At 46.2% G+C, this 144179-nt stretch overlaps 1 long non-coding RNA gene across 1 annotated transcript; it reads right to left on the reverse strand.

The window, feature by feature from the left end:
- Positions 1-17271: 17271 nt before the first annotated feature.
- Positions 17272-110520, reverse strand: LOC107323855. Its single transcript, XR_001559358.2, has 4 exons — positions 110339-110520; positions 102770-102876; positions 60933-61125; positions 17272-18633 (listed from the first exon to the last, which is right to left on the reverse strand). It is a non-coding gene; the product is annotated as an uncharacterized LOC107323855 (long non-coding RNA).
- Between the last annotated feature and the right edge of the window lie 33659 nt (positions 110521-144179).

The following is a 144179-nucleotide window of genomic DNA, read 5'->3' on the forward strand; positions in this document are numbered from 1 at the left end:
TGTGAGGTGAGAAGTAACACCATATGTCCTTAATTTGGGATTACATTGGGCATCTGGGGTGAATGTGTGTCAGGGATCAGCGTGTTGGGTTCACACAGGGAGTGTGCTGTGTGTAAGGTTACATGCGCAGCCAGGGATGAATGCCTGAAGGATGAACTGGTTTTCCTGGGAGCCCCATTTGATCCCACTGTTTGGCCCTGACAGTCTTTCATTGGTCCTGCTAAATCCAGCTGTCTGCAAAGAGGTTGTTTCTAGAAAAACACATTAACTTCTTCCCAAAATGGAAGATTGTGTGTGCATAAAGCAGACCCATCCAGATAGGTGAGCCTGAGCATTTCATGCCACTTCCTTGCAGGTCTGGAAACTCTCACAGTGATTACGGTGGGGATGGTGACTAAATTTTGCCTCCATGTAGATTCAAGGATAAAACGACAGATGTCTTTCATTAAACATCTCCGGAACGAGCTGTTCAGGAGGTAATATGTATTCAGACGCTATCAATATTTCATAAAGCTGTAATAGATGTTATCATAGATCCTCCATCCAATATTTATTGCACCATAAGCACTGATACATTGCACAGAGCTCCATCCGTCCCTCTCCTGCCTGTCCCCCACAGGGCACGCACCCAGGTACAGAGCATCTAAATGAAGTGCAAACCTGGTGCCAGGATAAATTTGAAGGAGTTTGAAGTTGTTTGTTACTTCAGGCACTTTCGAGCCCAACGATAATGAAACAAATCTGTTTGCAGAAGGCATTTTTATGGAAGTGTTTCAAAGTGAGTTGGCTTAGTGTAAATCTCTGGGTTGAGGCCATTAGAAAACATGTAAGCTGCAGCGAGGCAGCAGGCTGTGTCTCCAAGTCTGTGGGTGCTGGAAAGCAAAGCCTTAAAATTAGCAGCATGGAAACTATGAATGCATTTGGGAGTTTGCTGCACCAATAGGAAAGATCTGAATATGGCCAGAGCCAGGCTGACCCCACCAGCATCCTATTGAGCACCCTGAGCAACCTTACTTCTTTCCAGGGTAACTGTGGATGGAAAGGATTGGACCAGAAAGATTTATCATTGGGATTTTCAAAGGAGCCTAATGGATGACGTTTTATAGCCTGTGTCACTCAGGAGGTTGGATTCCTGGTTGCAATAATCCCTCCTGCCCTCAGAGCCCATCTGTCTCCTGGAAACCAGCTGTCACTGGTCTTACACTTATTCCTAAACTGGTCAAACTTCTAAAGAGTGCTTGGCTTTGCATCACAGGCTGTTGTAATGGATAAAAAGGGGCCACCCGGAATCAACATGGTGCACGTTAAATGGCTGGGGTTTTTAATTAGCTTTTAAAACGGAATCCTAAAAGAACTGATATCAAACAGCTTTCTCAAGGAGACCCTAAATGGCTGGTCCTGACCCTGTCCCATGTAACGTCTCCAGCAATGATTTGGGGAAGAAAAGGAGAAGAATCCATTAAATCCTCATTGAAGAATTTTCAAAGTGACATAAAGAAAGTGGAAGAAAAGCGACTCCTGCAGAGCCCCAGTTAATGATGTGGAGCCTCACGATTGCTTGGCAGCCCTGGGTCAAGTAAACATGGCATTTTCATATGGTCAAATGTCAGCCCGTTTATCACATTTAACACAGGCCATCCGAAAGTTGGGTGAGGGATCCCCATCTAGACCTTAGAAGGATGGAGAATGGGTAACTGATGACTCAGGAAAGCTCTGTGGAGATGAAGGTCATCAAGCAATGGCTGTGGACAGTTTTGTGCTGGAAGGCTGTGATGCCTCTGTGCTTCAAAGAGGACATGGAAATACTGGAGGTGGGGGGGAAAGGTTCAAAGAAGAGCCAGAAAAAGGACTAATGAATGGGAAATCAAGCATTTCAGAGAGCAAATCAAGGAGTATGAGCTCTTTAATTTGGCCAGGTGCAGTAATAGCTGGATGATGGCATCCTTAGACCTGCAGAGGGAGAAGACTCGATCCTACCAAGAGCTTCACAGCAGGAGCAGTGTGAGCAGCAGAGTCCGGATCCTGGGCCAGGACAGCCCAGCCCAGAGCAGGGTGTTGTATTTAAACAGCAAAGGAAATGAGTTGCTGGTAGCACTGTGTTTCTCATCACTTGGATGTTTTGGAAGCAATTAACTCCAAAACATCCTTTTTCAGAGTTATGCGAAGCATCCTACCGAGTTCCTCACAGGGGTTTCAGCAGGGTCATGAACTGTAAGAAAATGCCTCAAACACCTACTTTACAGAAATGTTATAATCTCTTCAGGCCTGTGGGGCCCTGAGGGGAAGCAGACCATAAGGAATGAGCGCACGTGTGTGCCGGGGGAGGGATGATGTTTTAGGACGTGTGAAAAATATGAGCCTAAGGCTCATGGCGGCCTTGAAATTTGAAGCATGGGTGAGATAAGAGCCTCTTTCCCTTCAAAATAAGGTGCTGAATAGGTCGGGGGACCTGCAGAGGATGGGGGTGGTGGAGAAGAGGTCAGGGCTGCTGTTGGGGACTGCGCTGGAGCTCGTCTCCAGGTTTTGATCCATCACTTTGCTTTGAAACAACACCTCGAATCCAAACATCACATCTGCAAACGAGTGGGGCTTTAGCTTTGATTCTCCATAAATCACTGGAGAGCAGTGGGAGGGCTGGAGTTTAACGAGCTGGTTGATGGGGCAGGAGGGGAATGTTTCCCTTCCATACTTTCGGGTACTGCAGCCCCCAGGTTTGACTTTGACTTTCTGTGGAACAGAAAAGTATTTGCTGATGTAAGGGAGCCTGAAATAACTGAGCTTGGGGGCTGCTGGCACTTGAATAAATCCAAATGTCCCGGTGTTTGGTTAAACTCAAATCTGAATGTTTGTGTATGTTTTTTTACAACATTTACTTGCCTCGGGGAGCAATTTGTGGAGCTGAAATAATCCAAGAGCTTTTCTTTTCTTCTTTTTTTTTTTTCTTTTTTTTTTTTTTTCTTTCCCTGCCTGGTATTTCCACCCTTTGGGAAGTTTAAAGCCTTGAGAAGATTGGATCATGCATTATTTTTACCCTTGCAAATGGTTCCCAGACGCATCGAGCTCAAGCTGTGAAAAATACAGAGCACAAGCACTGGCTCCTGAGATACTGACCATAGGGCTCAGGTTGGATACAGTCACACAAGATAAAACCTCTGTGGGGTCCCAGCTGAGACTGCATCACCTTGTGGGACCTTGGCAGCAACACAAGGCTGCTTTGCCTGAAGCTCTGGTAGGAAGAGACACACACACCTTGGTTCCCCCGAGATGAATTTCAGATTCCTGAGCAAACCTGGCTTCCTGACAACTTGACTTCATCTGCTTATTCCATGTAACACATAACCTCCTTAATATTACACATGGCATGTTTAACTGCTTAATTTACTTTGGGAAATGTTGCCAAGTGCAGCTATTCTGTTGACATATCATTTGCATGATAAACTTGTGTACTTTAAGCCATGGATAGGACGCATCTGTGAGCTATCCATCCACAACTTTACAAGCTCCCAGCAGCACAGGATCTTCACACCTACAGTTGGAGCCCCACCTTATGCCTGGGGAGGGAAGGATCCCTTCTCTGGGAAAGTAGAATCATGCCTTGTCTACATCCATGAATCAGATGGGGTAGTTCTGAAATAACTTTCTGCACAGACGTTCTCTTTGGACTGGAAATGGCTTATATTTTTAATCACTCCTAACAGCTATTTTTGTTTGGATACGACTGGAAATGACATTTCTTCCTTAGACAAAGAGCTATTCTGGCTTATCCCCTGCTGTCTGCTCACTGCAAGGAGCCTGCGGATCAGCCTAGGGCAGAACTTCACATGCACAAGTGTATCGATGGGTGGGAGCAGCCCAAACCCACCCACCCTGGACCCCACATCCACCCCTTGGATCCTCTCCAGGCTCCTTTTCTTAGCATGTCTATGTGCACCTTTTTGACGTAGGAGACGTTGTTCTGGTGCCTATCAGCACTAACAAGCACTGCTCCCTCCATGCCCTGCTCTATGGGGCAGTGTCACCTCCTTGCTCTCCATCGTATTAGGCTTGCAGTCATGCAGTGCCCTGTAAAGCTTCAAGGCCTTTGAAAACCGAAGGCTGGCATCTTGAAGTCTAATTTGACACATTTCCAACAGGGGAAGCATTTATTATATTAGGCAAGTTGATGCAGCTCTCGGGTTGGGAATTGCACTTATTTGCCATAATAATGGTGTAAAGTCCTCTTCCTTTTATTGTGTTATCTCTTTTTAATCATGCAGAGACGCTCCCCAGTAATTTTAATCAAAGGCTCAAGCATCACTTATTTGAAAACTAATGACTCAACTCAACGAGAGGAGAAACTTTGAAGAGCTCTCGATTGAGCTGGGAGGAGTGAAAAAGGGGAGTTTATTCGAAACTCTGTTCTTGTATTAAGGTGTGTCATTATTGCACCTGATTTTAGCTGGGCAGCCTTTGTGTGTGCTGGGAGTGGGACAGAGCTGCAGTTTGCTGCTTATCCTGAGTGTGCCAGATTTAGCAACAGGGCTGACGAAAGGAGATGTTTTTCCATTGGAAAAAAAAAAAAAAGATGGTTTGGTCAAAACTGTTCTTTTCTTGAGAGAAAAATGCCAGATTTTCTGATTCTTTTTCCCTCTTTGATGAGAACGTTTGTAACGAAGATATTCGTCTTGGAATTAACACTTTCATCTTGAAATACCATTTCTAACAAGGAAAGGAAGGATCGTTTGTTTTTCTTTGACTCAAAACAGAAATTCCTGTGGAAACCTCAAAAATTTGTCATCAGAAACCCAAAAGGATTTGGTTTGTTAACATAAACCTTCTATTCACCACTCATTTCACAGAGGAATCTCATTGTCTGTGTTGGAATTTCATCGTTCTGCTTTATATTTCCCTGTGGGCAGATCCTATGGAGCTCCTGATGCAGAGACTGTGTATTTCAGACTTGCTGTAGTAAGCAACCTGAGAAAGACTTGATGAAATCCTGCTGGTGACAGGGCAGTAGAGAACAAAAGTCTGTAGCCATAATGTTGCTGCTGCAGCTTCGGCTTCATCCGCCATTTTTGTCCAGTGGGACAAGAATGATTTTCCTTTGATGGGAGACCATGGACTAAGAGATCCCTCTTTTGACTTCAACATCTTCCTTTGGTCCTGGTGACAAAGGGGAATGCCCAACAAGATCCCATGTCTGAGCAGTTTAACTGCTTGCAGTAGGCACTTGGCATACTTGGATATGGACCCATAGGGAACCATGGTGCTGCCAGTTCTCTTCATCCTTCTCCTCCCTGCCCTCTTTGCAGGGACCATGGTAAAAAGATGTGTGCTGCACAGTGGAGGTGACATCTCTGTCTCACAGTGTGTTTTCAAGGCGTTAAATACAACCTTGGTGATAGCATCCAGTGGGGGTAGCGTTGCCTTTGCAAGGACCTCATTAGCACACAGACCCAGGGAAAGAGCGATTCCTCTCCAAACAAAAACCATAAAAGTGCTGCTGTTAGAAGAGACTGAAACTAACATGATAGCTGCTCTGAAGGAGCTGTACTTTTGCAATGATGTCTCTCTTTCAGTGTGGTTTGGCAGACTCCCCTCCATGGGCCTCTTTGCATGCTGCAGTGAAGAGCTGTCTTGCTTTCTATTTTGGTGCTCCCAGCTTATTGCCTGTGGGTTCCCATCCTCCTCTCCAGGAGCTGTTTTGAGGTGATTTATGGCTGCTGGCAAGCCAGAACCAGTGGGAGCTCCTGGGATGGAGATGGCTGCCTGCTTTGCCATGCTGATCAGTGTCAGCCATGCACAGCCAGCATTGCCAGATGGCATTGCCATTATCCATCACAGTGCATCTCCGAGCAGACGGATGCTACATCCACGCTTTGCAACTGTGGTGGCATTATTGTTGCAATTACCACCGCTGCTGTTTATGAGCATCATATTAACATAAACACGGTGCTGTGATAATGAACACAAGCCGTATTTAGCATGATTGCTGATGTAATAATTAATGACCTCTATCAGTAACATTATCTGCTCTTACAAGTAATGATGCAACAGCAGCTTGTCTTGATAACTAAAGGAAATAGGGTTTGGGAAAAGGCCAGTGTGTGTTAGAGCCCAAGGAAAGCAGTGGGACTTGGAGATCATGCCAAGCATCAGAGAAAATTGTCATGGCAGAGTGAAAACAGGACACCAAAGAAATGGATCCTGGGAGAAGCAGGCAGCAGTTTGGGCTTGTAGCTCCTCACGGGTGCTATGGCTCTGTACCAGCTCTTTCTGAGACAGGGTTTGCAGCTTTCTGGGCTTGGATTTCAAGGTGGCCAGAATAGCTGAACGAGCAATTAAAGGTGTATGGTTGGTATCTTAATGCCAAAGCAAAAACATTAATTTGAGGATCTTAGGCCTGCTACTCGCCCGCGCTCTCGTTTCAGTTCTGCTTCTGACCTGCTGTGTGACTTTCCATAAATCTGTGCCTCCATCTGTCTTGTCTTTTTTTAAGGCAGCCTTTTTTGGGCCAGGACGTGGCTGTGTGTCTATATGCAGCTCCTGGCACAGCGGGACACGGAGCCTGATAGGACCTCTAGATCCCATAGCGATGCTGGTACTGGGAGATGACTGGAGATGCTGGCTGCAGCTCTAAGCCTGACAGCAGCCCAGGAGCAGGACTGGTCTGGCTACCCTAAAATACTGAGATGCTGCAGTCTGAGCTGGTTACCATGCTCCAGAGCTCACTCGAGGGCTGACTGCAGCATGAGGTAATTGGTGTTGGGTATTTATTCCCCTTATAAATATTATGAGTAGTATCACGTATACATGGTAAGTACAATAAGTAGTATTATTAAGAAAGTGGAAGGTGTCTAATTTAAGTGCATAGCTTTCTTGTGCCCCAAGTCAGAGCGAATGAAACTCATTCCAGCTTTCAGAGAAGGACCTATTTCCCATTTGAGGTGTAAAGCTCATGCCTTATGTTTAGAAGTGACTAATTTTGCTGACAGGCAGAGAAAGCAGCAAGCAGCTCTCAAGCATCCCTCTGCCCAGCCTGTCATTCAGCAGCACATCCTGTGGTGTGTTGAGCCCCAGGGAACGGAGAGGGTCAAGCATAAGCTCTTAATTGAGGAATGGGCATCTTCTGAGTGCCACTGTATGGGATGAAGCCCCAAACGCTGCATGGCACCAAGGACTCTTCAATGCAAAGTTGTGCAGCCCTGGGCCAGCCTGAGAGAGGAGATGTTCAGGGGTTGGCTGGATGAGGACTTGAGCTGATGCAGAATCTGCCTGAAGTTTCTCTGAGTGGAAATCAGACCTCTTGAGGTCCCTGAAACCCCAAATGATGCTGTGACATTTGTAAAAATCCTTTTTGATATGCACTCAAGGCATTTAGATACCTTGGAAACATCAGGGCTAGCTGGAACCTTTCTGCTCAAATAAGCTGCTTTGGGAAACCCAGAGTAAGATATAAATGGCTCTGGAAAATATTTCCCTTCTATATATATCAAATGTAATAAGGGAGCTGGAGGTTCCTGCCCTATAAAACAACACGAGAAAGATTCATGGCATGGCTTTTATCCTCCCTCCCTCAAGAACGTCTTGGTTTCCCACTGTTTTGTTAATGTGCATTGATTATGTTGTGAGGAGTTTACAGCACCCTTAGAAAGTCATTTAGAGTTTTATTGGGCTGGCTTTAAATACTGAAAGTAAGTCATTACCCTGGCCCACTGGGGCTGTGCCTGAGCTTAATATTCAGGAGGGGGAGATGGCAGTCCAGTGGTGGGGGCTGGTGGTGAATACCCTCCCAGGAAGCTTTATCTTGAAGAAAATAAATGGGTTACGCAGGACTCATTAAAGCACATTGCTGTGAGTATGCAGGACTAGTTTCCTCTTCACCATGCTTAATCAGAGATAATAATAGGACAGCAATAGGAATTCAGACCCAATGAGGATGCGTGCCTTCAAACAGAACCAGCTGTGTAGGCAAAGCCCCTCTCTTCGTGCTGTGACAGGGGATGAAGGATTTTTCACTGAGGGATTTTCATTGAAGATCAATGGGACTTGGCTGTCTGCCTCGTCATAAAATGGAACGTCTCCCCTTCGATTCAGATAAGTACTGATGAGACGTGTTGGCAGCTCCCCGTCAAACAGAAGGGGAAATACCTTTTCTTAGAGGGTAGAATTTGGCTGCACCCAAATCTTGGGATGGGCCATTAGACAGGAAAGCAGGAAACCCTTTCTAGAAGGTCCACTCATGCTTGGGTTTCTGGTTCTTGCATTCACAATGATGATAATAATGATAACTGTCATATTGCTGGGAAGACACGGAGCTCCACGGATGCACTTCAGCACCTCCGAGAACATATTCCAAGCACTGAAGTTGATTTCCCCATCCAATGGCTTCCAGAGGTTCAAAGATCCGAGCTCTGTGTCTTGTTCTATTGGGTCCATACAGAAATATCTCCCCTCACCTTCTAAATACCAATTTAGTTGCCAAGCGTTCATTTCTTTTCTTCAGGTAGACGTGAATGAAATGCTTCTCTTTGGGCTGACATTAAACTGTTGGGCTTTTTCTGAGCAGAGCTTTCTGGGTAGAAGTTGTCACCTGGAACACTTGTGACAGAAGAATCAGAATGGGGTTTAGTCAAAGTATTTTGCAAATTCATGCTGAATTGTGACAGCGAACAAAGAAACCTCTGCACAACACCTGGCGTTCTGCCTTTCAATGTTCCCTAAATGAAATAAGCCTTAATTCTGAAGGACTCTCTCTCTCTCTCTTTTTTTTTGACACTTAATTCCTTTTCACTAAGCCACACGTATATAAAACGTATAAACATGAATGAATCTTTTCAGCTTGAAGAACAGACTTTATTCATATCGAAATGGTTTTCTCCTCAGTGTTTCTACTGCAGCCAAATGACACCTAGCTATTCCCATCCACTCAGATGCTCGTGATCTCCTTTTTGGCCGCAGGACCCCTGTGTTCTGTGATGGGTTTGTGATTGGACTCAATGATCCTAATGGTCTACTCCAACCTTAAGGGTTCGGTAGTGAGGAACATGGTTTGGCGCGCACGGTGGGGATGGGTTGATGGTTGGACTTTGATGATCTTTGGGCTCTTTTCCAACGTTAATGATGCTGTGATTTGCCCTCCATGGCTCAGGGGTGCCAGCCCAGCCTTGGTGTCCATTCTCTAAGAGCCTTTTTCCACATCAGCCTTGCATTCACCTGTCTTTACTACATTTTTGAAGGCAGGAACTCTGCAGGTTCATTGAGTCATGCTGAATCCATCCCTGGCAGGGTGGATGTGAAAGCCCCCATCTCCCCACCGAGAGCAGTCAACTCATTTCATCCAAAGAACCTTTACCTTTGTCCCCTTCGAGAAGAACTGAAAAGCCCCACAGAACCCCCAAATTCATTTATTTTCAGGCTGGTTGGAGGTGACTGTGGGCAGTGAATGAACTGACCTGGATTTCCACTCTCCCCTGACTGACGAGCTGCGCTTGGCTGCTGCCTAATTACATCCAGGCATGTGTTCTGCGCAGAGCTGGGCTCCAATCTCAGCTTCTAAATAAAGCTGTTTGCAGGGTGTGGAGCAAGAGGTACGAACGGCCACAGAACCATTAATGCTGGTGTGGGAGTTAATGGGTCTTAAAGAAATCCTGTTTTCTCTGGACCTGTATGTAGCAGAGGTCTATTGAACTGCGGCCTCTCCCTCCTCTGTTTAAAGACACTTAATATTTTATGAACATCTGTAAGACAAGGCTCTAGTTTCCATCTCCTCACCAGGTCTTGCCATTTTTATCATGCATTAAATGCTTTATGGCAGTGACTGTGAAACCTTTAGAAGTGTTTCTTCCTCGCTGCCCTCTTGTAAAGGTGATGGTCAGCATCCGGTCCTCAGTGTTTCTTATGTTGCAAGTGGCATTTGACATGTCTCTGATGATGGCCCCACTCAGAACAGGTTGTCTAGGGAAATGGCGAGTCTACATACCTGGAGGTACTGAAGACATTCATGGATGTGGCACCAAGGAACATAGAATAGAGATGGGACTTGGTAAGTCAAACTGATGGTTGAACTTAGCGATCATCTCCAACCCAGGTGATTCTGTAATTCTGTGATTAAGCAAAACAAGTCCCTGCTTGAAGAACTTTCCTAGGTTTGACCCAGCCCTGCCTGCAGGGATGTAGTGATAGCTGGTGTTGCTGGGGAGGATGCGGCGTTGCATGACGTGAGCTGTGTTTGCTCAGCAAAGGTTTGGGGCAGCATTAATGGGGATGATGGATGCACACAGATGTACATTCTGACAGATCTGAAACTGCAATAGCCAAGGGAGCACCATGCTGGGGTACCCATGGTGTCTCTTTCCTCCTAAATGAATCCTAAATTGGCAGTGATGTAAGAGGGAGGGAGGCAGGGATTTCTGGTTATGATTCCCATGTCAGTGAGCTTATTTTGACTTTCTGTGAAGAGTTTTGTTACCAATTTATTTCTGGGGTGTTTATGACCCACAAGGTTCAGCTCTGAAATTAAAGATATAGGAGTAGAACTGTGATGGTAGAATGGACTTGAGCAAGTGGCACAGCTGCCCAAGGGATGGTGGAATCATCTTCCCTGAAGACGTTCAAGAACCATGGAGATAAGGCACTGAGCAACATGGATAAATGGGCATTGTGGGGATGGGCTGGGGTTGGGCTTGGTGATCTGAGAGCTCATTTCCAACCTTAATGATTCTATGAAATATCATCCTAAGAGTTCCTGTGCTTCTGTTTAATCACTGGTGTTTGGGGAGCAGCATCTCCCCAGTCTCATTGCCTCCACACTCTGCCCACAGGACCTTGCTTGGACGTGGGGGTCATGAAAGGACCTGAGCTGCCAGGGTAGGTCCCAGCACCAGACTTCTGGGTCTTACCTTCTTCTGGGTGCTGTACCCTAAATTTGGCACGGAGAATTAGACACCGAAGGGTTTGTGAGCAGGGCTGAGATCCTATGAAAAGCCAATTTGCTGTGAGGGACCCCGGCTGCTTATTCTATCTGGCAAAACCTCTCACAGCACCTCAGGGGAGACACAAGCTTGAAATCTTAATTAAAAAGCAGAATCCAGGGTTTCATGCTAGGCTGATATTGTGACTCTCTTCTCTTTATGGACAATTCTCATGCAAGCTCCTACTGTGCCTGTGGAATTGCTAATTTAAAGGAAGCTACAGATTTGTGCAGAGCAGGGCCTGTGTCAGCAGTGTTTAACATCAGGAGAACAGAGGTGTGTGCTGAGTGCTTGGGCTGATAGGAACTTTCTTCTTGTTTTTCTCCCAGTCTGACATCTACTTCAGAAAGCCCCTGAAGGAACCTTGTCATGATCTAGGGCATGTGGAGAGGGCACTGATAAACCACACCATCACCATTCAGCGCTCTGTTAATGCCCAAATAGTGATGAGTTCTGTTTAAGAAACCTGTGATTTACTTTTTGCTTTGATGCAAGCCTTGAATTTTGGGAAGCCAGACTGATGCTGGTCAGATTTGGGTCAGTCTAGTCGGGCTGTGGTGTCAGAGTTGTCCCTGTTCCAGCTGAAAATGGACCGAGTGGAGTGGTCTCTACAAAGGGCTGGCTTTCTTTTAATCTCTAATTAGGGATGTGCAAGCTTCACTTTTGATGCATGACTTTGACTGGACTTCATTGCTTTAGTTTCTCTGTCCCTGGAAGAACATAAATTCTTCTGACCCATTGGATCAGAGGGCAGAAAGAGACTGAGAAGGAACTTGGTAGTGGTGGGAAAGCTTGTCAAGCCTGCAAGTGCAGGGATGGCCCAGAAGGAACCCAGTTAGACAGAACTAGGGAGTCTTCAGTGACCCATGGGGACAGTGACCCATGGGGACCCAATTGCTCCTCCATGTATCCCATCTCACCCCACCTCTGCCAAGCATGGGTCTTTGGCCAGGAATGACTTGAACTTCCCTGCAGAGATTGAAGGAAGATATAAGTTCAGACTGATGCCAAAAGCGGATGAAATTCAAGATAAAGCTCTGTTCTCAATCGTGGACGAAGAGCTTTCAGACAATGCCTAATTCAATTGTGCAGCTCACTCTGGGGTGTGTTGTGGAGAACAAAAGCTGAAAAGGGTTCAAAAAGTCATTAGACAAATATGTACAGAAAAGAGCCATCAAGGGCTGTTAAATACGATTGCTGTCCAGGTGCATCTGGCTCAGGAAGGCCCCCGAGCTGTAGGCTGTCAGGATCAGGAAGGGTTTATGGCCATGTGTGTGCCCTGTTGCTGTGCAGGAGGCACTTCTGATCTGATCCAGGAAGCTCTTCTCATCCCTTATCACAAATGGTCTTCGCTATGAGATTAGAGATCGATCAAAATGGGAGATGGAAGGAAATTCAGCCTGGATCTGACTTTGTTGCTGGATCCTCACAGGAAGACAAACCCCAGATCCAGGTTTGGGCACAACTGGTTTTTATTTTCCTTGTTCCACCAACACTCAAAGTCCATCCCCTAAATATTCAAGTTTGCAGAACAGAGCAGCACATGGATGAGAACCCCTCTCCTTTTAGCACAGCGATGGGGCAAGTGGGTACGGAGCTGTGCAGCTTCTCTCTGGGGCCCAGGAGTGTTCGAGCATCTTCAGGCTGCACAGTGAGCAGACAGGCACAGGCTGCTGTGAGGTGTTTGTGCTCAGTAATGTCGTTTCCAGACAGAACAGGCCAGCAGTGAAGTAGGTTGATGGATTAGTCTATCATCTCAGTGAAGCGAGGTTTGCGTCTGCCTAAGGGCATGGCTGCAAATGAGCCCCTAATGGATTCTTCTCCTAAAACTTCTCTGTAATACAGAAATAGCTGCATCCCTTAGAAGTGGAAAAGGGAGAGAGAGGCTTTGAGTCGCTCCAATGGAGAAGGATGGCAGAGCCCCAAAGTGGGGAGGACAGGGAGGAAACCCCTCCTGCTGCTTCCTGGGTGATGCTGAGGCAGAGTGGATACTGCTAACAGGGAGAGGCTCCCTATGAAGCAGCCCTTGTTGTCCCCTTGGGTTAGCAGGAGATGCAGTAATGCTGTTTCCATGCACACTCCACATGGCCGAGGACTTGGAGATGCTTATAGTGCATCTTGGTGTCTGCAAACAACCAAATCATCATCATCTGCTCCAAGATGGCTTTGGCTCCTAACACTTTTTGTTGGCTTTTTCCTCACAGTCCTCTTGGACCTACCCATCTTTTTGCACACCATGAACATGCTGTATTCTCCAACCTTGGTGGGATGTAAGTATCGACCCTCAGGTCCCCCATTCCCTGCCCAAAAAGCAGCACTGTGCTTCCTGCATGGAGCTGAGCAGACGTGGGCTGCAGGAATTACTTTTCTATTGCTCAGCTGGAGATCAGTCCCAGAGCTCACTACAGCCACACCACCCTCCCTTGAGTCAATAATGTGATTCAACAAGGGAAGAACACTTCTAATTGTTTGTAGGTCACAGCGGCAATCAAGTCTTATATAAGTCTGGCAGGGTCTTACTTTGCAAGGAATCTTTCTCATCTGCCAGATGATTTCCTCCCTGCTTTCCTCCATCATGTTTATGGACTTGCAGCCGTGTGCAGGTATCGTTGTGTCTCAGTGGGAGGTGGGAAACCCAGCTCGCTCTCTGCAGTAAGCGCCTGATTCATCACCTTTAATTCCTTTTGCCATTTGCCATAATAACAATAATCAAAATGAATTAATTTGGTGTTAGCAGAGAAAGAACATTGGAATTGCACGGGGATGGTGTTGCAATCAAATAAGATACGTGTCTGCTTAAAGTGAGATCTCTCTCTTCCCCTTTTTAATACCTATCTATCAGCAGCTACACTTTATTCCCAAGGACAGACGATCGTATTAATACAACTTATAGTTATTCTAAGATGTTTTCCATCTTTCACTGCTTGTTCTAAATATTTTAGTAAACATAAAGTGGATTTCTTCCAGTCATTCTCCCTTGGAATGAAGCAGATGATAAAAACTGTAGTTTCCCCACAACAAACATACCTTTTTATGGCTTATTGGGAATCAAGCAAAATACATCAATTAGATGATCATGTGGAGCCGCTTCTTGTTTATGGGGTAATAACTCCAGGCAGACAGAAACAAACTCTCTGGGTATACGGCTGGAGTGTTTATTAGCTAAAGATGTGTTTATATGAGGCTTAACAGGAAGCATCATCAATTTATTATTAACGCTAGATAAAGGTCAGCTCTAATAAATGATGTATGCATCTAAAATGGGTGCAAGGTTCAGGGACCTGCCTAAATAAATTCTAAGATGCTCAACCAACAGTTTCACATTGCTGTTAGAACTCAATGACCTGGCCATGCAGGTGCTTTGGGTCCATTCAAGCTCCGGCGGCTTCTTTATGCCTTTCAGGGGGATTTTTGTATTTCAGTCTAAGCCAGCTGCTGGCAGCACCCATATCTCCTCTGCAGAACACTCCAATCCTCCTCCTCCTATGTCTCCCCTTCCATGAAGGCTCCATGGCCAGGACAGTGAAGCAAGAGGCAGAAAATTGGCCGTTGGCGCAGTGCATTGCCCCGAGCATCCCTGGCTCTCGTCTCTATTTTCTTCCCATCATTCAGAGACGACGAACTTCATGGGGGAAATATGAAAGAAACAAATTAGAATTGCCTCGCTGGTGTGACAGCAAGGAGAGCTCGGAGCTGGAGGAGCTGAATGGAATGATAAATCCCATCACTTAAACCGCGTAATGAATTTTCGTGGAGATTTGTCTCAGTTTAAAGAGAAGGGGGTTGGGGGGGGAGGAAGTATGAAATTCTCCTCCGATTTTGCAATAGAGTTTCAGGCTGCTCTGACTGAAATGCGTAAACCTGAGGAGTTTGTGCTTGCAGTGCATCTGGATAGGTTCCCCATCACTAACAGTCCAGTTTTCAATGGGATGCCAAACCTCCTTTGCCTCTTCTAGCGTTGGGTTTAATAACATTATTTTGTTCAAGGAGCCCGTGAGATGTTTCAGGAGTAATTCTGCAGCTAAATATAGAAAAGGGGATATATATATATATATATATATATATATTTGCGTTATGATAAAACAATTTTGTGCTGTGAGGATTTCAGTGGAGGGGCTGGACAATCCTTTGCCATTGATTTGTTGGGTGACCTCGGATAAACCTCTGTCCTTATACCTCCTCCTTCTCTCTGATCTGATGTATTCAGGCTTCAAGGCCTTCAGGGCAGGAGCCAGCTTTTTGTTGTGTCCTCTGTAACATGCAACACCTCATGTGCCAGGCTTACCTGGGTCCATTACAGACCAACAGGTAGATTCAGATATACCTTATTTTTATGACATGTAATGTGATGTCCAACTTCAATGGAGGTACTTTGAACTGGACCCCAACTGCTGCTGTAGTGTTGGATTTTCCATAAGCATCCAACCCCTGGCAGAAGGACAGAGCTAGAAAAGCACTATCTGAGCTTCCAGCAGCTCACACCTTCATTTCCACATCAGAATAATAAGCCACACCATTATTATTATCATTATTATTGTGAGAATCTCAGAGAAAGAGCCCTACAAGTTTCCTCTTGTTGGAATGGAACTCAGTGCATGAGCAGGCCTACAAATATGTGCCAGGAAAAATCTGTAATAACTGATATTCCCTCAGGTAACAGACGGATACATCTCTATGTTCAGACATTGTTTTTCTTGCTTTACTGCTGTTTTTTTACCCAGAAGTGGGAGTTGGCTGTTCTGGCTGTAGCAAGCCAGCAGATTTTAAGGATTGATTTTGAGGATTATCTTCAAAAAACAACATTTTCTTGGGGAAGGGAAGAAAAGAAAAAGGACAGATTTGTTCAAATTTCTGCACAGCCCCTCAGGCTGCTGACAGGACAGCAAATGGCCAAGTCTCACCAAGGGGAGTGATACTCAGGAGAGCATTGCTTCCAGCTACTGGATGCAGAGGAACTCGCAGTGGGTCAGCCCTAAGGACATGCTCCCATTCCCCCTTCCAGCTCTCAAGAACACTCTGTGTATTCCCCCAAGGCAGCTCCCAGCAGTAGCCATCTTCTCTCTATCTCCATTCATAGCAAAGATTCAAACATTCCAAGCCCATCTATCCACTCCAACGGCGGACAATTAGGGATTTGTGGCACGAGGTACATTAGTTACATTGATTTGGCTTTGCAGCTCCAGCCGAGCTACCTTTAGCTTCACGTAGTACATTAATGGGAGCAATGGGCATGACAACTCCTACACACAAAGGCACCAGGCCACTTACAGCTGGTAAATGAACCTTGGAACTTACATAAAGCAGAAGGTAATGAAGAGTAATAGAAGTTTTAAGCAATTCATTTTTCTCTCTTGTTCTCCTTCCCACCTTCTTCTTTTCCCATTTTCCTTCACCCCTTCCTTTCAAGGGCTAAGGCAAGCAGCTGGGTCTCGCTCAGTGCATATCCCAAGGCTACAACGTCCTGGTTGTCATTGCTGCTGCACCAATTCTCCCAGCCTCAAAGTGCAATGTAAATGGGAATTCATCTCATCACTTCCTGCTAACTGGAGATCGTGGCTTGAGAACAGCAGGAACTGCTCATGGGACAGCCCAGGGATGTATGTAAGTACATGTCTATCCATCTGTACTCCATTTCTGTTGCTTGGTTTGGACTGGTGAACATGGGCATGAGGTTTCCAGGACTAAGCTCAGCAGATCAGTGCAAAACTTGTCTAAGAAGCTGTGATTGTGTGGACTGAACATCCCTGGGGAGACAGGTTGGTTTGGGGAGGATGGTTTCCTACACGCGGTGTATCCAGGCAATGGGATGGAGCAGAAGGATTTGCTGCAAGGTTCAAGGTGGGTGAGGTCTCTGAAGGGTGAATTAATTCAGTGACTCAGCTGCCAGTAATGGCTTACAACTGTGTGATGTTAGGGCAGCTATTTTGCTCCTCAGACTCAACGAGGTCTCATGCAGTGAATACAACAATTTCTGCCTTGGCTTTGCTCGATGCATTGATGAGCTCAGAGTGGGGGTGTAGTTGCTTCCCATCCAGATACCAAAAAACCTTCCCCTAATGAAAAGGAAGAAGTATCTGCAGTGCAACGTTTCAGCTGAGTGGAAATGAGAAGACTAAAAGCCAAGAAAAACCTGGAAACCTCCTTTTGTGGTGGAAAGCCAGAAACAAGAAAGCATTCAGTGGCACGTATGGATTGGAAGTCTGGAATTTTCAGTCTTGATTTAGAAGCAATATAGAAAGCAAACCCCTCCAGCGGCCCCATCCTTGCTTAGGAGTGTATTCTCACCCAACTGCTGTGGCACTGCTTAGGGTTGGCAGCGGCAGCAGCTGGCAGCTCCTCTGGGCCACGCTTTGATGGGATCCCAAGCACAACATCATCCCATTTCCTCCTGCAAAATGGAAACCGCTGTTCTGTGTGGATTGAGCTGTGAAGCGCGAGGGTGGCTTGTTGTGAATACGGCTGAAATTTGCTCTCCTACCCAGGAAACAGGAGGGCATGGCACAAAGCAGTGCACTGCAAATTACACTTTCCTTTATTTGAGCTTTAGATTATGGAACTGAAATTAAATTTAAACTCTTTGCAGAAAGGTAATTTTTCCTAATCACTCACACTGCTGCACAGATCTCTACAACTTGATTACATTCTAATTAGATTAATTGGATGGAGAATAATTTCTTTCTCCATGAAGATCAACTACAATAGACAAGCAGTTCTATAGATTCTGCAGGGTGAAAAAAAAGGACAAAAAAAAACCCCAGCCCTCATTCAAAGCTTTAAAACCAAAGCATAAAATACACAGTGATTGTTAAAGAGTTTATGAGTGTTATATGGATGAGCTCGGGTGCTTTTCCCCCTTTTCCCCTCTTTCATCATCATTTTCCCTCATGCTCTCCCTCTTTTTCTCCTGACTCCAATTCCTTCATTGATTTTTGAGATAAAAATTTAAGAAACTCACGTAACAAAAGGTTGCACTCCTGCATTCTGCATACAAAATGGCCTGCCTTTGTTACAGGGGCAGAAAATATTGAACTGTATGATGCTGTGAGGTCCCTGGCCTGAATACTAATAGTTGTTACTTACCAGAAACGAACACAAGCCAAGGAGGTTCAGCATCTTAGCTTGGCTTTAGCATCTCAATTAAAACAGCGAGTGATGAGCTTGGGGCTCCAAAAGGGGTCTGGGGCTCCATTTCCCTGCCTGTCATGGTATCTCTGGATGCATGTGGTTGGGTTAGCACAAATAATGAGGAAATGCTGTACTGTGGGGCCCTGGCACTGCTGCTCAGGGAAGCATGGGTGCCCCATCCCTGGAGGGGCTTTGGAAGGCAGGCCTATGGGAGACAACCATGCAAACAGCAAGTGAACTAAGCGGTATTTAGAGTCCTCTTTCAACCCAAACCATCCTATGCTATGACCTATGAAGCTATGAAATCAGCCTTGCATGGAAAGCACGGTCATTGAGCAACACAGCTCTTGCCAGCAATACCTTTAGCATGGTTGGGAAATCCTGGGCTGAAAACTGAATGTCGGCAGCTGGGGACCCACAGGGCTGCATGCAAACTCACCATTGAAGCTCGTGGTGCCTCTCAGCACTGGGGTGAGCAGCGTCAGGGCCGGTTAACTTCTGGCAAGGATGTGGCATCACCTCATTTGCTCTCCGCTGACTCTTCAAAACCCATCTGTGATTAGAACAGAAAAGAAATGTTGCCACTTGACCTTCAGGATGCCCAAGCAGGTTAATTATAAGGGAGCAAAAGGGACCTAGATATGTTCTGGTGACTCTTGGGTCAATGCTACTCTTTCCCAGCTGGCCTATAAAACTGCTGAGGAAACGCACCTTCCCACTGCTCAAGGAAGGAGCAAATTGTATCTGTCTGAAGCTGCATTTAAGATCATCACTGCTAAATGATACAGCGTGGATCCTTCTTCCTTTTAACTTGCAGCCATTTGTTTTGCTGTGAGACAGGCAACAGATTTATGCTTCACTAGTTCAGTGGCTCCGCAAGGTGTTGGGCTGCTTTGTGCTGAATGCTAAGTGAGCTCTGGAGTTTGAAATATGAAAAGTATTTGGATAAGGCAGATAGGCCACCTTGAAGACATAATCCACAGGAATAATGACAGGGCCACACAAAGCCAAAGCAAGTACTTAAATTAATAGCAAGAGATCTATTAAAGGGATTAGCCACATGTTGTAACACTTACAATGCTTTATCTCATGGTGGTTATGGCAGGAACTATATATTACCCCAAAACAAATGGCTAGGGGATGATTTATAGGTTAGAGAGGGTGGAAAGAAGCTTCCCAGCCTTGAATTTCCAAACCTTGAGCTTTGGCTGGGGGTGAGGACAGTGGCTTGGCCCCCAGGGGACACCTCCATTTGGGATTGAGATGTGCTGGAGGTTGCTATACCAGAGCCATCCTGAGCCTCAGTGTGGCACAGGGCTGGGGCTGCTCCAAAGCACCCCCAGACCCATGCAATATTGTCAATACTATACAATAACCACAGACTCAAGTGCAGCGTTTATTTTCTAAGGGGAACTGTAGTTTTGAGGGCCTTCCTTTTGCAGGGAGCAACCTCTGGGGGAAGCTCATTGCCCTCCATGCCCACAGCATTCCTGTGCTGGGCAGAGCTGTATCTCAATGGCTCATCTGTGTGGACTGTTGAAACACTGTGAGTCAGTCCTGGAAAGGTAAAGCCATGACATTTTGTCTGCACTAAGTGGACAGCTGGAGTGTATATAAGAGCAGATATCTCTATATCTATGATCATTAAAATGGCAGATTTGAGCTGTCACTGGTCTGAGTACTGGGCTTTACAGCCTTACCTTTTTTTCACAGAGCTCTGTGCGTGCCATTTGTAAGATCAAGAAAAATAATGCAGATGTAAAACCTATTGCCAGAACCACAGGGAAGGGATGAAGCTTGCTCCTGCACCCCCAGGCTTGCAATATTTAACTGGATTCCTCTCCAAACCTGGTTCAGGGTGATAACAGCAAAGCTCCCCTGGACTGCTATGAGTGGAAAAGCCACCTTCTAATCCTCAGTGTCTCACTGGCACATAGCAAATCCTGGGATGCTCACACACCCCTGAGCCTCTTGATTCATGATGCAGCTCAAGCAGGTCTTTTACGTTTCCTGACTCTTGTTAACTAGTTTTAAGAGAGTGTAAAGAAAGGGAGAATGAGAATTAGTCATTCCTTTTACAATATACCCCTAAAAGGGGCCTCATAAAATATGAATTCCACCGAAATGTGCTTGTTTCTAAATTCAGAACATGTGTCCAAATGAATTTGTAGCTCAGGAAATGAAGGACAAGCTGCCTGCGATAAGAGCCCTACAGCAAAGCATCCCTCTCTCTTTATTCTGCTGTGCCCCCAACATGGGCTGCCAGCAGCTTCCAACATCCAATAGATATAACCAGAAGATGTGCACATGGGAAGGCATTGATGCTCCAGTCCTCATGTTTCCATAGGGTCCAGCTCCCAGCCTTGCCATGGCCCCACTCCAGCTACAAGAAATGAGCTTCCAACAGAGGACAAACCATTTTCCTGCCCTATTCTGAGCTCCTTCTCCAGTCATGCTGGGGTGGGAAGAGGGGCTCCCGGACCCCACTGCAATAGGAGAACTGGAGGGGAAATTGCTTTTGATCTCTGCAAATAATTTGCCTGGCAATCCTGGGGAGGTTTCGTTTCCCTTTCTGCCGTGTTAACTTTAGGTTTGTAATAATTAATTTCACGACAATCAGCTCAACGTTGTGAAATGTGGAATCGTTTTAAACCAGAAATGTCTCCTGTTTTGCAGATATCAAGGCTGGAACACAAAGATGAAAAGCATCCCGGGGCCAGGCAGAAAAGTGGGGCTGGAATTCAGCCTCCTCACTGCAAGATTTCACTTTTACCAATTAGATATTAAGTAAAATATCTCTTCCTCCTCGTGCTGAGGACCTTATTGGCTCCCAGGTCAATATTTTTGCATTTTCCCCTCCTCCTCCTTTAGTTTTGTTGGTTATAAGGTGTGATTTAGTATTGCTGGAGCCCTTTCCAGGACAGTTTCTCTTTGGGAAGGAATGGGTGTAGCAGGGATGGGAGAACTGCAGAACAATAAGGAATGCTTAAAGCAATGCATTGTGTGCCACCTGAAATGAGGTGGTACAGGGATAGAGATGGGAGCAGGGTGTTCAATCAGAGCCACACCAAGGTGCTGCAGAAGCAAACCTTCAATCTCTCCTGGAAAAAAATGGCCCAGTGGAGGGCTGTGTGTAACCAGCAATGTGTACACCACTGCCATCCAATTGGATGTGACCCCACAGTGCTGGAGAAGATATGGGGTTTTTACCCTAATCTTTTGGGCTGAGGTCCCTTGTGTATCTTAGCTGCAAGCACACTGCTCTCAGCTCGCCGGTGATGATTAACCTGGTGTTTAATTGGGGAGAGTCCCTGAATGTTTGCTAGCTTTCAGGCTCTGCTCCTCTCTACAGGAAAAACAAGGAGCAACACAAGTAATTTTATGGGTAATGAAAAGGGTCAAACACATTTGCACTCTGATGAGAGAAGCTGTAGTAAATCCTTAACTGGGAGCTGTGTGGATCAGAGCTTCTGAGCACAGACAGGCAGAGAAAAAATTAGGAGAGGAGATGGGCTGCTCGGTCAGACTGGGAGGATAGATAGATGGATAGATTAAATAAAGATCTACTTAGCCATCCATCTATCTATCCTCAGTCTTCATCTAGGAGGAGAGCTCGCTCCCAATGATGGGAAATGTATCAGGGCTTAAGGAGAGAGACGGATAGGTGGAAGAACAGATGGATGGCAGGAGAGCTTCCCTGCGATCCATCTCCATCCACCATTACACCTAAATCTTTATCTAATCTAGTCCGTAAAAGCAGATAAATAGCTGGAATCCTAAGTGCAGAGTCAGAGAAAGGATTTAAGATAGTGCGGAGAGAGAGAAAGATGTTATATTTACCCCAAAAAGGAGCAGGTGGAGGATGATAAGGGGAGAGGACATGGTGGTTCTGCAAAGTTCTAACTTCCCCTTTCCTCCCCTTTTCTAAGGCCTGAGCACAGAATCATTCAACAGAAAGACACAGAAAAAGACAGCGTTGGCTTTTTCTCTCTGCAAATAACACCGTGTTTCAGAGCGGCTGAAATTGCAACATGAATCAAAGCAGACAGCTGATGTCTATGCATACAGCCTGCAGCCTTCATACACTGCCCTACCCCAAGGATGTCTATGGACACTCCAAGGTGAGAGCCCTGAGAGCAGAGCCTGGTGAGGAGCAGTGTCTCCAGGTGACACCCCAAAGGCATGTGCTTATCCCATGGGTATCTATGAGAAGATCAGTTGTCGGACCAGCTTCTTGAAGGTGGTAAATCTCCTCTTGGGAGCAGTAATTGACAATAACTCTCCATCTGGAGTACATGGTGAGTCCCAGAGACATGCTCACAGCACCCTGAGCCTTCCATACAGGAGTGGTGTTGCTCCCTGCCCACCAGCACTGAAGCTGCAGCAGATTTGCTGTTTTAACAAAGCATTGCATCCCTGTTCCATGTGCCAAAATCAATAAAGGGATCGTGAATGATATTTCAATAATAACGATCATGAGAACAAATATAGCCATGTGCTGGGTGCAAGAGCACAGTCCCTCTGTTGTATTTAAAGATCCTGACCCTGGCTGGTTAGATACCAGGAAATCTGCTTATTGATTTAATGACTTTTGGCTGAAGTCGTGAGCAGGGAGGAGGCAGAGGCAGATGGAATAGAATCACAGAACCATTAGATCACTGAGGTTGGAAAAGACCTCTAAGATCACCAAGTCCAACCCCAACCCATCCCACCATGCCCACCAGCCATGTCCCTCAGTGCCACATGGTTCCAGGACGGTGACTCTACCACTTCCCTGCTTCCATTCATTACTTAGAGGTCTTTTCCAACCTCAACCATTCTATGACTATGACCACTTCTTCTGAGAAGAAACCCTTCCCAGTATCCAAACTGGAGAACAGGGATGCAGCTTGCTTGGCTGGATTTGTTTCATTCCACCTTTTTTAGCCTCTTTGTATTCCAGAGCCAAGCTTGTCCATCCCTATGGATAAAGTCTCCATATACCCCCACAGGTTCCTCCCATGGGTGAGTACATCAGCACAGACACACAGTGTGGTGTTCCCACCTGGCAGCCACCCTGCAGGAGGGTCTTTGGGTGTCCTCCTTCACTCACAGCTCCTTTCAACTGTGGGGCTGTCTGTGGATATCTCACCCCCAGGTCTGTGGGGCAGACCTGGCCAAAGCCATGCCTTACCAAAAGCACTCCCTGGTGAGATGCAGCCCCGTGGTGAGCCAGCTGCTTGGCATGGCTGAGAATCGACAGGGAGCCAAGAGGGTGGAGGATTTTAATACCTATCCCTCTCTAACTGCAATGGAAAGGGAAGTTCATTGGTTGTCGATATTATCCTGCTGTGATAAAAGCTTAAGAAGCTGCTTTGCAAATGCCCACTGTGAGGAACATGCTATAAATGTTTCCAGCATGAAGTGATACATCACAGCTCATGGATGCTCCCACTGAGAAAGACCCCAGCTCCAGCTTCTTCCAGGGATGCACTTAGGAAATGCAATCTACCACTGCCAGCATAATCAAACACATATTGTTCCCGGGGACCAAAGTGGACACTGGTGAATTGGGAGCACTTTGCTCTTATACGGCTCTTCATCTGTCACTCTCAACATCTATGGGTTTTCTTCTGCTTTTTCTTCTTTTACAAGGGGTTACCATCACCATCTCCACTCTGCCAGGAGGGAAACTGAGGCTGGGAATGTCACCCATGACTGCTATGCCTTGGAATCACATCAGTACATTACAGGCACGGCTTTCCTTTGACCATCAGCGTCCATCTGCTCAGATGTTCCAGAGCTGTATCATGAAAGCTTGGGAAATTTATTTATTTCAACCCATTTAAAGTGATTTCACTGATGTATTCCACAGAGTGGGTTTAGCGTGTGAGCTCTTTACTAAAATCATTACTGTATTAATGAGACCTAACCTAAAGCCACTGAACATGACTTTAAAGGAATATCTCAAAGCGGCGGCAGAGATGGATGGGAGCAGACAGAACGTGCTTGTAAAGTTATATTTAGTCAAACCAAACTGGAACTCATTGAATGCAGCAAAATAATTCACTGAATAATTCGCTCCAGTTGAATGCGAAGGATTTGGAGAACCTTGGGTTGTTTGATTGAAAAACGGGTTATTGATGCTCCTGTGCATGTGACAGAGCAGAAATAAGAGTGGGAGGTGGAGAGCTGTCACCTCGGTGTGAAGGGCCTTCCATGGAGAAAGGTCCATCTGAACCAGAGGCTGGCAAAGCGTGGCTGGAATTAAGGCTTATGCTTTCATTTGGGATGGAAATGAACTGCAACCCCTGACTGGGGAGTATGGGGATGTGAAGAGCACATTGGGAGCAGTGCAGGGTCAGAGGAGGAATGGCTCCAGCACTGCCTTTGCTTATACCCAAGCAGGGCATGCATCTACTCATAGACTAACTAAAGCCTTTTGTGCAAACTTCAGGCCACACCTCAGACCTGGTCCCAACTATTCAGCCATCCCTACAGCATTGGGAGAGGATCAGCTTTGCTTCATGTATGAGAAAACCCCAATACAGACACCATGGCAGCTCAGCCATGCATCCCCACTGCACCCCTTCCTCCTTTAACCCCATTCATGCCAGCACGCTCAGCTCAGGAATCTCCCAGCAAAAGGAAAAGCTTTAAACAAAATACAATTTTACAGTTCATTTCAGTTAATCACAGAGTCTATGTTCTGAAATGATCTTCTCGGAATTGCCTATGGAGAGAAGCAATGGCTGATTGGCATTCCATTACTAAACAGCTAAGCCATTCATAATGCAAAAAAACAGACTTGATGGAAAGATTTGATTCAGTTTTCAAGCTAGACTAATTCAAAACCCAGTGCTCTATAAATCAGAGCAAATGTTCTTTATAAAAAAAATATAGCCAAGCCTGTGTGCAGTATCAGATCTATGATTTATGCCTGTATCCCATTAAACTGAAGGACAAGCGAGGGGAGCACAGGGCTGCCACTGCATGCCAGCTCCCTGCCTGCCCGGCAATAAACACATCCTGTGACTGCAGAAACTGTGTGACGTTTGGGGGCTGGGTTCTGTTTTCCATGGGCATAGCAAAGCCCTTTGGGGGTCTATAGAGCCTGCAGGAGGGCAGGGATGGTGCCTTAGAGCAGCAGGGCTGTGTTGAAGCTCTGTTTTGCCTTTTTTGCTGCACCACCTCATGTCCTGCAGTCCTTTCTGCAGAGATACCCCTGTGTCTCAGCCTGCTGGTACCACGGGTGGGATGTTTCCTATGAGCATCACAACAACAGTTCTCTGACACCACTTTCAGGCTGCAGCAGAAGGAAGCAGCCCAGGAAACATCCCACACGTGCTTCCTTCCTGGTAAACCTTTCCACCCAATGGCAGTTTCAGTGCTGTGCGTTGCTTTGGTGCATGGAGCAGTGCTGTGTTCCACACCAAGCCCTGGTTGTGGGTGTTCTTCCACCTCTCTGTGCATCTCCTGCTCTTGTTTGCTTCGTCTACAGCTCACATGGCAGTAAGTGGAGCTGGGGGCCATTAACATCTGTTGGCACTCCAGAGCTCATGGGGAAAAAGATGCCATCTTTCAGGGACTGCTGTTGACATTTTAAAAGCCGTGTCTGAAATCCCTGAACAATGAAGAGCAAGGTTTTCACATTCCTCCCTATCCACGGCATTACGCAGGCAAGGCACCAGCTGAGAAGGACGTGGTGATGGGAAAAGCTAAGATTAATGAATAATGGAGCTCTGGCAATATGTAACTTCCAGGCGGAGCCATCACAATTCAATCCAAGCGGCAATTTCAGGGCCTTTCCTTGGAGGAGTCTAAGCAGTGGTTAAATATTAAATAAAAGAAAAAGATGGCATTTTATTTTCCTCTGGCAATTCTGCATCTGATTTGATCCAGCATGGATAGGAAGCGCTGCTCTGAGAGGGGAGGAGTTCAGATGCAAATCCAACTGCCCCCAGCCTGGGCTATAAAACTGCTCAGTGGGGGAAGGAGAAAACCAGATTTGTGATGTTTGGGTGGAAAGAAGAGGCGTGCGGTGCTTTCTGCAGTGATTTTTTTCCACCTGGATTTATGCCCTTTGTCTTTCTATCATCATTCAAATTGCTGGGGTTGCTCAGGGGAAAAGCTTCACATTTCTCTGGCTGTGTGAGTGTGGAGGTGCATTCTTTCAGACATCCCTGTAAGTCACAGTCTGCTCAGGCATCTCAAGCTGAAGCAGATGGGATATCTGAGTGCAGCAGGTCCCCTCATGCCCTTGTGCTTCTATTCCCTACACTCAGCTCTGTGCAGTGCCATCTCCCTCACCTTGTACCAGGTCTGGGTCTGCTCCATCCCCATGTCTTTGCCCTTTGAGCACAAACCTCACAGCAGCCTCTGTGCATCTCCACCTCATTGACTCCTCATTTCTCTGCAGATCTCCTGCCATTCCTTCCTCTTCCTCTCCTCTTGCAGTTAGGGCTGAATGCTTTCATTAATTCCCCCAAGTTCTCTCCACATCACTGCTTTTCCTAATGACTCCATCCAGAATCTACTGACATCTGGTATTTAGCCTTCCTAATTCCTTCCAGGCACATTTTGCATGTGAGCATCCCTGGCCCAACCACACCAGTGCTGCCTGGGTCAGCTCTCAAGGTGAAACCTCACCTCATCTGCTGCTCTCCTTGCATTAATATTAATTAAATACATTGTAGTGACTCCTCCATCACTGACCATTCCTTGCCTCTATGGTAAGTGCTGTACAAAAACATACAGAAACGATGGACTCTGCAAGGAGCTATGTGAAAAGGGAGCAAATGGGGAGGGTGAATCAGAGTAACCGAGGTTGGAAAAGAGTTTTGTGATGAACAAGTCCAACCCCAACCCACCCCACTGAGCCCATTGACCACATCCCTCAGAGCCACATGTCCATGGTCATTGAACACCTCCAAGGGCAGTGACTCCACCACTGCCTGGGCAGCTGTGTCAATGCGTCACCACTCCTTATATCCAACCTGACATCCTTATATCCCTCCTCTGCTGCAATGTCAGGCCATCACCTCTCATCCTAAAGAAGGCTTAGGGTGAAGCGGTTGGACCTGCTGTGGGCGCAGGGTACTTATATTCAGCCCCTCTTTATAAGCCTTACCCTGCAAAATATGGCAGATGCAAAGGGATAGGATTAATTCTTGTCTACATTCTTTGTTTTTCATCTGGAAGAGCAAATCTTCCATGTTTGGCCCTAATGGAACCATAAGGGGCTTCCTAAGAGAAGTGCACGAGCAGCTGAGAGCATTCCCAGCATAGGAAACGAAGACACAGAGGGTCGCATTTCAGTGCCGAAGTCCCTTGTAATAATGGAACTGATCCATCAGATAAGGGAGATGAACCGGGAAAAGGGAAGAGATCCGTATCTTAAATCCTGCTTGGCCGTGGTGTTTTATTCACGAGACAACACTGCCTCCGCGAGCGGCCTCAGCACAGTCAGAGATGCTGGATGAAAAGTTACAAACCGGGAGGCATTGCAGTGGAAGGACTCAGAGAAACAACAGCACAGCTAAGCAAATAGCTCCGTGCATTTTGCAAAAGGCCTCATCAACCCCCACGGCAAGCGGGCGAGACAATGCTGCACACAAAACAAACACAGTTTAATCTGCAGCTCAGGCTATTTGTCAGACTTTCCAGCAGACTTCCCCTTTGAGCTGCTTTTGTTTCCTTGCACAGTTCTTTGCCAGCACCAATGGAAGGCTTGTTAGCTTACCCCCCCTCCTCCACGAAAGAACCATATTTTATCCATCAGTTTTCCTGGGCAATAACTTTTGCTTTCAAAATCAGTGTGGTTTTTTTTTTTTCCTTTTCCGCTAATAATTTAAAGTCTGAGGGGTAGGAAGTAGGGAGCAGAGGTGGAAAAACAGATTGTGAAGCCTTTAATGCTGTCCAGATAGGAGAACTGCTCTAAATCATATCCAAAAAGAGAGCAAAGGTTAAGATAAGGCGCTGCGCTGCTCAAAAATATCTCAGTAATTCCATTAAAGAGAGAGCTGCTAAAAAGCAAGCGGACAAAGATAAAGCAAAATAGATTTTTTTTCTGAGTGTTTAACATAATTTTGGTCTCGATGGAATTACAACGAGCTCTCTTAACAAGGAGCATCCTCCTCCTTTAGGCCTATGCCAACTCCATGGGGCTGCTGCTTGGGAAGGGGCTGCAGCCGTGAGCTCTCCCTGCTGCATTGGGGTTTGTTAAGCATTTGACAATTATATATATATATATATGTATTTTTTTTTCCATGAGATCTGCCTTTTTCCTGCAGGAAACTTCAATATTTCATTGGGAAAACAAAATCCTTGGCTTTCGGTTGACATTTGATTTGTTTTCAAGCAGGATGCTGTGCCAAAATGTTGACATTTTTCCAATGAAAACGAAAGCTTGCTTAATCTGTCTGCGAATCATTCCCCTCACCCCCCTTTTTATTTTCCCTACCAGTTCAGGCAAGCTCCATCCTGAACCTGATTTCCTGAGACCAACAAAGGAAATAACCACTGTGCCCAAGGCTATTTAAAACTCCCTCTGTGATGCACAAGTCACACGCACTCACAAAATCACTGTAGACATCACACGCGATGTCATCGCGGTGCTGGCAGAAGGATGTGGGAGCATTAGCTCCTCTCCTTGGACTAAATTTCCATCCATGTGTCTCACTGGGCTGTTACCCTCCAGCAGTGGTAGGGCAGCTGAGGAGCACAAGTCCTATTGACATCAATAGCTCCTGTGAATGCACACCAACAAAGCAATTCTCTCCTCTCCCTCTTTTCTCTTCTCCCCTCTCCCCTTCTCTGCCAATGGAGCATCACTGACTTATTTCCTTGAGCAATGGCCAAAGTGATACCCAACCTGTATCCATCTAAAGTACAATCTGCCCAATTCCTTGTTCCAGAGGCAGCAGGGTTTCATCCACCAGCACTTTGGGAACACTATGATCACATCTCAGACAGGATTGGGCACTGAAACTAGGAGCCTGCCCTGTGCTTTTGGGTGGCTGTATGAGAATGGAGCCCCTAATTTATCTAAGACAGATAGTTTAAGGTATCTCAGCACAGTGAAGCTACAGAGAGGCTCCATGTTATGACAGTGCTTACATGGTACTGAGAATCTCATTCCCAACCACGCTTTCTTAGGCTCTGGCTGTAAGAATCATAACACATTAAATTGAGTTTTTAAAAGGTGTTTAAAGCAAGCATCTGAAAGCACTTTGCAAACAAACACGAAGGTGTTAAGCTGCACAGCAGCTAGGTGAAGCAGAGGTATATTTGTCTTCTAATTAGGGATTCAGAGAAGTGGGAGCATAGGAAATAGGACTGCTTCAGCATGACATTAAGTGAATGTTTAAACCCCAACCTAATTTTTTGAGTCAGTTGGCTTTGGTGAGGAATAAGAGCATGCTTAAATATGCTGAGTTATGGACTTAGGGATTTTCAGAGCTGACTATGGGAATTAGGTGCCCACTGACATACAGGGATTTAGAGAAATAATCCCTGCAGATTAAGCTGAGGTCCATCTCAGTCCAACAGAATGGGATGTGCAGAGTGGTCTGGGGATGGTACTTAAGGCCCAACACACCCCAAGAACTTCTTAGTAATGGCTGTCTGATTCCTGGTGGGATGACCATGAGGGGGGTCCCATGGTCTAACCCCAAGCAGGGTCTGCTCTGCAAGCTCAGATGCTCCCACACTGCTCCAGGCCTGGAGCCCCTCCATTCCCTACATATATTTGGTCACATGCATTGTGATGATGTTCACGTGTGACACGATGCTCTGGGCTTCACTGGTTGTTTATGATGGTGATGGAAAAACAGATCAATCTGTCCTGGTACAGAGAGACACATGTCCTTGTGTTCCCTTCCACTTCTTCCCTTTCATGATCTGTCCTCAGGCACTTGGCTGACCTTATGAGCTACTGTTGTGTCCCTACAGCCTTGGAGAGGGATGGGTCTGAGCACACCTCTCCATGCCAGGGGCAGAACTGCTCTCTCTATGCAGGTGCTGAGCAACACTCAGTGTTCATAGGTGCCCTGCCTGCCTAGCTAACAGCTGGCATCACCGATAAGAGTTAACCAGCTATAAATAAATAAATAACGCCGATAAAACCCAGCCAATATCTATTAACAAGGCTATTTGCACTTCCTACTTTTTTTTTCCCCCTAGTGTTCCACTTATCTTACAAAGAAGAAGGGGGAAAACAGCAAGGAAGATAAAAATGCTGGGCAAATCTAGCATGGCTGAGTTACGCTATTGGACCTGAGCATTTCAGTGCTATGGAGCAGACATCTGCTTCATGCTCCGGGCTGATAGCAAGCCCAGGCAGCTTTATCACTAGTCTGGTTTCCAGGTAAATATTTTTCAAGTGTAGGAAAGGTCCTTGAAAGCCTTGCATGTGCACATGCACACACACTATGCACAAATAATCTGCTTCTGCAAGATTGACGTTAGGCTGGACAGAAATAGGGGGGTACCTAAGAACTGCAGGATAAGCAATAGCGTTGATAAAGACAGTGAGTTTCTGTAGTCTGGAGTTTACAACTTTGTCATAAATAGAGATAATTGATCACCCATTAGCTAACATCTTAAAGGCGCTGTAGGCTCTCAGCAGGCATTTGTTTTGGTTGGCTTGTCCTATTTAAGTTGGAGCTGCACCAACTGCCTTGGTGACCCTCTGTGGTCAGGGGCTGCTCATGATGAGGCTCATGGAGGGATCTCCTGTCCATCTCCAGCTCTGGCTATTTTCCTAAGCAAAGGCATGATTCTAAAGGTTGAATGCAGCTTACTGTGCTTTCACATAAATATCAATGGGATCTTGTCTGTTAAATCCCATCTATTTGAGCATATAATTTTCCCGGAGTCAGAATCTATTAGTAAAATCTCAGCCCGTGTGACAAGATAACAGAATCCTCAAATTAAATAGGGTTTCCACAATTACAGCTTCCCCCTTTCTTTCCCAGTATTAACACCATAAACGCTTCTGTCAGATGAGATAAGATCTGAATACTATCCTGACAAGGCAAATGTTATCAGAGATCAGTTAATTACACACTGGATTTCAACAGTGGCAAATAAACCCCCTGTGGGTTCGTGTGAGAAATGCCTTCCCACCAGCTTCTCCCTGGGCCACCAGGCACGCTTTGCTCATCAGCCCCTCCTTCCCCACCATGCCAGGACATGGGATTCATGCTTTCTGCCTGCTTATAGACCTTTCCTGGGTCAAAAGTGCTGCCCCACAGCAGGTCATGGTCCCTGAAGGTGCAGCAGTTGATTCAAGAGTGGCCTGGAGGAAAGATCATGGAATCACAGAATGGTTGGGTTGGAAGGGACCTTAAAGATCACCCAGTTCCAGCCCCTGCTGTGGGCAAAATAAAGAACGTGTTGCTTTGGTTGGACAGGAGGCTTTGTGGCTCTGCAAAGAGGGATGAGAGCACAAAAAGCAAAATGAACCCAGTGATGGTCTGACCCCAAGGAAGAACTTAGTGCACTGTCTGAGCCGGGCTCCGTGACACTGAGACCCAAAACAAACACTCATTTTTTGCTTCCTAAATTGCACGTGCCTTGCCTAAGATTGCCATCCTGTGGCATGATGATCAGAGAAAGAGGCTCCTCTAGGGGCTGATTCACCCCATCCCACACTGATGACAACTTGCTCTTGATGGTGCCTTTCCCTGTGGTGCTGGTGGAAAGGATCCAAGGATCCTGCTCTTTGTGGGTGGAAATCCATCTGACCTGACCACAGCACTAAGTGAGAAGCTGCCAGGGTGAGGACACCTCCAGCCCAGCTCTGCTGTGTAGCCTGGGTTTGCCAAGGGTTTAAGCATTGCTTAACAAATGCAGTGTCTTCTCAGCATGCTGAATTTCACTCTGAGCTTATCTTGGTGTACTCCAGTAACTTTATACACTTTTTATATCCTTTAGAAACTTTATAGATGGCATAAACTTCAGGCACACTCGCTGCCTTCTCCTAAACTCTACAGGATCTGCACCACTTCTTCTGCATTGAATTTCTCTCTCTGCATTTTCCTCCAGCTCAGGACGTGCCTCTCAGTCTGCCTTCAGGGAGGAAGACCAATTATTCCTGCTTTTTAAAACCATTTCCTAACGAACTCACATGTTCTTCCACTCTGCAGCTGGCTCTCAGATTGCATGAGGTTGTTTTCTCCCCCTTCTTAGTATTTGCAAATAAGGTATTCAGAGTTGAATTCAGGCGACAACCTGTGTTGTGTGGGGGTGTTTGAGGATGCTGTGTGTTAGCATGGCCCTTGTGCTGCTGCAGTGCTGCAGGAAGATGGGACACTACCACTGCAGCCCCAGAAACCAAGGGGGTCACTGCAAAGCTGTCAACCACAGCTTGTTACCTGAGCGACGAGCAGGAACAAGGGCTGAAACCAGAGAGCTACACAGAAAATCTCACTGCATTAAGAACCGTGGTCTGTCCTGCATGCTAACTGCTGTCAATTACTTATTTTTCGCATCCTGGGCATTGACATCAGCTGATGGTATGGCTCAGAATCTTGTCGTGCTTTGTTGTTTTCCTCCTTGTTGTTCAAGTCACGGCTGCCTCTATCAGCCCTGTCCTTTTTCCTCTTCTGTTCCTTTCTGTCCTGCAAACGTATGCAGGGTGTTCCTGCGAATGGCAGGGTTTACTCAACCGCTGATAACTCCAATCTAGTCTAACAAAGAAGTAAATGCACAATGACATCTCTTGTGCAAAGAGCTGTCATAAAGTGCGGCTGGCAATCCAAGTGGTATAAATGCTCTTTCGATTAAGTGCCTCATTGAGGTGAGCTGATGATGCTCCATTAGGCTGAGGTGATAGACTTCCAGCTCTCAACACAACTGGTAGGGAGAGGGATCCAGCCTTGTGAAGGCAGGGTGGCTCTTGCTGTTCTGTTTGCTCCAGGTTGATCCCATCTATCACAGCTTTGCTCCTGAGCTGCAGTCCCCTTTCCTTGCAGTGTGTTTCCCCTTGGATTAGGCTTGCTGAAGGGCAGTGGTCCTGGAGCAGCTTTTGGAGTGCTGGGGATTTACATCAAGTCTGTTGACGTGTATTTTTTGCATGACAATAAATGAAGTTCCAACCCCCCACCTAGACTAATAAATAATACCAACTTTTTGAGCTTGTCGCTGCAACACTTACATAATTCAAGGGGGAAAGAAGGGACACAGCTAATCTATGGATGCAGGAATAGCTTAGGAGAAGCCTCCAGCTTCCCCTTAAGGATTTGGGTGCCCCTGTGGTTAAACTTTGGCCTAAGGAGATCCTCCAGCTCCACACCAGGATTATCTTACGCACAACCAAGCCTGGTCCAAGCCAAGCAAGAAATTAAAATTCTTTCTTTTTACAGGGGAGCCAACTGCATGAGAGTGAGTGAAGGATGGCTGTGCCCTCACTGTTAATTGCTTCAGTTTTACTTGCAGTTGGTGACAGTTATTGTCACGCCTGCTGGGACACGGGAGGAGCTCCATCCATCACCGACCTGATCGCAGTGCGCTGGGAAAGGCACTGCTGCTGATAGCTCTCTTCCACTCCCTGCACAGAACACTTTCTCTCCCTTATTAAACAGAGGGAAATGGAAGAACAAAATTGGAATATGTAAAATGCTTGTTACTTGCATTTTCCAGCTGGCTGACGTTTCCTGATAGGCTGCTTATGGGGCATCCGTTATTGTTATTCACCGCAGCACTTCAAACAGCTATTATTATTTTTGTTACTTCCCTGTTGAACACAAAAGCATCAACTTTCCCTCTCACCTTGATAAAATAGGATGCAATTGCTTTCATGGTTAACAAGTACCAAGCAAGTACCACGGGCTCACCCCGCGTGACAGTTTCTTGGCTGGTGGCTCCAAGGGATACGTGCAAAACCATCACTTCTGCTTCTGAATGATGAAATTTACGCTGAGGCATTAGAGGGAGCCATAAAAAAAAGCAGCACTTAATTGCAAAGCAAAACACAGGGATGAGAACATAAAACAGATTTAGGTTTTATTTGCTTGCGGAAAGCAGAAGAGGTGGGTGACCACCATTATTTGGCTGTGGAATAACTCAGAGATCCATTCCCTAAGAACCCTGCCCAGAATTTGCACCAAGCCCTCTAAGTAGGCGCTCAAACAGGACTTCCATCATGTCAAACTTGTCAAAAGCGGGTAATGCAGATGAAACACTTAAAAAGAATCTCATTTTCAGGACAAGCTGATCACTCTTTCCTTGAAAATAAAGCCCTTGTAAAAGATCTTAATTTAAGCAGCCAAAGATTAAGCTGCCCAGAATGATTGCCTGCATTTGCTGGTGAATTTGCTGGCATTTAGCACGCAGCACAAGGCTGCTAATGCGGTGTCACTGTGCTCCTACGATCCACTGGGCTGAAAAATAGTGGAATGGGGTGACAAAAACGAGACCAGAGGGAAGACTGATACATGGTGAGGGCTGAACCCCAAGTTTGGACCCAATGCCAATGGTGCAATCATGGGGTAAGCATCACCCTTTCTGAAAGAAACCAGTTTGAACATCACCATACAACTGGAGGAAATAAAGCAGGGTGGAACTAATCCTAGAATCACAGGATCATTAAGATTGGAAAAGATCTCTGAGATCATCAAGTCCAACCACCAACCCATCCCAAACATGATCTTATGGATTGCTCTTTGCCCATAGAGGAGAAATCCAGGCTGGATGGGGCTTTGAGCAACACAGTCTAGACAGAGGTATCCCTGCCTGTAGCAGGGGAGTTGGAATGAGATAATCATAAAGGTCCTCCCAAACCAAGCCATTCTATGATTCCACAACCTTGGTCTGCTCTCAGAGGAACCAGGATCCCTGTGTGACCAAGCTTAGGGGGCAAACTGAGGTTCAGCTGTTTTGGAGAAACGTGAGCAATAGCAGAAGTGGAGCTGACACAGCTGGAAGGGGGCATTGGTTAGAAGGTTACAATACCACTGCAGCTGAGAGCTGGGGGACAAGCTTGTATAAAAGCAGCAAACAAAGAGATAAAAGGAGTAATCAGAGGAAGAAATCAAGCAAACGGAGCCTATTTCTTTGAGATATTTGAGTTCCAGGTCAACTCCAGTATCAACATGCAGCAAGAAGCCTTATTTTCCCAGATTTTTATGCCATTTTCTTTTCTTTCCCCTGTAGTTATTTAATTATTTCTGTATCTTAACAAATAGCATTTGCTTCTGAAGTCAGAGCCTTGAGGCACAACCTCAGCACTGAATCCTTTGTCAGAGTGTAGCAGGGCTGGCCCCAGGCTGCAGCCTCCCCTCTTCGATCCACCCAGTGCATCCCAAGCTCCGCAATGTGTCCTCACCAGTGAGGGATGCTTTGTGCCACTGATGTGTAAGAGGTAGCACTGAGCATGTTGCCAGCTGTCCCCGGAGGATAACTTTTCATTATTGATGTGGAAAGTGGAAAATAAAATAGACTATTACACATTTTATCTTCAGGGAAATTCCCCCCCCCCCCCCCCCCTTCTATTTCTCTCCTCCCCTTCAGATATGAAGGCATTTCAATTCACAGAATCATTCTGAGTACAATGAAGAGAAGTCAATTCCGAGAGCAGCAGGCACAGGTGACTTGTAACATGTCTCTGCCATGCGTGCCTTGATTATTCCCTGCCAATCCTTGAGACAGGACGTCTTGTACCTGGAGTGCCACAGCTGTGCTGCTCTTTACACTCATTAAGCTTGACTTTGAAGTTGTAAGAAATATCCGATTCCTCCAGTTCAAACAGGCCTGGAGAAATGGCACGTAAAGGGAATGAAACAGCATTCCTTGGGTTGAACCACCAGCCGAATAAAGATCAAAGGACAGAGAGGAAGAAAGTGTAAAACGCCTGTTTGTCGGTGTTCCAGCTGCTGTGTCAGGCCAGGAGTACAGGAGTACATCCTGCATCCTCCAATGCTTGCAGATGGCACAGCCTGTGGGCAGCTGGGCACAGCTGGTTGGCAGCAGCGCGTGTGTTTGCCAGCTCACTGGCCAAGTGGAAAATAGGCATTTGTAGGTACAAGCCCTTCGATTTTCCACTGGGAAAAGAACACAGGCAGTCAGGGATGGGAGAGTAAATCAGAGCTCACTGATATGGATAAAAGAAAGCTTCCAGATCAATATTTAAGAGTAAGCTAGCAAAGGAAAACTGTGCTCTGTCTCCATCCATCAGCACCGCACGTGGCTGCTTATCTCATGCATCTGCTATCTCCTCCCAGGCTTCTCACTTCCCAAATCTACAGCACCATCTATAGCCCTCTCACTACGTCTGTGTTCAAGTCCTGCTTCTACAAGGAAGGGATTTGGGCATCCAGCAGCGAAACCACTTCTCATTGCACATATGCAATTAGGATAACTGTATTACCCTAATGATAACAAAATCATCTCCGTAGCTGGTGGAGCTTAGTACAATCTAATGGGAAAAGCTGGGTCCTGGGTTATGACTGAAAGAGGTACCCTCAGCTTTACCTGGATGCTGGTAAATCTGAGGCAGGCAGCTGGGATTTCCTCCATGCACAGGGCATGCACACATAGCAGGCAGCTCTTGTTTTGCACAGTTTGTTCACTGGGCCAGGGATCTGAAGCTGAAATACCATCAGTTCTTGCAAGGCTCTTATCTTTCTGGTGTGCTGAGATAGCACCTGATTGCACAGCACTGGAGCATCTCATGCACAGCATTCACCCCCATAGACTGTGGACAGGCAGAGACTCCAGCTTCCTTATATACAGTGGGGTGGGGGGATCAGCTCAGCAGCTGTGAGCATCCAAAGCAAACCAGAGGACACCAGGTGTGGTGGGTTCACATGTGCCCCCTACCTTAAAAATACCTGAAGATGAACACCTTTGATGCTCACTGAAATAAGGATTAGTGCTGCAGGCTCCTTGCAGAGAGTAGGTTGCTCTCTACTCAGGTGGAATGAGCTGCTCTTTGCAAGTATGTCCTCATACTATTGTCTGCTAGGTCATGGCTTAATTTAGAGGCTTGACTTTGAGGTGGGAAGTCTTAGATAAGAAATTCAACCTATGCGTACTTTTATGTTGCTAGAGGTCACTTCTCATGCTGTCATGATCTCAGTGGCTCTTTTCTACAAGAACTTTGGTCCCTATTCTGAAGCAAGAGCAAAGCAAAGCTATGTGATGGTGGTGGTAGGGGGTTCATTTGTGCAGAAGTGTTTGTTGTGCATCGGTATGGAACTGGGATGTCACTCAGGCAAGCTTTCCCAAGCAGCAAACTTCCACATTTATGTGCAAATGAGGAGACAGTCACACTGAACGAGAGGGAAAGGATGTTAATGAATCTTCTTCTAGGCTTTAAGGAAAACATATTGCCCAATGCTGTGGAAAATTAAAATTTGTTTCTAATATGTATGGTAAATTTAATGCTAAAGACCAAAGATAAATGGGAAGAGAGCTTAATCCGAGCTGACCCCATTTTTGCTGGAATGTCATTTGCTATGGTTTTTGCTCCCTCTTAGAAAGCAAGAGACACACTAATTAGTTCTTGCACTCTGCATATAAATTATTGCTCCCAAACATCTAAAGTAGAATGTAGAGGAAACTGAGAAAGGCACAGAGGGAACCGTCCTGTATCCACTGTGGGTCTGCATGTAATCATAAACTAAAGGGCTGGTGCTGGATGGAAGCCTGAGGGCTTGAGAAAGTCGCTACTGACAGATGCAGCAGCAATAGAATAAATAGAATCAAATTCACTTTGGGATTGAAAAGATCTACTTAACTGAAAAGGATCTGAACTGTGCAGTGCTTGCCTGGTCTTCAGGTTCCTGGAGTTGGACTCAACTCTCAGCTTCCTAAAGTTTTCAGAAACAAAACTCCATTATATAATCACCCAAACTCAAGCAGGTAACTGAAAAGATGGCTTGCAAAAACTCTCTTACAGAGGAAAGGAAAAGATTCAGGAATGACACGGTGTGACATGATGGAAAGCACAGCAATGACAGCAAAGCAGCAAAGTCCTAGGCTACAGCAAGTGAGGATATGCTCAAACACGGGATGGTTCCTCAAAGCACAGAACTTGCAGAGCTCATGAAAACAGATTGCAGCCACAGCCAGACTCTAAATGGCATCCTCAGTCCCGACACGTTCTGATAAGGGGAGCTCACCACAACCTCAACAGCAGCAGCTGATCAAAGTTCAGATGGAAGATGATCAGAGTTCAGATGGAAGGTCTGACAGCTCGGTGCAGGACCCTTGGTGCCCTGCTGTTAGAATTTCATGAGCTTGTACTGTGGCAGCTTATAATCAACCCGTCCAATTTGAAACTTGTCAGGAGCGAAGCTGTAGGTTTTTAATTAATTTATTTAATTTCTTTTTTCAATCATTTACTTTATTTGAGTAGCGAAGGTGCCCTGCTAAAAACAGCCTCCAGGCAACCAGGGAAGTTCCTCTGTAAGTGAAGCATCTTGGTTAGAAGAAGTTTTAGGACTAATTCGAACTGCTTTCTCTCCTCCATAGAACTTCTTGGTGGTGACCATATCTTGGGAAGACTTTTCAGGCTGTGCACGTGTTTGTTCCTCCATAGTCATATTATTCAGTAGCTCTGTGTTCTTGCATGACACTTCCTCCCTGAAAAGAAACTCAGGTTCAATTCAGCAGTGCTTTGGTGCAACCTGTCCTCATGGGGATGGAGACCCTTCACATGCTGGGGTGAGAGCAGAGCAGAGCAGAGCAGAGGGGTCGGGTGATGATAGAAGCAGCCAAGCCCACATCTGCATCACTCAGAGCTCCTCGGTGGCACAGGGAGCAGTGCCAGCTCCCCAGGATGCGGATGTGCAAGCGATGCTCTGGAACTGTCCCTCATCATTAGAGTACTTTGCATTCCAAACCCAACCTGACAGAAACGTTTTGTTCCGGGGGTTGAGGAGATGATGGGAGAGGACATCTCAGGGCTCGGCGTGTCCGTCCTCATCCCTGGCACGGATTGAGCTCTGTGCAAATGGAAGTGAATAATTCAACATCTCCTCCTTTATGGAAGATATTTGCTGGCTGCAGGAGGTGGAGGCACACGGGATGTGTTGGGACATCGCTTCAAACTGCATAGAGAGTGCAGGAAACCAACACGACCCCACGGTTTTATACCAGTATAATTACCTCTTCTGGGCACACAGGGTATTTTTAGCCCGCTTGCCTGAGGAAATTAAGCTCATATGATCATGTAATGAATGTGTGTGTGTTTCTGCATGTTTATTCTGACCTTAATAATCTGTGAACCCATTGGCGCTTTCAAGCAGGTTTGATGGGGGAGGAAAGCAGTCTTGGATACAACTAAGTTTTTATACGTGGCCAGGTGGAGGAGAAAAAGACTGTAAATGTTCCCCATCAGCATTTATTGGCTGAACTACAGGCTGCAGCCTGGGCTTCTGCCTTATCAGCCATCAAAGACTCCACATTGGGGCAGAGGATTTAGAAAAACCCATTTGAGCTGCAGGAAAAAAATGTGATTGGAGCTCGCAACCAAGCATGAAATGCAGATCTTAAAGAAAGCAGGCTTTGTTATTTCGTGTTCTGATGGGACTGCATATTAACTGCTTATTAGTTGTACCAGCACAAAGGCAAGTGTGGATTACATTAGCAGGTATAAAGTCATCGCTGGTAACGCAGTGTGCTCCTCTTCCCCATATAAGTGCATTTCTGTAATTTCTGCACTCAGGGAGTTAATGCTGCTTCCACTCTGGGGCATAAATAGGGCTTAAAAGCCCTGAGTATCTCACACAGAGACTTCAGCTGGGGTGAACCACAACAGCTGTCAGATTTGGTTCTCTGCAGTACTCACAGTGACACAGATTAGGACTGGGGAAGAGTTCTCATGGCAGAACTCTGTAAATCTCTGCACTGCTAAACGGGGGGACTGTGGGATCCAGGCTGCTGCCTGCAGATGGGAAGGGGCTCATCCTGCTCAGCCCAGGGCCAGGCTCACCAGCCCTGCTTCCCATGCTGTGATACAGAACATGTTCTTCAAAGGTACACGGAGCACTCACGCAATGTCATCTCCATTCTGTCCAACATAATTCACATCAGGGTTTAAGGCCGTTTTGTACATCCTTTGGAAATTCCAGCCTTTGGTTAATTTAGATTCATTTTCCAGAGAATCCCTGAGTGGACAAGCCTGCAGAAAAGCCTGGCAGCAGCCACAGTTTGGCAAGTGGGACTCACAGGGACAAATTACTTCATTGGCCAAGGGAGATTTTGTCCATCCTCCTTTGTGTCATGGAGCGTGCTGCCAGCTCTGTGCTGGGCAAGGGCCCATGCAGCTGCTTGCCATCCCTTCCAGCCACCCCCCCCCCACATCCAGCCCCAATTAAAGCATCAGCCCCAGCTTGAGATATGGAGTGTATGACTGCCCACCTCCCAGAGCAGCTGAGCTACAGGAAATGATGTTGCCCTCTCAACAAGGCAAAGCCAATCTGCTCAGCAAAGCCACCAGCATCCCGAAGGGAAAAAGCTGCCATCAAACATGCTGCCTATGTCCTGCCAGAGGGATGTCACAGAGAGATGCTGCAGACTGCAGCCCAGAAACAACAGCAGATCCAAAGAAACGAGCCCCTCTACAGGGTTCCTTTCCCCCCAGCCTCACCTCTCCCAGGTCTGCAAGACGATTGGTGATAGCTTCCCAGCTCTGCTGTTAATTAATAGCCCTGCAAGGCTCTGTAAGTCTGTGTTAGGACAGCACTGCACACCCTGGCAAAAAAAGCCTCAGAGCCCATAAATGCGTTTCTTCCCATTAGCTTTCCAGCTTAGAGCAGCTGGAATTAAACTGATGCCAACACAACAACTCTGAGATCATTAAAGCTTTCCTGGACAAAAGGACCATATCTCAAGGGTCTTCTTGCCACAAATGAGCTGGGTGAAAACAGCAGGAAATAGTGAGGTATGATATCCTTGTGATGAAAGCCCTGCTCTGCTGAAATGTGCTGTGGGGAATGGGGCAGATGGCTGAGCTCATCCTCTCTGGGGCTATGAGCTGGCTTTGAGCTGCCATGTACAGAGATGGGTTCCATGCCGACAGCTTCCATTGGCTTCTAGAGAAAAAAAACCACCTTCTGTAGGTGCAAAGGACTCTGGAAACACTACAGCATCCTGAGTTAGCTGGGGCTTGTGCTGAGATGGTCCCACAGCAAGAGAGAAGTCAGCAGGAGAATGGAGAAGAAGCCAAGGATGGTGGCTGGCTCCTACCAGAGCTCCCGGGTGCTCAGTTGGACATCAACACCATTGCTGTCCAAGGTGAAATCCACAATATATTCCAGCCTGTTGGGTTGCTGGGCAGTGAGGTCAGGCCCAGGGTTCTTAAGGTTTTGGTTGCATTGAATGGAAGTAGAAGAGATACATCAAAAAGAATGGAGAGGAAGTCCCAGATTTGGACGTCACAGCCAACGTGTGCAGTTTATTTTCCCCTCCAGGTGAAACGTTCTTCTCCCACTGGGGTCATTAATCCTTTCTGAAATGTTGTTTGTTTTCTCCAAGAAGGTCAAAATTCTAAATGACAAATGCCGTTGTGAAATATAATGTGAAAAATCCATTTTGAAAATCCAGAACAAATGTGAGTTTTGGACCTTGTCCAGTATTTTCATCTGCCAGCACAGTCGGATCCATCTTGATGTGAATGCAATGAAGAGTTCCCATCCCTAATGCCAGCTTTTGGGAGAGGATTTCTCTAAGCAAATTACAGATTGCTGTCTGCTGCATCTACCAAACCCTGCTTGAGAACTCCATGCAAAATCACCTGAAATCAGGAAAAATCTCATTCAAAACCCAACAAATGATGGTCTCAGTCAGCTACGGTGATGTCTGTAGGTTGGATGCACAACTCCCACTGGCAATATAAATTCTCCTATGTTGCCCTTTCCAACTCCTCAGCTTAAAAACCTCTTTTAAGATGGAAGATTCCCCTCTCAGGAGGTGCTGATCCCTGTTGTATCAGAGCATCCTAGTAGCTGTCTATATGGCAGACTGCCCTGAGCCACCCGGATGTATGGCAGCTCCATATAAGTGCCATCATAGCGTGCCACCATGCCCAAGCTGCAGAGCACCAGGGCAGTTCCTAATGGCTCAGCCCTGGTGCCCAGTGCATGGAGAACCCGCCTGCTTCTTCCATGGCTCCAAAGAGTAAATTAAACAATACGATAAAACATATTACGTTTGCATCTGGCTCAAAGGGAACATAACAGCATTAGGCAGCTCTGGTGCTCATTAAACGCCTCTGACTGGAAGGATGTAATGAACCAGTTTTATTACAATAGTAATTTCTTCCTATCACATTTGGTGGTTATATATTCATGGGGGATGTAGGGAGGGGAGGAGGATCAGTACAGACCAGTGCATTAAGATATATTACTGTGGAGAAGCTGACACCAGAACGTGTGGCTGACAGACAGCAGAGAGATGAGGCAGAGAGCAGAATATCCCCAAGTCCATTATAACACCATCCAACTGACCTTTACAGAAAATATGTAAGAACAATAAAAAAGGGCCTTTGTGGCTCTGGGTACAGCTCAGAGGTGGTTTCACAGCCCATCTCCCAGCAGCTGCTCTGTGCTATGGTGTGGGATGCTGTGGGTGAGGTGGAGGAGCTCACAGCTCTCTGAGTCCTTCATAACCACAGCAAGTTTTCTAAATATGTGCAAAGAGATAATCTGTGATTCATAACCATTTAAATAAATGGCTAATCAATTTCTATGGGTTGCTATAGAGCCCAATAAATCAAACCCAGGCTGATTATAGCCATGGCTTATAGCCATCTCATAATACCTTCCACTGATGTGCTTATAATAATCTGTAACATCCGCTACTGCTGTCGGTAACTCATTTAAAACACCAGTTACTACTTTTTCAACTTACTAAAAGCACGGAGAGAGTAAATATTCCTCAGTATCTGTAAACCACGTGACCTTTCCTGGTTGCAGACTTAGGGCTAAATCGATGCCCATCAGAGGCAAGGAAGTATTCCTTACCTACGATGGTAAGCAAGGCAATGATGAGGAAGGCGATGGTGAGGAAGGTGAAGGTGAGGAAGATGATGTTTTGCAGCTGGGCTGAGTGAGGACAGCCCTTTTCCAAGGGAGACATAGCAGCTAAGCATCAGATCCATCCCTTAGAAGACCCACACCTGAATTTCTGCTTTCAAAGCCTACACAACAGCAAAGGAATTAAAAACCCATGAGCCTGGATGCTTTCAGATCCCACAGCCACCACGTTTTGCTTTTAGCTCTGCCAACACATACATATTCTTTTCTTTCTGCTTTGACTCACACAACTCTTTGGAAGAAGCCCCATTGACTTAAATATAGCCCAGCACCTGTAGCTGTCTGGGAAGAGAGGTGTAGTGATTTCTGAACAACTCAAACCCATAAAAGCTGACACGCAGCCCCTCATACTCAACTAAAATCCATCTCCTGGTGGATTTATTAGTCTTAAGCAACAGCAGTTGGTCCGAAAAGAAAATGTATTTAACCTTTCTTTTTAATTGTCTCACTGTTAACCTGTCAGTTCTACACGGGGCTGTTAATAATTCCACTTTAAACGTCTCAAAAGGAACTTTCATGTTTAAATATTAAGCACTAAAACTTGGGCACGGTTAGAAAAGAATTGGTGCAGCGCTTTTGGCAGTAATGTGGCTCAGCCCAAAGACTGTTGGTGCGCCTGGGAATCGTTAACTGTGTTAAACAGGGCTAAAGCAGGGGCAGCCTCAAAGCCAGGGTCAAATCCACAGGGTGAGTAATAGGGACTGAGCTTTGGAAAGGAGCAGGTCAGACCATTGGAGCCGGCCTTCATCTGCAAACCAAGGGGGAGAATTAATCTGGCTTGGCTAACTACACTTGAACAAACTGCAGTGAAAGGGAAGTGAAAACACAAAGAACTTGGTTCTGGAGCAGGTTTTAGCTTGGAATCAGCTCCGAAGGCTTCTTTGCAGACACATGTCCTTCATTAAAAGCCATATTGCTTTTGTTTTTACTGCACTTTAATCTAAGCCTGATATGGCCTTTTTTTTTCCCCCTTCCCTTTCCTTTTTTCCCCTAAATGCTTTGAGATCTAACCTGAACCATCCCAATGCATTCCTGTGCCATCTGCCCAGAGAGCCTGGCCAGGACAAGCAGGAGAGAGCTGATAACCCCATCCTGTCCACATCTTGGGCTTTCAGGGATAAATTCCACAGTGCTGCTTAAGGTGCCATAATTTAGAGCCTCTCAGCTTTGCTAAGGCTCCCTGAGCACCACGTGCACCCTGTCTGCTGATGCATAAAGGAACCTGAATAAGTGTAATTTATGCACCAGTGAAAAGGTGCAAGTTAGTTAAAATACCTTCCAGCCTAAAATAACCTCTAAGTGAGAAGAGGGAGAATAAGGAGCATCTTAGCTTTATACCCCATAGAGCACCAGCTCTGAATTTGGCCCTGGGCCTCAAAGCTTTTAAAAACAGAGTAATTTTAATTTGGAGGAGGTCACACATGCACATCTCCCCTGCTTTATTTGAGTCCTGGCCTATGTAAGGAGAGCAAGAGCAAGCTGAGGGCTGGCAGAGCTGCATGCTGGTGCTTGGCAAGTTGTTTTTCCACCTCTTGTTGCTACCCTGCTTGTGTGCATCTCTGCAAAGCAGAGATAGAACAGGGCCATTCCCCTTGGTAGCAACAAAGCAGCAGCCCCTCCGCATGTCAGCAGCTCAGCACGTTCAACACGACCGTCTTTTATCACATTGATGCTCCCTTTAAGCACAGGGCAAGTTGTTTTCCATCCTTGCAGCTGTCTCAGGGCCAGATGGATTTACTGCTATCAATGCTCTGCGCTGACCCGAATATTTCCAATATTTGTGTCACCCTGCCCGGCACACACATAGTGCTTAATTGTAGCTGCAGGCACTGCTAATATTCATACCCTGTGACCTGTCTGCAACCCAGGCCAGTCAGTGCTGCTGTGACGTGTGCTGGCACGGTGAGCGTCACTGCCAATGCCTGGCTGTGACATTATGTGCCTGTGACATGTGCAGCAACCTCGGGGTAAGTGAGCTGATGTAGAATGTAATGAATAAATATCCTCAGGTTTGAGGAGGGGATGCTGTCAAATGCTTTCTAAAAATAGTTGGTAACTGGCTCTATATGAGGCTTATTCTTGCCTGGGATGGGGCTATCAAATGTGCCCATTCCTCCCTGGGTGCCTCCAGGACCACGCTCCCCAAAGGGGCTGTGTGTGCCCAGCAGAGCATCACTGTTCCATGGTGTCTGGGTACAGCTGGCGGGGTCCAGAACAGGAACATAAACCCAAGGTGGGTGCTATGCCATGGTTGGCTATGTCACCAGCACAAATCCATCTCAGACCCTCTGGGTGCCCCATGTAACCCCCATCCCCTCCTCTCCCAACCTCAGGCTCCAGGTGAGGGGTTCCCCTCTGCAGCCTCCTGTGTGAGAGCTCACATGGATCTGTGAGCTCACGCAAAGGAAAGCCTTGAGAGCTACAACTCACCTAAATCGTCACGATTCCATTTATTTTTACATTAAATGTTTTTTGCTTTATGAAAGGAATAAAAGAACTGTAACAACCACAATGAAATAAGAAAGCGAATGCCCAGAGGTAACTACAGTATAAAATCATATTCATCATATCATAATATTTTACATTTGCTTGTTGTTTTACGTGGATTACAACCCCCTCAACACATGATCCAACAGCAGCAGGAGAGGAAGGGCAGGAAGAACAAGTCCCTGGCTCACAGGGCAAGAGCTGAGGGCACTGTGCCCTTCAGGGTCTGCCAGTGCCATCCAGCCACAGCTGATGGGTGGACTTTGAGCAACCTGGTCCCAATGGAGGTGTCCCTGTCTATAGCAGGAGGGTTCGAACTGGATGATCTTAAGGGTCCCTTCTAACCCAAACCTTTCTATGATACTATTGGCTCCAAGCCACATGGGATGGGGGCATTAGTCACCTCCTGAAAGGCTTCAGACCAAGATTAAACGCCCTTCTGCAGCTGCCTTATAATAATATGTGCTTGATGAGGTACAGAAGAGAGTTTGGATTGCACCCACCAACCTCTCACACTGGAACTCAGCAGTTGCTGACTTCCAAGCAGCTCTAATGACATCTTCCAAAGGAGCTGCTAACACCCTAACTTGGGTGAGGAGTTGGGATTTGTTTGTGTTAAACAGGACTTTTGTGGGGTTTTTTTCCCCCTCCCATTTGTTTGTTTGCTTCTAGCAAAGAAACCTTGGTTCTCAGTCCTGAGCTGTGACAGCACCCGTGGAGGCAGTTTGATGTTTGCAGGACAGTGCATTCACTTCAAGTTCAAGACAGCAGCTTCTGCTGATGGCAGGCTGTGTGTCTTTTCCTGCGTAAAATCCAACATGACATTTACTACCCTTCTTACAATGCTTCTAAATATCTTTCCAGATGCTTCCAAAGAACAACTTTAAATTATCCATATGCCATTTGGCACACATGATGTACAGGCAGCGCACTATTTCTGTGTTCTGTAGGGTAGGCCAGAGCAAAGCTTCGTGGGTTCTGTTGGTTTATAATCAGTCTGCATGGCATGCGATGCCACCAAGCCATTTCTATAGCAAGAGCTCTTGCCATGGCAGTTTGCAAACGTGGTGCAAGCATTAATTAATTATTAGAGCCTTCCTGCTGTGCAAGCATGTGCGTAAAACTGCAACATGATCTGCAGCCCAGAATGGGATATGTGATCTTCCACTTCCATCCAATGAGGTCTCAACAGAATTAAACCTGGATATATGGACCTGCAGGATGCTGTGGGTTGCTCCTCCTCCCCACCCCACAAACACACACTTGTCAGATAGAATGACAATGCTTCCTCCCCCTTCTCCTTTCTCTTCTTTCCCTTTCCCATTGCCTTTTGCTTCCTTCCATTTTCCATCTCTCTACCTGTTTGCTTTGTGTAGCTTTGCAACAATCTACCACGTGAGCCCACTACTTGCCCAACCCCTCACACTCCCAATCAAACTATTGCATACCCAGACCTCCTCTCCTGGTCCTGTTGAGTGCTCACTGCTCAGGATGGTGACTTTTCACACAGCTCTGTTTCTTTTTTTCCTTTATAACCAAACTACAAAGTCAAGGCTTCATTACCTGCGTGTTCACAGAGCAGTGAAACATTTACCTACAAGGAGCAGGGTGCTCAGAGGGAATGGTGCTGACATGGAACACAAACGAGCTCTGCTTGATTTGCTGCCTCCTTTAACTCACCAATACCTGGCAGCAGAGCTGGCATCCCTGTACTTTCCTAGGAGAACTAATCCAGCAATTAGGCCATTCTTAAGGACAGAAAGGAAATGACATGTCATGGAAGAGAAGAGGCGAGTTTGGATTTGATACCCGGCTTTGTGCTCAGGGCTGATGGAGGCATCTCCATGATTCCCTCTGTGGACACACTGATGAACTGTGGTCCACCATGAGTTTTGGCTCCTTCCCTGCCTTGTAAACTTGCAGTGGGGCTTTGCAGAGCTATTTTAAATGCACTAATTGCTTCTGGTACTCTCCACTCTGTGAAAAGAAATGCACTTCAGCTGCCAAACCTCCTGGGTCACATCCCTGCCTGCAGACTGTCAAGGGAACACAGCTTTTCACCTGTGGTGCCCCAGGCATCGCCCCAGCTGCTGGCTGCCCTTGTCCCCTGCCCAATGGGGTCACAAAGTTCAGCACCTCTGCTCAGCATCAGGGTGACTTAGCAGAAGGACTCTGTGCCTTTGTTCAGGGGACATTGGATTTGTGTCCCTGTTTGCCCTGTGCATGATGATAATAGCAGGGCTGAGCTTTGTAGGCATTACTCAGTTTGCAGGACCCCAAGCAATGATTTATCCAGAGCCAGCCTTGTCCTGGGAACATCGTTTTGGTAGATTTTGTACCTTGTGCATTATGAAGGGGCACTGATAGGACTGCCAAGAGAGGAAAGCCTATACTGAGCAATCCCAATTCCCCTATTTGTGGTGAGGTCAGGGAGAAAAATTGCATTCCCTGACTTCAAGCTGCTTTTTTTTCCATCCAAATTGAACTCGGCACCCACGCCCTTCCCAAAGCAAGCTGACCAAGATGGATGGACACAAAAAACCTTTACCTCCAGCAGCAGCCAGCCCACTGCTGGCCGATTGCTTTGTGGCCAGACTGTTACTCTGCAAAGCCCACAGCCACTGGAATGCATTGCAGCCCTTCATCTTTCGAGGTGCAGCCCATATTTCATCGTCCCTCTCCTGCCATCCAGCCATAGGAGCACAATGTGGGGTGGGTGCTGGCTGCCCACCAGTGTTTTAATTGCGTGTCAGAGTGGGCACAGGCATAGGAGGGAAGCAAATAAAGCAGACAAAATGAGATGTGGTAATTAAGTTATTCTTCATCTTGGAGATTGCTGTGGAGGACAAGATTGGTACAATGAGCCCGAGGCGCTTCTCCTTTCACTACTCTCCATCTCAATGCCTGTGACACGGAAGATGAATATGCAGCATTTTCTATTTGTGCTACTAAAACGCCCATTAAATGCCAGCAGGGAAAAAAAAAACGATACATAAACACCAGAATTCTGCTACACTGTGTGCCCGAGAGAGACAGAGGGAGCATCCCTCATTTGTCTGGAGAGAGGGAGATGCTTTGGGCTGGAGGAGGGGCTGGTGATGGGCACAAGGTCCTGGGCCTGGCACCCGCTGCTCTGCCAAAGGAGGTGCTAATGTGACTTCTTTTCCTTTGTAAAATAATATAGCTGAATGCCATTCTCCAATTGATGCTGGTAGAGGATTTAGCTTTATTTTTAATGCCCTGTTTCATGACCAGAAGCAAGGGCTACAGGTCTACCATGAGCAAAGCTCAGGCAGTATTTAGCAAGAGAGCAAACTGTGCCTGTTGGTCCACAGCTCTGTTGCCAACCCTGCAGAAGGCTCCCTGTGATGGAGTGGGATCCTGGCAGGTCAGCCCATGGATGGAAGCAGCATTCCCCCAGCATCTCTGCCCCCCACGTACAGCTCCCTTCCATCCCTTTCATTCATCCCATTTGCATTTTGCAGCAGGAAGGAGCACTGGGGCAGTATCTGCAGCCTCACACCTTGCAGGCTACATGGGCTGCCAGCACACACTCATTTCCATCCGCAGCAATCTTGGCAATATCTAAATAAAGAGAGCTGCTGGTGAGAGCTCCTCGGGGAGCAGATAAGCAGGGACTCTGTTGCTGATGTGTGACGCCAGGTCTCAAGCAACGGGGGGAGATTAGGATCATTGTGTTATCGACTGTTATCTAATTCGAGCAAATAACCATGTGCATGGCACATATTATCAAGCACACAGAACTCCTCCGAAAATGATATTAAGCCGGGAACTTCACTGTTCCAGCTGCCACTTCATCTTTAATTCACCTCCCTGCCCCCAGGTGCTCCTGGGCTGCTGCAGTCTCTGAGCAGTGGGTGGCCAGGCTGCCATATGCACTCCACACAGCCAGGTGAGTACAAGGGGATGAGAGCTTTGCATTCTGCAGTGCTGAGCTTCCTCTGCATAAGCAGTAAGCAATGTTATTTTAAGAACATTTTATTTTTTTTTTTCCCCAATGGTTGTTATTATGCTGCCCACAGACAGAGAGCAGAGGGAGGCCAGGAGATGCTGTGTGGTGCGATGCACTGGTGTTACTGGTGTCACACTGGGGCTGATGTCAAAGAGGGAGACAGGCTCTGCTGTGGCACATTTATCATTTAAATAAATAAAGGCAGAAAGATCGGCCCTGAAAAGTGAGGCAGGATGTCTGTGCAGCAGGTGGGGAGTGCAGTAGGGAGTTGGCAGCACCCTGCTCTGCACCCCAGCACTTCCCTGGGTGACGCATCGCAAGCACTGATGTTAATCTCCTGCTTGTGAGCTGGCAGGAAAGGCTTTCTCTTATGGCAGGGGAATGGATGTGGCGTTCCAGCACCATTTCCAGCTGCTGTCCTGCCTGACGTGGTGAAGATTTAACACTGCAGCTCAACCACCTCGGTGGGAACCTATAAAAACGCCTGCACAGCAGAGCTGCTCATCAGAAAGAAAAAGAAAAAGGTGAAGTTTTTAATGGGGGAGATGTTTCTATTCATCGTCACCAGAGACTGAAGCTTTAGTCTTGGAAGCTGCTATTTAACTAGAAATGTAAATTTAAGGTTTATATCCAGCATGCTGGGGATGAGATGCCTCCTTCTGGGAACTGACTGCTAAAGGCATGGCATCGCACCACTGAACAATGGAGTTTGCTATTATGTTTATTCAAGGCTCATTTTGCCTAGATCAAGGTGCTGGAAAAGCATTACTTTGAAATTACCAATAACAATGCTGACGCTGCTTGGGAGCATCCTATCTCCAACCAAACCCTGGTCATTATAATGGTCGTTTTAATGGGCAGGGATGGGCTGCAATCGGAATCAGCATCACTGAAACACATATTGTCCCTTTCCTACAGCACTTGTAACCTGAACAACACAACCCTCTTTCCTGGATGTGGGAAAGATGTTTCCTTTGTGGTGAAGCCTGGATCCTGGTTGAATGGGTGTGACAGTGTGTCCTAGCCCAGCAGGCTGGAAATGGGGCAACAGCAGCTCTTATCCATTCATGATAATTGATGATTCGTGGGGGTTTGTGCTGCTGCAAGGACATCAGATTTGGGCTCAGGTTCCTGCACCATGCCCTGATTTGCTGTGTGGGCTCCAGGCTGTGGCACTCATCATCTATGCAGCTCATGGCTCACATCAAAGAGCGGATGTTGATCTGCAGGTGCTCGTGTCAGCTGCACTCCTGCAGGGTCAAGCAGTGCAGAGCCAAGGGAAACAGAGCAGGGGACAGGGAGCAATCTGCTGAGTGGACCTCTAAACCTTCACAATGCACGGAGTGAGCCCAATGGCTGCCTGGAAGGAGGAAAACTGTGCAGCATTTCTCTTGGAGAACCTGAGACTGATGCCCAATTTCAACCAATGCATCCAATGCCTTCAAACCCCACAAACATTCACAGCTGCAGACTTGTGGGAGGGAACAAATCCCCAATTGCTGCAGGGAGTCCCCTACAGAAGGGGATGCTGGCTCCATTGCTGTTAACAGAGCTCTGCCAGCTGGATCAGCTCTCCTGGATCAGCAGAGGAGAAGCCCCACCAGCAGAGAAAGCAAGAGATTAAACCATAAGCATCCCCCCCTGCTTCCCAGCCGGGTCAGTGCAGAGTATATCCCTGCCTTAAAGAGGTTCTTTTGATGTCAGCCTTTCTGTTTTCTTTCTCTTTTTTTAGCTAAACATCTAAATGGAAATTAATGTTGACCCTCTGAGAGAATATTTTCACTTCAAAACGATCCAAAAGGGTTCTTTCAAACATTTTGCATTTTCTCCTATTTATTTTCAGAAGGGAAGATAAGTGGAGATCAACTCTTTGCTGTGAACAGTTCTGATGTTGGAAGCCTGGCACCTTCTGCAGGGAGGGAAGCCAACACCATTCCCTTAGCAGCCCCACTGGGTGCCCCTAGAGCCTCCCATGCTCTGCTTCAGCCTGGGGCAAGGCAGCATGCCCAGAACCAGACAGCAGAGGAGGAGTGGGGCTGTTGTACAGCACAGAGGGTGAGTAATGAGATGCATGTTTCATGTGCAGAAGATGGAGAAGCTAAAGAGGAGGATGGATCTGGCACACCTGGGACATGGAGAAGCAATGAAACCAGGGAGCATAATTAAAGCTAAATTACCCAAGGCTTTATTTATTATTTGTGGACTGCACGGACACAAATAATAAAAAATGCAGCCTTTCAGCCAAAGTGCTTTCTGGCCAGAATAATGGCTTTTATTCTTGGACTGTTTACAAGCAACGAATAAAACCCAGGAAACCCAGCTTGCAATGTGATAAAGAACAGCTCAGGAGAGAGGAACCACTGAGAGCCACAGCAATAAGGAAATAAATAACAGTCCACATTGCTTCCCCACTTGTGCCTCCTTGCTCCCTCACCAAACACATAGAAGTCCCAAATGTGTACTGTGGGTCTGCTGGTGTTGATCCAGATCCATAACCACTCCGTGGCACCGTTAAATGTTCAGACTTTGTTTCTGATGCCCAGGTCAGGAGCATTCAAATCTCCTTCCAACTACCTGCTTTGCTTTTCAAATACGGACGGAGCAAGTGATGTGAAAATAAGCATTAATGCTCGAAACCTACTGGGACGTGCAATAATTGAGAACAGAACAGCTTTTCTCTTTTTCTTTTTTAATAAGAAAAATAAAAAGGGGAAGTTGGAGCTATTGAAAACTAGGTTTTACCTATTAACGCTTGAAAATTGTCCAAGTTATGACAAAAAGGAGACAGAACAGAGTGGGTGTTCATTCCTGCTAAATAATCATTGCTACATTATGCTAGTTTTTATGATTAACTGCAAGATGGTATTTCGGTATATGAATTTCTCCCAGTCTTTGTTTGAAGATAGATTTTTGGGTGTAGGGAGAGGAAATAAGCTTCCCTTCCCTTCCCTTCCCTTCCCTTCCCTGGTGAAGCCACAGTTATGGTTTTGCTACCTGGAAGTGGAAACCTGGAATAAAATGGGGCTGGGAGAGCCTGGGTTGTGAATGGTGCGCCAGGCAGATGCTGCTGACTGCTGGATTAATCAACTGTGCTGCTTTGTCTTTTGATGCTGATTTGGACATAGCCCTGTGTCATCCTGTCCCAACTGGGATGAGCCCAAAGCTCGAAAGCTCTTCTTCTTCACCTACGACACCAGCAGCCCAATGCTATGACACCAAAGCCCTGGGTCCAGCTTGCCCAGCCCTTTGCCAGCTGCTGTGGAGGAATATGGGGTCCACTGCTGCTGAAGCGCATCACCCAGAGAAGGAAAGAGGCCTGGAGGTGAAGGTAGACCCAAAGGGTCCCATCCTGCAGAGCCATTTTTCCATGAGAGTTTCTATAATTCAAGGCTAATTCTACGGTTGTGACAACCTCAGCACTCTTTTCTTTCCTTGCTGGTTTCGAGCTTTCTTTATTGGAGACAAAAGATAGAAAAAAAACCAAACAAACAAGCTATCTATTTGCTGTTGGGTTTCCAAGGCATATACACCCCCACCTCAATGCATAATCTTACATTCAGACTCTTGATTTGGGCTGAAACACCGCAGGCTGTTGGGTTTGCTATGTTTTAGGTTATTAACAAGCTGTCTTGCACTTTAACACTTTGAACTGCACCTTTCCTTGGGGGAGAAAGCCAAGCTGTTGCTCCCATGGTAAAGTCAGCAACAAGATGGGGGTCTGAGTTGTCTGAGTTGGGATTAGAAGGTGAGAAGAGGGAATGAAAGAAACAAAAGGCAACACGTAAGGGAAAGAAGCAAAACTGCATCCAGAATGGATATGACCTTGTTAACCCTTATCAATAATTGATGCCTCTGAACATGGATTTTCCATTATCATGATGAGACCAGAAGTGTTGCAAACGTGTTGTTTGGCACCTCAAATTAATTGAGATTAAAAATGTATTATCTCCTTTTTGGAGACAATTCTTACATATCTTCCCCTTCCACTCGCACTGTCGAAGCATCTTAAAGCGAGCTTAATTGTCCCAGCTGAACATGGGAGACAACATTCTTTCCACCTCCTGTAGACCATAAAATGTCCCCATTTGGAAGGGACCCAGGAGGACAACCAAGTCCAGCTCCAGGCTCCACACAGGACCACCCCAAATCCAAACCCTACCTCTGAGAGCACTTCCCAAAACTCCTCCATCTCTCCCACACCTGATTCCTTCAGATGGAAAAGGAAATGTACAAAACCAAAGAGATGAATCCTGCCAAGAAAGGGAACTCAAAGGACTCCTAACCCACAGCGCCCATCTCCCAGGCAAACGAAAGCCTGAAGATAGGCAGATGCTGCATTGCACTGCATTCTGATGAGGTTGTTTAATGTACATTTGCATAAATAGTTTGGCAAAGCATTTTCTTCCTGGGAAACTAGAAGATTCCTTTGCTGGAAGGAGAAGGAAATGATAGAAACCTCATAGGAGAAAGTATTAGTGTGTCCTGATCCTCTTGCATGACTCCTTCCTTCCAGCTGGGAATGGCCAACCCCAAAGGATCCAAGGCCATAGAACAACATGGCTCTTCCTTGTTGTCCAGACGCCCATCTGGACAACCTGGGGGAGCTCATCCATCCATAGGGAACTCTCTTTGTAATCCCAACCACGCACTTTCCACATGAAAATAACTCATGGCTGAGGTCTCATCGCCTGTTTCAAAGGTCTGCACTTGGTTTGGTTTCCTGTCAAGAGTGTAACCACTTGAATTTATGCAGATTATGCACTCCTGCCAGGTGTTTATTTTATATGCTTTTCTTCCCCCCTGCTACACTAAGAAAGAAAAATGGGGTAATATTTGCTAATGAGGCAAGTGGGAGATTCCGGGGCCCCTTTAACTTCCTAGGAATAAAACATATCTTATAAAAATTGCTGACCCTTTAAACCTCAAAAGTTATTTTATCTCAGGGACATGTTTCTTAGTCAGCAAAGGGTCTTTTCTAGAGGAGTTATTTGTAATTCATTAGTAACAGGATAATAACCACGCTCCTAAATAATTCCAGTGCTTATAAAATACCATCTGGTACCAAGTGCCAAGGGCCGTATGCTGTGCTGGTGTAAAACCACAGAGCCCCATTGGCTTGAATGCATTCTAGTGGTGTTACACCCCCTGCCAGGCTGGCCTGCGAGCTCCTCTCTGAGGGTTCATGTGCTCAGCTCTGCAGGAGCCATAGCACTGCTCTGCATCCCTAAGTGCTGCCGGGTAGGAATGGCTGCTACCCAGCTCCTGCAGCTGGATGGATGGTATCTGTGGCAGAGCTGGAGTCATCCTCTGCACCAATGAATAAAACCTGCCAAGAAAATGAGTGCGAGAGGAGAAAAAGGTCTGATTTTGAAACCTCTTTAATCTGAGCTTAAGTTTTGTTCCAAACAAGATGGCAGAGATGGGTTTGCACGTGTTGAAAGAGATGTGCTGGGGTTATGTTCCACTTCTTTTTCTCCCATTTAAAAGAATAAAGCAAAAAAGCAAGAGGTGAGGCAGGGATTTGCTGGACACATCTAATGAGAAAACACAGCTTGGGCTAATCTAGCCAAATTAAAAGCACTTCCCACTCACAAATCCTGCTTGCAGGATCTTAAACTGCTTTAGAGCCTCAGGAATTTTTTAAAGGACGTGCAGCAGCCACCAATTGATGTGAACCTGAGCCTGGTCACCCTTAGCAATACCCAATGGGTCCCCAAGGCTTCTTGGGTGCCAAACACCCCAAAGCTCACTGTGCTGTATTGCCAGCTGCTTTCAGGAAGGGAAAAACCATCCTTCTGCCTCAGGGCTTTTCTCCATTTCCATTGGATTACCTCTCCTTTTAGACAAGGATTGCATTTGAACAAACTAGAGCAAGATGTCATCAGGGCTTTTGTCTGTAACATAAGCCATAATGGCAGGAAGAGTGCTCTGGGAGCTCTGCAAAGTACAGAGGAGGCACTCAGCATTTTGCAGAATTGAGTCCTTTTCACTTTCCTGCTTTTCCCTGTAGGTATCAGATACCAAACCCTGATCTCCCACACCTGCATTCAGCCCACTGCCACTAACACAGCAACACAAATGCTTCAACCTGCAGGCTGCAGCAGAGGAGCCCGTGTGACACCTCTGCCAACACAGCACCGTACATCAAACGAAGGCAAAACAAAACCTTTAAACCAAATCATTTCATTTAGGATTGTTAGCCCGGATCCAGCCCTGGAAAAGTTACAGCTTATGGGGCTTACATTCAACCCCCAGAAGTATAAACCAGCTGAGAGCTCTGCAAAGCAGTGCAGCTTCACAGGCTTCAGCAGCAGTGAGATATCAGCTCCAGGGGTTCCATTGCAATCAGGGCTCTACAAGGTAAACGGTGATATGGGGACAGAAGAGAGGAGGAAACACACAGAAGGAATTACCTAAACGTTGTGAACTTTGACGCACTATCAAGTTTCCTTATTTTATTATATATATTATATATATGTATGTATATATATATAATATTCCTTATATATATATATATATAAATATTCCTTATATTTAATGGTAACAATGAATGAGAGAGAATGGGAACAGGCCGGAAGGAAGGGGAGGGCATTGCCTGGTTGCACTTTCAAATAGGGGGAGAAAAATAAAGGCTGTCCACGTGCTGTTGTCATCTACACAAAGCCATGCAAACAATGTGATTTATCTGGGGCTCGCTCCTCTCCTGCCTCCAAAGCCTTTCAAGGTGCTGATATTTGCAGAAGGTGCAGTGTAGCCCCGGATAAGGCAGAAGAATGAATCCATCACAACTTTCCCCCCTCACCCCCCCCTTTTTCCTTGACAGCTTCAAGTCATAAAACTTGGGGAAGGCACAGCTTTCCCTTTGAGACAGGCAGCCTGCAGATGCGGTCAATATAGTTTTGTATCCCACCACCATTAAGACAAGCTTATCAGCAGGGAGCCAGGAGTGCAGAGCACGCCGGCTGACAGGAAAATCAAAGTTCCATTCTCTTTGCAATTCATATCTGGGCAACCCTTGTCTCCTGGCTGGAGCAGGCTCCCATCCTGATCTGACACAACGAGGTACATACTCTGCCTAGCTGGACACCTCTGATTTGTCATGGTTATCTTCTAGACACTAGGAGTTGCACTACCTGACCTTTACTGATCCCTTCCAACTCAAGGGCTTCAATGATAGCCCTGCCCCACACAACCCCACACAGAGATCACTGCATACAGAAGCAAAAGGACAAAAGCAAAACCTCCCTGCAAACACACATGCAGCTGTGTGCTGTTCCACCAAAAGGCACGACTTCCCCTCCAGTAATTAAGAGGCTTTTACAGTAATATTGTGAATGCAAATAGGCATGAGCAAAAACACTGTTTTTATGCCCTGTCTGGGTTCATTTTTGGCACTGCTGTTTGTTTGACCATTCTCTTTGTTACCCTATGAGACCTCACACCGGGCCATAAGGACACACTGTGCTCCCTCACCCAGATCCATGCAACTCAGATGTCCTCATGGAACCAGTGGAGCTACAAAGGAATAAAAAGGGCCCCAATAGGAGGTGTGTATATTTGCAAGGGTTGGTTTTCTTTTTCCCCCATAGCTCTGTTTCTTGCTTTTCTCTATCATAGCATCCTAGACTAGTTTCATTTCTTAAGAGTAAAAAGACAGGAGATGCGCTCATCACTTGGAAGGAAACAAGACATCAAAGCAGAAATAAACATTTTGTTTCCTAAACTTTGTATTGCGTACATATATATGCAAACAGTTTTGCACATCAGAGCATTGCCCTCAGTCTTTTAAGGAAGTTCCTTTCTGTTCAGCAACCTGCTGAATCAACAGGACTGTTCCCCTTTCATATTTCTGTAATTAGCCTGCTTTAAATCCTTCAGCAGCTCTTCAGAAATATGTTGATTATTTACAGTACATGCAATTCAGATGTCACTGGATTATTAACCTTGGCTGTGTAGTCTTATAATGTCTGGATTAGCGGATATGTGTTTGTTTCCTCCTCTGGGCAGAAACCAGCATGATAACAGGTTAGGACAGCCTGCTCCCTGCCACCACCTGAAGGCACACAAGGAAGGGCTGCAGCAGGAGCTTTTCCATTACAAAGTGCCTGGAACCTGGAGCTGCAGATCCAAAGGTACATAGGGAAAGGTGCTCAGGAAGATCAGCACAAAATGGCACAAGACTGCACTCAATAGGGAATGGGCTTACAGGGATGAAAGCAGAGGGCAACCACTGTGGGGGCCTTCCAAATCACAAGGCATTGCATGCAGATGTTTCTCCCGTGCCCACCCACAGCACTATAAGCCTTCCTTTGTTACACTATAGGACTTTGGGAATCCTATTTTTAATCCCTTTTCAAGCAGGAGATGGGAACTTGTTTAGACACATAGACGTGATGCTGTAGAGATGACAAATGCCTGCTGCTCTGCAGACAGCTCAGCTCCAAAACACAGCACGAGGGGGGCTGGGATGCAGAACAGAACATCCCACAGCTGATCCCTCTGCACTGAGCCCTGCAGCATATCCTCCATCCTCCAAACAGCATGCAAGCAGCTGAAGGCTCTCCCTTCCAGCACAAGTGCATGGAGCAGAGCTTGGCTGGCCCTCCATAGGATTTATCATCCCTTCTGCAGCCTCTGGGGCCATTTAGTCTTCCTGAAGAGCAGCACAATGTTCCCAAACCTTATGGGAGAGAGGAGCTGAGGAAGCACCACTGCTTCCATCTCATCTGCTGAGGAACCACAGAGTTGTGGGCTGGGGTGTACAGAGGGGAATGGAGGGACAGCAGCAAGCAAGTGTTTGTAAGCATTAATATCAGCATCAGACTGACTTGAAAGCAAAGCAGTTCCCAATGCACTGGAAATGTCAAAAAAAAAGCTCTGTGCTGCCTCAAAAACATTTCATTTTGATCCTTTTTAGACAGCTGGTTTTGCAATAAAATTGAAGGGAATGTCGAAGTGGAAAGCTCTTTTGCATGAAACCTCCCCAAGGTTTTCAGCTCTGCAAGGGCATTTCTGTTTATTTTGGGGGATGTTTTGCAGAAATAATTTTGCCAAATAAACCAAAATAAGCAAACATGGTTTGAGCAATGCTACTGCAGGCTGGTTTGGGGTTGGGTCTTTTTTTTGGCTAACATTAATCCAGCTTATCCCAGTGAGGAACAGCAGGAAGAGCTGCTGGCATTAGCAGACAACACTTGTGGGAGTCTGAGGAATTTCCCCTCAGTTCCAAACACGGAGGAAAGAAACACCATTGGTGATTTTCCCCTTGTAATTAGGCTTGCAAAGGTTGACTTGCACAGAGTTAAAACGTGGAAACATTTAAAATATCAGTGAGTTCTGGCAACCTAACTAGCGTGACATTTACATGATAATTTGGCAATTAAATATGCGAGCATGGATGCTTTTCCTTCTCAAACATGCAGGTATGGTGCTTTCACAAAACAGCTCTCAGCATTTTACAGGTTCACCTTCTGACTCGAGTGGATAAATATTATCTGCAATATGTGGATGGGGGATGCTTACATCTGCCCCGGTTCGTACCTATTCAGCAGCAGCTCAGTGCACACCACTGTTCTGCCAAGCAAATGCCACTCAGGGGAGCACCAGTTGGAAAGCCCATTTCTTGCTCTTTCAGTACCAGGTTGCACTTTGTTAACAATCACGGAGAAGGGTGTGGGTGCAAAACAGCTCAGGCACATCCATAGAATACGCTTCCAATAGGGGATGCTTCCAATAGGACCCCTAGGTAAACAAGGCAAAGCCCCAACCTAGGCATTGAGAGCTTGGATGTGGGTTGTGTGTGCCTACAGCCCCACACCCCAACCTGGCATAGATCCCAACACTATTAAAAACCAAAAACAAGAAAAACAAAAACACAGCATTGCTCTTCAATAGAGTCAGGTTTAGTTATCACCCAGGCTCCTCCTAACAGCAGATGTGCCAGCTCAAAGCCAAGATGACTTCAGAAACGAGGGCTGCACCTCAAAGAAGGACCACTAAAATGAAGCTCTCCCTTCAGCAGAGCTCTGAGCACATCACCCCCCAACACCAAATGCGTCCCTTCCATGCATCTCAGCATCTCACTTCCTCTGCTGATGAATAATTTGGAGTCCCTCGGCCATTATTAAATAACAGATCTTTTCCTTGCAGAAATAATTGAATATTGGAGCTGAGAAATTGAGGTCACTCTCAGCAATGCCCCCTCTGACAATGCTGCTCCCACCACGGCAGCAATGCTGGTGGTGCAGGGGAAGTGGGTGCTTAGGGCTGCAGGATGTGCAGACACTCATCTGCTCACCTTGGTCTGCTGAGGGGAGCAAGGAGGCTTCAATATTGGCATTAAGGCTGTGAAATCACTTGAGAGATCATGAGTGTTACTGAAGTTTAGGACTGATTTGGCTGCAATACCCAAGAAGGAGCCTGCTGCTGCCTGGGGCCAGCACTGCAGGTCTATCAGTTCTTTCTTGCTGCAGGGGAAATACAAACTGTTTTGGGCACTGTGGCACAGACGTGCTGCTACTGGGGACAGAACCACTAAAATCATTATCTGATATGGAAGCTCTTCCTCGTTACTGGAAACCTTTCTCATTTCCAAGTGCACAGCTCCCTCCTGCCTGCTATAACATCTCCTGTTATCCCCCCAGCTCGATTCTGTAAACCACTGGGATCACATCTGGGCAAACCTGAATCCATCACTACCGGATGGATCTGGCTTCCATCCCTTCTGCTCTCCCCCAGCCTCACAGCTTTTCTCAAAGCCAGGATGGAAACAATGAGAGTATCACCGTTTTCTTTGTCTTCACATTCCTGTGCATGCACTGATAAATGAGGTTCTCATTTACTATTACATAAAAAGCAGCTTATCCTGGGAGCAGGCAGCTCTCTCTTACAGAATCCAGCCACAATGGAACTGATGTAGTTTTAGAGCAGTTACACCAATAGCCCATTCCATTCAATTCCAAATGAGAACCTTTCCAAGGGATTCCCCAAAGGTGGATAAGGACTGGAGAGGGGATGTTAAATAACTGCATGGTGCACCAGCACATGGAACACAGAGCTGGTAGAGCAAACATGTACTGGGGGGAAAGGATGAACTCACTGGATCATGAAAATATACAAGGGCCTTCACCCACAAGCAAAAGAGCTTAAAGCGGAGTCACAGCCTCCCCAGATCTCATAGTCAAATGCACACACAACAATGAAGACATTTGGATAGACTTCCAAACTTTGTGCCGGGGGACCCTCTGTACTAATTAGGTACAATTACAACTGCTTGAAGAGCAGTAATGCATTTGCCATGCACTGAGAATTGCCAGCTGCTTATAAATACATCATGTTGGGCCCGGTGTTGATGGAAGCACGATAACTAACCTCTGAAGTGAGAGCATCCCAGCAGACGTGAGCATGGTGCAGGATGCAGAGCTCTGTGATGAGCTGTTCTCCCATCCTTTCCCAACTGCTAAAGCTGATGAATGGGATCTCTGCAGTGTCGTCTCTCTTCCCAAGAGCATCACTGAGCTTGATCAATTGGATGCCTATTGGTCTATGCACACCACGATACAGTCTGAAAAACATAAAGGTGAACCGTCCGGTGTATTTCTATGCCATGAAAAAAAAAAAATAAAGCAAATTTTGCAGTCTGCTACCTTTGCAAAGAGTAGGCACAGAAGCCTGGGATGTCTCTGGGCAAAAGAGTCCTTTCATCAGATACGTACTTGGGTTCTTAACACTGTGCATTAAACTGGTGCATTGGGGGCAGCAGAAGGGAGCAGGCTCAGCACAAAGAGCTCTCAGAGCCTTCCCTGCCAAATTCCCCCAAAGCAGAGCTCATATATTTATTACTTCTAAATAAAACAACCCTGAATTAGAAGCAAAGCCAACAGTGAGAAGGCCTGATACAGTTTTGAACTCGCCCGATGCTGCACCTCCATAGGAAAGCAGCCCTGTTTACATGAAGTTTCATTCTTTGTTCCAGCTGATGCAAGCCAGTGGATAAAGGAGACAAAACAGCACAAACAAAAAGCACAGCAACAAAAAAAGAGGATACGTGGACATGCATGGGGAAATTCTCCTCCTTTACCAGGAATAAAAAAGCACAACGGAGCTGCAGTTGTTCTGGGGCTTGTTTGAACTCCTGCAAATTGATTTCAGCACTGAGGAGCCTCAGCTCGTCTTGTTCATCATCTCTGCTGCCAACGTGCAGCGTTTTTGTCTCCGTTGATAAGGGGATTTTTAATTATTGTAATTATCATTTGAAAATTGGGTTTCTGCCACAGACAATTGGAATTAGATTCTGTTACTTTTTATCTTCATTAATGTCTTTTAATCTGGGGGTTTCATTTCCTATCAGCAATAAAATGTGTGTGCACGTATATGTGTGCACGGTTTAAGCACACACAAAAAGAGCCACGAACTCCTAAAACATGTGAGTGGATTACACACACCAGACAGATTTTACAGCCAGAGAGGGCAGCTGCAATCAGCTATAGCTCACCCTGCAATGAAACAAGGGTGGTGCATCACACTGGAACAGGTTGCCCAAGGAGGCTGTGGATGCCCCATTCCTGCAGGCATTCAAGGCCAGGCTGGATGTGGCTCTGGGCAGCCTGGTCTGCTGGTTGGAGACCCTGAACATAGCAGGGGGTTGGAACTGGATGATCATTGTGGTCCTTTTCAACCCAGGCCATTTTATGGTTCTTTACCAAGTCCCCTTTCCCAGTGCAGACACCCAGCCCCAGCAGAAGGGATATGTACAATGCAGCATAATCTCCCTTGCAGGATTCTCACAGGGAATCCCTAATTCAGCATTTCAAGTCTGCATTATGCAACTTGGAGAGTGCACACAGCTACAGGTGAAGGAGTGGCAGAGGTCTGTGATGGTCAGTCCATGCTCTGGTCTTCCTCTACCAGCACTGCTCACAAAGCTTTGTTTTCCTCCACCACCGACCATGTCCCTCAATCTTTCAGCCTGCTCAGCCTCTCAGAGCCCAACAGACTTTCATCCACCATCATCTCTTTCCCCTCCAGCCAAGCTAAATCCTCTGGGTTTCAGCCATGCTTCAGATGGAGCAGCTTTGAGAACAGCATCAACTCAGCCCAGGTGATAAAGTCATCTTCTCTTCCCTTCTCCTTGGTAGATTTATCAGTCTCTCCCCCCCAATCTCTTCTTCCTCAGAGCTCCATAAAGGTCAGCTCATTGAAATATGTGGAACACGCAGAGCCTAAGGCCAGGAGTGGTGCAGAACTGGAATCTCAGGGGCACACCACAACCTCACTGAGGCTACAGAGACCTGGTTGTAAGGTTCCCTGATCACCTTTAGCATAGTTCATTTTTTAAAATAAAAGGCAATAGGGAGATTTTGCAACTATTTCACCACTCCTTTACCCACCCACTGCTGCTCTTCTGTTTCAGGTAGAATGAGGTCCTGGTACAGAAAAAGCCTTCTAAGAGAAGAGTAAGTAGGTATGAAAGCTGTTAGCCAAGAAATGAGCTTTGCAGTATCAATACTCCATGGGTGCACATGTGCCCTGCTGCTTAAATCCAAGGAATAAGGCAGCCAAAAGGAAAAAATAAAAGAAAAAGAAAGTTATTTTTGAATATAGCAGAAAAAGCTGAAGAGTTTTATTTATTATGTGCCATATTACGAACTTCATTCAAAGCAACTCCGTTCTCTTAGAAGTGGTGAAAAACTTTCCTGGTTTAATCTGCCTGCTTTGGAAAGGAAATAATCAGATCCTGCCTTTTGCATAGGCAGAGTTTTAATTACCTCTGAAACTCGACGGGTCCCATATGAGCAGCTCCTCAAAAGCAATCTATTAACAAACAATAACCCCGCTGCCTGCCTCCTGCTACAAAGCAGATGCTATCGACGCCTCTGCGCACAACGCCTCCCTCCCCACCAAATCCATGGCTAATGAGGATGTGGGGACATGGGGATGGGGCCACCCGGGTGGTTGGGGACAGTGCTGGGAGCGGGACGGGGCTGTCACATCGCATGCTTGTCAGGGCTAAGGGTGCAGCTCTCAGCTTCGGATCCAGGATAAGTGTCAGCGGGAGAAGAAACCGAAGTGACAGGGGAGGAGGATGGCACAAGCAGCCCTGTGAGCTGCTTGGCTTCGTGCTGGGATGATGGAGCCAGGACCTGCTGTCCCCTGTTGCTGAGGGTGATGATTGAGCCAGGGGTCCAAGACCCTCTGCCTGCCTGCAAAAGAGCCAGGATTTTTTCCTCATCTCTAGAAGCAAAACAACAACCTGACATAGCTGCTCTTGAACTACAGCTAAGGGGAGGTCACAAGTGGCCAAACGTGGGGCAGCTCTGCTGAAGGCCCATCCTTAGGCTAGCGAGTGGTACAGCACCTTCAGACCCTCTCTGCAACATCTTCCCTGATCTCTTGCTCTGGAAACAATCTCTTCTTATTGCAGAAGAATTTCAGCCATCAGCCTTTCACACCGAATGCGTTCCTGCCTCAAACCCACTGCTGTCACATCAATCATTTAAATCTGAGAGGCTAAAGAACCTAAAATGAAGTTCCCCTCAATGCACCATTAACCTTCTTATGTATCTATTGCTTTCAACCAAGCTGCAGCAAACCCTTCTCCAGACCACTCTTCCTAACCACCAAACACCCAGATCCCTCCAAGCAAACAAGGTCAAACAGCCAAGAACATTTATTCTCTGAAGCAAAACCACATAACTCTCCTAAAACAACATTCCCAATGCCCCATCCTTCTTAGCAAGGAACATAAACCCCAGGAGCAGCCCAATATCTGTCCTGCAGAGCCCAGACTTTCTTCCAGCCCTGTCAGACAATTTCTTTGCTCTTTTTAATGGAAAAAGATAAAGAATTGCCCCATGAGAGCAACTTTTAGCACCTACTGCCTCCAGAATCCAACACTTCTACACAAAAACAAGCCTACAGCTGATACAGACCTGCCCCTCAGCACTGTACTGATGGCCATGTGTGTAATTAAGCACAGAAGGTCAGGGACCCTGTTCCATTCCAAACTCCTTATTCAGTATTAGAGAACTGACAGGTCACAAGAGAGAACAAAAGGCAAAGAGCAGCTGGATGCTGCTGGGTATTGCTGGGATGCTGGTGACAACTGGAGCACAGGGAGAGCTGTGATGGCTGTCCCAGCAGACTGGTGGTTTTGGTGCAGTCTCAAGCTGGGATTTCCATCCGAGTTCCTCTTGATTTTCAGAAGCTCTTCCCTGTATCAAACCACCCTAATTAAGCACAAGAAGAGTCAGCAGCATTTGGAGGTGCCTGGAAAAGCATCATCCCCCCCAGATCAGCTTTGGGGTTGTGTCCATTGCTCCTGTACCCAAAGGTTCCATCTTTTAACTGGTGCAGCCCAGCCTCACTGTATGGCACCACTAAGAGCCCATGCTGCATTCCCAGCAGCTCAGGGATGACTCCCTGCTCTTCTCAGGCAACACTGTGTGGTCCTGGAAGACCAGAGCCAGAACTGAGAAGCAGAGAAGGAGAGCGGTGGCCTGGAGAGGCGTTAATGAGAAAGCAATTTGCCACTCCAGGATGCCCTTGTGATGCCCAGGAAAGTCACAGAGCAGAATTTCTGAATATTTAATACAGCTTCTTAATTAAAAAAATAAAAGGGTAAAAACCTGAGAGACGCCATCTCCTACTGCAAGTTCAAGGCCAAAGCTTTAAACACACTTAATCACTCATCTGAAGGAAGCAAGGCACAGCTGATGGGAGGGGTGGCCTCACAGTTACACCCACTTGGATGTGATTCCAGGCTCTGCAGCACTCTAAAAGTACCCAAGATTTTAGACATGGGGTTTTTTTTGCTTGTTTTCCCCACGTTCTCTTCTGAATAAAGCTGAAAATCTAAAACTAGGCTCCAAAAAATAAAATAAAACACAGGACTAACAAAGTAATTAAAAAAGAAGCCCTTTCTGGTTTCACAGAACCGTTTCAGTTTGGTAATTTCCAAAGGTTTAATTTCCATTTCAATCTTTCCTTTCGTCCTGGAGCTGAACTTAAATGTTTCAAAGTGAAAAGCAAATTGGAAGCAAAATGTAATAGTTCCATTTCTAGGAGTCACGGTGACCTACTGATAATTTGAAAAACATTTCTCCATTTTTCTTTCCACCCCCCAATAGTAAAAACCTTGAGAAATTGGTCCTTTGCTCTGAAATACTCCAGCTTTGATGAATCAACATGTTGTGATGGAAATCCTTTTTGGCCAGTGACTTCCAAGCACACTCACTGCTCCTGTTAACATCCTGTCCTGAAGCAGGAGGCTGGGCAGGCAATAGACCTGCTCACATGTAAGGCAACGTGGTGGCTGTTCCTGCTTCTGCTGTGTGTTTCTTGCAACCCCTTTGATAGCTTCGGGTCTGTTACCCTGGACAGAATTGACTGAGAATGGGAACGATGAGTTCTCAGCTGCCTTTAAAGCAGATATTGGGTCTCTTCAATTAACATCTGAAATGGCACTGCCATCCATAGGGGAGCACACTTGATTCTGTGCAGTTCAGCTGGGGCTATGAGGGCTACCAGGTTCAACAGAGGCACATAGAAATAACCTCTGCCCACCTGAATGTTCTGCATTGTCAGTAGTGCTGGGAATAAGATGTAAAATCAAGTTTTAGGGAAGTCAACTCTTTGAAAGGGTAGAAAATAGCAGGACAAGGGGAAATGGTTTGAAGTCGAAGGAGGGAAGATTTAGGTTGAATCAGGGGGAAGTTCTTTACTCTGAGAGTGGTGAGGTGCTGGAGCAGCTGCCTAGAGAGGCTGTGGATGCCCTGGATGCCCCATTCCTGGAGGTGCTCAAGGCCAGGTTGGATGGGGCCCTGGGCAGCCTGGGCAGGTATTAATTGTGGAGGTTGGTGGCCCTGCCTGCACTGGGGGGGTTGGAGCTTCATGATCCTTGAGGTCCCTTCCAACCCAAGCCATTCTATGATCCTGTGATGTTGATCAAGTTGTACCATTCAGGCAACACTAAACACTAAACCCATCCCTGTGGTTGCCTTCTCCCAGCATCCAGCACACCGTGGGGATTCAGAACAACCTTGAACTTGGACTAACAGGAGGAAGAAGGGGAAAAAAAAATACAACACCACAATCTGTAGCTGCAAGAACATTGTCAGGTGATTAAAAAAAATTGGAGGGAGCCTCGACGAACCTTTTTCTTATAAGCAGCAGTGCCTGGTCGACCTTGTCTGATTCAAGCAAGGCAGGAGAGCAAAGACTGAAAGATATGCAGCCTCGCGCGCCAGCCCTCCCCGCCTGGAATTCAAATGACAGCATTAGCATTCAGGATCTTTGCATGTGTTTAAATGTGGATTAAAAATGCATTAATTGGTCTCGTTTTAACAAGCTCTTCTCTTTGTATATCAAATATTTGAAAGATTCAGTATTATCACCTCTTGTCTGTGCTGGAATTGAAGAGGAGAAAAGAAATGTAATTGAGGACTTAAGGAGTGTCTCCTCCTGTTTGCTCAGCACAGGGCTATCTGATTGAAAGCTCGGGGGAGAATGACTTTGATAAGTATATGAACAACATCTAAAGGCAACACTACTTGGCAAATGAGCGCTGACATCCAAGCAGAGGCAATTTTGGCAAGAAAAGTGGCTTTCCAGTAAATGCAGCATCAGATGAACTGCTGGAGCAGTTTGTGCCACAGAACCTGTCCCAAGGGCCAGCAAGAGGAAAGATGCTCTGTTTGTTAAGGTTCATTTAGAACTTGAGAAACACAGCTTGGCTGTTTCCTTTGCTGCAGCTCCAGTCTGACCTTGGGCAGCTCACCTTGACCAGGACTGAGCTCTCCTTGGGCTGAGCTCTTCCAGCCCTCAATGCTTTTTTTTTGCTCCCACAGGAGCCTTGGAGATGCTCAGACCTCCTGAGGAGCAACGTGGTGCTCAGCAGCCATTGCTTGGCTGCAATACCCTTGTGAGCTCCAGCAAGCCTTGGAGAACCAGGGGGTCCCCAACTGGCTGAACATGTCACTGGCTGCAGTCTCCAGCTGAAGATATGAGCTCACACAGGTGCCCCCATTAAATGAGGAGGACTAAATGCCCTGGGCCCTTGTCACAGCTGCAATGGGCAGGGCTGGCACAATCTGATCACCAGGGCTGTGTCCACTATGGCCATTCTCGCTGCTCAGATGTGTTCTCATTGCTTTTTCTTCCACTAAATCACATCTGTATTTTCATTTGAGAAAAGTGGAGAGTTAATCCCAAGGAGGCCTGAACAGCATTTAAGAACTGACCAGAGCCTTCATTAAACGTTCAAGTGCCTCTTGGGTGCTGAGCACTGCGGGGTTTGAAAACCTTCAGTGATCTCTGCTCATGGGCTGCTATCTCCCCATTCTGCATTTTCATCTATAAGGGAAAGTCTAACAGCCGTCACACTCAGCTGTGTGCTGCACCCGGGCACTGGAGGATGGGGCTGAGCTCTGCTAAGGTCCCCAACTGCAGCCCTGTGACAGTCTGAGGTCAGTGCAAAAAAAATCAAGCCAAGAAAACCACAGTTTTCACAGTATTCCATTAGGAAATCTCACACTGAGATGACTGTGGCAACGTGGGGCTCTTACAGAAGCTCTGCTCTCATCGATGTTTTAATTGCTCGTGCAAGTCTGAGTTAAAAGGCTGAATTCAGAAACAAGCTGAAGCTCTAAACCCGAGTTTCATCCACTGATAACAGAGCACCTCTCAGCACTGCTCCAAACGCTGCGCTGAAGCTCGCTCATTAAGGAATTCCTAAGCATCAAGCTATAACGCTGCTCGAAAAACAGGTCTAGCAATCAGCATAAAAACTTACTGAAGTGGAATTTGCATGTTTATAGCCTTCACTTCGCCACCCGAACACACTTTGTAGATAATTCCTGCTTTCTGATAGGCAGAAAAAACACCTCGAAACGTGCAGGCTGAGCAATGCTCCCACGACACCTGTACAGCTGCAGGGATGCTGCAGGAGGAGTGGATGTGTGCGGTGGATTTTGAGCTGTCAGAGCACTGCAGAAGCTCGGTACCGCTTGGCTGGGGCTTGTACAGCTTTCGAGCTTGATAGCCCTTGCTATCACTTACAGCACCCGAATGGCTGATCCTTATTAAAATTAATGTGGGTTCTGCTGTCCAGCTCCCCTCGGCAGCTTTGAACACCCATGGTTTGACTCACTGGTGTTGGTACCTTTGCAGAGAGTTTCATTTTCTCCTGCAGACTGGAATCTTTCCAGACAAACTTGATGTAAAATTCACACCCCCCTGGGTATCCAGGCTCATAGAAAACACGACCAACTTTGACTTGTTCCTAAGCTGCAGGCATTCTTTTCTTTCAAAACCCAAAAACAGCTGGGGCTTGCATTTTCTCCCCGTGTTATCTACTTACATACCCCATTTGATGCCGACATCCAAACCCCACCAAAAGCCCTGGTGAGCTTCAGGGCTCCGCGATACCCATCTTACATACAGCAACCGCAGCACAAACTCATCTATTTAAGCTCATAAACAAAGAACAGACATTTGAGGTTTGGATTCTCGCCTCAAAACTGCCTTCTGTTACCAGGATTTTCTCTTTCACAGCACAGAACAAAACAGGTTCTGCACAGCCCGGATCACTCCTTGCTGCAGCCTGGAGACCCGTGAGGACGTCACCCATCTCCAAGCCCACTTTGCGTGCAACAACTGAAGAGCAAAGGGAACTTTATTGCTCTTCTTTTTGCTGTGTGACAGATTAACAGTGAAAGTACACCACCTTTTAGGGTTTGGGTATTAATCCTCAGTGTGCCGTGAGATGGAGAAGACACAAGGAAAACAAAGATGTATCTGTGAGGGGTATAAACACGGCAGCTCTCCGGAGCAATGCGCACTCCGAGCACAGAAGATGAAATCATAATAGCACACACTTATTTACTCGTAAAAACCCATCAATAACATGAGATGTAGAGCTGAACTCTGGGCTCTTCTCCCATGCACTTAAAAACGAAATGAATCTTAAGAAGGAACAGAAACACGTATCAATGTATATAGAAGCAGCGTGAGTAAGCTACAGTACAAAACAAACCAAACTATTTACGTTTTCTTTTTAAACTACCTTCAGGAATGTTTGCCATTAGGAGTCATTTGTATCCAGAGAGCTCAAGTTGATCACAGAAACAGGTTTGTGTCACAGCTTGGAGGACTAAGGGATGCTGACTCAAGATGGTAAGTGTGTTGGGTTGCTGCATCCCTTTGGGCATCTCCCTGCTCCAAGCACTGTGCCCATGGTGAGGGATGATGGACATTGGGATGGACAGTGGGATGGACAATGGGACGGCTACACCTCTACTCTGCTCTAATCTGTGCCACCCTCTGCATCCCAGCAGACCTCACTGGGGCTGTTATTTCCCACAGGGTTTTCTATTGCAAAAAGGTGTGCGAATGCGAATTCAAATCAGCCCATCAGCTTCCCACTGAGTTCAGAACACCTCTTTCACCATTTTAAATGATTTTTAAATGAATGCAATGCACTCGATCTTCCAGCTGAAATAACTTCTGTATTATCCTCCAAGCCTGAATTCCTTCCCCCCCCCCCTTCCCTTGCTCTCTGTTCACTTCAGATAATTCAATGGGAATTTAGTTGAAAAGAGGTGGTGGGTCACAAATGAACCAAACCGCTGACAGCAGGAGCTCCCACCTGGTCGCTGTGCACGTGAGAGGCAGGGAGCCACACACAGGGTGCTGCAGGGTTGTTATCATTGTGCTCATTGCAAATATCCTGCCTCAACTGAGCTTTTTTTGCTTTTCTTTCCTTTTTTTTTTTTCTTCTTTTCCCGTAAGAATCGATTTTTCTTTTGATTAAATGGAACTTTTAAAGAATGTGCCTTTTCCATCATCTTATGGAAAAAAAAGGCAGATATCTGAAGAGAACAACGCTGACTGCCCCAGCCAGGGGCTGCCTGTGGGCACTGGGATGAAGCCTTCTGGGAAGTGTAGTTTGATTTAGGAAATCAAAGGTGCTGCAGGGAAGGGTGGAGGCAGCCGGGAGTCAAATACACCTCCCAGGCAGGAGTTCTCAATTAAACTGCTCAGGCTTGTGGCTGAGAAGAAAGACAGCTTCTGGATTCAAAACCTTTAAAGCTCTGATTCTGATGGCAAACATCTGAGCTGAGCTGCTGGCTCCGTTCCTGCTGAAGTCTCCTCCTGACACCAGGAAATGTGATGCTGCCATGCACTGCTCGCTCCGCCATGCCACCATGATGCACGGATCTGGTGCTCCTGGCAAGCATGGAATCTTGGAAGCATGGATTGAGCAGTCCCTGGGGGACAGGGCAAGCTGTCTGACTCCCTAAGTCTAAAAAGGAAGCAACTTCTGGCTTGTCTTCTTTTTTTCAAAGCCTGCATTAACAGACAACACCCGACGTATGCTGCAGTAATAGCAGTTATCACAGCTGCTATCACAAAGCACAAAGCTGCTATCACAGAGCCTTTCTCTGTGGGAAACCTGAGCTGCCCTGGGTTTGAGTGCCCCTAAGGGTTACCTACACCCTGAGGAGTATTGGGATGGATGAAACTTCACTTGGTGCAGCTCAGAGGCAGCAAGATTTGGGTGTCTGCCATCTGCATCAGCTGCGCTGACCTTCTCTCTCCACTGCAAACACTTTCTCTCTCCCTGTGCTTGACATATCTTCCAGCCCTACAATTGCTTGTTTGTTTGCTGCTTGTTCTATTAACAGTTTGTTGGTGTCAGAAGCTCCAAAGAAATCCTCTGTTTTAATTACCCCAGGGAAACACCATCACCTCACACTGCTGATGCAGCTCAGGGCACCTGAACTGACCCGTGCAGCTTTGTAAATGGCATTAATCACACACAGCTCACCAGCTGGAGCCTTTCCAGTCCCACCATGTAGCATCTCTCCCAAGCTCTGCCAAAACCCACTGTGATCTGCCCTGCTTCCCTTTGCCAGTCTGGATCCATCCCCTCAAGCCAGGCTGCCTTCCCAGGACCTGCTGCCAAATTATATCTGCCCCATAGGTAACCTTGTCTTGGAGGTGGGTCTGAAAGTCCAGCAGAGAGGACTCTGCTTGCAGCTGGGGATGGCGGTGGAGGCTTCTCCCATCTCCTGGGTAAGGCTCATAATAAGCATGGTGAGAAGGGCTTAAGCTGCACAAAAAGGGGTTCAGCTGCACAGAGCACAGGGTTCATTGCTACATTTTTTTCTTGAGAAAGAAGTTCTGTGGCTCCCTCTCTAGATGGAAAAAGGAAAACAAAGTTCCACTCCTGTGGCCTGCTGAAGAGCTTGCTTACGAGGGGAAATTAATCCAAAATTAACTAGTGGTGTGAATTGCAAGTGGATTAGTTAAATTACATTAAATGCAGGTCTGGATACTTTCATTTAAAATTAAAGTGGCCTTAATTCAATTTGGCTCAAGTCGCTTCAAAAGTGAATTAAGTAAAACTTAATTACAGACCCTTTAATTCCAAATAGTGTGTCTATATAGGTTGTTTAATATGCTTTCATTTATCCATTTTAAGAATTAGTCCTGATGAGCTTCTCTGAATCTCCCCTCATTAAGCAGACCCTCATTTGTTTAATAGAAAGACACCAATTCCCTCTAAAAGGACCAAAAAAAAGGGAAAGAGGAAGGGAGAAGGGAATAGGGAGGGAAAAATGAAAGGGAAGGGGTAGGGAAAGAGGAAGAGAGAATAGGAAAATGCCACTGATGTCTGTCTCCAGCCAAATAAAATAGTGCTGCTGCATCTGCATCACCCTGCACTCCAACATGAGGGACCACTTGTGCCTGGAGAACCATCTGAAGTTATTTTGTGGCAAAATTCTTTCTTTTCTGAATTCATGCCCTTCCAACAAGTAAAAGAAGGGGAGGAGTGCCTGCACTGCAACAGAGCTGCCCCCGGGAGCACTGCACCAACACCACAGCAGCAGTGATGCAGGAATGACAGGCAGAGCTTATTATATCCCAGAGTCGTGTTAGATATTAATCACTTTGCATCCAAAAAAGGCGTCTGAGGAACTTAATTTGTAGTGGAAATGTCAGATAAGAGAGATGCTGCAACTCCAACCGAGAATAAACAGTGAATACTGTGGAACGTTACTCTAAAATGACCTTTTACTTTATATTAAAGCAAACAGGTAGAAATCAAAGTCAAATCCCCAGCAGAGATGATGCTGTGTGCGGGTGTGTGTGCATGTGTTGGTATGTATTCCTTCCAATGGGGTGGAGGGACTCAGAGCCAACCCAGCACAGCACTCAGCTGCTGTGGTGTCAGCCCCATATAGGTGAGGAGAGGCCTGAGAAATCCAGGCTGCCTACTGTATGCATGGTTATTTGTATAAATACATGAATATTATGACATGCAGGGTATCAATGCAGTCCACACAAGCCAGTGCTGACTATTCTGAGTAGTATTTGTGCTCCTGGACAGGATTAAGTGGGGATTTCTGCTGAAATAGTGGTATTTCCTCCTAGAGGTTGTTGGCCATAAAAACCCACTGCTGTTGCAAACAGGAGTTTTTCTTCAAAACACAATTTTGAGTGGCCCCATGTCCTATTAATGGCCAAGTCCAATTGGTGGATGAACGACAGCACGATTGCTCTACCTAATTATATCCCATTAAAGCTTGAACTGCTCGAGTAGGGGTAGATTTCACCAGCAAGATTTTTCTTTGCTCGAACGCCTGCAGGAATGTTATTACATCCACTCCCAAATCTTATTCCTTCATACTTGTATTACTGCCTTTCTTAAGAATCAAAAGCTTTTCAATTGCTTAAACGCTTTCACAGACTGAAATTGAGCTGGATACCTGGAAGGACAGAGCCAACAGAATTAGCCAGCCTGAAAAAACCCTCCTGGCACAACTTACTGCTGCAACTTTGAATGAAAACAGTGACAAGTGCTGCTCAGAATAAGCTCTCTTCGTTGCTATTTGTAAGGAAATGGCTTCTCAAAGCGTAGAGACTTTGGACTCCGTTCATGATTCTACATAGAAGTCAATGAAAGCACTTAGCAAACTCCTCTACATTAGTTCCTGTCTACTTTTATTCCTTTCTATTTTATTTTACTTCCTTCTAGCTTGATTTTTACCATTGCCTCCCTGCTTTGCCTTTGACTGACGTTTCTAATCCTTTGAGATATTGCAAATGCTCTGATTGTTATCAAACCTTGTTCCCCTGTATGACTCCACAGAGAATCTGACTATTCTATGTCCTATCAGCTTCCCTTGATGGATTTTGCCCTTCCCGACCCTTCGAAGGGTCTCTTTTTAAACCCAGCCCCCTGGGGCATTTTAACAACCACCTCCATGATGCAGAGGTTCTCTACCCATTACCTGCACATCCACCTGCAGGCTCATCTGCTTCTCCATTTAATTACGTGTCCTTTTCTATCCTACAAACACGTACATGAGGCAGGCTGGAAGACCTCTCATTTTGAAAGGCTGTTTTTTGCCTTGGTGGGGGAAGTAGAAGCAAAAAAGTCTTGGGTGTGGATACATTCAGGTTCCCAACCCCTTGCAATTTGGCCTGCAATGGGCAGCATAACAACTGAACTTACTGTGGCTGTGCTTTAAGTTTGAGGTATTGAGAACATTACTTTGCAAACCTATTGCTTGTAATGCTATGATATTTTGTTGTACCGCTGCACATTGACCACACTTGCTGAAATTACAACGTGATGAAAAGCTTGATCGGATAACAGATGCCCAAACAAAACTAAATTGTAGCTTCCTTGGTGGACTGGAATTACCAAATTCCTTCTACACAATCCTTTAGCACTGGCAAAGCACAGGGACAAGCTGTGTGACACACCATGCAGTCATTTCTATGTTCTGTGTACTGGAAGAGCCTGAAATGAAGTCATTTATAGGCATGGGAAATAAAGTCACAATCCACTTGGTGTTGCTCTGTTCACTGCAGAGTCAATATGGCCCTCAGCCTAAGCCAGACCCAGGGAAACACTGAGCTATGCAGCTCCTCCCAGCACTGGATACCCAAACTCAGAGCACATCAGTGGGACATCTATCCTCATCAAAACTCCCTTCCTGTCTCACTGCAGCCTGACATAAAGGCAGGAGAATGGCACCTCCATGGGTTTGACATCTCCTTTCTGCCTGACCACACCACAGAATACAATACAGTTTGACATTTCGTCTTAACAAAAGGGACAAGTGCAGCTTTTCATTCACGTACTGTCATCAGCAAATGAGGTCCAGGGGAGTAGGAAGATGGGAGATAACAGCTTTAGATAACCAGCTGGCAGTGCGTCTGCATACCTTGGTGAGCAGCGTGAGATGCTGGGAGGTGAGCTGCAGTGAGAGCAGGGTGTAGGTGTGGGGTATAGGATGCAGGTGTGGGGTGTAGGATGCAGGTGTGGGGTGTAGGATGCAGGTGTGGGGTGTAGGATGTGGATGAGAGGTGTAGAGTGCAGGGTACAGTTGAGGTGCAGGTAAAAGGCAGCATTTGCTGAATGTCTTAATGTTGCAAACAAAAATGGAGAGTTTAAAGAAGACCATGCCATTTTGGGGTCAAACATCACATTTATAAGGTAAGTTTTTGCGTATTTTGCAAATAAACATAGAAAATAGATTTAATTTCCTCCAAACTGCATTAATCTTTCTGCATACTTTGCTTGGCTGCTGAACCAAAGATCTCAGCATACCTTTAGGAGCTGTAGATGAGAGCTTAGGGAGAGTTTGGGGCAAAAATCAATGTTGGGATTTGGAAAACAGCCCTGGATGGATCAAAATTCAGCAGTTCTGGAAGCTGAGCTCCTCATATGAACATTTCTCCTCTGTGAACACACCTGTAGTGCAACACTGCTCCCCAAACACTGCTGAGCTGTGGGTTGCTCCAGCAGCACCTGCTCCTACCAGAGATGCCCCATAACTTACAACGCTGGCAGTGGGGTGATAGAAAAGGAGACAGGAGAAAAACTAATTTATCTGCAGAAGTTGTGCTGTAAGAGATGAAACCTTGATGGAACAGTGAGGCTAACAAGCAAGGTCAGTGGGAACTAGGGCTGATACTGGCAGGAGCTGGGATAGCAGCAGAACTGACTCAGTTCGGGCTTGGGAAGAAAGGAATAAAAGAACATTTTTTGGTTTTAGTTTATAATATTCAAGAGCAGCTTTTACAGGTCATACCTGAAGTGTAGGAAACCCATGTTTCCTTCTTCAAAGTGGATAATGAGGACACCAAGAGACCGGCATGGTAACAGTGAGCACTTTGATTTGCTATTGTTCCCAGCATTTTCAGCTTGGAGTTGCCTCTCGGTGTCTTTGTACTTAACAGCCCTTCATGATTCATTCCCCATTTCTCTGCCCACTTGCTTTTGAAACCCGCAATATTCTGTGGTAAAATTTCAGGGGGCAAAAAATAGTTAAGTCTGGGTCTTGTTCCAAAAGGATGTTTTCTGGCTATGGATCCACACCTCCTCCAGCCCTCAGCCACCCAAAGGTTCAAGCTGACCGTGGGTGTTTGCCTGGCTCCAAACAAAGCCTCTTCATTTCAGTTTGAACTGTGTCACGATTGTTACTCTTCAAGCCTCTAAGTTCATTTCTAACTGAAAACAGTGTTTTGAAACAGTCAAAATGTTCCAGTTAGAAAATGGCAGGCAGGCAGAACTTTGCCATCCACAGTCCCTTTCATTCTTTTAATTGCTGGCCAAAATCACTTTCAAAAGTTGGCCTGGAATGTTTCACCTTCCCTGGATCTGTGCAATTCCATGGGTTTGATCTGAGCGGATCCTCTCCTTGCTATGGGGGAAAGTGCTTGGAGAGAACACCTCCCCATATCGCACTCACTGCAGCCCTCCTGCCAAGTGCCTGCTTTCAAGTACTTTACTTTGCTCACGAAATCTCGTCAAGCCTTGTTCTCCCCTCTCTCCATCACTCCCACCAGACAGCCCATTGCCAGGCATGTGCTCAGCTGTGACTGCTTCTCTCACAAAAAAAAACAAGAGGGCTTATCTTTTACTTCTCTAACTGCTGCGATGGCTGTTTTCCCTCAGCCTCTCCAAAGCAAACCCTTCCTCTCAAATTTAGTTTGCTTCGCTACCCTGCTGATGCTACTGGCTCGCCACCAGCCCTGCTGCCAGGACCCTCTGCATAGAGGGATGGATTTTGTTAGCACAGCAAGCCCTGCTGCTCCTTGGGTCTGAGTCCCACTTGCAGGCACTGCCAGCACAGGGCTGGAGACCACTTTAAGACCCATTTGTGGCTGGTGCAATGCTCTGAGTATGTGAGGAAGAGGGTTGCACCCTTATTGCTGCCTCCAATTTCTCTTCTGTTTGCAGGAACAATAAGCTTTCACACAGCTCTCAACATTCCTTCCTTCCTTCCCCCATCACCTTTTGAAAGCCTCCAGCAGTTCCATCATGCTCCTGCACTTGGACAAAAGCAGCGGCTCGAAGCGCTGCCAGGGCCGTTTATCTTTTTGGCAGACTGGCCCCCAGAGATAAGAGACAATAGCGGGAGGACTCGGCTATTTGATAAATAAAATGCTAGAGGCGGTGGTGGGAAGGGATATCAGAGGTCTCCTGTCCAGCCTATGGGACTGCTGCCAACTTGAGAAGGTCTCAGAAACCCTCTGCGGGCTCCCAAGCCCCACTTCCTCCGATTGAAGCCTGGCTCTTCCACATCACTGCAGCAGATGGAGGCTGCAGCAGATCCAGCCTGTACAATGGCCATGAGAACTGGGATTTCTTTCTGGCTCGTGGCTCAGTGGAAGCCCAGTGAATGGCAAAGTCAAATCTTCAGTACAAAAGAGATTCTGCCTCCAAATTGCAGGTTCCTATTCCAAACTGCAACAGCTACTCCATGAATCATGGCAGATTTCTCTACAAAGCAGCAAACCGATTTATTTTCCTCTTATTCCTTTTCAGATGTAGCCAACTGCACTTCGTACTTGTACTCCAATTTGCTTCCTGTTGCAAACAAATATCAAGGAAACAGCGAGCCCAAACATTTTCGGATTTGCTGGTGCTCTAACGAGCTACGCAAAGCAGGATCCCATATTGAGAAGGTGCAACAAGCAAAGGGAAGGCAGCATTAGCAGCTCCCACTGCCTTGTATGCTCACACAGCATCTCAGTGTGAAAAATAGAGCTGCTAACGACTGGAAGTGAGTGAGCAATTCCTGTTGCACTAGGAAAGATTTCCACAATGGACAAATGCTGCCCCTGTGGGCAAAATCCAGCCTGAAAATGCTGGTGCTGGTGAGGAGGGAAGTTGCTATTAATTCTTATTGCTTGCAGGTGGTCTCTCTGTCTCTGCTGTTTCCTCGGCCTCTCTTTAAAGCTGTGTCTTTCTCCTTGCCTTGCATTTTCTGCCTCTGCCTTTGAGTGTCTGTGTGTTTGTGACGCTGTTTCTCCATCCAGCTCCCCTCACACACTTTAATTACCTCCCTGGTATTTCTAAAGGTATCCCCAGCGCTCTCTAATCCCCTCAATGTGCTGACTAGCTGAACCCCAGGAGATCCTTACAAGAGAAAAACTGCAGGATAAAAGCAAGCGATTTCAGGCCTCTGGTTTCTTAATTAGCAGCCTGTACGCCACAAGTCCTCAGGAGCAGCTGTCTGACACAGAGACTTTGCACTCGTGCTTAGAAATGAGCTCTCTGCACCTTTTTGTATCCCTTGGAAACTCTGCTGGTCCTTTTCTTGGTGTTCATTACTCTCAGTGCAACCTGTTTGGCATCAGTGGGGTGTGAGGATAGGGGATGGTACTGTGGTGACCCACATGATTCCCATCCCACCCACACAGGTCTCAGGATGCCCTTCCTCTCCTCTGAAGCAACATTTGAACAGATAAGTCTCTGCATTTGTAGAATCATAGAATCATAGAATGGCCTGGGTTGAATAGGACCCCAATGCTCATCCAGTTCCAACCCCCTGCTGTGTGCAGGGTCGCCAACCAGCAGCCCAGGCTGCCCAGAGCCACATCCAGCCTGGCCCTGAATGCCTGCAGGGATGGGGGCATCCACAGCCTCCTTGGACAACCTGTTCCAGTGCTGACACTTCAGTGCTTGGGAGAGCTCAGACCACTCTTCACTTGCATGTTATCAGAGATTTGTGATGGGGAATGGGGTCAGATCATGCTTAACTGGCACTGCTGGAAGAGAGCAGGGCTGCTGGAAGAGAGCAGGGCTGCAAGCTTTAACACCAGGTTCTGCATCCACGTATCAAACATCCAGCAGAGCTAGTGGGCAAGGTGCAACTCAGCTGCAGCATCAGATGCTGTTTAACAGCACTTTATTCAGATATTCACATTAAGGCATCCAGTTTCCCTACAGTTTAGCTGCTCCCTCCCAGCTGCCTTCTCTGATGCAAATAATCCCTAAATGCCTCCTTAGCCCCACTTTGCCTTATCTGCCGTGTGCCTTCGGTGTGCTGTAAATGACACAACCCGCCTGCTCTTGAAAGCTGACATTTCCAAACCTGATTTTTAAATTGTAAAATACACGGCACGTGCCTTGCCAAAATCAGATGAAATCAAGTTAGTACCTAAAAATGTTAAAATTACCATTTACATTTATATCAGAAATTAAAGGAAGAGGCTGCAGGCTGCATGCTCTGCAGGGGTTGCTAGCAGGAAACCCACAACCATCCTCACCCAAACATTCACACACACGTCAGTCTGGTAAAGGTATTATTTAAATGCTGCTCGCTTAGTGAATTTGCAATATTAAAAGTGACATTAACATCACAGGAGTGAAAGGTTTCAAATCACTTCCAACAGAACAGATCTCCATGCAAGTGCTTTATCTTCCTTTTTTTTCCCCCGTTAAGCAAGTAAGGATATCCATAAAACAAAAAGACACGCCAGTAACTCAGCATAAAGCTGCTGCTTCAACTGGAAATTCAGCATCTTTGTGCTGGAGGAGATGTTAATTCTTCGCATGGTTTCATGTCAGAGCTTTGTTCTCAAGTTAAGCTTCGCCTTAGTTTGGCCCACTCAAAAATCCATATGTGAGGTTTAGGTGGTACAGATGCCCACACCCCAGAAGAGATGCAAACCTGCAGGGACACACAGGCAAAGGTACTGAGGCACTGAACTCCTACAGGACATGGGGGATAACATATGTAACTGCATAGCATAATAACGACAAACCTCTTCAGTAAGAGTGAAGGGACTCTTCAGAAAGAGCTAAGGGAGGGCGTTTAGATTTCAGATTGAAGAAATGTAAAACAAAGCTTCATACCAACAGCCTCAATTGCCCTTAACATCATTTTGCTTTATGGTGCCTACCGGAAGGTCAGCTGCCTGCATACCCCTGCACCTGCAAGCCACATCTGGGAAGGAAATTGGGTATCTGGGATGCAAATTAGCACTTCAGACTTTGAAATGCTGACTAGTGCCTATCTGCTTCTTTTGGCATCAAAAAACCTTGAAATATCTGCAGTGTATTTGGTTACTTCTAGAGCAAGAATTTTAACAGGCAATTTAAGTCAATCTGTCATACTTTGCACCAAAATGGATGTCAGAGACAATGTCCCAGCGAAGGCAGCTGCAATTTGGAGTTGAGAGCAGATGACTTAAATGGCTCAAAATATATTGCAAGCACTCAGCTGACAATGCCCCACTCTTACAGCAACCTTTAGGTGAAGTCCACCAGATGATGTGGATCGCTAAGCATTGTGCCCAGAACTGGGCACAGAATAACTGTTATGGCAGCAAACAGCCTTGTTTTACTTTAGAGAGACTTTACATTGAAGTAGGCATCCTTATTGCTGCTTTCATTAATATGGGTTCAAAACTGAGTAGTGCTTATTGGCCTGAATGCAGGTCGGTGTTGTCCTGACAGCATTGACTCATATCTGGTACAAGCACAGGCAGAACTTTTCTTCAGACTCAGAGTTATTGTAAAGCTGTAAGATAAAGCAGCAGTTTAAATAGATGGGAAAAAAGCAGGCAGCCTTTCTGCTCTCTTTAGGTCTGTCTGAGCCAAAGACAGCTTCTGAAGGTGGCTCTGGGCAGCCTGGCCTGGTGGTTGGTGACCCTGAATGGAGCAGGGGGGTTGAAACCAGATGATCATCGTGGTCCTTTTCAACCCAGATCATTCTATGATTCCATTCTATGATTCTATGACTCTGTGGCTGACGACGGTCCCACCAGCTCAGGAAACAGAAGCATGAACCGACCACCATGTGAGCCCTGCTGGTGTTAACAGGCTGCCTGAGATGGAACCTCTGGGATCCATCAGATGCTCTGGAAAGCCCATAAAGTGGAATTTTCTACACCATTTGTTCTTCTATCCAGAGTGAGCACGCCATAAGAAGAACTTTGCTCAGCAGGTCCAAGCCAAAAAGGAAAGCAAGGATATACAGAAGAATGTGAATCGCTAAGGCAGAAAGCCAGACAAGCCATTTCACACTACTGAAAGCTTCTGGGCTGAGGGCTGGATTGAATTTGGGGCCCAAAGGATCAGGTTACTGTAAGTTTTGTCCCTTTTCAATGCAAACTGCTCTAGAATTATTATAAAGACTTGACAGATCTCAAAAAGCCGTTGACCCTCTATGATAACCAAATCTATCAGCTTTCCGTTGGAGAATGGCTCTTTGATTGAGGTTTACACTTTATCATTATTATTATTATTTTACAGATGTCAGATCACTACTCTGCTTTGTGACCATGGAGAATTAGGGAGGACGGCAGATCCTGCACTTCCCATCTAAGTGCTTCTGACCAGTGGTCAACACGGTGATGAATGCTTTTCCATCGCACCCTTCATCCCATGCATTTTCAAGGCTGCTTAGAGGTGGGAAGGCAAGAAGAAAGAATGCTGCGATCCGACAGAATTCAATTTCCTGAAAAAAATAAATCATCTTTTTTTCTACTTCTTTCCCTGTGACCTAAATGGAAAACATATTGTTCTGAAAGTGCTGTTCAAACTGAATTACCGAAACCTTTTATCAACAAAGAGACCGTCATATATCAGACATCTGGTGTGGATGTCAATTATAATAATTAATTAGACATCTCCCCAGATGCCTGACACTACATTCTGTCAGCAGATTTTTTGACTTCAATCAAAACTGCTGCTGCATTATGCATGAAACTCATGGAGTAGTTGGGAGTCGAGGAGATCAGCCACAAATCACAGCCGAGCACAAGGAAGGCCTCCTGGTTCCGATGGCTTTTACCACTTCTGAAGGCTGCCAAGTGAAGGGCACGTGCACTGATTCCTCTTCTTTCATTCATGTTTTCAAATGTTTCACACTTTTTCACACAGGCATTCAAACGAAAAAGAGGAGTGGTGAGGAATATATCCTTTATAAGCCAAAGGTAAGGGCTGCCACTGCATCCCTTTGCTGGGGAAGAAGGACATCCTACATGCCGTCACCAATCTGAAGCACAACCACAATGGAGCATCTTCATTCATCCTTCCTGGTTCAGCCCCACAGCCCCATCATTTCCTTCCCTGTTTCCAAACAGAGATTTGGAAAGGATTTTGAAGCAAGGCAGAATTAAATTCTGGTGTAGGTCTCTGGGTTATTCCTGTATTCACTGGGGTAAAGATTTCTGCCTGTCTTGTATTTGTTCTATAAAGTATTTAGCACATGTTTGAACAGCATGAAATGATAAATGAATATGTAACCACCATACACTTGCCTCTCCGGAGCTAGCAAGGCTCTTTTATTTGAAGGATTTGCCAATGAAAAATAGAATTACAAACTGCATGTGCATTTTCAGAAGGAAAAAAATATTTATAATAATCCACTTGTTTCAATATTTCATGGAAGTGTCGGGGTTAGGCTCAGTTTCAAGTCAAAGAAAGAGAGAATACATTTAGATTGATGTGGATGTGCTCTGAAATACAGAACTGGGAAGTAGTGGGGTCACTGTCCCTGCTGGTTTTCGAGGCACTGGGATGAGGTGCTATGAGATATGTTTCAGTAGCTCAATGGCAGTAATGATGATGTAAGGACGGCTGAACAGGATGGCCTTCTATGTCCTTTCCAACCTTGTGATTCTATGATCCTATGAACTGAAAGAGAAGCAGAGTCCCAGCAAGTAGAATAGGAACAGATTGCAGGAGTGTGGCATGGGATGCAGCCCAGACCTTCCTACCGACACCTGCAGGAGGTCTGAGATGGCTTCTTTTGGTCAACCCCCTCTTCCAAGGAAACTCTTTGTCATTTGTGGAATGAAGGATGTTTCACGTCAGGCTCATCCCCATAGGGGGTGCTCCCAAATTTAATCTGCTGGTTAATAATTGCAATTAATTAAGGTTGGGGATTTAAGGTGGATTAGTTCAACTGCATTAAACCACTGTGTAAACACTTGTATTTAGGAGAGGAGCCGCCCAGATTTTGCTGGTTTGTCCTTGGGCTTGCTGGTATGCAAAGAACAGGAAGACGAGACTTTGTCACGCACTTCCCTCCCATGTGGCTGCTTTTTATGTATCTCACAGTAACTTTCTGCTGCTCACCCTGCTTTCAAAACACAAAACTTGGTGTTACTCTGAAGAATCCCCGCAGAGCAGCTAATGCCCCAGAAATCCCTGCCATTTGCCGCAATTGCAACGTAAAAAGAAAACCTTTGGAACCTAAATAGACTGTGCTGATTTACACCACTTCAGCTCTGAATAAAAAAAGGGTTGAGCCAGAAGAGTTTAAAACAATTTAAGGAGTGTATTTGGCAGGTAATGCCGTGTCGTTTTCCTCCAAGCCTTTTTCATTTACAGACCTGCAGCTCCCAATGCTGCTGGCTGTGTGGCACGAGGTGCTCAATGCAATGGGCAGCACCGCTGGGCTGATATTTCCATTTTCTTCTGAAAAACAGAGCCTGTAGTGCACGGCAGAGTGGAATTTCTTACTAAACCATCACAAGCATCATCTCTATTTAGGCAAATGATGCAGAGCTCGGAGAAATACGTCACGAAAGCAGAGTAGGGAACAAACTGGAGAAGAACTTCCAAGAGTTTCCAGCTCCTTGGAGGATGGAGACATTTGTGCTCATTTATGTAATATGAGTGTATGCCAGAATGCCACAAAGAGAGGCAAAGCAAAGCTTTGCCAAGCCCCAAGATTTTGTCCCCCGTTTCTGATCTGCGCATCCACTTCACCTGATGAGCACCCAGGAGATTAAATACGCGCCATTTATCTCCCAGAGTTCTTAATTGCTGCACATTTTTAATCTTGCTTCATGTTTGGACAGAAAGCAAAAGCACTCCCGAAATGCCAAATATGTAAATAAAATAAAGCAGAGAAGCGCAAAGAAGAATGATTACTTTGGACCCTCTGGAGTAGCGAATTAATACTGAGCCTGGAAACAACAATAACCATCACCAGCACTGCCATTGAGAATACAAGCATCTATTTTTTTCCTTTGCTAAAGATAGAGATTTCTCCCATAACTTGTACCCAAAACTTCACCAGCCAATTAATGACCTTTGCCTCTGACATCCCTTCCTTCAAGGTTTGCATGGTTATTATTTTCAGTACTTAATCTTTCAGAGCGATTTGTGTCTCCTAATAACGGACTTGTTTTGCTATCAGTCAGCTCCAGGACTGCTGCAGCTCTTCCATGAAAGCTCGCTTTGCTCATCATGCGACTTCAAATACCATTCTGTCTCGGGTGGAAAAAAAAAAAAGCCCCCCAAATCCCATATTGCTCCTTACAGTTTTATTACTTAGGAAACCGAAGAGAGAAAATAAAGGTCAGAAGAACTTTAAAACAACAGGAAAGTCAAGAGGACAGGAGAGTCTTAAAGGAAGTTACAAGCTTGAAATTACAGACATTTTTTTCAGGATGTACCAAGACATTTCCAATGAAGCACAACCCCCCGTGATTCCCTGCTCAACCCTCACTGCCCAAGGGAAATTACTCAGAATTATCTCTCTCAGCTTGTCAAGAGAAAGCAGCTTATGAAATGTCAGACATTCACACGGTGCAGAGGAGAACGTAACCGAGAAGCCCACAAGTGCTTGAGTGGACATGGATGGAACTTCATAACCCCGCTGCCTCGGGACCACCTTCCTAATCTCTTCATTTATATACAGCAGCACATTCTGCTGAGCATCCTCAGAGAACCAAAGCACCTACATCTGAACACCTCACCTGTGCAATAGTGAACCACACACCCAGCAGTGCTTGGAGGATTTGGGGAATAAAGACCTTAAATGATCTTTTTGGCGCTCCTCCCCTTGCTGCCTTTGTGCAGGTGCCCATCCATCATGTCCCTACAGGCTCCTTCTTCCCTTCTGTCTTTACACAGGGGCTCCTAGCAAAATGGTGATGGGATCTTTTGATCCCACTGCTCTCCAAGTCCATCTGAGCTACCAAAACAACTCTACACTACTGCTAATACCACCATCCAGCCTTCAGTGTGAAACTGCTGACAGAACACCAGCCGCAGCCAGTGAAATGTTTCATTAATTATCATAATTGATATCAATAGCAGATGTCAGCCTTAATGAATGAGAGAAGTCACTGCCAATATAAGAGATGCAAGGAGGAAGCCTCCAGCCTCTGAGTTCTGACTTCCCAGTGGTATTTTTCTTGTGGGTGTGAATGCCTGCCCACCCTTCTGTCACCAGGTGAAGGCTGATGTTCTATAGAGATGGGGCTGGAGAAGCAACAGCAGAAGAGAATGGCTCTGCATAGTGGATGGGAGGACAACACCTTGGGGGTTTACCTGCTCCATTTTACATCCCTGGGGGAACAACGCTGCTTTTAGGAGGGAGACAGCAGCACCATCATGAGGCCTCTGCACCAGAGACAACATTGTCCTCGTGCTCATGAACCTCTCCACAGTAGCAAATTAGCAGCTGAATCCTCTCATCAGCAGCACAGCTCTGCTCAGAAGGAGATATCTATTCTTAAAACTCTGAGGGAAAATGATTTCATGAAAGGTTTTCATCCTCTTGAGCATCTTGGCAGACTCCTTTTCAACTTTCCTAAGCAGAAAATCATGTGATAAAAATAAGGCTAGAAGTGTTCAGGGTACATTTTACAAAACCCTGTATTTTTCTTTGGGCCAAATGAATTGATACCAAATACTTCCCTGCTTTGTTCAGTTATTCTGTTTTTACTCATGGGATAAAAGTCTCTCCTGCACATCTCTCAAGGTTCACACCTCTGTAGAAAACATACAAATAACTCTCAAATGAGAAGGAAAGGTGTGCACTGAAAATGTCATTAACAAAATTAATCCTCATCTAAAATCTTATCAGAGCTAGAGCAACCAGGGCACTTGATCTTACATCTTGGGCAGCTCTAAAGTCTTTCATTACTGGGCTCATTGGACCAGAGAGGCTACAAGCCCATACATCTGAATACAGATGATGTACAATTTATGGGTTCGTGGCCTCCTCACTTAACCCAAGTTAGTGGCCCATGATAGGGTTTGCCAACCTTGCCGTTTCAGGCAGGAACAAACACTTTACATGCTGTCGATTTAGCAAACCTATTCTCCTGATTCCTTCCTCCCCCCTTTCACTGGTTGTGTTCATTAATCATTCCCTACTGTCTCCCTGGCAAGACGTGTTAATTTTTATAGGGCTTGCTCAGCAAGTCTTCAGCAGCAGCTTGTTCCCAGGGCAGTGGAGCGTGGATACCTGGTTGAACAGCCAGGTCAAGTGGGGTTTTGTCCAAGGGCACGTTCCTTCAGGGGTTTAGGGACCATAAGGACCACTGCTGCTTCTACAGCACAATGGAAGACCTTTGCTGGGTGGAAGGCAGTGGAGGCATCCCATGGGTAGCAGCACCTTGGGACTCTTTTAGCCCAGACACTGTCATATTGGTAGAGTTTGTGGGTCCCTGGCAGTGAAAGCGTGGCCCATATCTCAACAAAATAAGATGGCCTTTGGGTTTGGCTGCTGTTAAACCTACTGCTTGGCTGGGTGACTTTGGGCAGTTTACCAGGTCTCCCCCTGCTCCTGCTCCCATGACTTTATTTCAAAGATATTATGAGGATAATATCACTTTCAAGATAACCCTCCCAGAACTGCATTTGTGCTTATAACAGAGGAAAAGAAACCCAGCTGCTAAAGTGGGACTTATTGCCCAGAACCCCCCAGGATGAAAGCAGGGACAGCAATGCGGGTACCTGGACACTGCTGTCCTTGGACAATCTACAGTAACCTTCTACAAAAATCCCAGCTCCTATCAAAGCAAAGCTGCCCCATTCAAAATAGCAGAAAAGAGCCTATAACTTTACAGGTACTTGAGCAAGCTTTACATTAATGTCATCTAAATGGAGAAAACTAAAAAAGAATGGGAGAAAGGGAACATCAGTCACACTGTATTATGGCAAGGTTTGGAAACACAGAGAGGAAGACAATGGAGGACACACTGAGGAAATCTATGGGTTCTGAGACAGCCAGTACAGCAGCCCCAAAATGTTTCTCTTTCCTGCAGCTACACTAAAATACAAAGAAAAAGAAACTTTCTTGACTGAAGCCGACTGTTAGCACTTGGAGAGGAAGATCAACCTCTGTAATGCAAACCTGCGTCTAAGCTGGCCAACCAAGGGCAGATCAGCTAACAACCTCAATGCGTTTGTTAGGAAAGGATCAGTCACTGTCTGCTAAACTCATCTCTTTCTGCACTGGCCACAGAGGGAACACAGAAGACCTGATCTTAGTGTTGCATGAACAGAAAGGCTTGGTTGGATTTTCTGGGACAAGCAAGTGGCTGCATTGACAGCCCTTACTTAGAAATGATCGAGGAGTCGGATTATGAATCAGGGGAAGACTGGAGCCAAACTGGCAAAGCAATTGCAAGTCTCTCTGTAAGTGTGTGAGTGAGAGTGCGTGCAAGACAGCAACTCGCCTTCCTTCAGTGACTTGGATTGATGGCCCTCTGCTGTTCCTGTCTTTGAAGAACCCACCAGTCGATACTTCACTCCTTTGTGCCCAGTCATCCCATCATCTGTGTGCTTGGCACCAGTTCCCATAGGTGTAAATAAGAATTATTTCTCAAGCTGCCAGCCCTTCTGCCTGGAAGACACGAGGTTCATCCAGCCTCCAGCATGCAGCTGGATCCCCTCTCCTTTCTCTCACAGCCTGTGGTACACACTCCTTTGCTGACCTTTTCCTTGGCACATTTGCATCTAACATCAGGTCGCTGACCTGGAGAATGGAAGCAGTACAGATGCATCCTGACAATGCCTGGCTAATAGCAGAGAAGTCAGCCCTCTTGTTAACAGCTGAGTGTGGTCTCTCCCCATTCCCAGTCAGACCCATCTCCCGTCTTTCACTGTGAAGCCTCGTGTGCATTTTGGCCACAGACCACAATTCCAGTAAATCTGAGAGAGCTGTGGAGGAGGATGCAGAAGGGGAAGGCTACTTTACCCACAGCTATGGAGAACCATCCCTATGGGACAGGGAGCTGAGAAATACAGTCCCTGGAAAGCTTATGGCAGCAGGAAAGCACAGCTCAGAGTAGAGAAGTCAGATTAATTGGGCTGGATGGTGATAGGCAATGAACATGACAGTTAGCACTTCCAGAACACTGTCCATACCTCCCTGAGGGCCACACTCAGCACATCACCATTAAAGTCTCAGAAAAAGAAAAGGCATTCCATGAGCAGCAAGGAGTGCTTCTAGTGCACGTGTGCCCTATGAGTGCAGTGCCTTAATGTAGGCACTTAACTCCATAATAATATTACTGTTATTATTATACTACTGTGCCTGTTACAGCACTGCAGCATTTGATTCCAATTGCTGCTGACATTTTGAAATGTGCTGATACAATGAAACCGCATCTCCCACAGCTCCTTAGGACTGCTGCTAAGGGCTGCATCACCCCCATGAAGCCTGCAGATCTGCCAGCAGGCTTTTGTGCCTCCAGCTCATCCTGTGGGGCAGCCTCTGGTACTCACACCAGTTTATCCCGTGCAGAGATGCTGTTTGTTTAGGAACCAATCAAATCTCTCATTCCTGTGGCTTCCAGCATTCTCCCTTACATCTCACAAAATCACTGACCTGATGCAACTGTTTGCTGTCTGCTTTCTGATCCTGCCTGTTACTCTATGCCGAGGCTCTGCTGTTTAATCACAGCACTGTGGGACTGATGGCCCAAGCCAAACCCTTCAGCGTTTGAGCAATGCATTGGGCAGGAAGGATATCTTGCTGCTCCACATTCTTGGAGCAGCTGAATGGCATTCAGCACTGAAAACTCTTTGCTGCCTTCAGCTGTGATTTCATGCCAAAACGCCTGGCATGCAAATATCTGCAGAGCCAGGCGTGCTGGACATCAAGCAGACTCTGGCTGCTGCCTTCCCAAGTGCAGTCCAGTTTGTGTCTGCAAAGACAAAGCCATCATCAGGAGTTCCAGAGACTGGGAGAAGGGGGCATAAGGGCGATGTTGGTTCCCTGCTCCAGGAACACACAAGGAAACCGTGATCAATAACAAGCAATCTTGTCATTTGGAGTCTCCGAGATAACTCTCGGTGCTTGGTGCTGTACAGACACAAGGTGAAGAACTATCAATATGAACAAGCTGGTAAAGGATCTTGCTCAAAGCTGCCCAGAGAACAGATTTGTTGTGTACAAGAGAAGGAGCCAAATTTGACAACACTTTGTCTCCTAGACAACATCAGACAATTCATAGCGTTGACTTGCCTGGAAGAAAGCTCCCAGGAGACACGGAGCAGCAAACCCTTTTCATCCTCATTCACACAAGTTCCCAAAGATGGGTTTGTTTGCATGGTTGTCTTACTGGGACTCTCCTTTTCCTGGCCAGACCTCTAGGTGGACACCTCCACTTCTGCTGGCAACATCTCACCAAAGTACAGGGAGCCATAGAGACAGAAAAGCAGAGCTGCGGTCAGCATCTAAGAAACTGAATGCCCCCTATACCCCAAGTCTTTCCACTGGAAACAGGCAGTGAGGGTGTTTCTCTAGGAGCTTACACTCCATCCACGCAGCACATTGCTCTGTGCCTGCCTACCTATTTATCAACGTGCGGAATATCTTTGCTTTATCTTATACTGCCATTTCTTTGCCTGCCTAACCACTCGTCTAATGAAACAACTCTCATGTCTGCTCTGCATTTCTCTTCATTACTCCTTTCACCACCTTTATATTTCTTACACACAACAAACACGCTCCCCTTGTTACCTGTGATGCATATATCCACTTATTTTTCCACCTTTCTTTTTCTTTTTCTGGTCTCTATCTTGAGACTAACAACACATTCTTCTATCTTATCCCCAGCAAAAGGAACCCCAACAAATCAATCCTCCAACAAACGGAGCCTAAAGCCCAGCCCCCCACAGTCTGCTTCTCTGCAGGTTTTTTATGCCTTTTACTTGATCGTTTTATGCGTCTCAAACATCACTGTTTTCTTCCCTTCAACATCCCAAAGCGTGTTGTGTGGGGAAGAAAGTTGTGTGAAAATCACTTGAAAATGAAAGCCACAAGCTATATTGTGGTAATAGCCCATTATATCTCTCCTCATATTTACTTCATTCAGCAACTTTTGACTTGATTTGACAATCAAAGTTAATGCTCTGATATACATATACACATCTACATGTATTTTCCCTTTTATTCCTTGATTAGAACTGCGAACATTTGCAAAGATTTCAATTGAGGAAAGTGACTAATGCAGCTCCTTCTGCTGGCTGCAACGTTCGCTTCGACTGCCTGCTAATAGCTCTGAGCACTGAGCTCAGTCTTCCAGTGCAAAGAGAAAATTGCTTTCCTGGGAGATTTCAGAACAGCATTGGGCTCCATACAGCCTGGTGTGTGTGTTGGTAGTAGGTGTGGTGCTGGTAGGAGATGTGTTGGTGGCATGGGGTGTGTTGGTGGTAGGAGATGTTGATTGCAAAGGGTGTGTTATGGCACAGGGTGTGTTGGTGGCAGGAGATGTGTTGGCAAACAGTGCGTTACAGCATTGGTGGCTGTAACAGTTGGCGGCTCAGGATATGCTGGTTGCATGGGATGTGTTGGAACAGCCTTAACCACAAAGCCCAGTTTTGCCATAACTTAAACCTATCACGGGGATGCATCTCTCACAGTCACATTTCTGACATGCTGTATTTTGAAACCACTTGTTTCCATTCTCTCATTTTGTTTCAAAGATGCCAAAGCCCTTTGATAAGAGAAGAATGGCTCATCACTACTTCCTGGTTTTGTTTCAGTTTCCTTTGTAACTTTTTTATTCTTTAGAATCCCTTTATTGTTGGAAACTTAGCGTTTCAGATATGAAGTCTTCTGTTGCGGTCTCAACAAGGAGAGGTCCGACTTCATCAAAACAAAATGACTCCACAGGAGTGGAGAGAACAGCTTCAATAGCTGCAGAAGAATAGGGACAGAATTTTCATTACTTTTGAAATCTTCCACTTCGAGCTTTTTATTATTTTTGTAATCATATTTCTATAGTATTTGTATTATTTCTAGGCTATTTTGATGGCCAGGAAATAAATTAATACGGAAATGTCAGAGTTTCCCACGGATCTCAAATCTGAAATCCCAACTATTTCTACTGTGTGCACCTAGTGCTCCTGGCATGAGTTTTATTGACCTTTTTAACATAAAAAAACCATCAGCTGCACTGCCCAGGTTACAAATGGGCATTCATGGAACCTGAGATGCAGTGCAGGGGATTGGAGGGGCTCAGGGGGTCTCTGGCTGCTCCAGGCTGCCCACAGCCCCCTTCCTCTGCCCTTCTAATAGTATGAAATCAATAACCAGCAGCACATGTGGCCTTACTGCTTCTGGGCTCACCTGTGTGCCGTGAGGCTGATAGTGTTATTTACACTTCCCCAGACATTTGCCTTTTTCCCTGTGCCTGAAACAGCTACAAGTCCCTATCCCTTCCCATGCAGCATCTGCTGTGCCAGCTGTTCCCCATCCCACGGATCGCCCTGCTTCGGTGCACGTTGACACTTGTCCGTATTCAATCACATCTTCATTTCTCCAGCTCCGTTCTCCAATTTGTCATGTTTGCCTTGCATGCAGTCTGTGTTCTCCAGCACATCTGGCTCTCTTCCCATCATTATACAGCTCCCAAACTCTGTACACCCGATCTCCGATCTCCTATTCGTGTCATTAACAAACACATCAGCTGGCAGCAGGAACAGAAGGGGTCCCAAGGCACCCGCATTTTCATTTCTGACATCTCTCTCTTTAGCCAAGATGGTAAATGCTGGTGCCTGGAACCCCTCTGCTTCTCTGCAAATCCATCACCTTGGTCAAAATTGATTAATTTGGTGGAGCTGTGAGCCCACATCTCCCATTGCCCTCATCTCAATGCCTCCCGCTGCTCTGAGTGCTCCTGCTGGGCAATGACTTGCTTCTTGCTACTTCATCCTGCCTCTGTGGGTCTCAGCAAAGGCACTGAAGCTCCTCAGAAACATTCCATGCAGCAAAGGGATTCAGAAGTTTAGTGCTGCCTCTTTATCCAGCCCTGCCCGCTAATAGCTGCCCACCAAGCAATGATTTGTTTCAGGCATCTGGTTTGTGAGATACCAAAACGCTGCTGTTTCTCCCCTATCCGCTTTCCATTTAAATGCTAACTACTGTAAAGAGAAAGCTTCAACGGAAAACAAACCAGCCAGAAGCAGTCTGTGGAGCAGGAAGCTCAAAAGCTCCCAACCATCAGCTGTGGCCAAAGAAAACACTTCGGGATTAAGTGCAAAACTGGGTTGCAAAGCCTGAAAGCCAACCAACTATTGGAAAACATAAAAACAAAATCCTCCACCCTTTGGAGTGCATGACACATTGACATGTTCAGTGTCAGAGCTCAGGTTGTGGCCCTGGAAGAAGATATGCTGGATCCCAACCCCTAATTATACCCCGGTCAAGCAGCTCAGGTTTTATTAGTGCAGCTGTCAAGAAACAGCCTGACATGGCTTGCCTTGGAGCCCACCCTTCCTTCCAAGGGAAAGCTGAGGAGTCCTCAACTGGGCTCCTCCACCTCAAAGTCTCTTAGAAAAAACTTCCTGCATTTATTATTATTATTACTACTTTAATTTAATTCATGGGGTTTACATAACCCAGCTACTTCTTCCCCTCGGTGGCATGGGGCAAAGCTAAGGTCAGATTGCTTTGCAAACAATCCACATCTTAAACTCGAATTGCGGTGGGAGCTTCACCTGTTTCCTTTGGAAATGCCAGAGTCCATCCAGGCACAGAATCAGAAGCTCTCAGTTTAAATTATGCATGCAACTTCCTGCTATTTATGTGCACTAAGGTGCGTCATGCTGAAAAAGATGAAGGCTTGGAGGATTTGGGGAGGGTGCTGGGAAGGAGTCTGGGGAGGCAACAGCTTGATTTACTGAAAAGAAAGTGCTCCCATCTCATGCAGTTCAAGGGTTGTGGTGTTTTTTCCCTTTTGACAACAGTCAGCCTGCTATTACATTCCCTGCTGCACGGTGTTTAATACAGAGCTCTGCCACAAGTTGTCTATTAGGTGAATTATCACAGCAAAAGAGTCGTCTGCTGGGGAAGCAGGTACTGCACTGGGGGAGAGGAGATCAGGGGAGGCTCTGAGCAAGTGCCATTCTGCCTGTGTTTTGGAGAAACACACTGTAAGGTGAAAATCAGCCCCACTCACCCTCCCAGCAGCACCAGGCTGTGTAAAGGGAGTCAGCATTTCTTCAGACAGCAAGAAATCCATACTGCTAACTGACACATCCATGCCCAAACTGTGATGTGCTCACGGAGCTACAGAGAGAATGTATAGGGTTGCTTTGGCCGATGATGGGCTGTGCTGGTTTAGTGCAGGAGAAAAGAACTGTCATCGGTCCATATTACCTATAATTTGTGTCTCCTCTCTCTGTTTGGATCCACTCAGTATTCACACACACGGCATTATGTAGGAATCCCAGACTGAGAGCTCATTTTGTGAAGGAACGTCGTTCTGTCATAAATGCCACTTCACGATGAGTGAGACACTGCTCACCACACATCATTGGAAAAAAAGAGCCACAGAATGAAACTGTTTTGATTTTCCATTTCTTTTGAATCCCTGTTGGTATGAAAATGGTACCCAGCTCCGGCAGTGGAGTGGGAAGGAGACATTTCAGTCATCAAAACCAGGTTTGATGGGGACAGGTTCTTCATCAGGGTCTGCTGTTATAGGACAAGGGGCAGCTCATAGAATGGCCTGGGTTGGAAAGGTCCACAATGCTCATCCAGTTCCAACCCCTTGCTATGTGCAGTGTCACCAACCAGCAGCCCAGGCTGCCCAGAGCCACATCCAGCCTGGCCTTGAATGCCTGCAGGAGTGGGGTATCCACAGCCTCCTTGGGCAACCTGTTCCAGTGCATCACCATCCTCTGAGTGAAATGGCTTCAAACTAAAGGAGAAGAGATTTAGACTGGATGTAAGGAGGAATTTGTTTACAATGAGGGCAGTAAGGCACTGACATAGGTTGCCCAGAGGTGGTGGAGACACCCAAGGTCAGGCTGGAGGAGCTCTGAGCACCTAATGGGGCTGTGGGTGTCCCTGCTCACTGCAGGGGAGTTGGACCAGACGGCCTTTAAGGGTCCCTTCCAACCCAAATGATTCTATCATTTTAAAGCAGCACAAGCAAGGCACCTGCCAAGCTCACAGCTCCGCTCATCACATCTGCACAAGGATGCGTCATCCCCAGGGATAACAAATACCCCACTCCTCCCTCCACCTCTTGGCTCTCTGCCTTTCTCTCTCGCCTTGGGAGCTTTGACAGCCATGCTTTTGTCAAAACAGCAGCATTGATTTGAGCCGAGGCAAACAAGAACTGACGTGTGATTGACAGCAGCCCAAAGAGATGCACGGCTGGGCAGGCGGGGGTTACAGAGAGGGAGCAAATAAATAGAGACACCGAAGCAGTCACACGTGTCACAGCCACCCCTGCAATAACAAGCTGCAAGTGTCCCTTTGTATGGGCTGGGATCTGAGGTTCTCATTTGTACCTTCTGCCAAGTGCTTGCAGTCATCGTGCCTTGCAGCACAGATGTGAAGTTCCCCATTTAGAACTGGTTTAGGATGGAGCCCTGCCCCCTAGAAGTCCTTCTGCTTGATGTTAACATTTGCCAGGCACTCAGGGAACCTGGAGAAGAAGAACCAGGTCCCACAGATCCCCAAAGCTCCCAGCTGCCCCTGGAGGTGCTTAAGGAGATGTGGCATGGTTGGATATGGATAATGGGCATGGTGGAGATGGGGTGAGGTTGGACTGAAGTTGGAGGTCTTCTCCAATCTCAGTGCTTCTGTGATTGCATGTGTGCAGCCTGGCATCAGCCCTGCCCTGCTCTTCACTTGAGCAGCTCAGCCTTCAGAGGGACTCAGTGGCAAATAATACATGCAGACACGGGTGGGTGCAAATGAGGACTTCTGCAGTGAAACGAATGGAAGTGTTTGAAAGCTCCTCCTTCTTTCTTCAGAAAACAAACTTCCAGACAGAAAAGAATAATTAGCCATTCCATCTTAATTACCAAGAGTAGAATTTCTGCTTTTGATTCACAGCATATGAAGCCATTCAAACAGTCCCTTGCAAATTACATGGTTGAACTCAACCTGAGCAGCTCGTCAAGCAGCGATCACCAGCTAAACCCAGGTAGAAAAACATCCTCGAAGGTGTCATTGCCCAGTGACCTGCTTCAGATGGGTCCATCTTGAGAAAGACATGACATTTCTCATTCCCAAAATAGCTATCACTTAGTGATACGTTAGGCTAAGACTTCCTTCAGTCGCAGTATAACCTTTTCAAAAGCTCTTAAAGCCTCCCTATGTCAGGGAGTTGTGGATTTCACTCCAGTGGCACACAGCTCGATGGTTACAAGCCTGCTGGGTACGTGCTGCTCTCTCAGTATGTGCCTGGGATAAACCTAAATGGGAATGACATGGTTATACCCATTTACCCACCTTACACTGAGCTTGTGCCTGTGTGCAAATTAACTTCTAAGTGATGAACTAACCTGCAGTTTTCTCAGGGATAGGGGGATGAAGTAACACAACGCTGTGCTGGAAGCCCAGCAGGACAAACAGAGACAGATGTCCTGAGCACCAAACCAAGGTCAAGACTTCACCTGGTCACTTCTTACAAGCGGGATCTGCAGCAGTGATTCAACAGCCCAACAAAGTGCCACATGAAGGCAGGGTGCCCCGCTGGGCACATTCAGCTCCTCACCCAAGTTTCTGCCCTTGAAACAAGTCATCAGATCACTTCTGCAAAAGTCTGTATGGGAATTGATTTCCCACCCCCAGACACAGGTTTTTGTTGTTGTTGTCACGGCAGTATTTTTTAACAAGTCTATGGAAGCAATTCAAGCTGTGCTGCTTCGTCTCAGAGACATGTAGGGCAAGAGAGTCCTCTGATTCCAGTGACTCCAACCCCACTTACTGTGAGTGCTTTTGGCAGAGATGCTTTAAAGCTGGAAATCAATATGTAGTTACTGTTTACCATGAAAATGAACATTTCAGCCTCTTACGCTAAAAGGGAAAGAAATTTTTGAGTCACCTGCCATTTAAATAGCATCTCTCATGCAGTCACTAATTTAATGCAAATCTCATATGGCTTCCTTGTGTTTGTCATTTCAGTGTATTTTTGTGCTTGTAGTTTTTATGCTAATGAGCCTGCTCCATTGCTAACTAGGTCTTTATATCTATCATTTCAATGATACCAGTAATTACACAGTTATATATGGGTGCCTGTTCCGTGCACTCAGCTCTCTGTCACCTCTTCTTTATTGCTGCCTGGGAGAAGTGAGTTCTCACTGTCAGACAGCAGCGGGGTTGTTTGCTGTGGTTCACTGTAACTCTGAGGCTGATCAATGCCAAAATTTCAGCCCATGTTCCAGGTGACAATAAACAGAATTTTGTGGATCTGGGTAAAATCTGGGAGACAAAGAATCATTTATGTTGGAAAGGACCTGTAAAGTCATCAAGTCCACATGAGGATGGAAAATAAGGACACAAAGCCTCACTTTGAGCTCAAGAGAAATCACTCTTCTGTAACACAGAGGTGCTGGACAAAAGCATCTTCCACCAGCAGACCCCATCCAGGCTGTGTCCAGGGTTTATTGCTCAGAATCTGTTTGGCCAAGGAGATAATGGATGAATCTGCATGGATGGAAGGGGAAGCGATCCCTAATCTGCACACACAAGTGGGGAAAATAAAAGAAGAACATGGAGAGTTATGGCAGGTAACTGAGATAATTCTCTGTGGAGAGAGGAGAGCCTTGGACAGCCTGTGCTCAGCCTGCAGCTTGGTGTCCCCATCAACAAGGGTTTCTCCCAAGGCCCCAGGACACTGGGTGCTGGGTTTGGCAGAGATAAGGAGCAGACTGGAGAACTCCCTAATGCCCCCAAGCTGCCCAGCAAGACCTGAGGAGCCCAATATTTCCATAAATCCCAATTACCTTCCTTCCTTCAGTCCTCCCCCATCCCTCAGCTAATACAGTCTGCTCTATTCCTCTTCCCATACAGCACCACAACTGGGGGCAAAGCCACTTCTCCCTGCGGTACCAGCATGAATCCCACCCCCAGGTGACACTGGGGGAGATGGAGAGCAGCCCAAGTGCCTGAGCAGTGGGATTGCTGCAGGAGGACTCTGTGCAAGGAAACCAAGCAAACTCCCCTAAAGCCTGAAAAGAAACATGACATGCAATCATTTCCAGGCACGTTGAGGAGAGATTAACGTGCAGCCCTGAAAAAAAGCAAGCCTCATTTTGTCCTTGGTGCTCTTGACAGAAGAATCGTCTGCAACTTACTGAAAAGCTGGGGAAAGCCAAGATGAGGAGCTGATGGCTTCAGCATCCTTATGGATCAAGAATGAGGATGACTCCCCTACCCTTCTGCTTTGATAGAGATAAGGCTGAAATACACTTCAGATTAGGAGGCATTCAGGCTGCTGGAAGGTGACTGGAAATGCTGCAAAGGATGTGAGCATAAAATGTAAACAGCAACATGGGGAGAAAATAATTGAAAAGAAGCTGGCAGGCCGAGTGAGTGAGCAAAAGAGGTGAGCCCTGTGTGCTGGCTTCTGCTGGGGATATGCAGAGAAACCCCAGGGATCTGGCAATTAAACACCAGCACAGAAGAGTTACTGTGTGCCTTATGGAAGCGTTTCAGAACTCGAAGCAAAACCGGGCACCTTCTGTACTTGGCACCAAGCAAACATGCAAGGAGAGAGACTAAACAAAGAGCTTAAACAGGCAAAAACTGGGAAAACTGAGGCACAGAGCAGCAGGTGATCTGCTGAATCAATTAGGAGCAGCACATCTTTTTTTTTTTCCTGCTTCTTACGCCAGTGCTTTATGCTAAATGTCAAAATGCATTTGTTTGTGCTGCTCTTGGGAGCAGATGACACATGCACTGTCGCTGTGCAAACACAGCAAGGCTCTGGGGAATGTGGGGCCCCATGGGATGAGGGGCATCCATGGGGTTTAAGTGGTGAATGTAACTTGCAGCAGATGCTGCCAGAAGGACGGACCTTCACTATACCTATAGAACTGCACCGAGGAAGGCACAGGACCACATGCATTTGGGTTTCCTCCTGTTTCCTCCATCTAGCAGGCTAGATGTGGGGCTGAGACCCCCGTGCCACCCTAACACTGACAGTTTTAGTGACCCATGTGATGCATCACACACAGCCACTGCAGTGAGTCTTTTTGGTTCCTGTTTCTGACATGTTTTTGTATCAGGAAACTCTGATTAAAAAACCAGACAACCTGTGTCATGGTTAAAACATCCATGGAAAAAACTCTGTTTCTGCTTAAATATTGTATTTTAGAAACCAAAAATCACTAAGCCCACCAGCAATAACAACAGTGAGCTGCTAAAAGGTTTCGAAGTGCACTACAGAGAGACATTTCAACTTCTAGCTCAACATTTGCAAGGCATATCCCTGTAACAAAAACCAAACCCAGACACACTATGGAAAATCAATGTCTCTTTCATGCTGCAGACTTTCATGAGCTCCACTGAAGTCAAATGTAAACCTGCCACCAATGAATTGTGACAACCCCTCTCGCCCCATAAATGCAAAAGCCTTTATCAGCTGAGGGAGCTGGTTTGAATGGCACAGAGGCAGACACAGGCAGTGCTGCCATGAAGCAGTGGTGATAATAAGGACAGGGAAGCACCAGACAAGGATCCCAAGGAGAACAAACCACCTCCATTTTAAGGTCTGTAAGAGCAGATCAGGAGCGGTACCTGCTGGGGACAACATATGGATCTGACTGTGGGTAGAGGGGAGGCTTATGCAGCCTCTTAAAGGGTGTTCCCAGATTCATTCTCAGTGCATTTTATGATCTCTTGAATATCAGTAAGTAAATATTTGATTGCATGTAGCAGTAAAGGAGGTGGAATTAAGGAGTAAATCCCACAGAGATTCACGTGTTGCTTCATTTCGTGCTGTGCAGTGTGAATGGAAAAGGGCTCCAAGACTCAGTCAGAACTCATCCATCTCCAAAATGACAATGGCTGACACTGCTGTGACCCGGGATAGGGCGGCGGAAGGGAGATGTGGGGCACTGCAAGAAGGAGCAAAGGGCATTAAGTGATGCTTTCACTTCGAGGTGCTCTGTGATCATCCCTCTGTCCCCAGACCAAATTAAAGATGGAAGAAAAGACAGGCTGTGCCACTCCCCCCACCCCACCCCACTTCTCTATGACTTAATCTTGTAAAGCCCCATTTAAAGTAATTGAGACCCATGAAGCTTAAATCTTATTTAACTTCATTAGGAGCTGAGAGCTTTGGGCATCATTGATGTGGCCTAACACTGAGGGACCCGCCTGCCATTTTAAGTGGTAACATGCAAGATTTAGGTGACAGTGAAATCCTCAAAACATCACTCAGTTGCCCCGTCCTCATCTGCAGGGCTCCCAAAAGTGAAAGCCTTTGGTCTGCAATGCTCACCTTGAGATACGTGTATGATTTCCTCTTAATTCTGGAGAGGAAACAGAGCAGCACTCCCCCATCGAGCAAATTCAGCACTAAAAACCTCACGAATCTCCCTGTCTACCTGGAGGCTAAATTATATCCACTAGAAACAAACTCAGCTCTGCCAACATAAATGATCAGAGCTCCATAAAGGCTGAGTCTAATTGTACAAAGCGGTGATTAGCCACTTCCCTCTGGGGATGCGCAGCTTCCTTTCCTGAATGCGACACTGAGGCAACCTCTAGTGGAGGCAGGGAGCTGCCTGGTGCCTGCACTGGGCTCTTTTTGGCTCTAAAGAGTCATTTATGGGACTTTGGTTTCTGCCATGTCTGGGCTCTGCAGCCCGCCCAGCTCCCCTGCTTCAAGAGTGCATTGAAGGGCTGAGATCCTACAGGATTCAGTGCTTGGCTGCTGCCTACAATGGGCAACAACAGCACCCAAATTACTGCTCAAATAAGAATTTCTTCCTCCTGGTTAATCACCTGCTGTGCTTGTTTGGGAAGAAGCTCCAGGACCAATTACAGCCATAACACAGGGCACTGCGAGCAATCCGGAGCGTGGACCAGAAGCAGGGCAAAAAATTATTACTTCTCCTTTTATTCCATTATGCCCATTTCTCTATGCTAAAAGACTTAAATGATCAACGCTCTGTTAATAAATTTCATTTGGCTCATTTAATAGATGACTTAGTAGAGGAGTGAGTTTGGCCATGACCAATAATGAATTAATAACTATGCGAGGAGCACATTCCCTTACAGAAATACTTCATACGTGCATAATTCTTTATTCCAAAGGAGAAGAGATGCTCTGCAAGACTGCACTGCTTCATCTCTATGAGCACAGGTGTAGCTTTGATTTGGAGACGTATGGAATGACCCTTCAGGACACAGATTGAATGGGGATCTGGATGGGGCACCACCATGGAGCTGAACCTTGAGCCAGGAGCTTCCAGCCCAGCTGGCTGGAGTCCTCCTTCTGCATCCCTTCACTAATGACATTAATTTCTCTGTGTTTCACAGCATGTGCTCCTGAGATGAGGGCTAAAAATGAAGTTTGTCAGCTTTGCTCAGCTGGATCGAAGGAGCTGCTGGCTGACTGGAGTTTGCATTGCAGCCTTTTCAGCTCTTGGCCACAAATTCCTCTACCAAAGACCTATAGCTGGTGCTGCTCATCAGCTCAGTTGGATTGGACGTGCCCAAAAGCTGGATCCCAGCCCCAGCTAATTCAGTGATACCTGAAGGCTGTGCATGGAGGAAGGTTCTCTTGACCAGGAAGGAGGTTCACAATGACCACCGTGGTGCTTTCTCCTTCCAGCACCTCATGCCAGGGTTTGCTTCCAAATGAGGTTTGCACAGTAGTGAAAACAGCAGGCAGTGTGCCACGAGCAGCAAAGCAACACGGATGGAATTCAGCAGAAGGAAACTGTGCTGCAAAGCTGGAGAGGCTCACAGAAGGACCCACTGTGATCCCACCTGGTGTGGGCTGTGCTGATGGGGACACGGCTCCATCGGTGAAAAGAGCTTTGCTTGAGGTCATCTCCCAGAGCTCTGCTCAGCGCAAAACGCCTCTGCAAGCTGAGAAGCCCTGCGCTCTCTTCACCCATTTGAAAGCATCAATTTTGCTTTGCGGTACAATGTTTCTCCCATCACTTAAGTGGTAGTTTCCTTGTTGCAACCCAGCCCGACAATCTCACACTGCTGATAGTGACTAATGACAAGTACTCCTCCCCACTTGCACTATAACATCCTCCATACAGTCATCTTTCCTGAGCCCGCCTTCTCTCATAGGCCCAATTTTCGAAACCTTTTCATCATTTTTGTGGCTCCCCTACCAATACGTGTTGCATTACACTCATGACATGCACTGTCGTAGTTCAGAGAGAACCAGTTCAGCCAGCAGCTGAAAATGGGGATTACAATGATTTCTATGGTGGGACTTGCACATTGAGCATCGATCTGTGCCTCCATCTAGTGGTTAGAGTTATACACAGAGGGTAAGAGCTGCCTATAACGCCCAGCAGAAGATATGTCACTCTCCATTGGTAGCAGCTCCCACCAGTCACCCATCCTACTGCTGGCCAACTGGACATAGGAAGCTGTGCTTTATCAAGTCCCATTCAGCACGTGCTCCATAGATGGGGGGAAATGTGGGGGGAAATGGGGCACCTGGAGATCAGAGCCTGCTCCACCAGCAATGGACATCGACACTAAGTGATTCTCAGAGAAGAAAAGCAGGCCAGACCTGCTAACACCCAGCCACGCACTGTTATCACACAAAATGAGGTCATCTGCCAAAAACAGGACTAAAATTGCCCCCGGTGAACAGCGGGTCTCCCACTAACTTAAAACACACATTTCAGACCTCCAGCAGAGGTTCAACAAAGTGATGACTTTCAGACTGGAAGCAATTGGGATGTCTCCCCAAAGCCATTCCTTGTCCCCAGCTCCACTCTCCCCTTGTGGCAGAAATAAAGAGGGGGTTGGGAAGGGTTGGGGGGGGGGGGTGGCAGTTTCTGATTAAGATGCACAAACAGCTCTATTCAACAACTGATGCAATAAACGCGCTGAGTAAAATTACTGCCAAAGCTCATTGCAGTGCTTTATGGGGCTGCTCTAAGAGTGTGAAAAACCGTTTGCTGCATATTATTAAATGATGAAAAATGCCGAGCTCACAAACAAACTGTGCAATGAATATGGCTCGACTGCCTCTAGTGAGAAGATGATGGAGCCTATGTAAGCAGGGTGGCAGGGAAAGGAGAAGGGATTGTTCCCTGTACTGCACTGTGCTGTAGTGATTACAGGGCAAAGTGACCCGTAGGAACAGAGCAGTTCCTCACAGCTCCACTCCCAATTTCAATATTGATTCAGAGCACAACAAGTACAAAAAGCACTCTGCCACCCACAGCCATAACCACACTGCCCAGACGCTAACTGATGTTCTTCTGCACTTTATGGCAGCCTCTGTACCCAAGCCACATGTTCAGGCAGCACAGTGCAGTCGCACCACATATGATTTTATGGGTCAGGGTACCAGTAGCTCTAACACAGCATTCAGAAACATCAATGTCTTTGGTGGCTCCTGTGCCAGGGCACCTCATGCAGGCTGGGCATGTCTGCACAGTGAATAAGGGCTGCAGTGATTTGTGAGTAAGCAACTCCCCTCAGCTGGATGGTGACAATATCCCTGTGGGGCTTTGCTACAAAAGAGGTCCTAATATATTCCTTCCCCAGTAAAGTAACCAAAATATGCCTTCAAGAATTAGGATGGATGGCTACAGAATTATGTCCCAGTTGGTATTTTATGCTTATAGGAAAAAACATCCTTACTGCTAAAAACACCTTTGTTCTCCAAATGGCCAGCTGGAAATCGTGTATCAGTGTTCCAACAGAGCGGGATTGCTTTCAGCTCTGACCTGTACTCACCCTTGGGTTGGCCTTGGGTTCCTCGACTGTTAACATCAGGTATATGGCTGGAGGATGCAAGGTCATTCTGCTCCTTATCTTCTGCTCAAGACTGAGGCTTGTGTTCTCTAGGGGGAAAAAAAAAAGCCAAAAATTAAAACAAAAATTACTGTGTGCACAGACTCAAATCCTCCTGAAGTTTTATATGAAACAAGCAGTGCGTGGGTCTTTCAATGGCTTTTCAGATAAGGAAGAAATTTCACCCATGGTGCCCTGAGATAAGCCACCACGCACCAGAGATCAATGATTTCTCCTTCTCTGTGATCCAGGCTGGACTCAGAGATGCGATGCCCTTCTGGAAACAGTGCTGGACTGTGAGCAGTGAGCTGCTGGGGGAGCAGGCATGCAGATAACACACAGCAGTTCCCCACCTACAGGACCAGAGGGCACACAGTGGTCCTTGTGCTGGGAATGGATCCTTATCTTTGAAAAAGAATCACAAGGATGTACTCAGAATCACCCCAAGTGCTCTGGGTATGTGTGAAACCCAGCACTTTCATTCCCAGAGAGCATCTGGTTGGCTTTGGCTCTCCTTGTACTCTCAGCTTTCTCAAACTGAAGTGACTTACGTACTTCAGAGCTCCAAAATTCCCTTCATTTTAACACAAAGGCAGAAAACTCTGCAACATCCTCCTTCCCCTCCCCCAGACATACACTCTGTTGGGCTTGGATCTGAGCTGCCATTGTAGTCACCGCATGAAAAAAGTTGCTTTACTCCCTGTGCTACAGCTAATCTCAAAATGCTGCATAAATTGTCACTTACCTCACTGCCTAATATCATGTCGCAGCTAAGCACATATTAAAATCGGTGCTAAATGCAGCTTTAATGTTTGCACTTAAACGATGAGCCCCCTCCCACTTCTCCTCCAATCCCCTCTCTCTGCGTTGCTGCAGGGCCTGGTTCACCACTGCAGGGGCTGAAAATCCCACCCTTTGCTCCCATCTCCTGCCCAGATGTACATGAGCTGGTGGTGGGGACACAGCAAGCACCCTGTTTTGGGTAGCACCACACCAAGAGGACCATGGGTCAATATCTTCCGCTTAGAGTATCTTGCTGTGTCCTGCAGGCTGTGGGCAGCTCCTACTCTTGTGTCCTCAAGGTTCAACCCCAACTTGCTATCAGACCTGATCCCAACAGCCTCTGAGCATCTCCTTGCCAAGTCACTGCCCCCTTCACACTCATCCCACCACATAGAGGACAGGACGGCCTCTCTAAAGAGGATCCACAAGTTTTATATCGAATTAAATTCACCAAAAGACACAAGCAGAAAAAAACCCACAGCCCAGACTTCCAAAAGCTACACGAAGGCCTTGCTGTAGATAATCGCTATAAAGATTAATGCCTTGGAAACTGCTTATTCTTGGAGCTGAGCCCAACGCCCCAAGCCAGCTGCTAACATGGGGCTGGTGGCCGTAGGACCGCGATGCTGTGCACACTGCAGAGGAGCAATGAATGAATCTGAAACTGCCCTAGAGCCAGAGTGGGTTCCTGCTACCATGAAACCATCTGGGGAGCAGAACCAGAGGGGAAATCAGCCCCACACTGCTGGGAAATGAATGAAAAGAACACGGTCTCAATTATTATTATCCTTGTAGGGGGCTTTGTTCTGTTCACTTAGTGTCCCAATGCTATGAGTGAATTGGATTATTGCAGGCATTTTGGGAATGGAAACATTCCAGCCTTTGGAGTCCTACAGCAAAGGTTTGCCATTAGGAGCTGTAGTTGGCTTTACAAATTCCACAGCAAGGCTCTCATTCAATTCTATTGCTCTCCAGAGAACAACAATTTCATAAAGCATTTTTCATCTAGAGATCTCGGGGCAGTCTGGCAGGAAGGAGATGCCAGCCTGCTTCATGGAGGTGTGTGCACCACAGGTGGGATCTGGGGAGATGCTCTAGGGGTGCCACAAAGGCTCAGCCTTGTTTTGGGCTTCCTGCAGGCAATAGATCTTCAGCAGACCAAGGTCCACCAAAGGCGCAGCACAACATTGTGTGCCCACGTGTCACTGAGTGCACAGAGCTAAGAAGCAGAAGTGTGGAACTGTTCCCTTCCCAAGAACCCAAATTGGGGCGATCTGCCTGCAAAATGTGGATTTCCACTTACAAGGAATCTTAACATCATTGCTGTTAAGAGTTAAAACCAAAGCTCTTCTAAAAGCACGCCCTGCTAGATTCCTTGTGATTTTTACTTTGTTTTGCAGGAAGTTAAGGTAGGTTTGTGTTTCCCTCCCACCCCCTTTTTGTGCATAAGCAGTTCTTAAGATGTGAAATTTCCCTAAGAATCAGAGCCTGCTCCAGAGTGCCTGGGGAATTGCTGATGGCAGAAGCATTGAGCTGAACACACTTCGGATAGCACGAACGCCACAGATAAATCTGCCCACTTTTGTTCCTTCCTGTTCATCTCCAGCTCTCAGTGCTTCAACACCCCCTCCTACCCCCCAGCCTGGCATAGAAGCAAACTGACCTTCAAAAAGTTCTGGAGCAGAAAGCTGAGCATCCCTCTTTGTCTCCCCAAGTCTGAACCTATGCTTGCCCAAAGTCTAATTGCTCAACCATCAACTATGGCACACAGCAATACACAGAGCTGTAGAACAGAGGTGTGAGCTTTTAGGACCTACTGGGAAGTGAACTGAATTGCTGCCCACTGACAACAGCAACAACAGTCTCACTTAAAGCTCAGGCCATCGTTTTCTGAACCCCTTTAAGTTAAGCCCAACAGCACTGTTGATATTTCATTTTTAGTTATCCCTTCAGATGGCAAAGAAGGGTTTACAAAGTAGTTATTGCAAGTCTAAAATTATTCTCCCTTTTAAGATTTCTGAAAGTGCTTGCAGCTTTCTGCAAAAAGAAGAGAGAAACTGTCTATTTTCCAGCCATGGCACTGGTGTGAGGAACCCAGCAGTAAATACAATGGAGTTGTTTCACTCAGACCTTCTCAGAAGGGTACTTAAAGCATGAGTCTATGGGTGGCTGAAAGCTTACAGACTAACTGAAGCATAAGGCACAGCTTAACCTCCTCAACCTCTGTGCCCAGCACAGAATGTGCTGCCAACATCATAATCCCATCCAGCCCCGTCCGCTTCTTCCCTTGCCCCAGGACTTCATCCCCAACCTCTGCTACACAACACCCAACTGTGGGCAGTCTGGCTTTGAATGCTGCTTACCCACCTCCAAGACTCAGAGCAAATGCAATCACCTGCCTCCAAATCCCTGAGCCTGTGTGCCTCCTGAAGCCCAGCCATGTGTTACAAAAGCCTGATCCTCTCCCAATGCTGATGGACGGGTTCTGCACTCCCCTGCACTGTCCCTGCAGAGCATTGATGACAGTCTGCTGTCACAATGAGACTTGCAAATGGAGCTGCATTAAATCATCGCTCAGGTTTTCTCCAGCACAACAGAAAAAATGAAGTTTATGCATGAAACAGCCCCAACAAGATTTAATATAGGAGAAATACCAGCGCTGCATAGCGAAAATAAAACCCACAAGTAGGTTTCTTTTATTGCTGTTTTGTCCTCCAGAGTTATGAAGGGCTGATCAGGCAGTGAGACACTGGCATTGCTACGGGAAGGAAGGAACAGAGTGGGGACACATTGCTCCCAACCTTTCACAAGCAAAACCCCAGCTCTGTGCCCACATCACAGCTCTCAGGTTCTATAAGAGCACATTGGTCAGACACATGATGAACTTCTACATCTAATTGTACGTGCTCACAAACAGGCTGAGTGCCAGGACTTCTGTCTTTGCAGGACATCTTCTGAGAGGTCCCTGTGTGCTTTCTACCCATCATCTACCATGGAGACACTGTACTGTTTTTAATCTCCCATAATTTGGGGGCAGTCAGCAGACGGGGGAGGCTGAGCACTATGGGCAGCTTTTGCTACTGGACAATGTAATGTTTTTCTCTTGAGTGCAATCCCAGCATAACAGGTAGAATAAGAAAGGACAGGAACTTACAGCTTCCATATGCTGTATGGCAGTGACCAGCTGCACTGCTGGCAGCCCCAGTGCTTCTGGGCTATGAAGCAGCGTGTGCTTCCATCCCTTACTTTCATGCTGCATAGTTTCCAGAGCTAGAATGGAAATAACCACCTGAATTACAGGACTGGGGAGCTCAGTGACCACCATTCCAGCTCACAGCATGAGACAGCAACAGCCCCATGCAGACAGCTCACATCACTTGGGGCTGCTCCATCTAAAGCCCAGCCCCACAGCTACCAGGTCTAAGTAGTAACACCTCTTTGGTGACCTAACAGGTCTTTTCCAACCTCTATGATTCTCCAATCTCAGTGCCACAAACATAAACCACTTTGCTTCACTCCTTTTGTAGAAGGGATTAATGTCCTTTTTTCCAATAAAGTAATACATGCAAGTCTAAAATGGAGCAAAATCCATCCAGAGAGGTGGGGACAGAGGAGGAACCAGGAAAGGCAAGTCCTGGGTGTGTTCCTATCCTCACAGAGGTTTCTCTGTATTTCACTCAAGCATTTTGTCCTCCTGAAAGGCACTTACTATGGGATGGTTAACGAGGCAGATTAATTCATGCGGATCCTTGCAGCAGAGTGGGGCTGTCACCGCTGGGGAGAGAGGTTTCATTGTATTATTCCCCATTGGCAACACTGGCACTATACAGCAGATTGATGGCTAATAAAACCTTTCAGTAATACAGGGTCCTCCAGTTCCAGTTTTGAACCTTTGGCCCTTGCTCAAATCACCAGCAGATGCAAGCATTAATAAAACCAAACAGCACGTGGCTACTAAGGAGGCATATGGCTGGATGCTCAATAAAGGCAGTAAAACACAGGAGAGGGATCTTTACAGTCCGCTTTGACCTGATGGAATCATTCTTTCAGTAATGAAATTAGTCTTCACATGACGCAGCACACCTCGCATCAGTGAAGCACTTCCCAGAAATCTCAGAAGTTTTGGGCTGATGCTGCTCAGCAGCACATTTCTATTTGAAAACCATAAGTGAAATCACATATACGAGCCAATGGGGAGAAACCTCTTTGGGGTTCCCTGCACCAGGGGAGGCAGCTTCGAGCCATCAGCTGCCATAGGGACCAGCTCACTGCAAGGGAGTTTGCTGCTAATTAAATCCTCTGCTGATTATTTATAGCTCTCTATATACCGGCTCATTGATTTTAGAGGCCATGTTAGTTGTGTTTGCTACACGTCTGTCTGAGTGGTTGGATGGTGGTACACGAAGAACAAGTGAGTTGGTGTCAGGGTGATCTGCTACACAGATGCTCTGTGGTTGAAGGGCTGCCTTTGTGGCATAGTGAGGCAGAGGGAGGGATGCTGAGCAAAGCTCACTCAGTGCAACACCACAAGGTCAGCCCCACCAGCAGAAATGATGAAAAGAAAAAAGAAAATGATGGCATATCAATTGAAATTAGAAGGCAGCAGGTTTGAAAACAAGATGCTGTTCTCATGGAATGACAACAGGCTGCTGCAGGAAATGAGAGCAACACAACTGGAGAAGATGCACAGGGGAAGCAGGTTGGCTTTGTAGCTACTAAACCCTCACTGCTGTGTCAGTTATACCTGACCTTTGCATTCACAGTATATGCAAGAAAACAAATAGGTTCTTTCCCTCTGTTCCCCAGTTGTTTTGTGCTTAAAGGGAATAAAGTTTTGTTTCAATAATCAAACACAAAAGGTTCCCCGGGGGGTCGTTTAAGACTCCAAGATAGTTAAAAAGAACATTTACATGAATTAAAGAACAAGAAGTCACCAGTGATCTAAGCCTCTTTCTAGTGCTTAACTGGAGTCTGTAGGTGGGGGAAAAGCAAGACAGGTTGGTAGGAGGCACAGATGAAAATTAGGATGTTTCTTCCTCTTCACAGTGTGTTTCCCAAGCAGCAGCCAGGGGAACAAAACCTGTCCTTCAGCAGCCATGTGGTCACTTTATATCTCCATCTGTAATGAGACACAGAGGACAACAACTCTTCCCACAGCAGGTTATGCTTTGTCTGCTGCATGGTTCCTCCACTTCACAATAGGTGTAAAGCCCCCAATGTGTGGGAATACTCAGCTCCAAAATACATAGACATACACAGTGATGTACACAAAATGAAGTTTGTTCATGCCAGTTTTCAGGTTCGAGGTTTGGGTGCATCATCACCAGGACACACCTGAGCTCTGTCTGCATTTAAGAGCAGTGACAGATTAAAATGCGTGCTCTGAACAACAGAGCCCCATTTATAGATTAGAGGTGTTTGCTGGGAGGCTATGGGAAGGTACAGAGCAATGGAGGAAGGCCCCATGTCTAAGTCGCAGTTGTTAATTAACCTGAAAAATGCCACTAATTATTTCTCCTTGAGGCACGCATCTGAACACCAGGGACTACAAGCTCCTACCTACAAGAAAATTAACCATGCTGACAGTTCTCGTATCTCCAAACTCGTTTGATCCTTTACAAGATGCAGGAAGCCCCAGCACCCTGGGCATCTGATCGATGCACCCAAACCCCACTTCCACTTTGATCTCACACCAGGTCCCGATTCGTTTTTGAAATGTAAATAGTGCTTGTGAACACTTAATCGCCCCTTAAAGCCAAATCACAGGGGGAGACTAAGCTGCTCAAAGAGTAGAAAGCAGCTGAGCTCATCCTAGGCATTTGGTAAGGTCTGCATCCAGGTATTAAACCTTCCTACCTCTCCCCATCAGCCTAACTGGTGCTGTGGGTAGGGCAGAAAGGCCAGACCCCAAAGCACAGCAGTTTGCTCTCCAAGCAATTCACCAGTGCCCAACAGTTGGTGTGCATGGATCAAACATTGACTCAGATTACTGCCAGCCCCCAGACACAGGGCAAGATACACAACAGATAGAAGGAGCCCACCTATGTGCTGCTGGTTTCCACCTGACGCCTTTAATCCCAGTTTCAGCTTGTACCTCTGACCCAGGCATCCAGACATCTCCAGGGGTTGATAGAGAAGAACACACAATAGGTGAAAGCAGAGCTTGTCTTGAGGCCGTCAACCTCAGGAAAAAGCCTTAATGGAGGCTGAAAAGACCAACTCCTCATCATATAGAACAGCTACATCAACCCACATGTCAACACAGGCAATGATGCATGGTCTTAGAGGAGAAGAGTGCCTGTGTTAGCACACTAGTCTTTCTAGAGCTTCCCAAGCTTTGCCACAGGCTTCCAGGTTCACCCCACTCCTTCAATAGGAGGACCCTCTATCCTTACCAGTGCAATGAAATACCAGTACTACTTCTACAACTAGGAGGAAAAAGACTCATTAGGAAATGAGAGGTTCCCACTGTTTGGGAGAAAAGCTTATATTAAATGAGCAGCTTCAATAAGATAGGCAAGCTATAATGAGGCCATATATGCAAATACCATTTGGGATCATCTCTGAGAGCTGATGGAGCATAGCAGTGGCTGCTGCCCAGCCAGGCAGGACATTCAGCACCAGGTGGCCCTGATGGTAACTTCTGGCTCTGAATTTCATCTGTTACTGTCAGGTAAAGACCGAAAGAACAATAAATGGAGATCAGATTAAGGGGAGAAAGAAACTCACCAAAGATCATAACAGCTTCTGATGACATTTTAAGCTATTTTTTCTGTTCCATCCATGGTCTCTCTGCCCTTTTATGAGCGTTCAGCATGTCTGGGCTATATTTTCAAAACTGTGAGGTTTTGTTTGTTTTCCTTACTGGAAACGAAGGACATGTCAGGTCGTGATGAAATCATCACTCCTCACTTAAAGGACTGAAGTCCTTTATCCAGTACAATCAAAAAGCAAGGTACAGCCTGCCCCGACCTCCAGTCCCACAGATCTCCAGGAAACATCAGCATTTAGGGCTGTCTGTACTGCTTACCATAGCAGGAAGGAATGTACTCCTAGCAACAATATCTATTTATCGGTCCACCTGTCAGACAAACAAAGCAGTTGTATTAATCATCATCAACCAAACTCTTATCTGAAGCACAATCTTGGACCAAGCAATCTCCCCAGCACAATGCACGGCTGCTCTTGATTGGCCTGGTGTCAGAACAGCAGAAGGAAATGAAAACTTTGTTAGGTTGGAGGCCTGCTCCATCTCTTGGCATGGCTGATAGCAATGCACAGACCAGAGATATGGCTCGGGAGGAGGAAACTGTATCCTGGATTTATTCACACTGTGATTTGGGGAAGAAAGCTGCAGCGTCCCCATAACTTCCATCACAAGTGACTGCACAGCACTGCCTGAGGCTCATCTTTTTAGTGGTGGTCACTTACTGTTGGTCACAACAGCAGGTGGGATCTTGCAGCCTCTTCCACCACTCTATGGGGACAGCAGTGCAGAGGAGGCTCCAGTTTGGATGATGCACCAAAGACAGAGCAAAGAGCAAAGGGGCTGGGGGCACCTCCATGGGGAGATGACACAGTGCTGCTGTCTGTGCAGTGGATGGTGGTGGAGCCCCTGAGCACCAGGTCTTCCCCTTGAGATGAAAGTGACTGACAGCACTGGGAGAGCTCTTAATGTGTTTACAGTCAATGTTGCAGGAGATGCTACAGCTCATTTCTGTTCAGGCACCTTGTGCAGATGATGAATGTTCTTTAATAGCTGCAATATTTAGTGTTTAATGTAAAATCACTTACTGCTAATGCTTTGCACTTGCAAAGTTATGAAGCTCCATTTATGCCTGACTGCAGAGTTGACAAATCCACTCTAGTCCTCAGCTCAGATATCTGCATGGGGAAGGTAGAAGTGGGGAAAGCCTTCCCCAATTCCTCCTGCCTTTCATACTTTCCCCTAAGACGTTTCCTCCAAGCAGCCCCCAGCACAGCTGGGGTTCAGTCAGCAGCAGACTCTCTATTCCTTTTCATCCACATCCCCTCACTGGTGCTGCAGCATCAGCTGAGAACCACCTCCCACCCAGAGGAACCCAACTGTGCTGCTGAAATCTCTGCTTCTCTCTTCCCACCCTTCCCACAGTCACATTTGGTGCTCATCAAGACCTCAAAGGAGGGACAAGGGTATGGAGGTAGAAAAGGGGCACCTGCCTAAACCCCAGAACACATTCTGCTTTGGGGGAAGCTAAAGAGGAAAGGGCTGTGGGGTCACATGCTGACAGCCTGTGCTCCGTGCTGGCTCGTGGAGCTCTGTGATTGTAACAGGCACAATGTAATGCAGCTCAGCTCCTGGAGAGAGAACAACTATCATTTGTTGGAGGGATGCTTGCTTAAAGCCCAGGGACTAACGTCAAGAGTGCAGCAATCCACTCCCGTTACTGTCATTTATTTTGTGCTGCTGGTGGTTGCCTAGGGGGGAAAATAGACGGAGATTTGAAAGACAGCGCTAATTTAATTTGCCAGTATGAATAAAGATAAGACTGTAAAGCATGTTAATGAAGCTACAGTATCGCATAATTCACATGCGAGGGAAACACTGCCTTCCTCAGATCGTGATTGTCTTTTCCACATTCGAAACTGATTAAAACAGGATGAGGGCATTTCATTACACGCCCTCCCATGAAAGGCAATGTTCTTCCAGGGACACTGGGGCACATTTAGAAGATGCTGTAGGAGGAGAGATAGATGCCTATTGCCACGGTCGGTTAAATGTACAGATTCGAGTGCGTTCACTGTATCTGCATACATTACCTGCTCACACCTGTTTATCTTAGTTTTATGCCTCTGCATATTCTTTCTCACCCCCTGTCTCCTTAGTTTGTCAATTGAGAAAAGAAAATAGCCTAAAATGATGTTCAAACCCAGGGGGTGATCAATGCCCCCAGAAGGAGGCGAGCAAATGTAGAATAAGCACAATTCTCCATGGCAGATGAAGGACCTGGCTGGCTCCATAAGCACCCCGAGGGCTCCCATGCACACATCACCCCAAGCCATGGCTTTGGGAAGCACGTTTGGGTCCAGCTGTATCTGTGAAGGGGATTCTGTTCCTCCCAGATACTCAGCTTGTGTTTCTCGCTGAGATAAGCAAGAAAGCAGCTCCCAACCCAGTGCGGGAATAGCAAGCCAATGTCTGTAACTCAGAAAGTAAAAAGCATATTGTAATTAAAAATAATTACCTATCAAGCCCCCTTAATCTTGATTTAGCTTTGTGAGAGAGATGGATTTGCTGCTCTAGCCAATGGGGTGGAAAGAGAATTTAAGGGAATTTTAGACAAGGAGCAAATGCACTTTCATTGATATTTAGCACACAGGATGCTCAGTTTTAAGGCACTCTGCTGCCTTGCGCAGCATTGCCAACACAGTGACTCAACTCAAGGGATGGCTCTACATGAGTCACACACCCTGCACTGCCTCCAGCACTGGGATGTCTGCTTTGCCTTCTCTGAGGTTTCCTTTCATTGCCAAAATCGCCCAATTATCCTTGCCATTCCGCCTTAAAAACACACAAATAATAGTTGCTTACACGCTCCATCTGGTCAGAAGGGAAGTGTTGGCCCACTGCTCAACAGCACTGTGCTCTGACATGAGGACACCAGGACACTGGAACATGAGGACACGGGGACATGGGGAAGATATGGGGGCAAGGTTGCAACTCATTTCAACTCATCCATGTTCTCTATGGGACAGGGTACATGAAGGGGACCCAAGTGCTCACATCCCAGCAGCACAAGACATAACTACAAGCTTTTGGCCATTGAAGCCTTCATGGTTCAAATCAGGCTCCCAGAATCTCTGGGCAGGGCCAGGAAAGAGGAAGGCTGATAAGGCAAAGTGGTATTTACAGCGTATGTCATACATTTATCCCAGCTTTTTTTTTTCTTTTTTCAAGCAGCTTTTGGAAATCTCATCTCTCAGGATTTATTCTTCGCTCCGCTTCAGCTCTCTGTGCCATGGTCCCTCCCTTACTCTCTGCACTGCTGTATCTCCAACCAGGAGAGGGCTATGAATCCAGGAAATTCATGAACTCCCAGAAAGTTACGGCTCTTAAAAATATTCATTTGCAATGTGAAAAATGGTTTGACGTATATCTAAACCTAGGTGACTTTATGGAGCCATTACGGTGCAGGTTTGAATTGTAATGCCATATATCTGTCTGTAATTACTTGGTCTTCACTGTTGCTCAAACCTCCTGTTTTACACAGAAAAGTTAAAAGCAACAAAAGCAGTTTTGCTTTGCCAGACCTGTGCTGGGCAGCCAGGCCAAGTGCAGGAGGGGGACGAGGGGATTGCTGGGGTTAATTGGTTGAAATCAAGCAAAATGGGCTCAGTTTTGCAGCACAGAGAACTGCACAAAAGAAAGAATTGGAGTTCAGAAAATCATTAAGTATTTGAAACAATATCTATTGTCTGCTCTTTGTGTTTCCTTTGGTTGCTAAACCCTTATAAGTCTGCTTGAATGAAGCCAGGCTTTTTCCCACATCCATACAAGAAAGCTTTGAGTTAGAGCTTTTGGTCTGTTAAATGAGAGAAGAAATTCTCCTGTAATCAGACACCTTCAGGAGTGAGGGCTTTATGAAATGGGACTTAATAACCAAGCGTGGTTTGTAGCAGAAGGCCACTGCCAGCAGCCAGGCCCTATGCACAGAGCCCTCCCAATGAGGTGACTGATAGAAACCCACACCAGGTATCAGGTGGACATGGTGGGGATGCAGTGGGGTTGGGCTTGGTGATCACAGAGCTCTCCTCCAACCTCAGTGATTCTGTGATTCTATGCCAAGTTCTTTCAGCATTTGGCACAACCGCTGCTTGCCATCCCCTATGTGCTTCTAAAAGGCTTTTCTTCCCATTCCCAACTGGTGGTTTCAACCAGCTCCGTGTTCCTGCTGCTGGAGGTCAGACACTTTGGCCATTGTTTTGCTGCAACACCCTGCAAACTTTTCCATTGATTTTTTGCCAGTGTAAAGAAAAGCATCAGGCCTGAGAAAACAGAGCTCAGCACCACGTACTTCAAAAGCACCGCTCTTCCTTTCCTTCTGTCTCCATCATTTAGTTTGCAACACAGGCTGTTGGTCCAAGTCAAATCACACCTGGAATCCTGGCCACAAAAAATACCATCACATGGAACAAGTGGCTCAGCAGTGTTACAGTCTCTGGATGGAAACTTTACCAGCAAAAATGGACAGTGGTAAGAGCCAGCTCCAGCCAGCAGCGCCTGATGCTCCTCAACTGAGTAACTACAGCGGGCAGAAGCTTGAGACAAGATAGCTTCAGGATAAGTGACTGATTCATGCTGTAATGGAAAGTCTGAAGCTTTATATTTATAACTTACGACATGTAAGAGGAGAAAACGTATTTATTACCCTTTTTTTTTCCCCAGCTGCTGTCTCTGAGTATTGCTGGGGCTTATCAGAGAGATCTCACTTCCCAGCCCCAGCCTCCATCAGCCTCCCAATCTCAACCTGTCAGGCCAACATTATCTTTGTTCATTTGCAGAACAATTCTGCAGAGTTATTAAGAAGGAGCCTTGCCGTGATAATGCTTTTGTGCTTTGAGGCAGTAATCTGGAGTCACTGCAAAGAACAGCAGACAGACAAAGCCCTCAGCGCACGAACACAAACACGAGCTGCAAAGGAGCCAATACTAATTCTTCAGCTCCTTCTTTTTGTTTTAAATGTGCAAATTCTCTTTCTCCAGGAAATAATTTATAAGCCATGTTTCACTGAGAAGGTTCATAAAAAATACCATCCAGCCTTTCATCTGTCTACAGAGAAACCCAGCTACTTTACTATTGTAAAATTAAACTTAGGATAAATGAACCAAAGTTAATTGTGTAAGGAATGAGAAATAATGAAATGCCGCAAACTTCTCATTGGTAATTTTTTTTTAACTGCACTTTGCATATATTTGGTCAGATGGTGTCCATTACAGCAATAGGGAACGATCAGGACATAATCAGCTCTGGATCAAACATTACTGCCTCAAAAGTGGATAGGTCCTTTACAGATCAGGGCTGTTTCCAAGCACCAGACCCAGTTCTGCAGACCAAAACAACCCAATGGGGTGATTGAAGCCATTTCTCTCCCTTGCCTCATCCAAGATAGATGCTGAATCCCTGAATTCCCACACCAATATTGGTAGCTGTTCCTTAGGGAACAGATGATGATCTTCCTGTGAAATAAGGAGGTGATGCTTCTGGTTTTTCAGCCCTCTTTTCTGTTGTTTAGTTGCATGATAAGCTACTGGATGAAGCTGTGTTGAGCAAATGAAGATGCCCAGACAATGGTGACCCTAACCAGCTCCCACCACCACCACTGACACCACGTCAACACCCTCCCCAGTGTAGTCCAATGGCCCTATCCTCAGCTTCATGTATCTCACTGTCTTCAACAGGCTAAGCACCAAGGGTGGTGGTGAAGGTGCGTGTACAACCTCATCAAATTAAACACTCAGCTATAACCTACAACAAACAGCAGTCAGCTATATTCTGCTCTTAGGCACCCCTGAAAAGTCCCACCTTAACAGCACTGAAAAGCTTTTCAGGACAGCACACAATGGGATGCGATGCTGCAGCATTTCCACTCCCTCCCTGCTGTAGCAGCAGCACCGTGCTTGCTTGGAAACCTTGCTTCTCTTGCAGAGATCACTGCATCTATCTCAGGATAAGCACTCACTTAGAAGACATGTATAGGAAAGCTGTCCCCATATCTCAGTCTTTCTGTAGATTTCACAGCATATAAAAGCCTCTTATTCCTTGTATTCATCACCAAGAACAGAAGCTTTGAATTCTTTGATTCCTGTAAACTACCATTTATTAGAGACATTAAATGAAAGACAGTCAAAAGGAGAATGCAACAGAAAACTCCAGTGCTGGAAAGCCTGCTTCTACCTTGCTTTTCTCATTACTAGCACAAACAGCCTTTCAGAACTTCAAAGGTAAGCACTGCTATATAATAAGGCACATTGCAGGCAGAGAGATACAGGCAGATGTAAACGGAGCTAAATGGGAAGATATGTATTTGGAGATAAGTTACATCTCTGAATTCAAATCCCTATTTATCACCTCTGATAAGTTACTCGTGCATTGAAAGTCAGGACATGGTGAATGTTTGCCTCTCTCCCCCAAGAGATGCGTACACTGAGGCATTACCAAATCAACACTTCCAGCTGTACTGCAGCCCATCTCCAAAGCCCTCATGGCATGGCTGGCTGGCTCTGTGGGGCTGGGAAGACCCCCTGAGTTGTAATATCTCATGTTAGGGCCTAGAGCTGGGACAGCGAGAACTGCACTGGTGAAAAGATGATGGCATGCAAAAGAGTTTAAGCTACAGTGAAATGGAAGCATCAGTTCTCTTGTGCTGGAAGGTGAAAAGCAGGTCAGAAGGATGGTCCCAGAACCAAGAGTACAGTGAAGGAGGGAAGGTGGTGACCTCTGCACCCTGCAGCGAACAGCAGAGAACCACCAAATTCCTTGGAAAAGAAGTACCAACCAATGAGCCATGGACAGGAGCAGTGACCTGCCTCAGATCACTCTTATTCCTTTCCCTTTTACTCCATCATTATGGGATAAGGATTTTAAATAGCTGAAATGTAAAGGTCGGAACTCACTGCCAGGGTCCTTGGCTGAGAGTGAGGTTGGAGAGCAGGTGGACCTACACACTGCAGTGCTGTCTCCATTCTGCGATGCAGGGAGCAGCTCCAGCCTCCATTTTCAAGACCAATCTCAGTCTGGGCATCCCTGAATCCTCCTCCATCTATTTTTATTGACGTCTATCAAGCTGGGAGACATTAGTCATGTCATTAGACTGGCACGTCTAGAAGCAGGAACAAAACAGCCAAGACAATGAAAGTTCTCTCCCAATAAAAGTGTCTGACCTGGAGAGTTCTCCAGTAATAAGGCAAGAGCAAAAGCTTCCTGTGCAATTCTGGCTTTGAAGATGGCTCGTACATCTTTTCAGCTGATCTCTGCCACGTGCAGTGAAAGCTGTCAGAGGTTCAGAGGCAGCTTCTGCTGAAGCACTTCTGAGCGGCTCTTTGCAGCTCAGCAACGGATGCTCCTTTGAAGGTGAAACCTCGTTAAAATTAGAAGCAGCCCCAGCCACCGTGGTTCCTTTGTTTTGTTTTGTTTTGTTTTGTTTTGTTTCATCTGTGGAGAGCAGGGATGTAAAGGAAGCCAGGCACGTGTGAGCTTCGGGATTTTCCCACTCTTTCCCATGAAAGCCCCATCTGTGCAATGCAGCAGCATCGCACATTCAAAGGGGCAAGGGCCAAGGAGGGAGCAACAACAGTTGTTACAAAACCAAGCATCACTGAATGCTTCTGTCAAACATCACCCAGAAGCAGTGGGTTTCCTTGGAAACTACATCAATGCCAATAGGCACTGGGACTGGTCCATCAGGCACGTGTTTGTCCACCCCAGATCTGCTGGTGTCCAGTTCTATCCAAGTCCAACTCTCCAACAACCCAAGCAATAGGGCAGGGAACTGGGCAGGTGAGCACAACACACCTGAGGGCACAGCTGGGATGGTTTGAAGGGTCAGAAGGGTCTTCTGCAAATGACCTGTGCTGACACATAGAGCTCAGGGCTTGTTTTCTGCTCTCTGATGCAGGTAAAGGTTTCAGGGCTTGCATTTTAATCCTGGGTTCTAGAACTTAGGAGCTCCTACAGTGACTTCTGCATTTTCCATCCCAGCAGTGATTTGGACAGTCTGAACCTGTGCTCCTCTATACGGCCTGAGAGCACAGAGGTGACCACGCTTTGGAGTGACCTGATGTGCCCAGGGAGGCAGCAAGCACTGGGACCTGCTGCACAGATAGTTCCTATCTCACAGGCCTTTAGCCCCACAATTGAGGGCAAACAGAGATGCCCCATACCCAGCCCCACTGCGGCCCCATGCAAGTGGTGATGGCGAGCTGGATGGCTCTGATTCCTATACTTCAGCATCTTTCTCTTGCAAAGACAGCAATAATTCTCACATTACTACTGATACTACTGCTGCCACTATTACTACATTGCCTTAAGTCCTCTGTCACTCATCCCCTAGTCCAGCTGCATGCAATGGGGAGCAGAGCCTGCTGCTGTGTGTGGGGCTCAGGTAGGGCTGCTCCCCCTGTGTCCACCATGTGCTGCACGATAGGGATCTCATCTTGACTCTGAGCACAGCAGCAAAGCGAGTAATAACAATAACTTCTAGTCAGGGTTTTAATGGTAAAGCAAGCCTCTCTCTCTCTCTCTCTGAAGAATCCTTTAAATGTTCCTTTGCTCTTTATCTTTCGCTTCCTTTAAACTATGATGGAATTTAGGACTAATGAAAATGTGAGTCTGAGAGCATTTACTGGAAGCCAGCTGCTCTTGCTTTTTCATCTCTCTCTCTGGCCTGTCTCGTGATCTGCCTTTTCTGTGTCCACCCAGAGAAACTGAACACATTTTTCTAGTGGAAGCTCGGTGCTTAATCAGGGCTGGAGCAGGTTTGGGTCATCCATCTTCATGTGGACAACGAGGTCATAAAGTGGGCATTGCTTGCTTATTTTCCTTCCCAATATCTTTTTTTTCTGCAGCAAATGGTATTTTAATAAAACAGAGAGTATTTATTTTTATTTTTCTGGTCATTTTTAGAAATAAAGCATTGGGAGAAAATGAAAGCTTTAATGTGTTTTGCTTTTTCTGCACCAGACATTCAGCATCTGGCTTTGCTATGACCCTAAAAAGCTGGTGGGACACAAGGAAAAGACTGACACAATTTGCCACGATGGAGAACAAACCTCTCCCATGGTAACCTATCAGTGTCAGAAAAGATCCTTTGCAATGCTACCAGCTGGCAAACCCACACTGGGTGATCTTCTATTTTAAGGTCTCTTCCAAACCCCAGCCATACTATGATGCTCTGATTCACTGACCTTGTTTTTCTGCCTCTTTGCCCTCCTTCATTTGGTAGCACGGGACAGAAGTGGAGGATCTCTGCAGAGTGCTGCAAGGTATTCAACATGATCACACATCCAGCTGGTGCAGGCAACAGAAACCTTTGCCCTCGGCCTCCTGGTAGGTCACTACACAGTTCCTGCATTTCCTCAAATGTTTCCTATCATGAAGCTTTCCTTGCTCAGACTAGAGCTAACAAGGTTGGCAGTGGAGATCTGAATCAAGATCTAAACTGGGATGCATCATTCTGGCCTGGTCTGTGCAGCACCAGGCATGGCAGAGCAGAAATCCTACCCTGCAGCTGAGAGCCTCTGGCTTTCTAATGCCACTGTCTTCATTTAGTGCCAAACAGATGGAGAGAAGGAACCAAGTAACCACCAAAGTGATTTCACTGTCGGTGCAAGCAATAGGGTGCTGGAAAGGACAGCAGGTGCAGGAAAGCATTATCCCTTGGGCAGACAGCATTTATAGCACAGGCTATTTTGAGAAGAGGACAAAACTACTTAGAGATGTCCATATCTGAGCAACATTTATCATTTTCCTCCTTTTTTTCTTCCTTTTTCTGTTTTAAAAACAGCGGAAATATCAGTGTGGAGAGTGAGAGATGAGAGTTTTCAAGAAAATAAATGGCAGATCCTGATAAACTTGTAATAAAATTAGAGCACGGGTTATAGGAAAGACAAGTCCCCATTTAGTAATACGAACAAACCCGACATTGTGAATCGACGTGAAGAAGAGCCAGAGCAATTAGAATTTCAGGCTGTCACATAACAGGCTCACAGCAAATAGCAGTGCAGTGTGCCTGCTCTTTCATTAAGGACAAATTGTCAAATAGCTTCTGATGGAAACCTGCCCTGTCTGAGCGTGATCAGAGAGGAGCCGGGGAAGCACCGCTGCTGGCTGAACCACGGACATTAAAGCAGATGGAACAGGAATAGTTTGTGGCTTTTTTAGCAAAGAGCTCCTCGTGGTTGCACTTTTTCCTCCCATCTCTGAAACTGGTAAATGAAGGGATTTATTTCAAGGCAGAAACAGAAGCTGAGGTCCTGGTCTCAACCTTGGGCTCGCTGTCCCAAAGCTTTAGAGGTTTAGGGCTGGGATGAACCAAACAAAGCCCCAGGTGATGCTGTCCAGCTGGTGGCAGGGCTGGCCCCAGCCACTGCAGCACGGGCAGGACAGCAAATCCAAGGGACAGCCTCATGCATTTCCAGCTGCTGTCCTCACTGTCCTGTTTCATGGTTGCATCCATCCCTTGAACAACCTGCAAGGTCCCACCCTGCTATGCAGTGATCAGAGGAAACCTGATAACCGTCTGTCCACCTCTCTAATTACACTGATGTAATTAGGCAGCCCCCTCAGTCCAACACAGATTCAATTTTGCATAACATCAGCACTTGGCACTTTTCCTTGGCCACCTCCAAAGAGGTAATTACCACCAGGTGATTTGTGCAGTGCACCTCTGCCCTCTGCCCTGCATGAGCAGCACACACCCTGTAATTCAGATGGATAAATTGGGATTGGCTTTCTGGATTCACCAAGAATCTCTGTGCATACAGAGATGGCTAAAATGAGTCGCCCCAAATGCATTTAAGCCATGACAGAGCCAAAACGTGAAGCCTTGGCAGCTGGATTTTGAGCCAGCCTTTAAGATCCATTTTTGAGATGATTCTGGGGGTGTTGCACCATCTATGCTCCATCCCCAGCACCCCATGGGTTGGTGCAGCGCCCACCTCCAGCTGCAGCAGCCTTTGAATTCATCTCCTCCAAGGTGAAATTAAAATAGACAGAAACAATTACTGCAGGGAAAATGGAAGAGTTAATAAGGGGCTTTAACGTGCTGGTGAGACAGTTCTAGGGTTTGGTTTTTTTCCCCTTTGAGTCTCTGAAATTATCTCCAATGGTAGAAGTGGCTTTTAAAAAGAGTTATGCATGGAAGAGCCTGGGAATGGATGTTCTGATGGTCAGAACAAGGAATCTGGGAGGTGTTTGCATCTGGTCCAGCAGGAAGACAAGTGAGATGCCCAGGGCCAAGGGAAACCTCTCTGTGGCATCACTGGGTGCTGGACCAGGCACATACAGCTCTGTAATTTGCTTCTCCCATGCGTCAGAAAGATGGATGGTTCGCTGCCTACATGATGGTTTCTAGATATCCTTGTCTTGTCCCTTAATCAAACACTATATCAAGCCAACAGTCCGCATGCTTAATGTGACGGTGGCAATGTCTGACTGCTTCTCCCCATTCATAAGCCAGATCGTAATCTCCTCCCATCTGCAAACATAAAAATCCCACAGAGTTATTACACAAGTGATGCCACCATAAAATGCTCCCATGCCCTCCTCAGCTCCCCTTTCCTTTCTGCATTGCCATCAGTAGGACCGAGACATCCTCAACTCTGCAGCCTCTGCCACCCCCTGCCCTTCCAATGGCCATGCTGCAGTCAGGCACCCTGTGCCCCCAATTTCAGCTGGACTGAGGGCTCAGCCCCCCAGCATCCAGGCTGAGGGCAGGCACTGCCCCCTCCCTGGCTCTGCAATGTGTTTCCTCTTCATTTCTCTGTGCCTGGTATAAATCAGGGAGCCGGAGCATTTTTTATTTGGAGCATCTGCTAGAACAGCAATTAATCACTGTCAGGCTATCTGAAAATACCCATTAGTTTTTGTTTTACTCTTTACTACATAAGCAGAAGAGATACATCTCCATTCCAGACACCAATCCATGTTGCCAGAGCACACCTGGGAGCAGAAACTTACCAAAGGATCCCCAGAAATGAAGAGATGGAGTTTGGGTTCAGTTTGGCTGGAAATGGGACCAATTGGGAAAAAAGGGGGGGCTTTGATGGGAAGAAAAGGGAAGAAGCCCTGTGGCTCTATAAACAGATGTTAATGTCTAACAGGACCCATAATTGGAATTGGCTACAGAGCTTGGAGAAAATTATTTTTCCTTTGTTTGTTAGCTTTGAGCTCTTTAGGCAGTTAATTAAAAGACGTTCATGGAACATATCTTCTTCCAATTCAGGCACCCAGCCAATCAAAAGTGACCGTGAACTTGGCATCCCAGGGTTCTTGATTAATTTTCTCTCTGTGATTTAGAGCTGTGCACTGCTTCTAAAGTTAGAATTTTCTTTCACTAATTTCTAGGACTACGAACTCTGTCACAAAATCTAAAATACTCGAGCTCTGGGGCTTTTTTTAAGCTTTCATTGCATGCAGACAGTGCCATAAGCAAGGCTTCCAAAACGTTTTGCAACATGTAGTTCCTAAATTGCATATCCAATTCTGACAGTTCCTCCAACATGCAACGTATGGGGAAGCTCTGCAACCCTCCCCCAGGCTCAGCTCCATACAGCTACAAGCCAAACTGCCCTTAGAGAAGCCAGCAGATGTGACTGAAAGACAGAGAGGACACACAACAGTCACAGCTCTTTTTAGCAGAGCCATAGCTGCATTCAGTGGCTGCAACACAGAGTTTACATGACAAATATGTGCTCTTTCAGGATCACTGCGTGAATGTCTCAAGATCTCTGTGCTAATGCATGTAAATCTATCAATCCATTCATCTGTCAAACTGTCTATCAATCTATCTGCCTATCTACTTACCTATCTGCCTACCTATTTGCCTACCCACCCATCCACCCACCCATCCATCCATCCATCCATCCATCCATCCATCCATCCATCCATCCATCCATCCATCCATCTTCTATCTATGTGTCTGCACATGTGTTAGTGCTTATTGTCTGCTACTTAGTCTACATACAGCAAATTATAGTGGACTGATACTGGTGCATATAAGCGTGAAATCTGTGTGCACACTTAAGTTTTCATGCCTATGAGAATTGGCCCTATGGTTGTAAAAGGGGTTCCATGCAAACTCTGATTAAACTTCTATGAAGACACTTTAGCACAACAAATGAATCTGTGTTATTTATGCTCTCACACTGTGAGAGGGAAGTCCATGTCCCCACTGCAGAGCTCTACTGTTGCCATGACCAGATCTTTCCCTACCAGCTCAGCCTTTGCTTTTCTACCCCTCGATCACCAACAAAACACTAAGAAAACCAAACCCAAATATTTACACCAAGCCCAAATAATACCTTGGGTTTTTCCAGCAAGCATTCCTCAAAATCCTCAAAACAAGCCCTTAATGAATCACTTCATTTCATTGAGCTCTTTAACTGGGATCACTTCTTTACTTAAAGTTTTAGCATTTGCTACTGTCCCTCAGGTCATTTTGCTTTTAGAGAAGCAGCCTGCTAGGAAGTTAATTATGTAAAACTAGCAATTAATTTCTCACAGGCATGACAAATATTTGACTTAAAAGATGTATTTCCCCTTTGGTGAGCTGCAGCCCATCAGTGCGGTGTTAGCTGCAGTGGTACATGCCAGGGAATGAAAAGCCATGCTGGGAAATTAAGGTCCTCGTTTCACTTTTAAGACCTTCCTGCTAAAGTTCTACTGCTTCTTGTCCACATTCATGAACAGAGAGTGCAAAGACATCCCACGTTCTCAAGATTTTCAGGCATTTCAGGTGGCTTGTTGAAGTCTTGGCGTTGCTGAATGGGAAGCTCAAACAGAAATCAAAGCGTGACTTGTGCCCTCTATTTTTCTCCTCTTTCTTTGCAACTGTGTTGGCAGCCAGCTGTGTGGATGTCCCTTCCCATCCCAATGCAAACACAAGGTGTTATCTCCATGAATTGTCACTAAGCCACAGCTCTGGGGATGAGCAGGAGCTCCCATGCAGATGGGCTGAGGGAAGGTAATGTCACGACCTGTCATGGCTCAACTGCTTTCAGGGATGTGTCAGCTCGAGTCTATCTAAAGTTCAATTATTCTCTGCACGAAGCTGAATTTTGTCATTTTTGAATATGAAATGCCCTGTATAAGCTGCATCTCAGCTTCCATTGGCTTATCTGAACCACGTGGCTCACATGGGTACTTTTACCCTCTGCAAAGTCAAGGTTACAGAACTGAAGTGTGAAATGATATTACAGAGACAGTCAGCATCAAGTCGGAAGAGCAGGATTTGTTCAGATTGGAATCTTATTGAAAAGCACAATTCAAACCTCACCAGAGATTCGGGATGGAAATAATCCTTTACTTTTATTTTGCCTTCATTTTCAATCTGTCTCATTTATTCTCAACACTGGCAGGGCAGAAATACCATATTTTTTTATATGCCATCCCTAGCACATTTCCTTGTTCCAGTTTACATGTGAAGAAGAGCCTGAGGTGGAGAAGGTCTGGCAGCTGAAATATAGGGCTGAGGAGCTTTGAATTGGAGAAGAAAACACACTTTTGGTAACGTTGGTTAAATCAAACACCTGAAGTGTTGCACACACCTCCAGTTCTGCCCATCATTTTCTTCTTGAAGGGGAAATCTTCATCAGGTTCAGACAAGCCCATGTCACAGAACCACATTGCTTCCTCCTGCGTCCTCTCCACTATTTACACAAAATAACACTAATTATCTAAAATGCTGCCTTCCTCAAAATACCTGTTGGAACAGAAGATACAATTACCATAATTCCATTGCAAATTTTAGTTCCCATAATCACTCTCCATTACGACAGGCTGCGAAGGTACCTTTGGCTTTACCTGGGAGATGCTGAAAGCAAAGATTTAACTCCTTCAGCTCTTTTCAGCAGAAGGACTTGCAGGATGCACTCATCTGCAAGCAGCAGTTTTGATTCATGTTCAGCCCTGATCCCAGGGTTGAAATGATGCTAAGATGAACCAAGAGTAGAGGGTACCCAGCCAGGCTGGTTCATCCTTCAGTCCAGGGTACACAGAGGTGCTGAGTGTGGCTGAGGAACACTGTGGATGGGGCACTGAGATTCCTTTGCATGCACTGGGAGCAATCACAACAGCAGCTATTCCATCTCTGCCATGGAGAAATAACTTGCAGCAGGATTGGAGACCTCTTCAGATTTGATGACTTGACCCTTCTTGGTTTCCTTTTCTGAGGACAGCAGATGAAAACTTGGGCTTTGCTCTCCATCCGTGTTGCAAACTCCCTTCCCACACTTCACCATGCTACTCTGAGACACCAACTTAGCAGGTAACAAAGGGACTCCAGGCAGCATTCCATTAAGATCATAGCAGATAATCCCACTGAGGGATCTTCTCAGTTACCAGCGCAGCAAAACACAGTCCCTTAGACCTGATGAAAACAAGATCGTACAAAACCCCTCCAGGATGCTGGAAAACCAAACATATTCATCATGCACTCTCCCACTTGCTTGCAGGTGCCGTAATTGCTGCAGCACATCCAGCATATCTCTGTAATTACAGCCAGCTCCAATCTGAGCAACTGATGGACGTGGGAAACAGTAACAGAGGCCTTTGAAAGATGAGGGTTGGAATTCTAACAAGCTCAGGAGCATTCATACCCACTACTTTCCAATACCCTCCATTGCTTTTGTTGTTAAAGGTGTCAGTGTTGCAGCTCCTGTGATGCATCCCCTCCTGCTCAGCAGCTTTTCCCCAGGTCTTGTGGCATCAGCAGAACAGATCAAGTTCTGCACTTTCAGCTTCTGTTTGGCACCTTCTCCAAAAAAGACTCTTTCTTTTTAGACAGTAAAATTGTGCCTCTTTTACTCCAGAAATAACCTGCACAGACCTTGTCCAGCCGCACGGAATTGAACTGCCACTTTCCCAGCTCATGATGGATCCACAGATCACACAGGCTGATATTAGTTTGGCTGCCAGGAGCCTTCCTTTAGTGCTGGTGGCTCAAGCCAAGGGTTTCAGAGCAGAAAGTTTTAAATCCCCATCCCACTAGCGGCCATAAAATTGACAGAAGCTCACAAAGCTCATTAAGTTGTATGGATATATCCTTCCCTTCGTGCACCTGGACATACATTTTATATGATCTGCATTGCTACTAACAGGGATAGCTACAAGGTAAACACAGCTGGAAGAATGAGCCAATTCCAGCCCAGGTTTCTGTTTTGGAAGGAGGATCAGAACCACGGATGCTTCAGAAACATCCCAGCAGGCCCTGAATCACACAGGCACAGTGCTTTACATAGTGAGATTACACACATACAAATGAATGCTGAGGCTCTGTTTTGCATTTCCAGTGGGTTCTCTAGTGTTCATGAGCTGCTGTTTCAGACGTTGAGTCACTCAAGTCCAAAGCATTATCTTCCCTTTAAAATAAGAAGCTGAAATCTCTTTTACCCCTGGGAGACGGAGCTTCCAGAAGAACCCTGAGTATCATCAGCTTCTTCATCAAACAATAATCAGAAACAACATTACTGATTTTTCACTGGCTCTGCTTATCCAGAGGTTGAGGTTTGCTGTGCTCTATGCTAATGAACAGCTTTCAAGATCCCCTTTCCCCTCCTGCCTTCTTCAGGAGTTTATTTTTAAAAGTACCATCCAGGGCATTGGAATAGCAATAAAGAATAGGTTAAAGCCTCTGATGTTTCGTTCCAGGAAAGCCGAAAAGATTAATGCACTTGTCTGCAACTTGAGCCTCTGCTATTCCCAGTTCTCCAGAAACCAAACAGCATGTACAGCAATTTCTTTATTACTTAAATCACATTGCACGATTATTGCACCACTTTGGCTGGAAGGCAGCAGAACTGAACTGCCTGCCAAGGGGAAAGGCAGCCTGGAAAGGTGGGCAGCCATGGGGAAATGTCATTGCCCCAATGGGGTCTGTGAGTAACCACGTTTACGCAGCTCTGTGTTACGGGGATTGGGCCAGATCCTCTGTTTCCAACACAGACATGGAAGATCTCCATAATGAGCTCCTTAATGATACGAAGCACCATAAAAATGATCACAAAGTGGAGCCCACTCGATCGTTATGATTGTTTGCACAGCACAAACACGTAATGAGATGTCAAGGCAGAGCTAATGGCATTTGCTAACTCTGTTAATATTGAATCTCATGTTTCGAAAGATTCTTTTTTTACATTATTTCTATATTTGGATTTTATTTTCTTCTTTAACATTTCCCCAAGGTTCGATTGCTGGCGCTGTCAGCAGATCCGGGTGTTCCTCATTCTGACTGAATTTATTTGTTGAGGTTATTTATGTGTTGACTATCTTTGCTAATGGTAAGCAGAGTCTTTAGGATGGCACCTATGAGTGACAGCCTAAGAAATCACTTTAGACAGGATTCCTGACACAATATTTTGACTGTTTCATTTTAAGTAAGACACTGTGATTGTCAGCTCACTTACAATACAGCCGCTGCTCCCCAGTGGAAAAGAGATCTGAAAATGGAAGGAAATCAAATTCCCACTTTAATGACTTTTAGAGTAAAACAGTCAGGTCCTGCCCTTGCCTCTCGCACAACACTGTAAGGTGCTTGAAAAGCATAAGGAGACAGCAAACACCTCGGAGATGGCTGAGTCCCCAGGCACGCTTTGAATAAGCACCTACAAAATACAGGGAGTTCATCACTCTTTGTGAACTGATAATGGTATTTTGCCATTCCTGTTCTTTTTCTGGCTAATGCAATGCCTGGAAGAAAAACACAGTATTTTTGATGGACAAGCTTTGGGGTTTTCTTGCTATTTTTTAGCTGAAAAGGTTTTTGTGGGAATTGAAAAGGAAAATGTAAGAGGGTTGTTACACATTGATTTCTTGGATGTCAGGGATAGGGCAGGAAGAGAGTGTAGGAAGAACTGAGATGGAGCCTTCCAGATTTGGGGCAGCGTTTGACATCCTCTTCACTAAGAAGCACGGTGATGGTGGGATCTGCTGATGAACTGCCTGGGATTTAAGCCCTGCCACTGCATTACACTTTATTTGATATAAAGCAAGGTCACTCCTCATCCTTTAGGTTATTCAGGATTAGAAAATTGAAGCCATTTGAACCGAGATGGTATTTCTTAATATAATAATGGCCGGGAAATTGAACCGTAAGAATGACTTCTTGTTATTAGTTCATAGGAGGTGCTTTTTAAAAATTAGAGTAGAAGGAGGACGACTGCAGTTTAATCCCAAGATAAATCATCGCTCTGCAATGGGCAGCAAAGCGCAGGGCTTGATGTGATTAGGGGACTTAAAGCTGTGGCAGGGCAAGTTAAAGCCTCGCTAATGATTTTAACTGGGATTACACAGAGATAAATAGGACTTCCCATACGCTGTCTGTTCTTTGCATCGTCGTATGTTGCAGGTGGTTTTCGATCAGGGTTTGGTTTTATTTCTGGATGTTTCACAAGAAGGGCAAATCACAATTAAAGCACCCAATTCATCCCATTTCCCCACCTGATTGATTTTATCTACCACAGAATTCCTGAAGAGTGGAAAACACCGGAGGGAAAAACATAGCAAAGTTACAACAGTTTGAGTTGAAACCCATTTCTCCCTCCTCCTCTGTGTACATTTAAGCATGGAACAGCTTTTTAACCAGAGTGAGAGCTGTAGCAAAAAGCTGTTGTTTGGATTAAAATATCTCCCATTTCGATTCTGACTCTTTGCATCTCCTTTCCATTCTTTCCTCCCTCTCTCTTGGTGTGAACCTAATGGGAAAAGGCCCCATAAGGAACCCCATAAGGTGGACATTCCAGCTGGGAATACGGTCCCTCAGCCTCTACATTAACATTTTCCCCTGCAGCATTGCTGGAACAGGTTCATTTTTCCTACTGAGAGAGCCAAAGGGGGAGAAGAGTGTCATATAGAGCAACAGACAACACAGGCGGCTTATTTGAGCTGAGGGTACCTCTGTGGATAAAGGAGTGGTGCAGGAAAGAGAAAGAAAAAAAAAAAACTAATTAAATTTAAATTATTATCTTTTGAGAGTATTCATAATCAAGTCCTGTCTCTGTAGTGAAGACAAACCTTTGTAACTATGCATGGCTAGACTCTAGCTTTCGCTTTATTTAATTTTGCTGTGTGCACAGTAGGAGAGATAGGGTTGGGTATATGGTGGATCAACACGAAAGCCTGTGCTTTCACCAGCAGCTTGTAATTTTAGCTGTCAGCTGAGTTGTTTACACAGCTAAACAAACGGATCCCAGTCGCTGTCCCTCTTATCTCTGGTGCACACACAGAGTGGGAACAAGTTGAGAGGCCCCTCTAAAAACACAGCTAGCTCTCTGCTGGGCGCTGGGTCAGGAGCCTGCCTTTGTTCCCACTGCTCTGTACATCAGATTACAGCCTTTGCTCTGCTTGCATCTCCTCTCTGCAGGAGCACACACTCGTGCTGCACTGGTTGTTGGGTTTTGTTTTCCAAGAGAGTCCATCTGCTCCTACTCGTGTAATCTCCTTACAGGAATCCCTGGGCTCAAGCCCTGCTGTTGGCTGCACTGACATTTCTCATGCCCTCTCTGCTTGCCCAGGCTCAGTGCTATACAGAGGCCCTGCTCTCACCCCAACCTCCTCCTTTGCTCTGAGCTGCACTGAACACATTCAGATGCTCCCTCTGCCTGCTGCAGAAGTGAGGGCACTGGGCAAAACCAGGCTCACAAACCATCAAAGAGCCATCCATCCTCCCAAGGTCAAGCCAGTCAGTGCTTAAATGCTCTTTTTCTCTTGCACATGTACAGATGCATCAGCTCACCCCGGGGATGATGATAGCAGGGTCCGTGTTTCTGCCAGGAGCTACATACAGTAAATCAAAGCAAATCAGGCGCAGATCCCACAGGTTACCAGGCTCTTTGGCTGATTCTGTTTTAGCTGTGAGGCAGGTGATGTGTCTGACTCTAAAGCATCTCGATCTGAATACCCTCACAAGGGAAAACATCAAACCACTCTTGGTGATTCCAGTGGACGTTTTCACCTCCTAAAGGTTTCTGGCAGTGGCTCCAGGAGTTGCTCTCTTTGAAATGTGGTGGGATATGGACAAAAGAGACTTTTTTAGCCCTTTTCCTGCACCACGTGCTGTTAAGCAAACTGGGCAGGAAAGAGCCTTCAGTGTAATACAGCCTTAGGAGCTGACAGTGCAATGAACAGAGCACAAGTCCTTCCATAATGAGCATGCACTACATTGGTTGAGTTTAAGAGGAGCCACAGTGAGCTGGATTCCCTTTCCTCTGAACCATCAACACCTCAGTGGCCAAAAGAAGTGCAGAACAGTGATCCCACCTTACAGTGCCACTGCAGCTTCCCTACACTCTGGCTGTGCTCAACTGATGGAGTTTAATCTGAGCAATGAAAACGTACACGAATGGAGGTTGGGGTTAATGACCAGCTTGTAATCTATCCTGCAAAACACACTGAGGACTTGGGGCAGACTCTGACTGCACAGCCCAGCTGCAGAGCAGGATGTTTCCATTCATGCCAGTGTGCTGCAGTGCCTGAATTACTGCCCTGATGAGAAGAAGCATCCACCTGAAGAGAAGATGCTGTCTGCAAACCACTGCTGGAGCAAGGTCACTGAGTTCCTAACATCAATAAACACACTCAGCACCCACAGATTGTTTCCAAAGCTCATTATTTCAGAGGACTGCTCTATATGTGAGTGAAATTCATTACCTGAGAGGCTTGTTATATTTTCTAGTCACTGCCAAAATGTAGGCATTCCTTGGCTACCTTAATTAATGAATGATTACAAACTTGAAGTGTATCATTTGTATTTAGATATGTTTTTCACTGCTGTAGCTGGAGCCACCGAAATCTCTCTTTCAGAGAAGCCATCAAAGGCCAAGCAGCCCCATCCCACATGGCAATTAGAAGTATTTTTCCCTGCTGGAGCAGAGATCTTGACCTCAATACTCCAACAAGACTCCAGGAACAGGTCTGAAACTGCAGCAAAACTGCACATAGCCCAGAGTCTGAGAACAGCTTTGGAGGGCTCCATCCCCAGGGAGCTACACCAGCATCCATAACTCACCAACATCCTCAGCAGTAATACTTCATTGAAGCAAACCTCTTGTCTGTAAACAACCTTATCATATAACATCAACCTCAGTGTATACTATATATAGAAAAGCAAGCCTAAATATTTCATTGTAAGTACCAACAGGATGACCTTCAGTTTCCCTTGGGGGTCACATTCCCACCCTGTGAGGATAATTCAGGTGGGACCAACCTGGATTTATCAAGCCAGGGTCACCTAGCTAAAACTAGGCCTCTCTCACTAATATATATATATAGGGATGTATATTTTGAAGGGAGAGAGAAAAGCACCTCTATTCCGTGGCCCTGTGCAGAAGGGGTTTGGGTTAGTGACTCTCCTTGGCAGCTGCCCTATAATCATAGGTTCTGGTTCATCCAGTGAACCCAGCCTCCCTGCTCAAAGGGGCTGATTGTGGTCCAACCATTTCCTAAGCAGATACTCCATCAATTTACACATCTCTTTCAACAGACTCTTGAAGCTTCCTTTTACTAACAGCTCTTTTTTAACCACGGGGGGGAAAGGTGTGAGACAAGTGCCTCTTCCTGTTGTGCCTGAGGAGCAAGATGAGATGGGAGGTCACCTGCTGCTGATGTGACCCATCCAGGTGCTCTAAAGGAGAGGACTTTCAAGCACAAAGCCAGCATGCAAATCCTTCTGACTGCTCCTGGATCCTGGAAACCTCCCATCACTCCAACCCTTTGTGCTGTTGCACTGAAGGATGGAAAAGACCTTCTTGCTGATGGAACTCAATGTTATGAACAAGCCCTGGAAAGGTGCCAGCAGCCCATTGGTGCTGATAGCAGCCAAGAGCTGCCCAGCAGACCCAGTGCCATCGCAGACCCATGGCACAGATGGGACAACTTGAATAAGGCAGCTGGACCACACTGGCTCTTACAATCACATCACAGTGCCCATTGGGGCACTAATGACAATTAATTACAGGCTGCCCTACTGCAAGAGACTGCGAGACATGGGGAGGAGACAGGAGATGAGGTGGGGAGAAACAGTGTCACTCCTGCTCCTTCCTTCTGCAAAGCTCTGTCAGGGATAACAACCCTGTATTTAGTGTAATTTACAGTAAACTGTGTTTTAATGGATGTTGTGGGATCCTTATTATGAAAATCCTCTTATGAGCAGCAGCTCCTTTAATAACCTGGGCTGCAAGAAGTGTCTGTCTATTTGCATTTATTTGCATGCATTTGCATGCAAGTTGCTAATATGAAATCTCAAAAGCTCTGACGGCTTCATGTTGTTAAATCAGCCCATAATCTGAAGGACTTGCAATCTCAGAGCACAACATTCTTACAAGTACAAGCTGTGCCCCAGCGCTACCAAAGAGTGCTGGGTGCAGCCTGCAGGGCTCCCTGTCTGCATCAGGGACTTCCCTTTGGTAAGACACATTCCTGCATCCTCCAAAATCTCAGCCTTGAGACCGAAAATCCACCCGATCACTTTGTGCTCACCCACCTCCTGAGCAGCAGATGGTAACGCTGCGGAAAACAAAGTTGCTACAGCAAAAAAGAGTGCTGTCAAAACCTGCAATTTCACCTTGGAAATGGCATCATCAGACACCCACGTGCGAGCAGGATGATATCTGGGGAAAGGGCAATGTGTGGTGAGATCCCAAGGACTCATTCACAAACTGATACCGGATGGGAACTGCTTCCCTTCTCATCCCAGGGACACTGTGGGGCTCGAAAATGGGATTCCCATTCATTTTATATGTTACCACTTCCCTTTGAAACTTCATTCTGGTTCAGGAAAAAAACAGCCATAGTAATACTGACAGCCATAATAAAGAACAGTGCAGCAGGAATACTGAATGTTTTTTGCACTGGATGCTGCACGGGGCTTGTTTCAATGTGGCTGCATCATCCGAGCTCCCTAATTTCAGAACTTATCATTCTGAAGAGGTAGAAATGTTGTTCAGACGATCCTAAACATTGCGGTATGAAATCTGAAGCCCGAGACAATGTGAATTATGATGTAATAAAATTGATCAAAAGAAATGAAGCATAACAATAATATAGAAAACCCGCGGATTTACTGTCTTGAAACAACAGATTTAGGACACAACTGAAATGAAATGAGACCGCTGAAATGAAACCATTCAGCTTCCCATAGAAAATGATGCGTAAATTGGCATATTTGTGCAATGCTTCAATTCTGCATGAGAAAACTCCCAACTTTTAAGCGTGACATAAATAATCAGGCCCAGAGCTTCCCACAAACCTACAGATTTGCCTTGATGATGAATGGGCCTGAATGCAGCAATGTGCTGCAGGTCTGGGGAGATCTCTGCTGATGAAGAACCCTCTCCCACAATTGGATCAGCACAGAAGATGTGCCTGAATCCCATCAAAAGCTTCCCATTAACTGCTAAAACTGAGTCTCACTGGGAATATCTTGCAGAATAGAGCAAGTGGTGGCCCTGCCAACCCCAGCATCCCCATCCTTACACAGCCCTTGCATACAGCCCTCTGCTAACATAGCACCGTCAGCATCTGGGGTTGGTCTGAAGGAGGTTTGGATCAATCCTTGCTGACAAGCTGATGGCCAAACCTCCTTAGGCTTCTTTTCACCTCTCAGTTCGCATCACGAGGAGGAAATGAGACTGGCTCCTTCTTCTAAGATCCCCAATCTCACCTGTTAGAGTCAGAGTCTGCACACTTTGGAGAAGCATTTGGATTTACAGACATTACGTGCAGTGTTGGAAAGCCTGTGGGGGGGATTATCAAGCGGTCCCATAATCCTCACCTCACTTGCAGAAAGCACAGCTACCCAACACCGGGCTCCTGCTCTGTTTTTCACATAGGGTGACATGTTGCAAACAAAGCTCAGCCCAGGGGAAATAAAGCAAATGCAATAAAGACAGTGATGTAGGGCACCAATAAGCACCAACCCAGCAGATTTAAAAACTAAACGTGAAAGGATAGCCCTCGTGGAGAAAACACCTCATAGGCAGCATTACCAAACTCTCCTATTGAAAAAGTTTGTGTGCTCCTTCTAAGGCAGAAGAACTGCTGAAACACCAGGAGAGCCGCTGAGGTCACACACTCAGCCTCCTGTCTTAGACTTTCAGCCTCTTGTAAAGTTGTTCACATTTCTGGGCTTTGCTGTGCAAAGGCTGAAACAGCCTCGTTCGATTTGAAATAAAAGCTATGACTGCACTATAAGTGCTGGCCATGCTTCATATAGATTTTGTGGCTGGGTAGCCTTGTGCTTCAGTAGGAGAGCAGAGCAGCCTGGAAACTTCTTGGTAATAAATACACTTTTCCATCAACTGGTGATGACAAGAATTGCTCAGAAGGGAACAGCAGAAGAAAAAACCCTATGGCTCTAGATTCACAGCAGCTGTGACAGCCCAGCACCAACCCTGCTAATGTGTCTGATAAAGGCAAAGCTGCAATGCATCCAGATTGCACTGAGAGCTGATGGAGCACTCAGGCACCTCTTCTGCCCCAGCCATAGGGAGCTGCTGGGTCACCTAGGAACCAACAGTGTGTCACTGTGCTTCCTGCCCTCCCCAGACAACCCGTCTCAGCTTTGCTTTCAAGTGGCTCAACAGCAATGATATTCTGTCCCCATCAATTACCGCTATTAAGTTAGCGCCAGCAAACCGGTCCTTGGGGTAGCATCGTTATTGCTATTAAGAACAAGAAGCAGCAGCAGGGGCTCTGCTCATCTTCCCCCCTTCCTAGTGGAAGTTCTTATTGGGGACTTCTTTTGATATTTCATTAATTCTCAGACATATGCTTTGGGAATGTCAAAATGCTGGGATCGCCTGGAACGAAGTGATAAACAGAACTGACATGGAATTAAACACTGAATTACCTGGAGAGCAGATGGGGTTTATTTGGGTGTACATCACTATAGCTACAGCCCTTCACGTGCACCTCCATCCCCTACCTTTACCCAAAGCTCCACAGACTGAAAGAAACTGAAATATAAATTGTTATAATCTCAGGAAATCTGCATGTCTTCTTCGTGTTTGAATGGATGTGCTTGGCACGTCCGTCTAGACAATTTAGGCTAATTATTTTTTGTGTTTATATTTATTGGCTATGATTAGTTATGCAACAAAGACTATGGGAGAACAAATCATGTCAGTGCAGCTAATTGGAGATAACACAAATGCTAGCAAAGGCAGCAATTTTGGTATTTTACGCATGAAAAAGAGACCTGATCCTGCTGGTTGTAAATCAATAAAGTGCTGCTGAGGTCTCCATCTGAGGAGAGGAGCCAAAGCACTGTATCAGTTATTCCCGATTTCTTGTGTTCTGTCTATGAAGCTACTGAAAACCACAGATTTTAGTGGGGTAAAGCTGCAGTGGGGGTCAGAACAGCACAGGAATAGGAAATTACAGAAAATGAGACATGTAGGATTTTGTTCCTTCAGAGAGAAGGCTGGTGTGAGGCCATCTGTCTGCGTATTTTAGGAGTTTTTAGGGTTTGAATATGAACCGATTTCACTTATCTTCAGCATGCCAGACCAGAAATGCCTGCTTTCACAGACCCTCCAGGCTTTGTTCCTTAGCTCCTAACTCAAGCCCTGGTTCCACGAAAGGCACAGTGCAAGCAATGAGCCTGTCCAGAAAGCCACCTCCTGTCATAGCTCCTGATTGCTTCCCTTTCATTTAAAACATCTGGGCAGGTGTTTGTAGGTATCAGCACCCTCTTGGCTCACACTTCCCTGTGCTGACAACATGCCTTGCAGCTATCACAGATCTGTGAGCCAAGCCTTGCTCTAAAGGATGGTGGTGCCACTGCCTCCACTGCCCAATGAGGAATGGTAAGGTTTGTCAAGGTGCTGAGGCTCCTGAACATGAAAACAGATGCTGTGTGTTCTACCCTGAATATCCTGAATACATCCTGACATGCCTGGTGCCTCCTCTTGCCTACAGCTGGAGCTACAGGTATTCAAATAGCCCTCAACATCAGCCAAAGGTTGAGTTTGTTCTGCCATCTGGTATGAGATAGTTTCCATTCACCTTGCATTCACCTTCCTCCTGACCACAGAAGAAGCCAGGAACTTCAGGCTCAGGTCTCTGGCTTCAGACAGCCCAACTCAGGTGGGGAAAACCTCACCCTGGTGAAGTTCCTCCTCATGCTCAGGGCTGAACTAAGGAGCTCAAAGAAAACCCCACGCACCCCATGGACCTGGAGAGGCCTGGAGGCATCTCTCTGCCCAAGTCTATTTCTCCCTACCCCAAGACACTGCCTACATTTGCACTTTCCCAGTTCCAGTGGCAAACAAGAACCAGTCTGCCCCCAGCCTTCCCTTTGTTCTCACCAACAGTATTTGCTTGTTTATATTTTATTATTGCTTTTTATGTTAATTGGGATTGCACAGGTAGGTTTTTCCCCTCCACGTCCCCCTGCATCCTTCTGTGAAGCCAAACTGGCTTTATCATCTACAGCAGCCTGCTGGAACACGAGCCTCAGCATGCAAAGCATGTTGACGAGCTGCCTTTTTTTTCTCCCTTCCCCGTGAGGAATTCTGTGCATTTTGACAGTTTTGAAGGTTCTCTGAGCTATGATTACAATTCTCTTATGTTATATATATATATATATATGCATATATAAATTATATATATATATATAGGAAGCCACCATTCCTGAGGCTGATTGCCCTGCAGCTCTGTAACAGCACAGTCTTCCCTCCCTTTCTGCTGTCTCCCCATATGTTGTTTCAAGGAGGAAAAAGCAAAGGAAGGCATCTCTGCTCCTTATTGCTCTGGGCTGGGTGATACTTTCCATTCTGGTCTCTGCTGCAGGTTTGAGTTGCAAGCCCAAGGCATAGGGGCCTGTGCAAGATCTGTCTGTGCTCTGTGTGGTTTCTTCAAGTCCAATAGCTCCAGCTGTCCTGCTCTGCTTTTTGCTCAGAGCTGATCAAAGGGAATCCATCTTTCCCAGGCACCCAGCCATTCTCACTGCCCAGAGGCACAGCTGGGAGATGGGACCAGCAGCAGCTCTCACCACTGTTGGGATACCCTGGGGAGCAGCTCCACAACCACAGCACTGTGTCACTGCTTCCAGCAGCTCAGGAAACACACATCCCAAGAGATGTGGGGGCTTGGGTTACTAAGGGAGTTTAAAAACAGAACTGTCTGATATCATGAGAGAATTTATTTTACTCACCAGTTATGGGCTTTTATCTCCTTCAGAGACTCAGCACAGATGTGTATCGCTATAACAGAGATCAGAACTTGACCACAAATACCTCATTAGCTTGAGAAGTTACCTGTTTTATTCCTGTCCAAAGGATATTTTACTTGGGCTCTTTCATCTGAAAAACACTAACTTCTGGAAAAGCAAGCTTTAATGTCATGTGTGTTTTCTGCCTTTGAGGAGTGCAAAATGCCACACACTGTGGCATATGCACAGGATTGAGTCACAAGGGAAGAAAATAAGCAGTCGTCTTTCTTGGTTTGATCTGTGTACATCTGTTTCCTGGGAGAGAGGTGAAATGGGATATTTACTTGGGTAAGTATTGTAAGCCAGATGCACTTCACTGCAAAATAAATAAAAAATGATATTAAAATTAGCTATGTAAAAGAAGCGCTCTGGAGCTCTGCTTTCCATTACAAACCCGAGTTCTTATATGCAGCATGCATAACAGGGCTATGAATATTCTCATCTCTTAAAGTTTCCAAGCAAAACGTTGGTCCCATCAGAGATAAATACAGAACTCCTTGCTTTTAATGCGGCTGGGATTTCCCTCTGAGGCTGGAGGGGCTGCTCTGCTGATGGTGCTGTCAACTGTGTTCTGGGGGAGTAGGCAGCTGGAGTGCTGGGTTGGCAATGAAAAGCCCAGCAGACCTCATGCCAGGCCAGCTGTCCAAACAGATAGACACTGTTTGACCAAAGACTTCAGCTACTACCCCAGCACCTCTACTTTTTGTGAGCCCATGTGGAGCTGAGGGTATGTGGCCAGGGTCCCAGAAAGGGCTGTGACCTTGACCAAAGGACTCAAGAACCTGCTCTGTGATGGAAAACTGAAAGAGTGAGGGTTTTTCAGCCTGTAAGAGATGTTGTAGAGGGGATTTAATGGCAGTACTCCAGGATTTAAAGGGTGGCTACAAAGAGGATGGAGTCTGTCTCCTCATCAGGAGCCATGGGGTTGTGGTGGAATCCCTATCCTTGGGGATCTTAAGATGCACATGGCTAGCAATGCTGGCCATCTCATCCAGGCTCTCCATCCCATGGGCCTGATGATCTTCCCTCCTGCCTTATGTGGGCTCTGCTGTGGCTCTGTGACTCCACAACAGCCCACTGCAGAGGTTGATGTGCATATGAGGGACACAGCAATCACTGGCCATGGGCAAATACTGGTCCAGGAAACCACCCTGAGCTGTTTTGTGCAAGGCATGGCCATATCACAACCCAACTCTTCTTCTGATGCTGTCCTAAAGGAGATTTCTGTCTTCTCCAGCTGTATTGACAGAGGGAAGACATCAGCTTAAGTGGAACATGTCCTGAGAAGGGACTTGCATGCTGCAGCAATGAATACACTGTGATTTGACCAGAGCCCAAAGTAAGCTGCAGAACAAGGATGGCCTCTGTCAGATGCATATCTGGTTTGAGGAGCTCACCTCCCCATCAGACTGCTGTCAGTAATTTGAGGATGAAGATTAGAAGAATTTAAGGAGGAAATAAAGAGCAATGTTTTAAGAAAGAGGGTAATTTATCATGAGAGGGCTCACTGATGGATGGTGTTCTTTCCTCATCAGCTTGTGTCTTTCAATCAAGATAGGATGATGTCTTACTAGAAGATACATTCTGGTTTAAGCACACAGTGTTGGGCTCAGAAAGGGAATCACACTGTGATTTCTACAGCAGGAAATCAGAGCTGATGGCTGCAATTGTGCTCCTATCTGGCCTTAAAATCTATTGATCTGTGAAAATAATTGCCACAGTTTACTGATTTTCCTGAATGTTTGATGGCAGGTAAGAAATACTTCTGTCTCTGGCGGCCTGAGCTGCCCTGAAAGAATTTCCTCCTTGTGTTGAGAAGTTAGAAAATAAATATTGATTCAGCATAACCAAAGAAAAAACATTTAAATGGATCTTTGCTTAGCTGGACGATATGTTTTCTTTCTGTACTTGCTCAGTGGCTGTCAGGACCACTCAGCATCATCCCATGGGTAGGTCTGGGCTGCTATGAAGACAAACGGGCTCTTTCTAACTTACTTCATGAATTGTAAGCCCTTGCATCCTTCGTGCTGAAGTGGTGATCCTACAATTGGGGGCATATACCCAGCTGTGTCCTAATAAGGCTGAATGTTAAGAATGGAAAGTCATCTTCACAGGCAAAGAAAGCTTCGAGCGTACAGAACTAACTTAATTCACCAGGAAAGAGGATGGACCTTGCCCAGCTCCTGGGCCTCCCCTGAACAACACCTGCACAAATGGTGCCCAGACCTCTAACACTATGAAATGCATTTGTTTGTGTCTGGCATTTCAGAGTAAAGACACTCTCCTCCCCTGCACTGATCCTGCTCCTTTCTCCTGCTGAGACCTGTGTGTTTTGTCTTCCTGGTTATCACTCAGGAAATTCAAACATGATATTAGTTTAATTAGAGATCAACTCCTTTTATGGAATGCAAATGCCCTGCCCGACTAAATCCCCCTTCTGCAGTTGGCAGATGCAAATTAAATCCTATGCACTGAAGTGTAATTTGGCTTTGAACACTCTTAAAGGCCCTCAGTGATTCGGTGGGTGGAGGGGAATTAGTCTTAAGCTGCATTTGTTGCTTCCTCCTCCCTTAATTTGTTTATATGAATGCTACTGAAGCAATATCCTCTGCAGACAAATTGCCAAGTGACACACATGAATGAGAGGCAGTGTTTTGCTGCTGGTTTTTGGAGCTGTAAATAACACAGGTCCAGTCTACTTGAAATAATGGGAAATAAGGGGCCATCTGCCACTTCACGTCCTATCATTTTCTCAGTGACCAGCATATTGGGATGCCCAAGTGGGCCATCCTGTAGTCATGCAAGGACAGCAGTGTTGGCCTGAGGCATTTCTCAGCACTCCAGGAGTCCCATTTTTCAGTGAAATTCTCTTCTTTAGCTGTTCTGTTCCCAGCCTGATGGGTGAGGCTGAAATCCCCATCCCACCTGGAAGAGCCTTGGAAGCTCTCCATAGTGATGCACTGAGCTTGTTCCTCCAGCACCACTCCTTGCTGGTGAGCCCCAGTGAAACTTGCAATATTTCTGTCTTGGATTACTAAAAGTAATGAGCTGAGGATCTAAAAAGGGCCCTGAGAGCTCACCTAGTGCACGAGCTTTAAATTAACAGACAAAATGGACATTTTGGCAAAATAATCCCTGGTTGGTCTCCTCTAGGACTGCCACAATGGTTTTCACCTATCACCACTAACAGGTTGTATTTTCAGCGTTCCATTTTATTCTCCTTCACTGCATTTACCTTGAAATGGGTTTCTATGATGCTGTGGGCCAAAAACTATAATCGGAGATATATGTCTGATCTATCCTTTCACTCCATACATTTCCATTTAAGCAAGAGGCTTATTAAGCCATCCACAACATATTAATTACAGACCACAGTCAGCGTTTTTCCCCCTCGCTCTCTGATGGCCATATAGCCCAAGTATTTTTGCCTCACTGTAATGTCCCTTTAGCTTCTCTTTTAGGGTCTCTGTTTGCTGCCCTGTTCTTCTGGTCTATGACGACTTCTCTTTGGTTCAGTGTTCCAAGCACACATTCACAAGTCCTGTCATCTCATATACACTGCTGGCGTCCCACTGGTTTTCATCCAGTACTCCAAGCTGGTTATTTGAAGGTGTTATTTTAAAGCCTCCCATGTGCTACACTGGAGAAGAGGATTGGCAACAGGCACTTTAATTCCTGTTCTTGGTTTTCTACTGAGCACCGAGCAACTTAGCAAGCAAGTGCTTTTCAATTACACGCTTGTTGCGGACACTCCCTGCGAATGTTTTATAACAATGATTCTGGATCAAGAGGTATACAGCTAAAGGGATAAACACTTAGCCCAGATAAGCAGATTTGTAGAAATTATTGTTATCCAGAGCTGGTTTGCCTCATTAGGAATCAGCAGTGGACAGCTCTTAAAATCTGACAGGGATAAATTTATCCCACCAAAGTCAGATCTGCTAAGGGATGATTCTGAATTATGTTATATTCATAACAACATATTCCTTCTGTTATTTAATATGGCAAAAAATAACCATGTGTGAGAAATGATTCTCTGCCAGCCTCCCCATCCTCAACAAAGATCTGAAACACTCTTACAAGGAGGGCTTGGGTCCTCCATGCAAAAAGGAATAGGGAAGCAAAGACCCAGAGCTAAAGAGCAAGGAGGTATTGGGCACTCCTTTGTGTGGGCCATAGGAATGGGCAGCAGGGAAGGGCTGCATTGATGCAACAGGTGGGCTAGTTGCATTTTGGTAACAGACACAAGGTTTTGCTGCACCTGGTGTTTGCACAGAGACTGCTGTGACCCTGGAGGTGGAATCACACGAAGATCTCACCAATCCTATTCTGAGCTTAGCAGCTTTTCTTTGCCTCTCAGTCAGTCTTGCTCTCCCCTCTACCTCCTTTCCTTCTGTTTTCCTGAGCAGTTTTTTTTTGCATAGAGGAACATTATTTTGGGAGAAGGATAAGTGTTTGTCTTTCCTATGCAGTAAGGAACCCAGCTCCCTGGGCAGAAGGTCACCTAGAAAGACCTCATGCATCATGCTGCTCCCATCATTTAATCTATGAATCGGCCAGGGGAGAAGGCCACTGCCATAAAGCACAGACAAGGGTGGCCAGCAAAGCATGCACTTGTCACACAACTAGTGCCAGAAATACATGGGTGATCAATCAGAGTTATGGCATGCTCTCCTTGTGGTTAGTTGATATATAATACTTTCGATCAATAACTAAGGAAGGGGGAAGTGGGGGGGAAGGGGAGAGAAGAAAGGGATTTGATTTAATATTTTCCTAGGCTTTGTAGAACTAAGATTTATTGCGACATTAAAAAAAAAAGGAACCAAACAAATTTAGCCTCTAGCTTAATAGCCAATTGGTCCCTGTGATATGGCTGGAATCATATTTACTGCAAGTCCTAATACAAAGACATTAATATCCGTACACCTGCTCAGCCATGTCATGCTGGATATTAGCCAGCACGAAGCATGCATTTGGGCTTGACTTGCAAATAGCTTGCTTAAGAAAACATTTACTTTATCACATTTAATGTTTTGAATCAGTGAGAAGTTTACAAAATATCATCTGTGTTAACAAGGAGACCTCAGGACCTGATTGGGCTTGGCTTCGTGGTACTGAAAAACCATAAACATTAGTAGGTTCAGACCTCAGTTAGGGGCAAATCCTGCCCAGATCACAGTAACAGGTGGCTCTGTGCTGATTTCAGCCATTAAAGTTATGAGCCAGGTAAGTAAGAGCACTTCAAAGCCATGTGAGTCCTGTGCTGTGCTCCACTCAAACCCTCATCTCAATTCCCAGCAGATTATCTGAATCTGCATAATTAGGTCAGAATGTGTCTGAGCATTTTGGTACTCTTTAAGTCTTGTTGGGTCCAAGAACATATAAAGGTGACAGACATGATGGTGCCGTGATGCTGGGATTCACAAATCCATCACAACTCTAACAAAGCTCTGAGAGGCAACACGCATTCCCATTTGCAAGAAAATCAACACCCCCTTGCCCCCAGCCCTATCTCTTCCATGGGCATTTCAAATTCTTTTCCAACATCCACACAAGTCTGGCTCAAGTACAGAGGCAAAAGCTCAGATTTATGACGTTTCAGTTCACAGACATCTTGTGAGATCCAAATATATGCTCCCTGCGTGCTCAGAGCACAAGGGTACCATGTGAATTTTGCCAAACAGTTGAACTTTTGAACCAATACGCCTTGCATAATGGGAAGACTAATGTCCTCCAGCTTAGGAATTACTCCATGTGTGACCTGAGCTATGGAGGAAATCAGCTCAGTAATTCCTGTGATATCTTCTACCCTTCAACTCCATTGCCCACGTTATTCATTGGCCTGAAATTTATGTCATCAATTTGCAGCAAAGTGCAAGGCAAGTGAAGACCATCAGGGTCCTCATTTAGAGCTCGAGATACTAAATTTGTAGAAGAGCAGGTAAAAATGCAAAAGGCAGAGCAATGGAGTGTCAGAGCAGGAATGTCACAGATTATTTGCTCTTAGTCCACAGGTAAGAAACAAACCCGTCCACAACAGGAAAGTTACTGAAGGCAGTTCAAAAGTAAATATGATAATTGTCACCATGAACCGCTGATAGATCCTTCATGACAAGAAAAATTACCTCCTTTTTCCTCCCAAGAAATATCAGATGCTTTATAAATGGTTTGTTCTGTTAATTATTTCCTTTAAATGAGCCCTGCTATAATTAGGAAGCTTGTGATCTGGAGTTAATCCCTGGCTCCAGTCTCCCCGGTCTTTGAGAAAATGTGATCTCAGTCTTGGTATGAGCCATTGTGTTCAGCCTCCTAAAAACTCTGCTCAGTGAAGACAAAGCTCCACAAACATTCCTGAGGTCGGAAATGAATGCATATTTATTGCCACAATAGTTGTATCTCCGGCCATTCAGAGCTCCAGGAGCAAAACACAGGAGCTTCTTCAGAAACAAAACCAAACGGACGTCTCAAATAAACACAGTCAGCAGAATATTCCTTTCAGTAATCTCCCTGCTCATTATTTTTCCTGTTATCATGAAAGGCATTTCAGAGGAACAGCCCCGCTTCCCCCCTGCCCTGTGCCCATCCAGGATCTCAGCCCATCCCATCAG

The sequence above is a fragment of the Coturnix japonica genome, chromosome 23 (genome assembly GCF_001577835.2).
Source record: "Coturnix japonica isolate 7356 chromosome 23, Coturnix japonica 2.1, whole genome shotgun sequence".
Lineage (NCBI taxonomy): Eukaryota > Metazoa > Chordata > Aves > Galliformes > Phasianidae > Coturnix > Coturnix japonica.